The sequence below is a fragment of the Nyctibius grandis genome, chromosome 2 (assembly GCF_013368605.1).
Source record: "Nyctibius grandis isolate bNycGra1 chromosome 2, bNycGra1.pri, whole genome shotgun sequence".
NCBI lineage: Eukaryota > Metazoa > Chordata > Aves > Nyctibiiformes > Nyctibiidae > Nyctibius > Nyctibius grandis.
The window spans coordinates 115,893,954-116,038,132 of NC_090659.1; the positions used below are offsets into that span (position 1 = coordinate 115,893,954).

Genomic DNA, 144,179 nt, shown 5'->3' on the forward strand with positions numbered 1-144,179 from the left:
GACAAAAAAGTTTCCTGAAAATGACCCTTAAAGATTTCAGGGTTTTTAATAAAAAAATTAAAAATGGAAGAAGCTGGGTATTGTACTCCATCTGGCCTTGTTCTGAACAAACAAAACCAACATGAGTTGAACCCATGATCTCTAAGAGGCGAGCTGTATATGCTATTCAGAACATGAAGCCTAGGGTAAATAAGCTTTTGGTGACTGCAATATTCACCTCATGAAGTAATTTTGCATTGATGGGTGGATGACTAGAATTTAACCAGATGTTTGCATTAAAGCAAACCCTTATATTCTTACCAAAGAGAAACAAAATGCATATTACAAAATGATGAATATCCATCACATTATAGTAGCTACTACATTTTTTGAATATTCATTGATCACCACTGGTTACTCAATATAATGATATAATTTTTGGAGTATATTAGAAAAATCTCCCTAAACACATAACAAACCTCCTCCTGGAAGAAGGAACTTTGATGCAAATAGTGGCAAGTAGTAGAAACAAATCATTTTCCATTGGGTGTGTCCTCCTCATTGCCAGCCATAGAGGAAGAGAGCATGACCCTTGTGATCCCTCAGCTTTAAACTGAGTATGACGTGTATGGGATGGAATACATCGTTAGGCAATTTTGGGTCACCTGTCCTGTCTGCTCCTCCTTGCAGGTGCGACTCTTTTATGCCCTTTCACTTGTGGAACATAAGAGATTTAGCAGTGACCTTGGTTTCTATTGGAATAAGTATAAGCAAGAGCCTTTCTGCATACCATTCTTACCATTACCTTAGTAATGACTATAAACATCAAGTGTTATCAATTCTAGAAGCAGACACTGTCTGAAAAACATGTAGTCAACTTCAGAAAGTGCACTTATTTAGAAGAAACTTAACTGAAAGGAAAAAATTACTGAAAGGAGAATTGGTTCCGTCCTAGTCCAAACCAGGACAATGCATGTCTGAAGATGACTGAAGTTCTGAGAGGCTTCAGAAGATTCTCGCATTTCTCCTGTGTAGAAAAAAGACAAATTATTTTATCATACATTCTCATGGCAAAAAAAAAAATGTCCTGTTTTAGGAAACAACATCTGGAAACTTCATTACTTGAGTCAAAACAGCCCTAGATATAGGCAGAATCTTGAAAGTTTGGATGAAAAAATACCAATGGGTTGTTCTGGGAGCAACTAGCATGAAAGATAGGTTAAAGGGTAGGTGCCAGGTTAGTGGAAGGTCAGCCTCCAAGTGTTCAAAATTCACAATAGACTAAGCTTGCTGGGAGAATGTTCTATTGAAGGGTGATGCTTTTAGGCTAGACAGTATAACTTCAGCTGAAAATCCTTTGGAGCATTATGTCTTCTTTAAGATAGGACAACATCCCTTCCCTTCTCCCTACCTCCCCTGCCAACAGCCCTATATTAGGGTCTTCAAACCATGAAAATAAAAGTCCATGGAATTATAGAAGCTTTTTTTTATACAAGACTAAAATGCTTAATTTCAGAGGAAAGGTTTAGAGAGTAAGGATTCTGAATATCACTTCAGAGTGACCTGGAGCCCTGATTATAGGTTTGATTACAGAGTATAGTTGAAATTTATTTTAGCACCTTGATACATTTGATTTCCAAAGATTAAAAAAAAAGTAACAAATTACAGGAAATTCTGCTTTCTTTTAATAGGGATAAAAACATTTACTTATAAGCAGAGGATTTCTAAATCCATGCTGCTTCGCATTGTTTCACTGTCATCTGCATTTCTCTGATGTTTATTTTGCTTATTCGTGAAGCTGTTAAGAAATAGTATTCTCATCTACAAGAGCGCGCAGAGAAGATGCAGTGTTCCTGTGGAATACACAAAAAGTGGAACATGAGTTTCAGGAAGTGAGTAACTTGATATGAAATGTTTAGTTACAGATAACACCCCATATTAGTAACTCTTTTCTTGGTCCAATGGTTGATCCATCATTAACTATGATTCTCACAAATGTCCTTTTGAAGCATTTCTAGTTTCACATAGGGAAAATAATTTGAACTCAATGAAGCTGATTGATTGGCTTTCCGGAGGCCAAACTGCAAACCACTGACAAGCTGAGCTTTCAAACACTGCTGAACTCTTGACTCCCACCCTTGTTTTTAGTCTTTGCTTATTAATTATGGCTCTGTGCTTGCAGGGCCCCGTCCGAAGCTGGGCTCCCCAGCCTTGCAGAGAGCGGCAGATCTTGGCAGGGCTTTATAGGGCCATCAGACCTGGGTCCACTGCAGACCCAAGGAGCAACGCTAATTCCCGTGAGGCAGTCCATGCTGACCTAAGACCAGCTGCTCCTGAAAGCCTCTGAAAGGAAAAAAAAACAGATTCAAGTTAATTTTTTAGTGCTGGAAGGCAAACACAAACTACCCAGTGTTTCATAACTGTACCAGCTGTTGCGTATGGCGAGGGACCAGCTGCACACTTCGCCTCAGGCCCCGCCGCCCTCTCCGAGGGCCGATCATGAGGCACAGCCGTAATACCAGATGGTTTATTAAGAGCAGGCCTCAACGTAGGCCCTAAAAGGCCTACTTTGTCCAACCTTTAAACAGAGCCAATTTTCCTTTCAGTAATTTTCCTTTCAGCTAAATAACTGGACTTTCTGAAGCTAACTGCATGTTTTGCAGACAGTGTCTGCTTCTAGGACTGGTAACACTTGCAGTTATAATTATCACTGAGGTGCTGGTGAGAATGGTATGCAGATAAACTCTCGCTTGTGCTTATTCTTAGAGAATCCAAGGCCTCTGTTAAATTCCTCACTAATTACGAAGAAAGGCCAAAGATAAACAAGACTGCAAACATCTTTGTAGTGTCTTAAATGACTTGATTCACAACTTTGGTGCCAGGAGAAGAGATAAATCCTGTAAGGAGAACAGTGTCTTCTCCTTGGAGCCACCTGCATGTGTCAACAGAAACGCCTCAACCACACCTGCGCAGAAGCAGGGTCATACAGCGGACAGAATAGCTATGGGGGCATTACGATCACTAGAGACCACCAGAGACCACCCAAGACCCCTTCCCCAATTTAGTATGCATGTGCAAAGACAGTTACATAATGTATTAGCACATGCATAAGGTTTCTTGGAATAGGCGGGCTTTTCTCGGGAATTGTATGAATATTCTTTTTCCTATAATGTATATAATGAGTGTGCTTTTGTCCTTAGCTGGACGTGTTAGGTGGAATGATTCCCCCATGTCCCTCAGCCAAATAAAGTAATGCCTGCTTGTTAATGCTAAAGCCAGTGTTAAGGAGTTTTATTCTCGATTTCAGTGACGGCTGGAGCTTCCATGGTAGGGAAGCCATGCACGGCCACAGCAGCACGGCCGGGTCGAGGTGCCCAGGAGGCAGAGGGAAGCTCTGCGGAGAGCAAGGCCTGAGGTGTGAGGGGAGACCCACTGTGCGGCTGACCCGCGAAGGCCACCCCACGCAGGGGCAAGCCCTGCTCAGGCACATGAAGAGGCTCAGGTTATTTTAAAGGGTAGATGCTTCACAGGGCACCCAGCAGCAGGGTTGCTGCTGTGCCGGGGCGCAGAGGAAAGCGCAGGACATAACTCAGGAGGCGTCAAGGCGCTCGGCACAGCTGCCGCCGCACACCCAGCCTGGAGGACCAACACCCGCTCGGCCCCACGCCGGTCTTGTCTCTCCGCCTCGTATCTATGGTTGGCTCCCGCGGGGCTCTACCCGTCGGGCGGGGCGCATGCGCAGCGCCTCGCCGCGCCGGCCGGCTCCACAACGGCGGAAGGGCGAGCGGAGAGCCGGCGGGGAGATGGAGGGCGGCGGCAGGGAGGAGTTGGGTGAGCCGTGCCGTGCGGCCCGGCGGCGGGAGCAGCCGAGGGGCAGCGCGATGGCGGCTCGCCGCGGGGCGGAGAGGAGGGGGTGTGAGCGTGAAGAGCGGCCGGCCAGCTTCCACCCCCCTCCCTTGCAGGCGGAATGGTTCGGTCCACGGGGGATGCGCTGCCGCGCTCAGCGCATCGGGGCGGGCGGGATGAACCATCCCACCTGGGGGAGGGGTGGGCTCTGTCCTGCTGCTCCTCCGCGCCTGGAGGCGGTGGCGCGGGGCGCGCTGGGGACAGGGAGGTGGGTGGCGGGGTTGAGCGCCCTGGACCTGGCCCGGCGGCACCGGGGGTCGGGCGGGGCTGAGGGAAGCGGAGCGCGGGGCGTCTCCTCCCGCCACGGCGTCCTCAAAGAGGGAGAGCCGGCCGGGAGCTCTCCACGGCGGGGCCGGCGGGGGGGAGGGCGGGCCGCGGCCGCGCTGCGCGGGAGGGTGCCGCTCAGGGAGGCAGGGCCAGCGCCCTGAAGGCGTCGGTCTGGCCTGGCTGGCTCTTGATTTCACTGGGAAGTCACAGGCTTGCATAAAATTCACGGAAATACTTTCTCTTTGCATCGCCCGGTGATGCTTTTATCAATGATGAAACGTTGTGTGTTTTTTTTTTTGTGTGTGTGTGTGTTTCGATATGTTAGGTGTATTTATTGTGATTACTCTTCAGGCCTTTAAATCAGAGTGTGTGAGGGCACAGAGATGTGGGCATCGATCTCTTCTCCCAAGTAACAAGGGATAGGACGAGAGGAAACGGCCTCAAGTTGTGCCAGGGGAGGTTTAGATTGGATATCAGGAAAGATTTCTTCACCGAAAGGGTTATGAAGCATTGGAACAGGCTGCCCAGGGCAGTGGTGGAGTCACCATCCCTGGAGGTATTTAAAAGGCGAGTAGATGTGATGCTTGGGGACATGGTTTAGTGGTGGACTCGGTACTGTCAGATTAATGGTTGGGCTCGATGATCTAAAGGTCCTTTCCAACCAAAACGATTCCATTATCTCTTAATTTCTCTATCCATAGATGGACAAGCGATAACTTGTAGCAGGTTTAGCTACAAAGTATAGCTGATTTTGGGCTGGACTGGGCAGATTGAAAATCTCATCTCAAGCCTGTGTTCCACTGTAATCTGAAGAATTCGTCCTGTTCAGTGGTAATGATGGGAAGCAGGAGACGTGCTTTGGATTTTGTTGTCCCAGAGGCCAATCCATCTTGCAACAAGACATTGCCACCTCCCAAGCAAAGGTGGCAGAAAGAAATTTTAGTTTGGTTTTTTTTCTTTTTTTCCTAAGGTTCACAGATCTGACCGAGTTTCTCTGTCAGAATGTTTAGAACCAGAATTTTTTATGTGGTTAACTGTTTAAAAATACAGATCAACACCTGCTAAGATTTCAGAATTTTTTTTACATTGTTTGGTCCTATTGAATAATAAAGTTTAAATCTTACCAATGTCTCATCACTTGAAAGTGTGTTAATCAAGTAGAAACGTGTAGCTTGGTCTAGACAGGACAGTGATTTATTTAAGACTAACATCTTTCCAAATAAATGATGCATTGTGGGTTGGAGTAAAAGCGCTCCTCTGAAAGTGTATAATAAACTATGGAGACCTGTGTACGCTTTGGTTTGATAAGTGTGTTGTTTTATTAGCCTTCTGGATTTGGCAGTTATGATGCAAAAGCAAACAGTTCTTCCTGCTTACTGATTGGCATTACTGACTTTCAACATTTCTTTAGAAATAACTGTTCTCAAGATTAATAAATTCTACCATAAAGCAGAATAAATCTACTTTATTAAGTTACAGTCTGTAATGGAGAGAAATAAAGGACACAAAGATGTATTTTCCAAAGAAATATAGAGTGATTCGAATAACTGCACCAAGCATAGCTTTAAAGTTCTTGAAAAACACAACAAAAGCTACTGCTAACTTTTACTATTCTGGAAAATGTCATTATTAGTATTTAATAGGAATTTTTAAACCAGATGAGTTTTCCTGTTTGATTTTCATTCTGGAAAATACATTTTTTTTTTGAGGGGGTTTATTTTGTTTGTTTGTTTTTATGTGTCTTATATTCAGTAGGAGTGGCGGTAGTGGAAAATAAAAAGGGTGCTGACATGTGTACGGTTGAATGGGATTATCTGTTAGTTCCCCCTTGATAAACTTTCATAACATTTTCTAGTTCAGTCTGGACAAGCATGTCCCTAGCACTGCCATTCGTAGTCACACTGTGTTGATCTGTAATTTATTCGGCGGTTGTGGAAGCACATGACTGAGTAATGTGGTAGATCTTGCTTTGGTGGGCAACACTGTACTGTTTGATGCCTTCTGGAGAAATGTTGGGAAGGTTATTTATAGGCTGAAGTTTGGGGAGTGGAGAAACAGGTATTTCTTTCTGTGGTTGAGGGAGTAACTGAGAATTATACAGCGAGCTGCTTATTGAACCCATTGTAGATTCTGAAAATAATTAGTGACAATGTCTTCTTTGTAATGCTTTTTCTTGAGAGCCCCGGTTCAGAACGCTGAATTGAAAAGCTTCTCCACAGCGTTAAGACGATAAATTGATTATCTGTAAATTGAATGCAATTGCTGAGAACACCAATCCCCTCCTGTTGTCACAGTGGTGGTTGTTGCCTGGCTAGTAGTGTGTTTTCCGTGTTACACTGTAGTGGTGTCTCCTTGACTCTGTCTGCTATTCAGAGACTCGATTGTTGTCCGAAAAGCTGATTCGTGGCCTGGTGTGCAATAAGCCAATTGTCACACACACAGGGGAGACATTATTTATTTCAGGTTTGTGCAAGGCTGGGTGCTCGGTGTTTTCGCACAAATCAAGCACACCAGAAATCATCACTGCGGTATCTTTTATGCACATGCATTGCAGTCTCAAACGCTCCCGTTTACAATGATTGGTTAACAATTAGCGTATAATTATAATACCTGCTTAGTCATTTCTCACGCTACAGCGCCTGCCCAGAGAAAGGGTCCTCACCTGGGCGAGAGTCTTCCTGAGCTGTGGGTGGATATTTTAGTATTATAATGAAGGTAGTTCGGTTACGGACACTTAAATGCCTGTTTTCTTTGGCAAGTTGGCTATATGCATGAGAAATCTTAATTAGGTCTTTATGTCTTTGTTCTGGACCCTGATGTTCCATGAAATGTTCAAAGTAGGTTTGTATGTCCTCTTGCTAATCTTCATCTTTTGGCTTTAACTTAGCAATTGTTTATTTTCAAAATTAGCTCAACCTGCGAAAGCCATGGTTAGTTTTTCACTCGGCAATGAGCACTAGGTAATTGATATCACGATCACTAATCTTGTCCCCTAAAAGCAGCCACAGGCTTGGTTAGGTGGCAGAGGCTCTGGGCATGCCTTCTGTATCATGAATATGGCATTCTATAGCCTGTGAGAAAATACTAGCATAAACTCACATTTTAGGCTAGTGTAAAGATTATGTGGTTCTGATTTTCTCTTTTATACAGGAGTCAAAACATCTGCTTATTAAATTGAATCTTTATCCCTATTACAGAGGCACTGGGTCACCCTCTATTTACTAAGCACATTTCCAGGACTGTGGATCTTGTACTGTGTTTCTGGCCACGTTAGCACGTTCTTGTGTAGAATCTGTGAAGTATCTACAAGACCCCCTTTGCCTACTGCTTTTTGCCAGGCATTTAATGTATGTGTGAAGTGGTGCTCCAACAAGACCTGTATGTTTCTTCTCTCATAAATGAGTAAAATCAGCTGACATAAACAATGATAAGCTGTATCCTGTCCCCCAAATCTTTTTATGCTTGTATGTCAAATCCAGTTCTTTCCATTTGATGACACTGGCTTCAGCACACTCAAGAAAAAAAAACCAGATCATATTGCTAAATTGGATTTGGAAAAGGGGTTTAGGTAGGAGTTTGTCTGGGAGGTGACCTTCTCCGAAGGAACAAGGGGGGATTGTATTTGGCTTCGGTTTTAGTATCTGCTTTGCCTTTAACTTGCTGTGCAGCTCTGTCAAACAGCTTCACCCTTTTGCCTCTGTTTTACCCATAAAATGAAAACGATGGAGATGATTAGTTTTATCCCTTGTGGTACTAGGAGATTCAGTTAATTTTGGAAGTGTTAATTGCTTGAGCAGTATAGAAAAAGTTAACTAAAGTTCTCGGTGAAAATTCATTTCTTTGCAGAACTTTTGAACCAAAGGGTTACTTGAGTGTGGTATAAAAGCTTTAGAATTAAGTACATTTAGTAGCAGTTCGAAGGTGTCTTTGGCAGTATGTCCATAAATGCTGGCAAATTCTACGAGATAGGAAAATACACTGGCAGATACAAAACTGGAAATACTGGTCATAACAATTTAAACACTAAAGATTTAATCTCACTATGTAACTAGTGGCTGACTAGTGATTGAAGTTTTTCAGAGGTCTTTGAGGATACAGTGTTGACATTTATGCATGATTATAGTGTGACGTGTTGCTGTAATGGATCAGTGATTTATCTCTCCAGTGGGTTAAGGAATCAATTTAACATTGCAGTGGTAATTCTGGGAGAAGTTGAAATGCACTTTGTGTTGCCTTGCTTGATAGTAGGAGTACTTGCAGAGCTTTTTGCCTGCTCCTTATCTGGATGTTCACAGAAGAAAGCAGAAACAATGACAAATATTTAAATAACTGTTAAATACAATCTGAAGACAGTGTTTGATCTGAAGAGATTTTTGAGGTGGCATGATGAGAAAATAAATTCATATTATCTGAAGGAAAGACAGGACTGAAAATTGACTGGTACTTTGGCTAAATAAAAACAAAAAGGTGTGTAGAAGTGAATTTCCGCATTCTTAGTTATGCTGAATAAAGATGATGCAAAATTTTCCATGTGTTCTGTGACTGAGCCCTGAATTGGATCGTTAATAGTGTATGGTGTTTGGACACAGTCTGGACAGCTTGGTGGAGCATGGACCTAAGGTAGGCTGAGGTGTGCTCTGCACCATGTGCTTTGTGAGAGAGCAGACAGCCAACTTCACCTCTGACTCAGGTATGGCATGCATGTACTGTTCTTGTAGCCGGAGTTTGAGATCATGTTTAAACTGCACATACTGGACCTTTCTCAGAAGAAATCAGAGTCAACGTGTGTATTCCATGCCGATTTTCTGGCAGTGACTGTGGACTTTCCAGAGTAGTTAATTTAAGGCTAGGTCCAGTATGCAAAGCACTTGCTCTTCTATTTTGTGAGTGTGTATCTGCTTTATGAGGCAGAGAAAGCTCAAGTTTTCTTGCCTGGTGTACTCTAGACCACAAGTTTGGATCCATTAAACGGGATGTTACACAAATCTGGATGTCAGTGTGAGTACGGACTGTGCAGTAGGGCCATAGCCACAGTATTCCAACAGTAGAGATCTATTATCAAATGAAAGCCCATGCTTAGAAAGGTGCATGATCCAAACCTTGTATTATGTCCCAGTACCATTACTGTTAATGGATTCACATGTTTTAGGCCAAAGCTAGACACCAGTCATGGGATAAAGGAGGAATGATGGGGAAAAGAGGCAATTCAAGAGCATTTATACAGCTACAACAGTGACCAAATAGCATTGTTGGAGTATTTTATTTAATGCAGTATTTCAGGGGAACCTGATCTAAGTGTAGTTATCACAATATGAGTTGGTGCTGATTGCTGTTACCTGTGTTTTAAAACTCTTCTAGTAGAATTTGTTCTCAAATGAGCTGTTACGTTAGAATAGGATCAGCGAACTGCCAGTCTGAGTGTACAAATAGGAAGCAGATATTCTGAGGTGTAATTCAAGCTATTTCTGAGAACATGGGTAAATAGTCAACCTAATCTACTCCAGGTCCCTCCGTATCTGTTGCCCGGGACTGGTATGCTAAAGGATAGTTGAAGAGATTTGAAGGTACTGTTATCATGGTTATGTACTGGTCCCACAAGACAAAAAATGTACATAAATGGATGTAGATTTTAAAGAGTTATTGTTCTGTGGAGTCTTATAGGCACAACGTTCTACCAGGTGCTTGGTCTAAAATCAGATTCTTTCACTCTGGTTTTAATTTCTTCAGAAGTAGTCTTGGATTTCTACTGTTTTTTTCTGCTGACCTGCAAATATATTTTAGCTGCAAGAGATTTAGTCTGTAGCAGTACACAAAATTTCTCAAGACTTACTATGACCTATACACATAAAGGACATATAACTTTAATTTGTGTTGTATGGGGTAGTACATTTAACAATAGTAATGTTTTTCTTTATTGTCATCTATATTAGGTTCAAATTTGTTGCTTTGAATCTTGTTTTTAAAAAGGAATTTCTTTGTTTCCAGGCATATGTTCAGACAAGTAAATGTCTGCATAATAACTGGGTTAAAATAAATGCCTCTGAACTGTTGAAAAAGGTCAGTCATAGAAGATAATTAATTAACCCTCCTACTGCACACTAGTTGTATGCAGTTTTGCTGCTGTTGTGACCAGCTACTACCTCAGGGAAAAGATGATGGCAATGGTCTTGGAGCTTTGGAAGGCCTGGTTGTATTTTCGAGATGCATTAGATGAACTTTTTTTCTTTTTCTTTTAAGGTTTATCAATTTGATCAGCATTTTAGAAGTTTTAGAAGTACAGAAGTGTGGTAAACGAATAGAATCATAGAATTGTTTTGGTTGGAAAAGACCTTTAAGATCATCGAGTCCAACCATTAACCTAACACTGCCAAGTCCACCACTAAACCATGTCCCTAAGCACCACATCTACATGTCTTTTAAATACCTCCAGGGATGGTGACTCCACCACTTCCCTGGGCAGCCTGTTCCAATGCTTGATAACCCTTTCCATGAAGAAATTTTTCCTGATATCCAATCTAAACCTCCTCTGGCACAACTTGAGGCCATTTCCTCTTGTCCTATCACTTGTTACCTGGGAGAAGAGACCAACACGCACCTCGCTACAACTTCCTTGCAGGTACTTGTAGAGAGCAATAAGGTCTCCCCTGAGCCTCCTTTTCTCCAGACTAAACAACCCCAGTTTCCTCAGCCGCTCCTCATAACACTTGTTCTCCAGACCCTTCACCAGCTTCATTGCCCTTCTTTGGACTCTCTCCAGCCCCTCAATGTCTTTCTTGTAGTGAGGGGCCCAAAACTGAACACAGTATTCGAGGTGCAGCCTCACCAGTGCCAAGTACAGAGGGACGATCACTTCCCTAGCCCTGCTGGCCACACTAGTTCTGATACAAGCCAGGATGCTGTTGGCCTTCTTGGCCACCTGGGCACACTGCTGGCTCATATTCAGCCGGCCATTGATCAACAGCCCCAGGTCCTTTTCCACTGGGCAGCTTTCCAGCCACTCTTCCCCAAGCCTGTAGTGTTGCCTGGGGTTGGTGTGCCCCAAATGCAGGTCCTGACACTTGGCCTTGTTGAACCTCATACAGTTGGCCTCGGCCCATCGATCCAGGCTGTCAAGATCCCTCTGCAGAGCCTTCCTACGCTCCAGCAGATCAACACTCCTGCCCAACTTGGTGTCATCTGCGAACTTACTGAGGGTGCACTCGATCTCCTCGTCCAGATCATTGATAAAGATATTAAAGAGAACTGGCCCCAATACTGAGCCCTGGGGAACACCACTTGTGACCGTCCGCCACTTTGATTTAACTCCATTCACCACAACTCTTTGGGCCCGGCCATCCAGCCAGTTTTTTACCCAGCAAAGTGTACGCCTATCCAAGCCATGAGCAGCCAGTTTCTCTAGGATAATGCTGTGGGAGACTGTGTCAATGGCTTTACTAAAGTCCGGGTAGACAACATCCACAGCCTTTCCCTCATCCAGCAAGCGGGTCATTGTGTCATAGAAGGAGATCAGGTTAGTCAAGCAGGACCTGCCTTTCATAAATCCATGGTGACTGGGCCTGGTCACCTGGTTGTCCTGTGTGTGCCAGTGATAGCACTCAAGATGATCTCCATAATCTTCCATGGCACCAAGGTCAGACTGACAAGCCGATAGTTCCCCGGATCCTCCTTCTGGCCCTTGTTGTAGATGGGTGTCACATTTGCTAGTTTCCAGTTACCTGGGACCTCCCGGTTAGCCAGGACTGCTGATAAATAGCAGTAAAATCAGTTACATAATGCAAATACTGTTCAATGAAGGCTGGCAAAGATTGTATCTGTTAAAAGAAACATATACAGATGTTTGTTTTAATTGAATGCAGCTTTAAAAGTTTTTTAGTGGGACATTTGGGGAAAATCGCTTACTTTCTCTGTGGTGAAATAGACCCGTTTTCAATGTTTAAGTGAGGTGAAATCTTCCCTTCTCTCTGGAACAGCCAGTGCTATGTTCTTCACATAAGGAAACTCCCTGTAAAAACATTGTTTTGACAGTTACCGGCTTGGCACATGAACGTTGTCTGGCTTCTTCTGCTTAGCTGTGTTTGAAAGAAGCACGTGTAAAGAAATGCCTAAGATCCTGCCGTCCTATTAACTTTTATTGACATTCAGGTCTTCGTTCATTTCAACCTGTAGACCAGTGGTGGTGGACAGGTTAGCGTGACGTGTCCTGAAAGCAGAATGTAGGTAACTGTAATATGTAGCAGAAAGTGGTGTGTGTGCAGAAAACTTCCAGTTTTTGCATGTAGTGACTACAGAAAGGCAGCTGCTCCTTTCAAATAGGAGGTTCCGTGCTATTGGGACTCAAACTTTATATGAAATGTATTGCCTTGTACATGGAGTCACTTCGTAAATAAAACTTTAATGTGGTTTTCAAAGTAAATATTTTTTTATGATGCACTGCTTTTCTGTCCTTATCAGTCATAGCTCATGGCTTTCAGCTGGGAAGGCAATTGAGTATGAAATTGGGATGTTCTATTGCATAAGTGACACTAATAAAATAGCAGAATGGTGTGGGAAAACAGATACTAAAATATATGGAGCTTATACCTCCCCAGGACTTGGAAATAAATATTCAAACCACCATGATAAATGCATTTAGACATTGTTTTTTCCCTGAAAGGATGGTCAGGTACTTTACCCAAGTGGCTTAAGTTAAAAAGTGGGAGCTATATTAAATTCACTGTTGTCTTCCTTTTGGGTTAAGATGATTGCGTACTGTGGAAGACCTTGCAGTGAAGAAGGAGCACAACTGTGCTTGAAGTGATCTAAAGATGGAGTAAGAAAATATGCCAAGAGCACACACTTACAGTTGGTTTTCTCAATTGTGGGGCTGTGTGCTGTACTGTAGTTCAGAGAACTCCGTTGTGGTTTTTGGCAGTTTTATGGGTCTTCCTGAATCTTGGCAATGAATCTTGACATGGCAGACTGTCTGGAGAAAGGTTCAAGTACAGAACAGCATATACCAAAAGCCATAAGGAGAAGTTACAAAGAAGATTTTATAGATGTTTGTACTCTATGCAGAAAAAAATGAATAGTTATGAGGCTGAGAAGAAATGTAATGTCGTGGAGGCAAATGCACAAAGGTGAAAACAATCAAAGCCAAAAGTATTGTTGTGTTATTTTGATAAGGAGATAATTTAGTGGATCCAGCAGGGAATGAAGAGATGAAAAAGAAGAACATGTTGTAAAAGGTGTGTGCTTGAAGATCATTTATATGGGAAATCATTCAAGTGAAAGCTCAAGAAATAGCATGAAGACAAAATATTCTATCACAAAAATTTGAGGCCAGTAAAGGCTGGTGTATGCGACTCACACATAGCAATAGTTTTTGCTTATGGAGCGGAACTTTTACTCACAGTGTTCCAGCAGTATGTGATTGGAAATGCAAAATCTCTCCTCATGCAAATTTTAATAAAAGGACTATTATGATACTGCTGTTAGCTTAGGAAATGGCATAAAATTGCCACCATATGTGATCTTCCTCTTCTCAGCGTTCTTGAGACCCCACCTGCAGTACTGGGTCCAGCTCTAGGGCCCCCAGCAGAAGAAGGACATGAAGCTGTTGGAGCGGGTCCAGAGGAGGGCCATGAAGATGATGAGAGGGCTGGAGCACCTCTCCTATGAAGACAGGCTGAGAGAGTTGGGTTTGTTCAGCCTGGAAAAGAGAAGGCTCCGGGGAGACCTTATTGCGGCCTTTCAGTGCTTCAAGGGGGCTTATAAGAAAGCTGGAGAGGGACTTTTTACCAGGGCCTGTAGTGACAAGGGGCATGGGTTTTAAACTGAAAGTAGATTTAAATTGGATGTAAGGAGGAAAGTTTTTAGACTGAGGGTGGTGAGACACTGGAACAGGTTGCCCAGAGAAGCTGTGGATATCCCATCATTGGAAGTGTTCCAGGTTAGGTTGAACGGGGCTTTGAGCAATACAATCTAGTGAAAGATGTCCCACCCGTGGCAGGGGGGTGGAACAAGATGACTTGTAAAGGCCATAAACCTTTAAAGGTTTATATGACTATAGATATGGACTAAAAAACTTTGCATATAACCTCTTTCGGTGGGGAAGCTGGTTATCTTTCTTTGAGTCAGTATAGCGGTCACATGATTGGTTGCGATCTCGCGAAGTAAATTGTATGGTGAAAATTCTATGTGAAAGATACTTCTTAAAAACTGCATCATGCTCAAGTAGACATCTCCTTAAAATTCAAGTTTGCCATTATCAGTAGCAGGCAGAGTAGTAGTCTATACCTGGGTGTCCTGCTTTTTCTCCAGGAGGCATCCCTGAGAAGCACAGTTACTGATATTTCAGATAGCAAAGGATTTTTTTCCCCACAAGAATTAATGTATTGGAAGTGGTAATGCATGAAGGGACTTAAGAATTTAAATATACAAGGGCAGTATGTATGGCGTGAAGGATGGAGAGGCAGGAACAGGCTCATCAACAGGGGGAGAGGCTGACTTTTTGGAGTGGATCGCTGGTGTAAATCTTTTAGTGTGAGCTTTCTTCCTGCCTCTTTGAGAATGCGTATTTTTTCTTCACTGTTGTCATCTTGCTCCTGAACAAAGATCAGGATGTAAGTCAAACGAGGAAAAGATGAAGAAAAAGGGTAATGGTCAGGCATTCAGTCTCATAGCTGAAAAGACTAGCTTCTCTTTGAATGATGATTCAGTCTGGAAAGACAGCATCTCCTCCATTTGATGGGTTATTTGTTATCCCGTTCTTGGTCTTCCATGACAAACATGGCGAATTTAAATAAATCAGGACAGTATGTATTGTCTGACCTGCATATATCTTCCTTCTGTTCCATTAATTCTTACATCCAAAAATGCTTTGCTTTTTGTCACAATCAATCAACTGCTGTGTGGGACAAATGAGCTTACCAGCTCAAGATCAGAGGTAAGGCCGACTAAGGGAATGGGAAGGTGTCTGCTAAATACCACCAAGTCAGGAAGAAGAGGTGGATGAAGCCTTCTTTAAACAACTGGAAGAAGCCGCCTGTTCGCAGGTCCTGGTTCTCATGGGGGACTTTTACCACCTAATACTTCCTAGGGAGGCAATGTGGCGGGGCCCAAGGAATTGAGGGGTTTTCTGGAGTGCTTTTAGGATGATTTCTTTCATGCAAGTGCTTAATGAACCAACTAGGGAAAATGTGTTGTTGGTTCTGCTACTCTGGAATATGGAAGAAGATGGATGGCAGCCTTGGCTGCAGTGACAATGGATGGTGAAGTTGAAGATCCTGAAAGCAAGGAAGGCGAGTTCCAGATTAAAGTACGCTCTGTGAGGGTGAATGTATGCATGTTCAGGTCATCTTAGTCGAGTCTAGTAAGAGTATAGTAAACGTTTTTTTTTCTATTTATTTTGTGATGGTAGAGTGGAAAATAAGAACTGGATTGTGTATCTCTCTAGTGTACACAGGGAAGAAACCTTTTTTTAAATGATGTAACCTAGAATTTACAGAGTTTCTAAATAGCTGCTGGTTTATTTTCTTGCCAGAGTAGAACCCAGAAAAATTCTGTGCATTTTGCCTGTCTGCTTGTGCTGTTCTTTGGTCACAAAGAAGTAGGTAACTTCTTTGATAGTGTCTGATGGAATACTGGTAACTAGGAAAAATTTACTTGTACTTGAACAACTTTGAAAGTTCTCTAAATATCTTTAAAATTTCTTGCTGTTAAAGATTTTGATACTGAAATCTTGTTCTGTAGTGCTTTAAATTTTTGTTTCTTTGGTTTAGGATGTTTCTAGTGTGAATTAAATTAACCAGGTGTTGCAAATACGTGTATTTTGCTTTGGGCTTATTTGATACAATGTTTCATATGCATCTGTGGAATGTACTGAAATAATCAGGACTGGTATTTACATAGACGACAGAATAAACCATAAAAAGCACTCAAAAGCGATCTTGTTTAAGGACAGCCTACTCTGAAGCAGTCCTAACTAAGCTACAAAACTAGTTCACAGGCAAATTTAAAAATTACAAATGGTTTAAAAAAAACCTTAAAAAAATAACACAGTAGGTGAACTGAGGATGATTAGATTGTAAACTCTTTAGGACAGAGGCTGTTTTCTTACTTTGCGTTTCTGCGGAGCAGTGAGTTGCTGAGCTCTTCTGGACACGACAGTAAGTTAAGTAATTACCAGAGCTGGGATAGTGATAACAATAACCCTTAGATGACTAGATGGCTTTAGGCATGGGCAGATGAATTTTCGAGGGAAAAAATAGCTTGTCTTAGAAAAATTCTTATTACTTAAAAAATTAGGGGAATGCTTGAGTATGTCTAAATCCATTCTTAAAGGACTACCTTTGTGATCAGAAGAAGGGTCAGGAAGTTAGGAGAAAAGCAAAATGGGATGTCTGCAAAATTCAGTCTTCTGAGTGTGATCTGGTTGCATGGCAAACAGTGTGGCTGTATATATATATATCAAATGGTTCAGTATCAGGCTGGAATGGAAGAAGAGAAATTCACTTTTCTCCCTTGACTGAGCAGTTGCGGATACTCACCAGTGCTGTTGGTCCTAAGAATCACGCTGGTCCCCTCATCCTGCTGAATAGGAGCCTTACTTGCTGCATGTTGTCATTATTGTTTAGCATTACAAACAGCATCCTACAAAATGTGATGGAGTCAAAACTGGTAAAGTAATTTAATGATGATTTCGTTATACGTTGTTGAATCTCATGTGGTCACAGACTTTGCACACTTGTAGTTTGGCTTCTTCCTAGTGAAAACACTTCAGATTGTTAGTTTAGACTCAATGAAAATGAGCCTAATCACTTGCCCACTGGGTGAAACTTCCAGCGTTGGCACTTTGCTTCCCCTGACACCTGAGGGAATGGACTTTTACCCCAGAACTAGAGTATGCAGGTCTTGGTGAGTGTTGAATGAGCCCAGCAGTGACTCAGAGCTCAGAGAAGATGGTCGTGGCAGCCTCAAGAACTAGTCAACACAATGCTGGGGGAGTAGAGGGAAGGAACTTCTTTGCTGACCCTTCTTTTCATCAATTCATGGACTATACGCCATGTAGTGAAAAATGGGTAAGTCTGTCTTGACTTGTACAATTAGAATATCCATGAGTATAAATTCGCTTTACAGTGGGCTTTCTGATTGAGCCTCTGACATCAGATTTTGCTCTCCAGTGGGCATCTTTCCTTCTGTCAAGTGCTTTCATTACTGGCTTTCAATATTGACACCAAATTCTGATGACTGCTGTTTTCAGGAGAGTTTGAGCTACATGCTCTTAATTTTAACTACCTGGATAAGCTGCCTTCTGTTTTATAGGATGTATTACACTTGTTCTACAGTTTTATTTTTAAGCTCCTCTTGCTTAGTATTGGCTTCACTGCCCTGCTGATGGGTTAGACATTTTTAAGGTTTCATGAAATGATTTGTTGAATGGCTGTGGTAGATTGACCCTGGCTGGACACCAGGTGCCCACCAAAGCTGCTCTGTCACTCCTGTCCTCAGCTGGACAGGGGAGGGAAAATATAATGAAAGGCTCTTGGGTCGAGATAAGGACAGGGAGATCATTCAGCAATTACCATCATGGGCAAAACAGACTCAACTTGGGGGAATTAGTTTAATTTACTGCCAATCAAATCAGAGTAGGGTAATAAGAAATAAAACCAAATCTTAAAACACCTTCCCCCCACTCCTCCCTTCTTCCAAAGCTTAACTTTCCTCCTGAATTCTCTACCTTCTCCCCCAAGCATCGCAGTGGGACTGGGAATGAGGGTTGCACTCAGTTCATCACATGTTGTCTCTGCTGCTCCTTCCTCCTCACACTCTTCTCCTGCTCCAGCGTGTCTCCTGAAGGAGACAGTCCTCTGTGAGTCCTTCCCATGGGCTGCATTTCTTCATGAACCGCTCCAATGTGAGTCCCCCACGGGGTCACAAGTCCTACCAGCAAACCTGCTCCAGCATGGACTCCTCTCCATGGGGTCACAGGTCCTGCCAGGAGCCTGCTTCAGCACAGGCTTCCCACAGGGTCACAGCCTCCTTTGGGCATCCACCTGCTCCAGCGTGGGGTCCTCCATGGGCTGCAGGTGGACATCTGCTCCACCGTTACCCTCCATGTGCTGCAGGGGCACAGCCTGCCTCACCATGGTCTTCACCATGGGCTGCAGGGGAATCTCTGCTCTGGCGCCCGGAGCACCTCGTCCTTCTCCTTCTTCACTGACCTTGGTGTCTGCACAGTTGTTCCTCTCACATATTCTTGCTCCTCTCTCTGACTGCTGTTGTGCAGCAGATTTTCTTTTGCCCTTCTTAAATCTGTTATCCCAGAGGCCCTACCACCGTTGCTGATGGGCTCAGCCTTGGCCAGTGGCGGGTCCATCTTGGAGCCAGCTGGCATTGGCTCTGTTGGACATGGGGGAAGCTTCTAGCATCTTCTCACAGAAGCCACCCCTGTAGCCCCCCCCTGCCAAAACCTTGCCATGCAGACCCAATATAATGGCTAATTTTCAGTGGGTTCTGTATTTCCTGTCTCGTTTTGTGCTTGTATCTTGTTTTCAAATTAAGTAGTAATTTTTATCAGATTGACCGTAATAACTCCCCAAAGTAAAACTCATATTTGAGTGGTTCATAGACCACTATGTACTTTAAAGATGGCATTTGTCCATCCCTTCTTTGCAATGCATCTACAGTCTCACCGACGTTGCAGATTTCACTGATATTCAGTTAGCACTATATTTTTCTTACAAAATAAGTAAGCTTGGTATGGTTAAGGTATTTAATGTCCACTCAAACTATGAAATATTTTTGCTTTCTGAATATTGAAGCATGTTTTAATGTAGCTGATATCTTTTGTGGTATTCTTCAATGTTTTTGGAGTTCCATAAGTAATGTGATAATTCAGCAAGGTGTGCTTGCACACTTGGAAATACTCAGTAATTTTTTTTTAAATAGAAAGTATTAAAATCACAGGGATTTCCTTTTCTTTTTGGTGAAAATGATGGAAGTTGAGGCTTATTCAACACATTTTATGAATGGATACTGTGCTAGGCAAGTGTAAGATAAATAATCTTTTTGCTCTTGGCAGGATTTGTTTTGCTTAACTGTAGTAATTTAAAAATGGTTATAATTTAATCAGCATTAAACTGGCGTAAGCTGTTAGCTGTGCCTGCGAGGCAGCGTTGTTCACTACTGGCTGCTTGCTGTTGCTTGGCGCTGTTATTTAGCTGGATGGTGGAATTGCGTTTGTTGACCGCGGTGGCAGTTTATGCTGCTTTAAAAGGTTCATGAAACTGCAGCTTTCGAAGCACGAAGCCTAATTCCTTTATCTTGGTTCTCTCACCAGTGACTGGAGACATCTTCTGCGGTCCCTGTCTTACCTATCCGTTTTAGGATGGGATGACTCTGGGGCGTGCCCTTGCTCATCACTGGTATGAGTACACTAAATGCTTAGTTTTGCCATAGCTAATGGTGGGTAAGATGAATCTCATCCTTTTGTAACAACGGGTGACTTTTCTGGTTTGCTTTATGTTGTATTAGCTTGCAAAATGATCTAAACCATCAAAATTTTGATGATAAAAAGTTATTTTTCTTAATGAAAAACTGTAGTGTTTGGCCATAATAGTGTGGCCAGCAGGTCGAGGGAAATTATCCTCCCCCTCTACTCTGCCCTAGCGAGGCCACACCTGGAGCACTGTGTGCAGTTCTGGGCCCTCCAGTTCAAGAAAGACAAGGAACTACTGGAGAGAGTCCAGCGGAGGGCTACAAAGATGATCAGAGGACTGGAGCATCTCTCTTATCAGGAGAGCCTGAGGGAGCTGGGTCTGTTCAGCCTGGAGAAGAGAAGACTTAGGGGGAGATCTTATCAATGCTTACAAATACCTTAAGGGCGGGTGTGAAGAGGATGGGGCAAGACTCTTCTCAGTGGTACCCAGTGACAGGACAAGGGGCAACGGGCTCAGACTGAAACATGGGAAGTTCCATCTGAATATGAGGAAAAACTTCTTTACTTTGAGGGTGCCAGAACACTGGCACAGGCTGCCCAGGGAGGTTGAGCAGTCTCCTTCTCTGGAGATATTAAAAACCTGCCTGGACACGACCCTGTGCAACGTGCTGTGGGTGAACCTGCTTTGGTAGGGGATTGGACTAGATGATGTCTAGAGGTCCCTTCCAACCCAGCCATTCTGTGATTCTGTTATGATAATAATGATAATGAGACAGTGTGCCACTTTAAAGAGAGAGAATTTCCTGTGCAAACTTCTGCTGTGCATATCTATCTGCCTAAATCAGCTTTTTAGTTAGGAACACATGTAAACCTCATGGCATGGAAAGTTTGAATCATGTTTTACTTCTAAACTATGAGTTTGTTTCTAATGCTAATGTAGTGTTAACTCTGTTGTACAGACATGGAAGTAATGAAGCCTTTAATTGATGAACAAAATTCAGATGGCATCTCAGATGAAGAGTGTGAAAATAATTTCCTCCCAGTTGAGAAGCATTACCAGCTTGATAATGAAGAAGGCATTACGTGTGTATTACTCTTAATTATCAGCTTGTTAAAATTTGTTGCCTCCGACTTGTTTCTCATGAGTAGTTTACTGAATTCTTAAGGAGTTTTCTTGTACCCACAGTACAGTTTTGTGGTTATATATCAGGCCTTCGCATAGTTCTGCCAAAAAGCAGCCCATTTTGAGCAGGTTCTCTGTTCTTTGGAAGCTAACAATGTTCTGGCCATAAAATATTTCAAGGTGCCCATTTATAAAGTTATTGGGTCACTCAGAATCCAAGCACTGTTTAATTAAGGTTTTTGTTGATTTTATTTTTTCGTAAAGAAACTTCAGAAGACTGGAAATAATGTGTTTGTTAAAGTTTAATTAGAAGAACTTGTAAAGTTGTTTTTTTTTTCTTTTGATAAAGCTTTGGCTGTCAGACTTGTGATTTGCAGCTGGTAATTGTTTTGAATGTTATTGGTTCTAAAAATAGCGTTGATGAAACTTGGTAATTTTGACTCTGAGGCAAAAGGATAATAAAATTGCACAGAAAATAACCTTTCACAAGCTGGAGGATGGAACTGAATATCAGACTTCTATGTTCTGTTTGAGGGAGCTCACATGTAAAGATAAATAAGAACTTTATTTGAATGTGCTTCTGTGAAGTAGCTGGACCACCTTAAAGTAGTTGAAGCTCACAATATATCCCTTTATTAATAAATAACAGAGGGTGTTTTTTTTTTTCCCATCTTTTTTGTTGTGTGTTTTTTTTTTTTTTCCTCCACCAATGTCAGGGTGCTTCTAATGTGACTTTTTATATTTTTATCCTCAGGTTTATACAAACACTTACACACCTTCTCAAGGGAAACATTGGAACTGGACTTCTTGGTCTTCCACTTGCAATAAAAAATGCTGGCATTGTGGTAAGAATTCAGTTATTTTTCATAGATTAGAAAAAATATCTGGAAAGATCTACAGATATGTGTCTGAGCCTGAAAAACTAAAATCTTGACACTTTTTGTCACTACCAGCTTCAATGGAGTTGTGTTCTATTTTTCCTCTTTAGTCTGGTGAAGTTAGTACTGAAGATTGAGGTTTGTAATTTTTTTTAAAAGCTACTACTTCACCCTGAAGACTTTATAGCACGTGTTGTATTTTCCCTTAGCCAAAGTGGTTTTGTGGTGAAAACAAAAACTTTGTCAGAAAAAAGAATGATTTTGCTTCACTCAGACTCCTATGATGTCTCATGGGAATTGTTATTATGGGGTTGTTTATCTTTGTGCAGACTTCTCTAGAGCCAGATTGTATGTCCTAGGAGGCAGCATCAGCTTGTTAAATCAATCTTGTGTTTCTGCAGAAACAGGGAATAGCACAGCTTGTTTATACCAGGTAACAAACTGCATTTCCTAAGGCAGGGTAAATCTAATCAAGTGAAATTTTTACCTTACGACTAAATAGTCCTGTAATTCTTTATTACAGGATGTTCAGTTTAAGAATGAAAGATACATGTGAAAAGCAAGTACCTTCTGTGAAAACTTTTGGCTAAACTTCTACTCTGAAACAAATTACTTAATTAGAAAATTATCTATAACTTGTAATAGTAGAAGTTATGAGGGTTGTGGTTGTGGCTTTTTTTTTTTTTTGATACTGCACATCATCAAGTCTACTAATGTAAGGGAAAGGAACTTTTGTTGTCTTTACCACTTTTAAGTGTTTCAAACCACTGTATTGAATTGTGCAGTACATGCAGTCTTCTCTCTTGATGAGTTTTTTTGGCAAATATCTTAATGAAGCTGTCAGAGGAGTGAAGTTGTTCACACCCATTTGGTGTTTATGGCTTGATCACCCCTGAGTAGCCTTCTGTCAAGTAGTGAACTAGAGGTAAGGAAATCCATAAAACATCAGCAGCAAATCCCCCTCTGAGAGGGGAAAAAAAATCCAGTTACATAAAATTTTGAATTCTTAATTTATTTGCTATAATGTGAAATTTTTGCGTGTAAAGATTTCCCCCCCAGCATATTTTCATGAAAAATTCTGTTTATCTCCCATGTCCTCCCTTTTTTTTTCCATACCAGATTGGACCAATCAGCCTTGTGTTCATAGGAGTTGTATCTGTACATTGTATGCACATCTTGGTACGTTGCAGCCACTGTCTATGTCAGAGGTAAATGTGGAAGTACTCATTCTGTTGCTCAGTTTGAGTATTAATTTTTTCTTTCTTCTTTTCTGTTTCTGATTTTTGACCTACAGAATGTCCTGATGCCGTAGCAGTTTCTTCTCTTCAATTCAGAATCTTGTATTTGAAAGAAACAACACTCAAATTCTTATCGGGCAACTATAAATGATAGCTATGCCTTGTGCAACACTGCTTTAATACATTGAAAAAATATTTGTTCTCTGCTCATACACAAAATGAGGTTGGTTTAACTTGTGTTGCCCAGTATCCTGTTCCCCGTCTGGCAAATAATCAGGTCTTTCTCATTTCAGTTTTAATTACTTAGCTTCAGGCTGTTAGTCCTTTGTCTTCATAACTTTCTTTATAGCTTCTGAAGCTTTCTAGCTTTGAAAAGTATGCAATTTATAAATAGCCAGTCTATAAGTACTTCATAGGAATAAAAGATAAACTAAGAATTGGTGTTGATGTCTTTCATGATTATGTGAGCTCTGTCTCTCTGGATTGTGCCAACTTGGTTCTTCGGAATTGTAGTGCTGAAGGAATGTGTTAAAATGATGCTAGTGAGCAGATAAGCACTAGGTACTCCTCCAAGTTAGTTTTACAATACTGGGGGGAAGCAGTTATTCAAGTTTGACTGGCAGAGTATTTTGATTAATAGTGACTTTTATTAAACATTTTTGTGTAACTGTCAAGTGTTAAAGAGCAGCAGGGGGAGGGTCTCACATTTAATAAGTGCAATGAAGTTTTTGAATTGAATAGAAACACAAAACTGTTTGTGCCCTGTAGCTGGAAAACTTTCCTGCCGGATTAATGTGCAATTGTACTGTGAAGGGATCCTGTTTCCCTTTTTCCTCTGTAGTTTTGAATGGCCTTTGAAGATGTACATAAAACTAAGATCACTGAAACAATTGTGACTGACTGCTTGTCCAGGAAAATCTGTTGAATCCTGTTGAAGTTCTTTGTGACTTTTAAGTTGGAGATTAATTTCTTAAGCTGATATTAATAAGAATCAAGTTTTGGATTAATTTATCAAGAAAGTTGTTCTGTAAGAAACTGATTTAATACTGTTGAATTAGGGGGAAGCAACGTCGTGGTTCACATGCTTGTAGAGTGCTGAGTAGCCCTTCCTGGGGGGAAGAAGCCCAGACCATACCTCTAAAACTCAGCAGCCGCAGAATGGTGCCACAGGTGATTACTTACTAGAATCCTGGGTGGCTACCAGCATTTTCAAGGTAGGGATCTAGGCCCTCATAGTTTCTAGTAACTCCGTTCTTTCTTCACTCTTTGATTTCAGGATGAAAAAATCCTCACTGGGGTATAGCGATACAGTTAGTTATGCTATGGAAGTGGGACCCCTGAGTGCTCTTCAGAAACGAGCTTCTTGGGGCCGGTGAGTTTGCGTTACAATTTAATTTAATAAATTCATTATTTAAAAATAATGGCTAGACTTGGAATGATTAGCAGATTTCCTTTTTACTAACATGTTACCTGCTTCAAGAAGGTGTTCTCCGTGCTTGAAATATTTTTATGCAGTGTTATTTGGCAGTGCTGGGTTAACGGTTGGACTTGATGATCTTAAAGGTCCTTTCCAACCAAAACGATTCTATGATTCTATGATTTTTTTATTTCCTGCAGCCAGCTAGTAGTGGTGACATGGGAGGGTTGGGGAGTGTCTCTCTCTGTTAGGCATTTCAATTTTCGAGTCTACGAGAGCTGTGAAGAAAAGAATTCTGTTTAGTAATATAGGAAGAGAGGTGGTATAACCAGAAATGCATTCTGTATTGTCTAATGTAGTGAAGTAATTTAAGTTTTCGTTCTCTTTTACCATAAACACATTTCTCTGCATCAGAGTTCACTCTTTAAGCAGGTTCACACTGCAAATGTGAATTACTTCAATATATTTATTCTGAAAGGAAGCAAAGCAATTCTTTGATTGTTTAAATATAGCATACAAATAATAGAGACATATTTACTATATTTTGCAATAATGACATGCAGATATTAATAGCTTGTTTTCTCTCTTAAATACTTTATCCCTCTTTCAAAAAAGACCATTATTTTTTCTTTGCCATTTTCTTTGCTTGTGGAGTTTATGACTACACAGTAGTGAAACTCAAAGACTCGGACATGTTGTTCAACGTTAATTTAAAGTGATTTTTTTCCTCACTTGAGGAAGAATTTTTTTTGGTCCTTTTATTTTCAAGGATGCAGCATCTTGCATCATGTGTTTTGGCTTTTACTTTGTTTTGAGTAAGAAAAAGGTGAGCTAGTCTTTTAAGATCTTTTGTGATGACTTCATAGGAATGGAGTAGAGCTCAATTAGAGGGAAAATTGGTTTGTAGTGAAATACAATGACAATTCTGTAATGCACCAGAGTTACATGCCACAAATGGCAATTTGATTTCCAGAGATGCTGTGCTGCAGCAAACCTATTCTCTGAGGCAGATCTCTGCTGTATGCCTGACTCTAGCAAAGAGTTTCATTGCAAGCGTGTCTTCAGGCCACCATTGTGTATAACATATTTCAAAACCAATCTGAATCTGTTTATATTTGTACCACACTGTTAAGTCTTTGAATTTCATTTTATGCCACTTTAAAATATGTGACTACCTTCTTTTTTTTTTTTGAGAAACTTTGATGCCTACTCAACGTTACCTTAAAACCCAAACGCATACAAAACCACCCTGTTTTGCCATAAGAGGAACCTGCATTGCACTGCTCGTGAGATTAATGTGGCATTTGAATCTAGCATTTTGACTACTGTAAAAAGGAGCAGTAATTGCATATTAGGTGGAAGTGGGTTAATTGTCTGGATCCTAAATATAATGCATGTGTTTTTTTTTTTCTTCCTCAGGTATATTGTTGACTTTTTCCTTGTGATAACACAGCTGGGATTTTGTAGCGTTTATGTTGTGTTCTTGGCAGAAAATGTGAAACAAGTGAGTAATGTTACTGTATGGAAACAGTTATGATTTTAGATTCATTTTTCCTCACTTCCATTTCCTATCCTTATAAAGTCCAACAGAACTACTTGTAAAATGTGGAGATGAGAGATGCACAGAATGGGTTCTACCACAGTTTCCCCAAAAGAGCTTTTGGTAAAAAGGAGCAATGTGCAAGGTGAACTAAATTCAAATCTTGTGCAAGTGTTTGTGGCTTCATTGTCCTCTGATTTGTTCGTTGAATTTAAAAATTAATTGTGGAAATGATAGAAATAAGGCTGAAACTGGTCTAGGAGCCAGCTGTCCCTGAATTTGTGGTGGTTTTTTTTTTTTTTTTTTTTTTTTTTTTTTTTTTTTTTTTTTTACCGGGCCTTCTGCTGACTTCTTTTTTTTCCCCTGGCCTCCATGGCATATTTTTCCCTTTTCATGTCACTGGAATCTTTCTTTGGTTCTTGTTTAGTCTCTTCCCTTTTCTAGAATAGTTTCATCTGCCACAGAATCCGTTGTATCTAAACCAATCCTGATTTTTGTTCTTAAAAATGCCTGTCATTGATGTTTCCGCAGCCTCCGCAGTAGTCAGTTCAAATGCTTTCTTATCTGTTAGACAGCTGCTTCTTTGTAGAAGCTTAAAATTTCTCATCGGCATTGTAAGTCCTTTATTTCATGTTCTAGCTATAAGTAATTTATTCTTTTCTGTTTGTGGATACCTCTTCTATTTTTGAATATTGTTGTCATGTCTCCCTCTATTAGATACAGGGGAGACATCATAGAATCTAATAATTCTTCTTGCTCTTCTGCAAACACTCTGCCGGTGGTCACATCTCTCTCTTTTTTCCAAGTTTTATCCCTGAAGTTGGTTATGTTACTCTAGTTGAAGTTTTGCTTGTGACTAATAGAGCTGAAAGGTTATTTCACAGATCTTACAGATCATATTCCAGACTTGACACTTCAAGATAATGGTCATTTTGCAGCAGCATGTCATTGCTAACTCATGATTGACTTGTGATCCACTGTAATCTTTCGATCCTTTACTGCAGAGCTTCATTCTAGGCAATTCTTCTGGTTCTTCTTTCTGTACAGGTGGTTTCTGCTTACCTATATATCCTTTATTTTTCCTTACTGGATTGATTTTTAGCGGTTCTCAAGATTGAATTTTCATCCTGTTCTTCAATATATTTTCACTTTCCATCTAGAATAGATGTTTAAACCCTGCTTACTACATCATTTGTGTTATTAATGAAAATATTAAATAGCACTGATCATGTAGCATTTCATGTGCTTACTGTAAATATTATTACACATATGTGGTATTAAACATGTGCAAACATTTCAATATGTTATAGAATTTTAAATAGATTGGATATTAATTATTAGAAAAATACTGTGATTCATTTGTGCAAGTTGATTTATCTATGGATGTCTAAAAATCAAATATTTCGTCATGCCGTATTTATGGAAAAGTCAATTAAAAATGGCAAATGAATCCCCACAACCCCAAATGCCTATACACAATGCCCCAACCTTTCAATAAAACACAACTGTCCCTTTTCGCTTTCACAGCCATCTGTCACTGATGAAAGCAAACAAAACCATGCCTATCACTTTCATGACAGCTGCTCCTGCTTTCATTGATGGTTTTTGTCTCTTGTTCTCCAGTCCTTCTAAGCAATTCTTTTTCTCATTGGTGGAGATTTTTCTGTTGATGGGCTCCCTGATGTCTGCTGGTCCTTTCTCTTTGCACACTCAGCAGTTGCAGTCAGCAGTTTGTGTGTCTGAGCAGGTGGTCTATGGGAGGTCAGCCAGCACAAGTCAGCTGCTCAGATGGGAACCACAGGTGCTTTGAGCTTGGGGTGCTCTCTCCTCCATGGCTTATTAAGATGCCAGGACTCCACCAATGTACTCTGCTGTGTTTTCTGCTCATAAGATTATGGTTAGTTACTTGACATAAAACTAATGAGGATGAATCTGAGCCTGTATCTAAACATGTGCTTCTGTAATTAGTGAAGTTGGTGAGGAATAAGGTATGGCAAGTTACTGAGTGTTAATCATCCATATGGACTCTTATTCTACCCAAAAGGTGAAACAAAGTTGTCTTGGCATAGCTTGACTTACTTTAATGAGGTAGAAGAGTGTCCCCTTGGACAGTTAGTACATAGGAGATAGTCTGTTTTTTCCTCCCCTTGTAGATGAGTATTTGTATTGTGTTTAAAAAGTATTCCAAGTTCTATAGATGAAGGTCCTATGAAGATGAGGCAAACTTGTGTATTTGGAAGCTGAATAGTCTGAATTTGCATCTTGGGAGAGAAAAAAACAAACAAACCAACCTTAAACTACAGTCACACTGTCACAATCTGTCTTAATACCTATAACCACTACATCTGATGTCCATTTGCTGGCCTTCTGAAGTGGGGATTTTTGTTGCATCCTTTGTAAAGTAAGTTTGAATTGAAACTTTTCCTATCAAATACGTATCTGATCAACTGATCATCTGATCAAGTTGTTATATATGTAACAAAAAGCAAAAGGCAAGACTGAACATTTACTGATGCTGGCTTTTGTAGATTTTGGAAGAAACAAAAACTTTTCAGGAATCCTGTTGCTGCTTTCTTAAAGAAAGGTTGAAAGATCTTGCAGAAAAGCAACCTCTGCAAAAGCAGTGGCTGCAGAGACCCATGGCATGTATCCTGTGAATAAATTAAAGTCATCAGCAATTCAGAAGTCCCACTTCGAAGAGTATTCGATTCAGATTGCCCTGTGCTCTTTCCTCTGGGAAGGAGAAGGCTGTGGTTTCTTCCAGGCAACTTTACGTTGCAGAAATCTGTCCCGTAGAGGGCACCAAAGAACACCAGTTGTTGCTGCTTTAAATCTAATTATTCGGGTAGTGGATGAGGCAGGTGAATAGAGGGAATGAGGGCTGCGGAGCTAAGATAAAGGAAAAACATAGTAATAATGTTACTAATACCAATCCTTGACCAATACCTCCGTGTTATGCTCTGTAGTCTTCTGATGATGTTTGCATGTTGGTGTGTGCGAATTAAGCCTATTTCAACCAGTGGGAACTTCCACTGAGATCTTTTCTTTGATATTCTTAGTTAAAAGTAGTACCAACCCAAATTTAGTAGTCTTTTCCTTCCCTTTATTTACTGTTCCAGAGAACTAAGATGTGGCAAAGAATTTAAAATGTGTGTTAGGATTGGAAGTTGAACAGTATTCACTGAGCTTTGTGACATATACAAAAGTGTATGTATGTACGTATGCCTTTTTCAAGAACAGATCCATTGGATGGATAAGTGAAAAGATTTGCCTAAACTGGCTGATATTCCCATGATATTTCAGTTTATGTTGCTTTGTTTAGGAAAAAGACAGATATAATGTCTACTGTTCTTGGCCCAGTGTGACTGCCATATGCAGTGATGCAGTAGCAGAGGGCAGCAGGAGACTGAGTGATTGTTGGCCAGAATAGGAATCTGAGATTATATTAATTCTAATATTTAGGAGACGAGGTTAGACAGATAGTGAGTCATAGTTTGTCCTAACACAATCAACAGTAAAGTTACACTGAGCTAAACAGCATATGAGAAAGAGTTTTAAAAAAAAAAAAGTGCTCCTGCTGCTTTGTGTTTTGTTACTTGTTATAGCGGTTTTAAGTGTTATCTGATTTTTTTTTTTAAATCTAGTAAAACACTTTCAAAGTGACAGTAATGTTAGCCCGTGCTTAAACAAATCTGTATAATCTCATCTTCATTAGAGTTTTCCTCTGCTGCTCTTTACTGTCAAATCTCCCACAGGCAATTGCTGTACTCTAAGAGGGAGAATAGTGATCCTTACTTTTAATAATTTTTGCATTTTACTTTCCGACTCAGCTTTCTTCCACCTGTCAGTCACTGTTGCCTGTTTGTTTAGCTCTCCCACAAGATTAACCTTTGCTGGATCTTATCTGGTGTGCCTCTTCTGACTGAATGTACAGAATCACTATTCTGTCATGTCTCAAAATCCACCTCTGCAGTATGGATATTTTCTTGCCTAAACCCATAGTGGTACTGCCCTGACTGATGCTGTTAATCTGCTTTATTGATATGAAGTTGATTTAAAGGTATATATCCACAAAAGGGAATGAACTGCCCTCCTGTGCTTTTATATCAGTATAACTGTGTCCATAATCAGTTACACGGTATGTGCATATGTGTGTATGTGTACGTCAAATTGATCCCCGAAGTATTTTAGTGATGCAAATACCTGTGTATAATGGACAAAATGAGAATGGCTTGATAGTCAACAGTTGAACTGAAAATTTCAAAGATTTCTTTTTTCAATAAATTGAAATATTAATTTTGAAGTCATGGGCTTCGCATTTTGCTGCACGCAAGTAATAGCTAGTGGAGAGTAAATTTCAGAAACTTCCTCCTCACCCAGACAATACTTCTGTCTTTAGCAGTGTTGCATTTCACAGTAACCTCTTCATCTGATGGCAAGCTGATCTCTAAAATACTCTGCCTGGGATAGGTGTGTGTACTTTCAGAGTTATTAGGGGATAAGTGGAAGTTAACTAACCATTTCAAGTGTTTTTTTTTCTCTATACAAAGCCGTAATCTTTCGTAGTATAGGCTTCGGGAAACGGGGCTGTTTCAGGTAGGGCTCTGATTTTCTTTTTTGATTTATCTGAAGACTTACAGCAGAATAGTAATAGAATCATAGAATAGTTTGCATTGGAAGGAACCTTTAAAGGTCATCTAGTCCAACCCCCCCTGCAGTGAGCTGGGACATCTTCAACTAGATCAGGTTACTCAGACCCAATCCAACCTGACCTTCCTTTGGGGTTGGTCAAATCTCACTAGGGGGAAGGCTATCACATATAAATAAGGCTTGTTACATTTTCTGAGTAGAGTTACAAAATATCTTCATACAGTGACAGCTGTGAGCACACAGAACAAAGATGGGAAGAGAGTAAGGAATTACCCTGCTTTATACTGTCAAAGTCTGGTTAAAGCAGTGTCACTGTTGTTCTCTGAAGACAAAGAGAAAGGAGGGAGTCTGGGACCAGATGGGCTGTATCTGAGAGTGCTGGGAGAAACCTGAAGTCTTTGAAAGACCATACAGAGTCGGGGAGGTCCCTGAGAACCAAGGAGAGGCAAATGTACTTATCTTCATTAAAAGGCCAAAAGAATAATTTGGAGAATTACAAGCCAGTCAGCCTCTCTTCAGTCCCTTTGAAAATGAGGGATTGAGTGTTCTTGGAGAACATTTCTGGGCACATGAGGGAGAATGAGGTGACTGGAACGAGTCAGCATGGATTCACCAAGGGACTGATCAACTTGATTGCTTTCTGTAAGTAAACAAGTCTGAATTTGTACATAATGAGAAAGTACGAGATGTCACCTTGACTTTAGCAAGGTTTTTCATGTTGTCTGTGACAATATCCTTGTATCCAAGTAAAGCTGTTATGGTCTGGATGATGGATGGTCTGGATGATGAATGGATGGATGGACAACTAGTTGTGGAAAAAAAAAAAAGCTGGTTGTATGGTCAGGCTCAGAGGTTGTGGTCATGATCATGAGTCAGCAGTGTGCCCTGACAGCAAAGGAAACCAACAGCATCCTGGGTTGTATGAACAGGAGAACTGCTGGTAGACTGAGGGAAGTGTTTATCATCCTTCACTTTGCATTTGTTAGACCACATCTAGAATACTCTGTCAAGTTTTGGATATCCCTGATATCAAAAAGTTGTTGACAAACTGGAGTGAGTTCAGAGGAGGGCTGCTGAAATGATCAGGGCTGAAGCACTTGCCCTGTGATGGCTGGGGAAATTGGGCTTGTTCAGCTTGGAGAAGAGCTGGCTTTTGGAGGACCTAACAGCAGCCCCCTAGGACTGCAAAGAGGTTGTCTAGAAAATGGAACCAAGCTCTTTACTGAGGTCAAGTGGGAGGACATGAGAAAGTGGTCATAAAATAACACAGGAGCTTCTGACCTGAGGCAAACGAAAACTTTAAGACAGTCAAGCACTGGAACCGGTTGCCCAGAGAGGTTGTGCAGTCTCCATCCTTAGAAGTTTTCAAGACCTGGCTGGAGAATGAGGAGAGGAACAATCTGGTTTGACCCCATAGCTGATGGAGCTGTGATCAAGCAGTTGGACTATAGACCTGCTGAGGCCCCGTCTAACCTAAATTATTCTATGATTCAGTGAATCCAAACCTCCAGTTTTGGATGAGGTAGTGCAGAAGATTGTTGAGAATACAATGTTTTGTGTAGTAGATAGATAGGAGACTTGATAAGGCAAAGTGACTCAAATGAGAGATGGTGTGGAAGAGAGGAAGGGGCAGGAGGAAGGCTTTGTGAATTTTGTGGAACTGACATTTATTCCAGACCTAGAATTGCAGCTTTTGGGTGCATTTTCATAACAAAAAAAAAATCTGTCTAGTGCTTTTTGTTACAGAGAAAAGAATTTAAAGTTAATTCTGTCTTCCTGAGTTTGTGGATTGTTTGAAACAATTGAAATAAAATGAATTGTGCATTTTTTTTCCACCTAGACTTGTGAAGTCTGAGTTTTGGCAGACTTGCCAATCCGAATGACTTGGTTTACATACACTTGGTTTTACATTATCAACTAACTCCCTCTGTCTCATGAAGGTCTCAGAGTCCCAATGATCCCTTGATTGCCTACTGTATTTCCAGCCTGTCCTCTTTTCTCCCCTTCATCCTCTTTCTCAAGGTAAAAAATCAATAGCCCTGAGTTGCTGTGACCTATAAAATAAAATGGATGCCATTAAGTATTGGTAATGATGCTGTTTTCTTATGACTGCCATAGCTACATATAAACTTACATTGTAATATTAATACTTGACCCTTTTATGGTAACAGCCTAACATTTTTGGATTTTTGAGGCAGGATCTATAATCTTATTAGTTCACTTGCGCAGATAACAACTGACAATTTAAAGAGCAAACCATGTTGAAAGAATTGCCCGTAAATTAGTCAGTCTTGGGACCATGCGTGTGAACTATGTGATGAGAATAATAATATTTAAGCATTGCTACACTTGTACGCTTCCTGGGATTGTAGGGTTATACAGGCTTCCTCTGAGTTCAGTTCTACATTAAGTTTAAGACTGTGGCTGTAGTAAGGAGACAGAGCATTGTCTTCAGTTTTTTTGTTATATATTGATTTCCCATTTTTGTTTAATTCTCTTTGTGCTATAAGGTACTAATTTTTTTTTTACTGTCTAAGTGTCTTTTCATGCTCATCAAGCCGCAGGCTTTCTGCAGCATGAACTGGTAAAGCACAGACATATGCTGATTTGTAAGATGGTGAATGCAGTGGAAGGGAAAAGAAAATGATACACTCCTAGGGAAGAGGCATGATAAGATTTAAAACAATCGGATTTGAAGTGTTATCATTTTGCAGCAAGCAGAATAACCACCAGCTCTTGATGTTTTGATCGTGGTGTGCACATAGCGCAGAATAGATTTCCACAAAATAAATTTTGGCAGTTATGGCCACATTAACGTTCTTCCAAAAGATGCAATGAGAGTTGTTAATAGTCCCAGACTCAGTTTTCTGAATTGCACCATGAGCAAGTATTGTAATGTTGTATACAAAAAACCTAGTACACTTCCACATTGTGTGCTACTGTTTATCTATAGGCATGAATTTATATCAATTTAGTGGTTACAGGATTCTCAACCGTCTCAGAGCTCATGTTTTTTTTTGAGTTAACAGTGATTAATAAAAGTGAAGCTAAGCAAAAATAAAGTCATATGAATTAAAATAAAGACAGGCAGGCTCATATTCTAACATTATTTTGTATGTGTGCTGCTGTGATGTGGATAGAAAAGGCATAAGGTTATTAGGCACTGAACTCAGGCACAATAGCAGTTGGCCATCTAACCCCCTTACTCTCCTTAGGAAAGTTCAAACACTAATATTTAGGCCTAGATCCATCTCGATCACATTCATTTTACCAAACTCTCCCTTTCTGAAAGGAGTCTGATCTAAACTGCTCATGTGGATTTCCTCTTCAGTCAGTGGTGGGATAAAGACACTTTCAGATCTTTGAGGTCCTGACTTCAACATTTGTCTTAAGGATGAAACACTTGCTAAAAGTGCCTTATCTTTCCCTCTGCACCGAGAGTACAGGGATCCTGAAACGCCTGACACTCTGCAGGTAAAGCAGAGGGACAAATTCCCCTACAGAAAAACAGCGATGTGACAGTATATGGAGACTTAGTGCTACCACTGTTTAACACGTTTTGATTTTTTTTTTTTCCTACAGGTCCATGAAGGATTCTTGGAAAACAAGACTGCTCCCTTAAATGTCAGTGCCACCAGCAGTTCTTCTGAGAAAAGGAGTACTGATTTACGAATATACATGCTGTGTTTCCTGCCATTCATGATCCTCCTGGTCTTTATTCGTGACCTTAAGAGCCTGTCCTTTCTTTCATTGCTTGCCAATCTGTCCATGGCTGTCAGCCTGGTGATCATTTACCAGTATATTGTTAGAGTGAGTATAAAAGGAAGTTTATTACCTTTTTTTCCAGTGTGGCAAGTTGTATTTGCTGCATGTGGCAGCTGGTCTCATGATAGATATATACTGACTGACAGTTTCTGAAAGGCAGAATTATCTTGTATTTAACTGAGGCATCGTAAGGAGATGTCTTAATACTTGAGACATGCTTTAAACACGGCCGTTTACAGCTCTTTTGAAAGAAAGGATAATATTGCTGCACTTAAGAAAAATATGTATTTTAACAACTTGGAGTCCTTGAGTGGAAGAATATGTGAATTTTTATGTGTTGCACACAGAAATTGCAAGGTTTTATTGTGTAGTCAATCTTTTTGTTGGAATAGAAGAACAATTTCAACGGCAACATTTATTTCTAGTGTTTCTCCAGTACAGTTAAGAAAAATTTAAAATTTATGCTTTAAGAATGCATATTGCAGACTTCCATCTCCTGAGAAGTTGAATAGTTGCTGCATTTTCTGGGTTGCTGCTGTTTTTCATATTTGGAGGCATTTCATAATTGAACAAGTTAAACTGATGGCTGGCTGAAAAAAATTCACACATAGAAACCTCTACATTTTTATTTCTTATGATTTTTGAAAGGTAATAAGTGATAGATGCTGTTGCACACATGGTGTAGATAAGTGGTGAGTGTCACTATTGTTTGAGAAAGCTTTGCATGAGTGTTATGAGTGGGAAGCAGAGGATGGGGAGGAAGACAGAAAAGCCAGGGAGAGGTATTGGCTGAGTGAGAAGGCAGGAGAAGTTATGTAGAAGAGATTGGGGGAGACAGAGAGTAATTAATTCTTCTGCAGGAACCCAGCTTGTGTTAAAAAGGTTTTCTTTTACTGTCCCTTATGGTTATGAAGAATATCTGTGCGGCATGAAAGCAGATTAGAAAATGCAATACTCTGAGAATAGCAGAAGTTTGCAGAAGATTAAGCTTGAGGTGTGAGCTTTCCCTTTTGTTTTAATTGATGCTCAGTCATATACATGAGTGTGGTACTTGAAATGTGAAAATTTCTAGTGTCTGTCATATGAACCTAGAATAAATATATCTGCAAGTGTCTGTGTAGGGGTGGGAAGGTGGCTATAAATGTGTATAAAGGATTAAGTTTGGGAGGAAAACCAGAGATTGTAAATAGCAATGTGTACTCTACTGTGAACACGTACTGAGTTTTCTTTCCTATAGCATAACGTGTTAATCAAAATGTAGGAACAGCTAATGCACTTTACATAGCACAGTTTTGCTTTGTTTTCTTCAGGATATAGTAGATCCTCGAAAACTGCCTCCTGTGGTTGGCTGGAAGAAATACCCGCTGTTTTTTGGGACTGCAATATTTGCTTTTGAAGGAATCGGTGTGGTAAGTGCTTTTCACTGACTCTTCAAAATACCGGAATCTGTGCTAGATGATGGGATACAGGCAGTTTTACTCCTGGTGTTATTTCCTTGTTTTTGTTGAAGCACTAATCTCCCATGTTGATATGAAAAGGGTTAACTTGTCTTGTCAAATTAGGCAAGAGTTGAGGACACAACATCCCCATCAAAGGGGAGCTTGGTGAATACCAGTTGCTACTTGGACACTTAGCACCTTCCCAAATTACAAGAATGCCTTTGGTTCCAAATAGATTGAGAGAACAGTGTAATAATACCTAGTATCATAGTATACTATATAATAATATGATACTCAGCTAATAATATGATAATACTATAATTATAATGATTCAGCAGCTCAGTTTTAGATGATGAGTGTGTAAAAAAATAGAAACGTATTCAGCATCCTTCTTTTTCTTTGGGATCGCAGAAGACAAAGTGATTTATTAGAAATGTATTATTCTTCCTGCTTCAGACTTGTCTATAGGTGTGAATTCATAGAAATGGAGATGATAAAAAAAGGATAGAAATTTCAGAATATTTCGTTTGATTCATGGCCTTCTGACAATGAACCTCAGTTCCTCATTGTTTCCTGAAAGATGTCAATTAAATAGTTCTATTACTCTGACAATTTTTTTTTTAAAAGTGGGTCCTTTTTAATCTCTTATTCACTTATTACTGTTTCCAAGGGCTTTCTGATTGCATTTCACACTAGCAAAATTTGCGAGTTAGTTAGCACTTGTGTTCCACATGGCATATTTTAAAAAATACCTGAAAAGGCTTCTGGAATGGTAGATCATAATGTCTTTAAACTGTTGGGAAATTACTATATACACTTTTATCTGTTATTAATACGATTACGTACTTCAGCAAGTCTTACTGTATGCTTAAAATTAGAAAACCAAACAAACAACCCCCTCTTCCACCCAAAATACCCAAACCAAAACAACCCCAAACTAGCATGCAATTAATCTCAAATGATTGTCATTGATGTAACACAGAAGAATTTTCAAATCTCTTTTCTTTTCTGGAATTGTCAGTTCTGACTTAAACCAGAATATTTTACCTTGATGCTGAATTATCACTGCCAGAAGAGCTGAATAGCAAAAGCTTTAGCTCCTATTACGTTACAAAAGTGTGTTTTCACACATGGGATATGTGTATCTAGTGACTGTGAGTCTCCATTTCCCAAACTGTTCTCAACTGTTTCCCAAACTATGAACTGACTGATGCAGAGGTTTAGCTACCATATATCTGCGTGTATCTGGACATCTTTCCTTTTGTCAAATGGAAGTTCCATCATAAGAAATCAGCCATTTGTCTGGGATTGTTTGATGCCTCCAGGTCTTGGGAAAAAAAACCTATGCTCAGTGAATCAGAGAGATTGGACTGTACTAAACTTGTTGCTCTTAAATTGTATGGTCTGTCTGGGACAGACTGCACTTACTGCGTGTGGGTAAAGACGCACTTACTGGGACAGATGCACTTACTGGAGCGAGTCCAGAGAAGGGCAACGAAGCTGGTGAAGGGTCTAGAGCACGTGTCTTATGAGGAGTGGATGAGGGAACTGGGGTTGTTTAGTCTGGAGAAAAGGAGGCTCAGGGTAGACCTTATCGCTGTCTATAACTACCTGAAAGGAGACTGTAGCAGGGTGGAGGTTGGCCTCAGGCAACTAGCGATAGGACAAGAGGACACAGCCTCAAGCTGCGCCAGGGGAGGTTCAGGTTAGACATTAGGAAAAATTTCCTCACAGAAAGGGTCATTAGGCATTGGAATGGGCTACCCAGGGAGGTGGTGGAGTCACCATCTCTGGAGGTGTTTAAGAAAAGACTAGATGTGGCACTTAGTGCCATAGTCTAGTTGACACAGTGGTGTTAGGTCAAAGGTTGGACTCAATGATCCCAAAGGGTCTCTTCCAACCTAGTTGATTCTGTGATTATGTGAATATTAATCATCAATGATTTGAGTAGCGGAATAAATGATCTATAAGGCACAGTATAAAACAGTACACCTTGGCCATAGCAGTCAGGAGGATTTATTTTCAAAGATACTTAATTGATTTTGTTTTTATTAACGGGGGAGTATCTCATGTAGACAGAAAAAATTGGCAGTTCATAATACCGTGCTCAGTATGGAAACGTGTTTGTCTGGTTTCTTTGAACCAAATAATAGACTGCAAGGGAGATACTCTGGCACTGATTTTTTTTCATCCCATTGTTCCAAAGAGTTTTTTATATATTGATTTGTTTTTCTTTTCTTTTAGTTTAGTACTTGTCATCACTTAAAGTATGACCGTAGTTCTTCAATAACTCTATTAAAATTAGTGAGACTAATTAAACAGAGGAGTCTAAAGTCCTGTTCACTGTGGGGAATGTGATTCAGGGAGGTGCAGTGATTCAACAGACTCCTGGTAGGATTTTCTTCTTGATCTTGAGAGAGTATGTTTCTCTTTTAGATGGTGAGTGTATGAACATGGGTTTTGGTTAAAATGTGTCATTAGTTTAGGACTGGTTAGCTGTCCCTGTGTAATAAGAAAATCAGCAGTATGGAAGTAATTTGGACTATCATTGCTTTGCCTATAGTTCATCCCTAGAGAAATAGACTTTAAGAACCTTAATTTTACTGACTTGTGTCTGTAATAACTCAGAGGAGGAAGGGTAACCTATTTGTGATTGAAATATAGAATCTCAAATAAACCTAGGCAGTACCTAGAAACTAGTACTCATGTAATACTAAGAGCTAGTTAAACATTTCATCAGCCAGTGTGTAGCTTCTCTCTGGATGTGGGTTCCCTGTGCCAGATGATGCTAACTGGCAAATCATGGGGCTGGTGTTCAGGCTACCGAAGAGAAGAGAGTACCAACACTACTTCTTGAATACAGGAGCTGCAGGTGGTATAGTGGAGTGAATGTGTCTTTCACAGAACATGTAACATTATTTTTTAAGAACCGTGTTTGAGAGCCTCTTTCGTATTCCAAAGGTGAGTAGGTCTGTTTTTATAATGAATGTGAGATTTTTGTTGTTGAATTAGAAAGTCACTTCAGACTGTGCTCCTGAGTGTGCCCAAAATGGAGTTAAACTTCTTGAACATACTTTTCAGAAGAGTGTAAAGCCAAAACCTTCAGGCTGGATGTGTCTGTAGCATTACCATGTGCAGGTAATAGCTTTGCATAATGTTATGCTTATCTAATAGCAGTTACACTTAATGAATATTTTGCGGTGAAAGTCTGGTTCACTTTCTCGTTTGAGGTATAAAAACCAAGTCCAAATGTGGAAGTGATATTTTAATATAAGCTTCAGGGAGAAGGAGGATGAAATAGATTCATAATGTTTAAACAAGAAAGATAATTTTTCTTCTCTATTACATCTAAATATGCTAAGTACGGTTTGTACAATTGAGTACAGTTTTTTTTCCCTCTTGAGTGCTGCAGACTGATTAGCCTAGCGAAGAGAAAATGTTACTTTCCAACATTAATTTCAGGTTTGGAAAATAAGGCTTCTGATGTTTTAGCCTATTGCTTGAAGATGCCTGTTCAAACTGCTTTTGAACTTGGATATCACAGCTTCGCAGTAGAAGGTAGGATGGTATTTGTATACAAAATGACAGGCTCTGGAATCACATTAGGCAGCAGCTAACCAATTCCAGGAGATGTAAAAAAGAGAAAACTAAGTAGATTATCGTTCTAAAATGTCATTATTTGGATTTTGACAGTGATGCGGATGAGCTTGTTAGGCCTGTGGCTTTTGAGATAAAAGCCTCTCATTGTCAAAAATTTTTTCACCAGATTCATATTATCCTTTAAAAAAATTAATAAAACCCAGTAGCACTCTTTTGTCTTTGAGACCACACTGGATTTGTCAGAAACAAACATTTAACAGGTAATGTGACATCATCTAAATCTGGTTGGAGCATCTCTAGACTGGGGTGTATCAATTTCACTGGTGTTCTTTTGAGATGATGCACAGGCTTGTGTCATCAAAATATGAAAGGTGGGAGTTCTCAGAGGATGTTTTTGCATTTGGACAAACAAGTGTAGGTGACTGGATTTGATGACTGTGGAGATGACCTACTCCTAAATGTACGTGGTGAATGTTGTGTCAGCAAGAAGCGTGTTGTAGCTGCTGTGCAAAATCACTTGGTTTGGATGTTTTCTGAAGGTGGTTAATGTAAGAGAGAAGGAAAAAGATTGTGAGGAAATTTGTAGAAACAGAGAATGATGTTAGATGTAGCAGATAAAAAAATGCATCAGAAACTGTAAAAAAAATGATCTGCCATATTCAGCTGAATGTTGAGAGAAGATGTTATGATGCAAGTATTGGACAGACAGAGAATCAGAGGGGTTTTTTTTCTTTCAAAACTATTCAATCATCTAGGTAGTGTTAGCTTTTTAGGAAAATAATTTAAAAGAATTAAAGAGTGAAATTAATTTCTGACTCCAGAAAAAAAGGACAAGAAAGCGTGTTCACCTTCACTGTTCCAAAAAACGAAGCAATAGAACCAAAACTAAAAACTAGTTGTGATTCTCTCTTTTGCATTCAGTTAAAATGTTAGGTTTTCTGAAGTCATTGCAACAGGGACTATACAGGGACTGGAAAGAAATTTAGAGTGAAAATCTATCCAGCAGTTGCCCAACAGTGGCATAGTGGCAGAACAAGCACTGGCTCAGGTCATACCTCCCGTCAGCCTCTGTCTCCTTATGACCACGTCATGAATCTTTTGGGTCCTGATGGAATTTAACAGTTTAGGGAGCAGGGAGTTTGTGTAATATATGTGTAACTGGTTGTTACTTGGCTTCCTGTTAATCCTGACAGAACTTTCAGCTTGTCTGGAATAGGTGATACTTGATATTGTATAAAACCAGGCTCAAGCTCTTTGCATAATTTCTTTGGGGATTAGTTCTGCCAAGGGAAACACATCCTGCATTGACAACTGGCTCGAAACGCCTACTGCTGCTCAGAGAGTGTGCCTGAACTGGGAAGGCTCGCCGCTGGGCCTGGGAAGGGTCGCTCTCACCTGGACTGAGTGATGCAGAAAAGGCTGAAGTGAAAAATTGCCTGTAGTTTTCATCCTTCAAAGCTCTTAATAAGGAGGTGTAGTAAAGCAATCTAATTGCAACTGAGGACAAAATAATTGGAAGTGTTGTCTGTCCTACCTGGCAGTTTTTGATGTGAAATATAGAAAGATGACTTGATAGGTACTATATGGACACAGAAGGTTAATTCATTTAGAGGAATGAACGTACTTTGTCTGTGTGGCAGTAAAGTAACACTTCTAGCCATATGTCTCCTTTTGTGTTTTTCCTGCTGTTCAACACTGTCATTTAAGAATTGATTCAAGTTTTGAAACTCTTCCTGGTTTAAATTTTGCATTCTCTACCAGATTAAGTTGCAGTGCAAGCTCAGATTGCTTTCTGGAGGAAAAATGTCAGCAGTGGAGACTCTGAATTATATAAAGAAGATCCTCAGTTAAGATGTATAATGTATTTTAATTGAGATGAATGAAAATTTTGAAACGCGTCCGAATGTGCGCCTTTTTAGAGATCTCTTTGTTCCAAAGTATGAAATGACTTCTTCAGGATTTCTAGTGTAGGAGAAATATAACAGTGTGGGATGGATTGGCAGTGGTGATACTCAATGATAGGTCAGGAAGTGAATATCAGTGGGTGACCAGGAGGAAAGGAATGATTGCCCTGTAGAAAATAATACAGCAGCAGTTCAAATGTATCAATTTGTTTGTTAATTAGTGGATGAAATCTGCTTTTTTTCATAACTTACTTTGGTTAAATTGAAAACAGTAAATACTCAGTCATTTAAAAAGCAATTTTGTATGATGGACAGTAGCTTTTACAGGGCAACCCTGTTGCACTGAAACTGTTTTGTCTGTATTAGATTTGATGTTAAGTGTTAACCAGAGATGACAAGCTTGTTTAATTACAGTGTCATACTGTTAATCAAATATGACTTGCATGTCTACTGAAAGATAAGCTGAACTGTGGGCTTTATCCCACTATTTTGACTAGATCTTCATTACCTGTCTTCATTAGAGAAGCTTAGACATTTTACTTATATGTAGACATATATTAGGTGTCTTAATCTTGAACTATATCCCATCTTGAGTATCTGAGACGGGCGTACAGTTCTCCTGAAAGAGACAAGAAAATATGTTTGTCTAGGAGCATCCACATACCTTCAGTTTGTGTTTTATTGATGTTACGCTGATGAAATTCAAGGTGGGAAGAGCAGCATATGAGCTTGTTACTTGGTTTTCCTGCCTTGCCTGGAAATTTTGTGTTGGCTAAAAACTTAAGTTGGAACTTATTAAGTGTATTTTTCTATGTGCTATATAGTACATGTAAAAGGCAATCTCTCCAGCAAGTTGCATACAGTTATGGTTACAATGCCTGTATCTTCACTTTGAGGTGATGGCAAGCCCAGCAAGGTCTCTTGGCTATAGTTCAGGCTCAAAGCACCTACACTACGTTTAGGAAGAGCAGTGCTTAGTGTTCCTGGCCCTATCTCTGTCCAAAAAATGAAAAAGAGCATGGGTCTGTATTCTGGCAGTCAGAGACTCAAGCTTCCCTGACAGGGAGAGCTGAGGCTGACTGCTGAGCATGAGCTTGTGTGTCAGCCATGTGCGTGGTAGGTTTGTCTGTCATGGAGACTGACAATACAGACATACCTAATAAAAACAGGAGAATTACACTTGGATTCTGAACAAATTCTGGTACAAAAAAATTAATGTTACTCATATTGCCTATGTATTTTCATCTGGGCATCATAAGTTTCTCTTGTCAGTTTTTCTAACCAATAAATATTGCTTTGTATTTCCACACTGATGCTGTTTTCCAACCAAGATAGATGCTGTTCAGTAATTAAACATTTCTATTGGGTGCATAAAACACTGTGATCTTCCAGGCTGTAAAACATTATTGTAGAGTAATCTTATTTATTAATAAAATCACCTAAATTTTGGAAATTGGCTTTGAAAGGGGGGAGAGAAGTCATTTTACTGTGAGGACATAAAACATAATTGATTCTCCCTCTATTTCCAGGTACTCCCATTGGAAAACAGAATGAAGGACACCACACGTTTCCCACAGGCGCTGAACATTGGCATGGGAATAGTCATGACCTTGTATATCTCATTAGCCACTCTGGGGTATCTGCGCTTTGGGGATGAAATCAAAGGCAGCATAACTTTAAACCTGCCACAAGATATATGGTAAGTGCACATGTGACTTGAAACCAGTAATCTAGAAAGCAAAAATATTGTAAAGGTTGTCCCATGTGTCAGTGCTGTCATAGTTGATAGATGCTCAAACTTTTAAAATTAGGCTGTATATAGTGTCTCTGTGCCTTCTGCAGTTGAGCTACAATCCTAGCCAGCAATTTCTTGCATATTAAAAGGAATTGCGTATGGAAACAGATTAATGATCTTTATAGTAAAGTGTTCCATTTCTAGCAGGAGCTAGTTCCCAGTGTGTTGAAGGAGGGAATATGCAGTTTGCAACCAGCTATATTGCAGTTCTGAAACCAGCTAGTTTTAATTTGGATTTCCTGGTAATATAGAATCATCATAGAATCATAGGATGGTCATGCTGGCATCTACTTGTTCGATGTCTGTTGTGGTAGCATATTAAAGGAGTGAAATCTCAAATTATGTGAAACAAACTGCTTCGCTGAACTGAATGCTGACTCCTTTTTTACTTTTTGAAAAAGAGAAGAACAGATTTAAAGAGTGTTCTTAATTTTCAAGTGTTAACTTTTTCATTCTCTTTTTCCATTTTCATTCTTTGGAGTCAGCGTGAGCTATGCATTTTTAATATTTTTAAAAAGTTTTAATTGCCTGACTGATTCAAACGATAAATATATGAAATGATAATAAAATGTGGCTTGAGGGATGAATGGTTTTTTTTTGTTGCTAGAATTTTCATGTCTCTGTTTTTTCTTTTCTGCTTGTTTTGTTTTTGTACTGCTATTGTAAAACTGGAGATTTGGACCTCAATTTTTTGCCCATTTTGTGGCCTTTTTTTTCTATTTTTTCTTGTGGTTCTGTTTTTTGGGGCATGTTGTTCATGATACATGAACATTGTGTCCTTTCATGGGACATAACATATACATTAAAAAAACCCAGAAGTATTCAAACACTTACTGTATCCATTCTGTATATATGATGCATCTTAAAGGGAAAATACGTCTGTTGGTAATATTACATGGTATTGCTCATTGTTAATATGATTAGTGAAAAGCTTGTTTTAAATGGTAGATTTGGGTTTATTTGTGCCTTAAGAGAAGTGCTTTTAAAAGTGGAGGAGGGACAGGAATGTGGAATATAAGATAAGGTTGCTCATTCACTCTGTTGCTCTTTATTGTGCTCATGCAAGCAGCAGGATGAACTTTATTCTGCTGTAATATTCTGCTTTATTCTGCAACCCTGCTGTCTAACGGGGCTGTTCAAATAAGAGTTTTCAAATAGCTCTTGGCTACAGTGCAGATGTGATGATAAGATGACCTTTTATCCTCATGGCCTTACAGACCGAATGCAAAGAAAGAGATAATAAAAGAGATGGAAACTGGTGTTCTATAAAGTGGAGAACTGGTGTTATAAGTTTAATAACCTCAGAGCTGCTCAGGGCACATATGTAGAGATAACAGAATCATCTGTTTTCGTCTTAGCCTGGATAGTACTCTGGAGCACCAAACAAAATTAGAAGGAGAAGCAGGTCAGTGGTACGCTCATGGGCTGTGATGTACAATGCTACTGTGGTGCAGTACTGTGGGTCTGCCTGATGCAGTACTGGTGAGCAAGTGTGTGCAATTAACTGTGCCAGCAAAAGAAATTTCCAGTGAGCTATATGACAATACTTTGTTATTTGATCGTCACATAAGAAGCCAGTAAGTGGCTGGATTGAACTAGAGAAATGCAAGGAGTGGACAAGTTTTTATAAGCAGTGGTGTCCTTTGTTGGGGTCTCATAGAATGATAAACTGGTTTGGGTTGGAAGGGACCTTAAAGATCATCTAGTTCCAACCCCCCTGCCACAGGCAGGGACACCTTCCACTAGACCAGGTTGCTCAAAGCCCCATCCAGTCTGGCCTTAAACACTGCCAGGGAGGGGGCATCCACAGCTTCTTTGGGCAACCTGTGCCAGTGTCTCTTACCCTAATCGTAAAAGAATTCTTCTTTGTCCTTGATTGGAGTTTCATCTTCTTGAGGCTGAAGGTTCTTTCCGCTGTCTGTTCTTCGTTAAGATATATGTGATAGTCTTTGTGCAACAACTCATTTACCAGGAACCCCAAAGATTAACTACCATACAAAATATTATAGATTATTCCAAGTTCAAAAAGAGGTTACATGATACTAGTTCAAGTGGAAGCTTGACATAACTAATGCCATATTTGCCCTAGCTGTATTGATATACAAGTTTTGTTACACTAGTTCCCAATTTTTTCCCCTTAAAAGAGGTACAACAAAATCAAAAATGTACCTTGAAGAGAGGCAGACTTTTATTAACTTCTTCTAGCACATATGAATGATTTAGACATTTTTTAAAAGGTAGCCTAAGGAACCATCTTTGTCTGGTTGGAATATAATAACGAAGTGCTAGTAAAATCACTTTAATAATATAAAAATTGTTTCCTAATTTGAAAAATTCGGATCCTTGTAGAGCTAGAAAAATAATTAGTGTAATGGAGACACTTTCAACTACTGTGTAATTAAAGCTTTGAATCCTGTTTTCCAATCTCTTTAAAATAAAAGAAAATTAAATTCAAGATTTAAAATTTTGTAAAGTTTTAGGATGATTTGAAGCCTGAGGATTAAAGGCTAATAGGGGGTAGCTGGTCAGGTTTTCTTTTTGTCAACCAACTAAAATCCATCTAAGCTTATGGAATCTGGACAGTGATGCAGAACTGATAGAAATGTGACTCTTTGTTTTCCCTCTAAATTTCTTAAAGCTGCTCAGCAATCAGAAAGAAGTGTGTTGCAAAAGCTGTGGGTCCTATACTAGCTACACCATTATGTCCCCGTGTAAAGTGATGTAATAGTTTTTCTGTCACTCTGAATATGCCTTTGTGGCTTTATCGAGCTGTGTAAAGTGAGGGTCAAATCTTTGATACAAATAATTTAGGACCTGTTAGTCAAAGTGTATTTTTCTTTTTTCCCCATAATACACTTTTAATTCCTTCTGTATATTTGTTCAGCTAATCAAAAAGCTAATTTTTTTGTTAGCAGTCTTTTGGTATTGTAGAAAATCGAAAACTTGACGAACTGTCTTGCAGATGTGAGATGAGAAGCACATAAAAATGGGCTGAAAGGACTATTCAAGTTCATCAGCTGTATTCTTCTGCTCAAAACCACTCCAGTGTACCAAAACCATTACTGACTGTGTGTTCAACACTTCCTTCAAAATGTTGAAGGAAGGATGATGGAGGCATCCTTTTGTGGTGGGAAAGAGCTGAGCTGTATGGTTACAAATTTTGCCACGCTGTGCCATTTGGCCTTAGGATGAGGGGCCAAAAGCAGTCCTGGCCTGATTTTATTTACTAATACAGATACAGGCTATGATATTCAAAGGGAGAACACTTTGAGTCACCCCTGCCAGGCTTTGGGAGATAGAGAGACAAGGGCCCAATTTGTTCTTTCCCTATTGTTGCCACTGTTTTTTGTTTTCTTACTGTTGCAAGTTGCCTTTGCTTTCTGGTTGCAGTTGGACCTGTTTTTGAGGACTGAAGCAAAAAAAGTATTCAGTGCTTTGGTCTGCCTAGTGTCATCTTCTGTTAGCAAGGGTTGTTTATGAGAAATATTTCCTCTCTCACTTGTGAACACACAACACCCAATGACAAATGAACCAAAACTTTACCCAAAAGCTTTGATCGTGTTCTTACGTGCATTCTTAGAAACAGAATCATACCAAGAGACTCGTAACTTCTGTCAGTGGACTGTAAGCAGACATATGACAAATGCTTGTATTTTATGCAGCATGAATAAGAATGCATCTAAAATTAGAACTGTTTGTGGCATGGATACTACTGTGTTTCTTGTTTTTTCAGCCACAAGTAAAAGTGGTAAAAGTGTCCATGCTTAACGTGGTTTAACCCCAGCCAGCAGCTAAGCCCCACCCAGCCGCTCAGTCACTCCCCCCAGTGGGATGGGGGAGAGAACCAGGAGACTGAAAGTGAGAAAACTCATGGGTTGAGATAAAGACAGTTTAATAGGTAAAGCAAAAGCAAAGCAAAACAAGGAATTCATTCACTACTTCCCATCAGCAGGCAGGTGTTCAGCCATCTCCAGGACAGCAGGGCTCCATCACATGTAACGGTGACTTGGGAAGACAAACGCCATCACTCCAAACATTTCCCCATTCCTCTTTCTTCCCCCAGCTATATATGCTGAGCATGACATCATATGGTGTGGAATAGCCCTTTGGTCAGTTGGGGTCAGCTGTCCTGGCTGTGTCCCCTCCCAACTCCTTGTGCACCCCCAGCCTACTCGCTGGTGGGGTGGTGTGAGGAGCAGAAGAGGCCTTGGCTCTGTGTAAGCACTGCTCAGCAATAATGAAAACACCCCTGTGTTGTCAACACTGTTTTCAGCACAAATCCAAAACACAGCCCCATACCAGCTACTATCCAGAAAATTAGCTCTATCCAAGCCAAAATCAGCACAACACTAAATTTTTTTCAATGTTTACTCTGGCTTTTGGAGAACTTAACAAAGGTTCTCAAAATAATTTTTCTGAGACCTTTTCTTGGAGTAGATCTGCAGACATTTTGATTACAAAAAGCTGGAGATGTAAGAAAACCTGCAAACAGATCATGAAAGCAAAAACAATCCTACAACTGTGATATCTAAAAAACTTTAACTATCTTGAAAAAAAAGGTATTTGTTATGTAAAATTTCGCAAGATAGTGTCAATATATGTTTTTTTTCCAGTACATGTAAGGAAACAAGATGTGTAAGTCCATGCAAAATTATATTGAAGTTAGACTGCAAACCTGTTCAGGCATTTATTTTTTTAAAAAATATCTTCCTTCTTTTATACCTAAACCTCACACCACTTCTAATATATTTTCCACTGAGATATAGTTTATATGAGGGTAGATCTGAACTTTTTTCTTTGATTTTTTTCTTCACCTTTGATGTGACACTTTCTTCTGATAAATACCGATATCCTTTTCCTTTAGAGGACAGAATTTTCTAGTTCTGCACAGGTCTGAAAAAAATACATAAAGATGAAAGCTGGGTGATCTAAAGTCAGTTAATATTTTTGGAATACTAAAGAATATTTTGAACCAATTTAGGCTGAAAGAAGTTAAATGTAGCTGAGATTTATATTGTTATAAAGAAACTGTCCACTATGTTGCATTCTCTAAACGTTTTTATCTATACTTTGGTGATGTGCATGGTGGAATAACACTAGAATGGAAAGAGATTAATGAGAATAGAAATTCTTCCCTCTTCTTAAAATGCAGCTTGTGCCTTTTACCAGTCTGATTATTTTGCTTTTTATGTAGTGGAATTCTTGGAGTGGTGCAAGAGAGCAGCTTGTCTTTGTCTGGCACATAATTTAAAACCATCCTAAAGTAACTTTTCAACAAAATACACAGTCTCTTAAAAAAACCTTCAAATTATCTTGATCCCTAAAATGTTTGTCTAGTTACAGCAGCTCTAGTCCTGTATGTTAGGAAAGAACTAACATCAAAATGAACTCTTTTCTCCACGAGCGTACTGTCTTCTTCCAATTTCCTTTTTTAGTAATGCCAATACACCACTGGCTTAAGGTTGGCACAATTTGGAGCGGTAGAACTTGGTGCTCCTTTGTGTTGCTATAAACCCTGTGAAATTCAGGTACAAAACAGTGTCTTTTTCCCATCATTACTGACTGTAAATGTCAGGGCCATTACTTACACTTCCGTCACCTCGTATCTGACACAACCCTACGCTTAACTTGTTGGGTGTTACTCCTTTTCGACGTGGCACAGTAATTTAACAGCGTTCTGTACCCAGCGCTTTTGAAGAGGAGGGTGTGGACAGCAAGTGAATTTGGTTATGGATATTTTCTAGCCTTGAAGGTACTCCTTCCAGTTTTAATAAATAAAATTTCCTGAGATGGCTTCTTCCCAAGGTGTTAAGCCTTTTTAGGAACACTTTGTAAATATGCAGAAATCTGGAAGATACTGGCTTTGGTCTTTAAAATGGCCAATGTTTACTGCCACTGTGACAGGTTTATCGATGTGTGCGGATTATATTTGATGTGAGTTTGGAATTTCCTTTTCCCAAATAACTGCCTGCTGTATAACCTGCTCTTCTTTAAGTTTATTGATTTATGATTGCATGATGCTGATCTTTTTGTGAGTTTTTTTGGGTACATATTTTGGCAGTATACTTATCTTCTGCAGTTTCATAGGCAGTTATAGCTGCTGCAAGCAGCTGATGTTATCTTTTTGTTTACTGGCAATACATATATATATATATAAATATATAGCCTTAGTGCCATGTGGCCATAAAGATACTTTGAGCATCAGACAGAATCCTGCTACCACTCATGAAAGAGCCTAACACACTGTATGTTTTTGCACTTTTCCTTCAGTTGATCATGATCATCATCACCATAACTATTACTAATTTTTGCACCTCTTTGTATTCTGTTGGAGAACTTCATAGCAAGGTATTAGACCAGAACAGAACATAATTTGGTGGTGGACTTGGCAATGCTAGGTTAGTGGTTGGACTTGGATCTTAAAGGTCCTTTCCAACCAAAACAATTCTATGATTCTATGATAATCTGTGTAACATTTAGTTTTCTATAACAGAATGACTAGTTTGGCTCTGAAAACTGGAACTGTGGCCCTCCTGAGTGCGTATAGTTTGGGAAGCAATAACTGATATGCAGGAAGGGCGTCAAAGCTGTCTGGCAAAAAAGACTTACTCTAAGATTTTCTCACACAAAATCACCACACTGCTCTTAAATGGAGACTTCACTGGTTAGACCACAATTACAGCTATTCATCTTCAAATAGATCTTCATTTTTCTATTAGTGCTTATGCTACTAAGTTGTTTTTTTTTTTAATTGTGTTAACAACCTGATACTCCATTTTGTGTTTGATCAGTCCTTACCTGATGGCAAAGACTGATTGTCAAAATGATAGTGCATGATCAATTTTCATCTTCATTAAGAAACACAAACAGGATTGCTTGAATTTTTGTTTTCCCACACATTAAAATACCTCTGTTATATTGTTTTGCCCATTATTGCAGCTTCTCTGTTAAACAAATAATTTAGCAAGAGAGGGATGAAATCCTGTACATGTAATATGGCTTTTATTAGTATAGTAAATTGTGTTAGTATAATAAATTAATACAATTAGTATAAAGTTGATCACTGACTGTGTATTGGCTTAGCTTTTGAAATGAGTAGTGGCTGCTTTCTTTCATCGTGGCCCTCAGCCTACTACTTAAGGACTCACTAAATCACATTCTGGCTCAAAGCAAGCCTGTAGGCACAGAACCACAGTTCGCGGAGAGACTGGGATGCTGGAGAGTGTGTGGTAGCATTGGATTTCTTCTTTTTATTTTCCCCCACTGTGGAGCTGGGACACAGTCACTGAACACTCCTGGGTTTGGGAGGTCTTGGGAACTCTAAATACAGCTTTGTGGGATTTGAGCTGATTTTTAATTTCACGGAGGCTGACCTAGTGTTGATTTGGTCGTGTTATCTCATGTGCAGGGAGTTCTCAGAGTAAGTAGAAAAACCCTGGCACTGCACGCGTCAGAGGTAAAATTTGAATGTATTGCTCTGAAAAGACAGTCTTTCTGTCTACATCTTCCTTCTGTTTGGAGGGAGTTATTGTATTTACCATGCTTTGTTTTGATGTGCAAGTTTAGAAAAAAAAACACTGTTGTTAACCAAAACTAGTCTTAGGGAAAAAAATTATAGTCATTTTACCAGTCTTTTTAGTTAACAACTTAACAGCTGTGGGGGTTTTTGTAAACGTTGAAGTGAAGGGGAAGAAAAAAGCACTGAACAGGTTATATTTCAATAGCTGTAAATCTTGTTAAATACTATGAATTTATGTAGGAGGCAAAGAATCTAGATCTAATAGAAAATGTGGGGGTTTGCTTGCTTAGCTATTAATGAATTCTGAGATGTCATATGATAGAAAATTCTTTAAAAGAAAAAAAATTAGCAAGCTAGTTTTTTAATGAAGTTTGCCATTGACATGAACATATGTAAATGTTTTGAACAGGTTGTATCAGTCTGTAAAAATTCTGTACTCCTTTGGGATTTTTGTGACCTATTCAATTCAGTACTACGTCCCTGCGGAGATCCTCATTCCAGCTGTCACCTCCAAAGTGGCGCAGAAGTGGAAGTTACTCAGTGAGCTTGTGGCGAGAGCACTATTAGTCTGCTCAACCTGTAAGTATGTTCAGAACATCCGTAAAGCAGCTTGCTATTACACATTGTTGGAGCCTACCTATTTAAATACATGTTTTGTTATTTATTTTTCTGGAGGCTAGCAAACCTGAAATTTTGATTCAATGATTCAGTACATTTTGATTTTCATGAACAAGTGAATGTAATGTTGTATTTGTATTTTAACCACACTTTTTTTAGTAGATGTGCCCAATTATTTGACAACCATATCTTTTGCCAATAATGCTCTAAAGCTGCCAACTTGAAAATAACTTACTTAGAATATAGGTTTTTAAGTAATAGACCCACACTGCTGGTTCACGTCAGTGTTTCTCTATGAGATCTGCAATACATGCTGCTTGTGGAGAAATCCTTTTTTCTGTTTTGTCTGAGGATTAAGCCTAAGGTGAGCTGCTCTGTATCCATAAAACAGCACTGGCAAACACAGATGCCTGGTCAGAGTGTTCGTGGAGGACCACTTATTTTAGATGATAATGCTCCAGAGTAGTTTTGTACCTCTGCCCTCAGTGTCTGTTACTGCTTTTTTTTTTCCTCACTTGTCCCCTACTCTTCCCATCTTCCCTACTGTGTCCCTGCCTTCCTCACTGCTAGTCTACGTACCATAAACACTAGTAGTAAGTGCTCATTGAATGGTGAGCATGGTCTCATCCAGGAATCAATAATCCTGAAGATCATGAACTGAGGAGGAAGTTTAGTTTCCCAGCAGCTCCCATCAAAAATGCTGAATAGCATAGGAAGTTTTCTTAAAAATGTTAAAAAAATTGTTTCCAGTACAAAGCTGGCTTCTTGACTCCATAATTTGTACTGAAATGAGCTGTTTACCTTAAAAAAATCAAAACTGCCAAACAAGCAAAAAATGCTAAACCTGTTTTTTAGAGGGGGAAATATTGATGAAAAAGTAGAGTTTAGTTTTTGTTGGGTCTGTTCTCTTGGTGGGTACTGATCCAGTGGCTAATGATGTGCTGGATGACAGCTAAAATTGTGTATTGTCAAAGAGAACTTGAACATCCAGTGAGACCTTCTTAAGTTCAAGCCTGTTGAGAGAAACAGTTTAATGTTGGTCCAATTTAGTTACTTCAGTAAGCAAAGGGCAATACCATTGATCTAATAACTTGCTGCTCTGAAAGTACATCCGCTATGTGAAATTTAAAAAAAACCCCAAATGTGAAAAGCTTTCTTGAAGAATGAAGTGCAAATCTCCTGAAGCACTGTATACCCTGTGTTCTGCTTCAAGTGTTCATGGTGTGTAGTGACCCTGTTCAGATTTTAAGATTGAAGATAGTTGAATAGGTCTTGTAATACCTGTGAGACATCTAGATCAAAGTGCTTCAGGGTCCAAAACACTTTTCCCATGTCTCTCCAGGACCCCAGTAAACTCTCCAGTCTCAACCATATCTTGGTGTCATGAGACCCTTCACTTCCACTCATTCTCTATTGCGCTTTATGTGCCCCTCATAACCTGCCCTGGTAATGATACCACAATACGTTTGAAAAGCTAGAATTCTTCTAGATCCAAACTGTTGTTTACAGCTGAAGGTTTTGAGAGTTTATAGGTGAAAAAGATGCTTTCAGAGATATGTCTGATGAGAAGAGCCTGTGGTGAATAGGTTTAAAAGCACATTTGCCTGTTTGACTTCACAGAATTATAAATGACTCCATGATATTCAGCCTTAGGCGTTTTTTTTTCTCAATTTTATGATGGAGCTTTGTAATTACGGGGTAGTCTGGGAAGGCAAAACTGGGGAACGATCTCCAGGAAAAGGAAGTAGAAGAAGAAAGAGAATTAGCTTTAAAACCTGGAAAAGGAGTCTGTAAAAGGTAAGAAGAAATGGAAGCAAATCAGAGGTGGGGTACCTTGTCAGCAGGACTTGAAAAGGGAGCAGTTGCCCATTGGGTGTAATTAACGACAGTTGGGTGAATTGCGACAGGAAGAATCTAATCCACCGTGAATTGTGGTGGGTTCCTTTTTCGAAGAGGTATGTTGACATGTATTCTTTCTTCTTGTTGTTTTCATGCAATTGTGCATTGTGTTTTTTTTCAGATTTTTTTTTTCATTATAAAACAGCAGCTAATGGTCTTTCTTTTCTGAAGGCATAATAAATACTTTAAAATGATTCAGTATAAAGTGAATGCTATATCTTTATTTCCTTTAAAAAAATGTGTGTAGTAAAATTGGACCAGGTTTGTGCCATTGAAACTAATTTGTGATGCAAATCTCTAAAGTAGACCTGGTGAAGTTTTACAGGTGTTACTGGGATATTTGAGAGTATTAAATTGTTTGCTTCAAGACACAGAAAAGTAAAACTAAAAGTTTGCTCTTAAATGTTTATTTGCCAGGCTGTTGTGTGATATGTTTATCCTAATTGTCATTTCATTTTTTTCCAAATAGTTTCTACAAATTCTGTGCCTGCAGTATCTATAATACTTTTTCACCAACAATTGTGTGTTTAAACTCCCATACTTACACTCATCTTCTGCTTGTCATTTTTCATTGAAGCATTGGTTGTAAACCAGAACTGATTTAAATAGTGCTTCACTTTCACTAGGTGCAGACCATGGTTCCTAAAATGATTCACAAAAATGTTTCTTTATTAGGGAAAAAAAACCCAAAACCTTTTAAATTGAGTTTTAAAAATGAAGTGGTTTTGGTATCAGTGACAGAATATGTTGTAATGTCTGGACCATTCAGAGGTCATTCACTGATTAAAGGGACTCTGCCTGCTTGAAAAGAATTCTCTAAAAAGAGAAACTTCAGCTGTGTCACTAATAACACGTTAGATTATTAAGAGAAGACTTGAAAAATCAGTTATTTTTGCATTTCTCAAATAAAAATCAATGAGGTCATTGTTTTATTGTTGCAGTATATCAGAAACTTTGCTGGGAAAAAGCACACCCTGGAGTGGGTTTGTTTTTTTTTGTTTGTTTTCTCTTGTAAGGTTTGTTTTAAGTAAGAACTTGACAAATGACTGGAGATGTAACATGTGTCCAAAAAAACCCATATGCCTTGCGTATGGTTTTTCATTATTTACTTGCTGACTTTTGGACACTTAGCATTGCAGGAGGATGATCACAAGTATATTATGTATTTTTAGATTTCTGACTTCTGTGCTAGTGTTTCACAAAAGAGACTTTATCTGAAGTGTGCCATGAAAAATACACTTGACCCCTAATCCCACCAGTCTGAGCCAAACCTTCAAGCTAGGGGCAGGGGAGGAGCGTACCCAACATAGCTGGGCTGGGTGGTTGTCGCTCTTGGAGTAGGTCCGTCTTGGCTCACTGAGCAGTTCCCAAGGAGCAGTGAGATCACGTGGACTCTTTTTCTAGACAAGAATTGGTAGTTAAAGCTGTTCAAAGGATTGTTTTTTATCATATTGGAAAGGCAGTTCCAAATAGATTTAAGAATAATGTTCACAACAGCTGTCTGAAATGTCACATCTGTTCTTAGCAGCTTGTTCAAGGCTCTGACATACTATTATTCAAGATAAAAGCAAATACTAAGGAGTATTTTGCTGGGAGGGTGCTAGACTGGCAAAAGCATACTTTTCCTTTGGTTATAGCCCCTTGTTTGTACTTTTTGAACAAGGAACCAGTGAGTGCAAATGAGTTGACACACCTTGTTCCCTACTGCTTTTCTCCCTTTTTCCAATTGAGTTTAGTGTTAAAATAGCATCTTAGTATTGCATGGGTAAAAATGCAAGTCACATACTTTTGAATTTTAAGAAAAAGGAGGGAGAGGGGGAGTTTCTTATTCATAGGGTATTGAACGCTTCTCTCCATTTTATTTGCAAGACACCTATATCTCTTCATCTTTGCTTGGATTTCACCATGTGTGGTGTAGCAAGTTGGAATATCACACCATACTTAATAAATCATAACATAAACTGTTGTTTTACCAGCTTGGATGAGAACCTTGTGCACTGACTGGAGGCATGAGCTAGGCTTGTGTTGAAAGTCTAGAGTAGAGCTGGAGACTGGATTTGGTAGTTGTTGAAAGCAAGTGGGAGATAGTCTTGTAGCTAGCTAAGCAGAAATATGATTGAAAGCTGGACTAAGCATCACTGTGGGGGGCAGAGTTAGAAATTAGGAACACATACAAACAGAGGGAATGGGACAAGAGCCGCCATAGGATTTGGAAAGCACTGAAAACAGATATGGAGGTGCAGTGTTGTGTGGACACTTGCTGGCTGCCCTCGGGTCGTGCTTGGAAGTTCATCACTACAGGAGCCCTCCAGGTATGTGCCTAAGGATGTCCAGCAGCTGCCTGCATTGCAGCCTCTGCCTGATCATTTACCAGCTTTGTCCTTTGGTGGGTCAGTTCAGAACATTGTAACAGTCAGAGACACTCCTTGGAAGACATAAGAGCACAGAAAATCTATCTATCTGTGGTTTCAGTAGGTTCTGTTACTGTTGCATATGCATTTTTATTTGAAGTGTAAATGCTTTTCATTTATTTTTCTCCCAGATTTTACTTAGTGTTTGTGGTATTTGAACGTCAGATAACTTCAGTGCTTTGAAATATTTGTCAGGGTGGAATTTTTATTATGCTAAAAATATTTACCCTGATTTTATGTCTTTAAAACACATATCACAAAAATAGTTTGGATCGGTGTTTGCTGCATCTGTTTGGATACAGGTTGGGCACTGTGCCTGTGGTTCAGCCCTTAGATGAGCCTGTTATGTGATGGGGTTGTGGCTGCTGCACATTGGGATTAACCATTTGAGTGAAGCTTTTGAGTTTGCTTCTGAAGGAACTGGACCATCCTGGATGAATTTTTAAAAGCTTCGTTTATATCTTTACATAGAACAGTATAAATTTTACTTTTATCTTTTGAGACCAGTTTTTCTGGGAGAAAAGAAAAAAACCTTCTCCCCAAATGAGTCCTGTTTAGCGCATTGCTTGAAATGAGCTGCCATTATATCATGAGAGTTTTCTTTACTCTTCCCTGCTTACCTGGCACTGAGATCATGGTAATTCTGGAAGGGGAGAGTTTGGAGAGGTTTTGTGGAGCTTAAACAGTTAATTCTCCTGTGTTAACAGCTTCCAAATATGCGGAGCACGTGGAGATTGAGAGGAGATCTGGAGATCATCAGCTTCAATTGCCAAGCATTAGTCAATATTGATACTAAATAGCATCAAACATATTCACTTCTATTGATGCCTCTCAGTGAGAATTGTGGTTAGAAAATTTAGGATGGGGCAAGAATATAAGTTTCTAGTAGAATGTAAATTTCTCATTTACTATCTAGCAAATGCTTACTCACGTCTTCTGCCAGAAGGGCACTAAAATTAAATTGTGCTTGCTGGAGGTGTTGGAAGAATTAAAAAAAATGAAGTATTGTGAAAATCATTTTCATCTGAATGGTGGCAGCAAATCCATGAAGAAGTAAAGGAATAAAATAGAAAAGAACAATTTAAGCAGTACTTTATTTTTTAAAGAATAAGTTGCATTTGATTTATTAGTTTCAAGATAGTAGTGAAAGAATTTTTTTTGTGAATTGGTAAAAGCTGCTGAAGAGCATCAGCAAATACAATGGAGAAAACCAGAGTTAATAGTAACTTTCATCCACACAAGAAATATAGGGGGTTTTTTTAATGGCTTAATTTAGGGCTGTATTCCTGCAGCCATGGTGCTCCTTTCATTTCATTTAAAATGAAAATTAAGAAAAATTACATTTGAATGTGGGTGTGGAGATATCAGTTGAATTGTCAGCTGTTTTGATTGTTAGCTTGAAATGAAACAAATTTAATTGAATGGCTGATCCAGCTGAGCGTAAACTGAGCTGTTAGTGAGCTGCTTTCCATTAAAAAAAATATTAGCCTGAGCTTAGCGTGTAATTTTACCAAGAGAATAAATGCATTATTCAGTTGAACTTATCAGTTATGCTTGTCTAAATATTTCCCCACTTCAACTGTGCCTAGTTTTAGGGATGAACAGTTCTTGATGCTGAACAATTAGACACAAGAGAACATGATGTTTACCAGATATCTTACACTGTTTAATGGCATTGTGCCAATAAAATACTCACTTAGAATAGCTGCAGCAGAGGTAACATGAAAGAATTTTAAGACCTATATAGAAGTTAATACATACTTTTAGCATTAAGTGATAATCATTTATGTAGAAGTTGTTTGTGTATCAGTTATTAGACACAGAATTTTTTTAATAAGAGTTTGTTCATTTTAAAGTGTAATATTAATGACAGATAAATTGAATAGTTAACTTCGTGATTTGAAAAAATTCCAGATGGGATTTAGAATATTTGTGTGGACCATTAACAGGCCCCTTGAAGTGGGCTTAAACACAAAATAATTGTTTATGAATTGTCAAAGGAATAAAATGAAATATTTAATTAATTATTTTTTTTTTTTTCCCCCTGTGTGGGTTTGTATATTTTTTTCTTGGATGTGGGTTGCTGATGTGCACCTGTGCTGTGCTTTTAAGTTGAGAGACGAGAACAAGCATCATTGTATTGCTTTGAGATATATGTTTAGACATGTGTGGTGGGTTGACCCTGACTGGAGACCAGCTGTCCACCAAACCGCTCTGTCACTCCTGTCCTCACCTGGACAGGGGAGAGAAAAGATAATGAAAGGCTCGTGGGTTGAGATGAGGACAGGGAAATCACTCAGCGATTACTGTCACGGGCAAAACAGACTCGACTTGGGGAAATTAGTTTAATTTATTGCCAATCAAATGAGAGTAGGATAATGAGAAATAAGACCAAATCTTAAAACACTTTCCCCCCACCCCTCCCGTCTTCCCGGGCTCAACTTCACTCCTGATTTCTCTACCTCCTTCTCTACCTCCACGAACTTCTCCAATGTGGGTCCTTTCCACGGGCTGCAGTTCTTTGCAAACTGCTCCAGCGTGGGTCCCTTCCATGGGGTGCAGTCCTTCAGGAACAGACTGCTCCAGCGTAGGTCCCCCATGGGGTCACAAGTCCTGCCAACAAACCTGCTCCAGCGTGGGCTCCTCTCTTCATGGGTCCATAGGTCCTGCCAGGAGCCTGCACACTCTTCCCCTGCTCCAGTGCAGGCTTCCCACAGGGTCACATCCTCCTTCGGGCATCCACCTGCTCTGGCATGGGGTCCTCCACGGGCTGCAGGTGGATATCTGCTCCACCGTTAGCATCCATGGGCTGCAGGGGCACAGCCTGCCTCACCATGGTCTTCACCACAGGCTTCAGGGGAATCTCTGCTCTGGTGCCTGGAGCACCTCCTCCCCCTCCTTCTTCACTGACCTTGGTGTCTGCACAGTTGTTCCTCTCACATATTCTCACTCTTCTCTTCTGGCTGCTGTTGTGCAGCAGGTTTTTTCCCCCCTTCTTAAATATGATTATCCCAGAGGCACTACCACGATTGCTGATGGGCTCGGCCTTGGCCAGCGGTGGGTCCATCTTGAAGCCAGCTGGCATTGGCTCTGTTGGACATTGGGGAAGCTTCTAGCAGCTTCTCACAGAAGCCACCCCTGTAGCCCCCCTGCTACCAAAACCTTGCCACGCAAACCCAATACAGCGTGAGAAATAGATATGTGAAATCCAGGTTCTTCTAACCTGTCTGAGTATCTTTGCAAGAAGAATGGATCTCTTAATATCAGGGTTATATTCTGATTATGATTTCTTTCTTTTGATCTGCCATTCTGAGTTATGGCTCATGAACTGCTGTTAGTGTAGGCATCATTTTATGTACGTATAATAACTAAATTCTTTCTCACATTATGAAGATTAAACCTTTTTTTTACCTGATTTTAACATATGGATACCAAATGTCTATGGATTATGATTAATAATTAAATGTTATGGATTATATGAATGGTGCTAGAAGTGTTTCTTATTACTGTTTTTTCTTGAGACGTTAACTTGTGAATATAAGTTGTATGAAATAATGGATTGGGGATTTTCTTTCTGAAACTAGCACTGCTCCAGAAATAACCTTAGAGTCCACCAGGATGGTTTAATGTTAGTATTCATCAAAGCCTTATGAAGCCAGCTGGTTTAGTTCTTCCTTTTCGTCCATTGCTTCAGCTGACATCAGAGCTTCATTAACAGTGGCTCTGATACGGACCTAAACAAGATATTACTTGCAAATGATTATATTTTTAAAACCTTATACAGAAAGTTAAGGTTGTGAAGTAAATTCTTGAAAAGTTAAAACATGTCCTGCTTTATTTATATTTTGTTTAGTTACTGCTGTGTAGTTTGGACCTCCTTCTGTTCAGGTGTTAATTTGGATTCTGTGAATAATTTCAGATTTTGAAGTGCAGCTGTTTTCCAAATTTTTTTTGTAGTTATGGGACAGGAAGAAAGTATGTGATTGAGGTGAAAAATAGAAAATTTTGAAAGATTTGTCATAAGAAAATTTAAAAATAGTTTAAAATAACTTTGTCATAAAATTGTCTTGCTTTTCCTTTTTGAGACATATGTTTTAGTATTTGAAAAAAATGTAAGAACAAATAGTTTAGCAATGTATTTATGTACTCTGCAATAGTTGATCCTATTCCAGGGCAGTAATTATTTCCCAGTAAACAGACCTTATTACTTTCCACAGTTTAGTGTTTGCATTAAATATGTATTTTACAACTCTGCAGGAATTCTTGTGGAAAAGCATTATGATATTTTAATTGAAAATTGGATTATAGCAGAGCCTTTTTTTTAAATTTGATTTATGGTTTTCTCTGGGTAAGTCTTATTTATGTGACTGATTATACTGTATTCTGAATCGTGTTATCTGAACAGATTAACTTGTGCCTCAATGACAGAGAAATGTTTCATCTAGGCCAGTTACTGGAGGCTGCTGTTTCTGAGAACAGGGAAGAGTGGCATCTCTGTGCATCTTTTTGCCTTTTTAACACTTCTGTGAGTGTGGCAGATGAGGAACACTGGCTAAATCTACAGAGCTAGTCATTACCTCTTTGGTTGCTCTTCCATCTCTACAATCTGTTGTCAGTCTAGTAGGATTCCAACTTATGCACCTGGGAGTTACTAGACCTATTTTTAACAGTTATATCCTATGATTTTTTAAAATATATGCAAACGTACATATTATACATGTATAATATAACGATACACAGAATGAAAGTCACGCTCTGCAGTAGCTTAACTAGCACATATATACTATGTTGTATGTGATGTGGTAGGTATTCAGATTTTTGTTCTCCCATTGGCAACTTTCATTCCCTTGCTTACTGTTGACATGATTTTTGATATACCGCAAAAAGTCTGACTGCTGCCTTTGTTAGGAATAAATCCAGTTCTCTTGTATCATGGTCTCACACTGCCAGCTCTCTTTTCCTCTTCCCTGCTTCCTAGTGCTGCTTCTCTTCCTCTAGGTTAGAAGAATTCCCGTCGTCTTCTCATGCTTCTGCCTTTAGTCTTTACTAGATCCCCCTGTCTTTGCTGGATTAAGATCAGAAGCCACATTTTCGTTCTTCTGCACAGTTCAGCTCTATATCTGTGAACTACTGCATTTTCATTGTACCAGTACCTGCCCATGATCTTGCTCATTGCATCCTCCTTGACCTTTCAGATCTCTACCTCCATTTTTGCTGTTTGTTGGAAAAGCCACTTAGTCTCTTGTTCTGTGTGTATCCACTGTTTATCCAGTATCCAGAAGCATTTTGTTTTGTAACTTTCCTGCATTTATTTTATTTTTTCATCTTTATTTGTATGCCTTTCCCTTGTTTTTATGCTTTATTTTAATTGTCTGACATAATTCATCTGTAATATCAGACAAGGAGCCAGAGGATTATTAGTATAAATGCATGGAATGAGCCATTATTATGTGACAGGTAATCAACTTGACACAGTATATTCCAGATCTGAAGTTTAAGTGGTTTGGCTAAGAGAGCTGCAATTACATGGTTTATGTTTCCTTTAATTATCCCTATTTGATAGTTACAGACTGTATTTCGTCCTGGAATGTGGAGGCAAAATGATTGCAAATACTTGCTGCAAAGTGCACCACTGAGAATATGGTAAGAGTTTAATTTTAAGACCTGGTGCTTAGACGTATAGACTAGGCTAAAAGAATTTACTATTCAGTTAAATGTAAAAGCATACATTCTAAATGTATGTGGAGCTTGATTTAAAGTTTTGATCTTGTTTCAAGGTTGCCATCTAGAAGTTATGTATTTTGTGGAAATGTCCAGTAGAGTTAACGTGCAGCTCAGAGACCTGACTGAGTTTCGATTGCAGAAACACATATTCTAGATTTGTCACTCTTGGGAAAACAGTAATAATTTTGGATATCATTGCTTAAATTAAAGCCTGTCTGTACAGTGAAGTAATTTTTTATACTTTTTTAACAAATTCGATCCAAAATAATATTTAATGAGCTAGAAAGAAATTGCAAGGCAGCTAGCTGAGGTTAAGGAAAGGTTAAAGTATCATGAATGAAAACTAAAATAATTCATTTTTGTGGCTCTATTAAGCTGGATATCTTAGATCTAATTCTTATTCAGCTTTGTGCCAAATAAACTGTGGAGCAGTGATAAATTAATCTGCCTCCTGAGGGTACAACAGTCTGATGTGGTGTTATGAGAAACTGTGAATTGCTTGGCAATGTTAGCTTTTTTCAGTAGAAGAAAAGGGACCGGAACCCTTTTGTGTTTTGGGTCTTGCCAGGCACCTTTCTATTAGTCAGTGTTTTCATAGAACAGATCATAGAATGTTTTGGGTTGGAAGGGACCTTAAAGATCACCTAGTTCCAACCCCCCTGCCATGGGCACGGACACCTTCCACTAGACCAGGTTGCTCAAAGCCCCATCCAACCTGGCCTTGAACACTTCCAGGGAGGGGGCAGCCACAGCTTCTCTGGGCAGTTCCAGTATCTCACTACCCTCACAGTAAAGAAATGTTTTAGAAATGGCTCTATCTCTTTATAGCTCTGTATAGCTTTTTTTGCTGCTACATGAAACTTGGCTTTCCACAGCTTTAAGTATTGGTGCAGTTCTGATCTCTGTATTTTGACAAGAATGTACTGGGGTGAGAGAGAGTATATGTGGAAGAGAAAGTGTTCTCTGACTTCAGCCCAGGTTCAGCTCTGTGGGATCCAGATTCTTATTAATACATGCTGGTAAATAAATATATCTGTCTAAAAGCCATTCCTTGGCAAAAAAAAAGTCTAATAGTTCAATGCAAAAATAAATAAAATAGCTATTTTTTCAAGTTACTATTATAATTTTCATTGGCAATTATCAGAGGGATAAGAAGATAACTTATTATTTTCATTTACTTTTTCATTCTTTGCATAGTGTTTTCTTTTGGTTTTTCTTTAGTATGTGGTTGAACCCCAAGGAAAAGAACAGCTTAGATATTAAATGGTCTGTATGTGCATAACTTTGATTGCTCTGCTCTTGCAGTGAGAGAGCTGGAATGACAATAATCACAATAAAAATAAACACAAATTATTGTGAGCAATTGCTTTAGCTCAAATGACTGTCATTCTGTATAACACAAAATTACAGAGGGTAAGCACAATAGAAATAATGGCTATGATTAAATATGAACAAAGTACTTGATAGCAAAATAAAGCAAGAATATTTTATTACTGATTTGGTTACCAAAGTGCAGGGTAGCATTTTAAATTCACTAAAGATGATCAGTCTTCCAGTTCTTTGTTACAAAGGACTGCATATAATAAAAAAATAGCATGATAGGCTTTCTCAAAAGGGTCTTGGCTCCTGTGGTTCTTGGTGCCGCAACTTGAATCTAAAAGCCATGAATCTCATAGCATTCATGGAGCGAGTTCAGATCAATTCACAATGTATTGCCCATCTTCCTTGCCAGGATATGGAACTTAATAACAAATTATATTCTTAGGCGGGCAGGCAAGGTAATATTTCTACTTGGTATTGAAGGTCCTTTCTTAAATGAAAGGGAACAGAGAGAAGTTATGGCTAACTTTTTTGTAATACATTTCTTCAGCTCTGTCACTTGGAATAACTACACTTTGCAAACAAAAGATCCTAGAAAAACTGGTTGTATTCAGCATGGTTCATCACAGAATCACAGACTGCTCTCAGTTGCCTGTAGAAGCACTAAGGCTGGTTCTCCGTGTGTTGTGTTAGTGAACACTAGACATGCTGAATCTCTTGATGCTTCAGAGAAAACTGGAGAAGGAGTTTCTATTTAGGATATCATTAATATTTGCTATTCTGAAACAGGATATTTTGAAAAGGGTTAGCATTTACATAAAGCTGCCTGCTGGTTTATGTACAACTATGATGTTATCCCACAAGCTGAGAATCAAAATAATTTTCTTTAATAATATCCCAGTGAAAAAAATTGCAAAATACATTTTGCAATAGTTTATTTTGTTGCATATATTCAGATATATGTCTGTATATTTCTCATGCAGACCACAAAACATTAGAGAGAGAGAAAATTTATGAAGCAGACTCTAACCACTCTTGTATAAAGCCAGGTTCATTGAGCCTCTCACACAGCAGTGTAGAGTAGGTGAGCATTTCTTACACTATAGGCCATAGTCTATAGTGTATAGACTAAGACTATGAATTGCCAAAATAATGGCTGGTATCAAAAGCACGCATAATAGCTAAAATTATTGTTAACCTTTTCCCCTAATTGGTGGTATGCTGGCATAGCAGCATTTCATGCACTAAAATATCAAGGCAGTTTCTGCATTTCTTTTCCAGTAAATGTCTTTCTCCTACGTTTAGACAACTTTCCCTTGACCTGCTTAAAATATTGATAGTATTTATACTAATAAATTCCAACAAAACTTCTTGCTGAGATATCAATTGCAATATTTTTGTCTGATACTGAAGAATTTAGATGGCACATGTATTTTTATATATATATATGTATAAAAGAGAAAAAAATAAAGTTAGATAATAGGGAGCAAAGACATCTGACACGTTTGGAGTAGTGGAAAAAAAAACAACATGTAATTTCAGTTTCATCATTGTCATCTAAAGGAATACCCATAGCTTTTCCTTTCTTCAACCAAAGGCAGTTTATGATGCCTCTCTCCTTTCACAAATTCATTGTATTTAAAAATGGTACAATGTTAGTGGATGTTGGACAATGGGTACTGGAAAATATAGATATTGTAAGTTAAAGTAAAATTTGTAAACAGAGTGAAATACTGACACAAATAAGTTGCTATTGTATATTAATCACTGAGGGTTTGTACCTTTTGAAAGTTGCGGACAGAGTTGGTGGGTATATTAAGCTGGAAAGTGTGATGAAGGGCAAAGCATGTGTCATTATAAGTGGTAAGTTATGTATGAATGGACTATATGTTTTATGCACAGAGAAGAATATATGTATCCCTGTCAGTAAAGACCTTTAATCTCAGTCAAAACCAAACAAGAACAGGCAAAAACCAAAACACACAAGTAACTACCCAACAGTTGTTCATCAAAGGCTGGCATTTCTCTGTGTACCGTTAGCAGAGTCAGTTTATTGAGTAATTCCTAGCTGTTGTACAGGTAGATGATGCAAAAAGTACTTTGAGGAAAATGGGTTGAGAAGTGTATGTTCTGCTTCTTTGGTCTTCGCAGTTCAGAGTGCAGTTCAGCTGCACACCAGTGGCCAGTGACAGAGCTACTGCGAAGGTGGTGTGTGAGGTTAAAGTGAAATTACAAAATTTACTTTAAAAAGTCTGCAAACCACACAGTCCTGGTACCAGAAATCTCCCATTATGGGCAGACAGGCTTATGAGAAAATACATCCCTTGTTGGTGGCATTTCCTTGGTTGAATTGGGAGTCACTGAAAGTCCTGATACTGTGTTTCTTTTGTGTGCACTCCAAGTAGCTCTGAAATTAGAGGACCTTGAGGAGGCTTTACAGAAACCAGTGGCTGATAATATAACCAAAGAAGGACAGTGCATATTTTAGAGAGTTGGATAAAGCATGTGGGGTGTCAATAATTGCTTCAAGAATCACTTAACTCTTCTTTGACTGCGAAAGAGTAACTCCTGCGTGGAGATACTTAACATTAGGAAAGTATTATCTATGTTTTGATGTAATTCACTGGACTGCAGGAAATGAATAGATAAGGGAGAATTCTACTATTACTGTTCTTATCTGCGTGAAAACACCTGCTCTTTTACAAAAGCTGTTATACTTTTTTTCTCCTCTCCTTGGAACTCACTTGTTCTGTGATCTCTGGTGTTGCCCGGGCTATTAAATATTTCAGCTGGCTACTTGTACGTATTGAGATGGCTTGGAAGAGATTGTGCTTGTGTGTCCTTTCAAGATCACTCTTATTACCAATTTCTTTGTTCCCTTTGCCTTTCTTTTTCTGGCCACAAAGCTCATTTCTTTGAAATTCCTGCACTGCAGAACAGTTTAAAATCTTCTTTCATTTCTTTCATGTGCACGGAACCATGGAAAATTGGAGTTTCACATGGGGTTATCTAATTTCAGTTTCCTAATATAAAAATTCAATGTTTTCTAAAAACATTGCACCATAGTGTTAAAGTAAAAAAACATGGAAAAAAGTAATTTTGAAGGAGAGAGCCTTTTGATATTTACAGGTGTTTTACTTGCAGAAATATTGTGACTGAATCATTGGTAATAAGAACGTGTTTTGAGAGCACGAGAATTTATACAAACAAACATAATTTTCAGCTTCTGTATCTAAACAATTCTTCCATCTTTAGTACCTGTAAGTTTACAAAGCTAAACTTAACTCTATTTTGCTATTCTCCATTTTGCTAGAAGTCCTTCTGTGTTGGTTTAGTCTTGTACTGGGGTATTTTTGCGGGGATGGTACTCTTTAAATTTTGAGCAAAGAAATTGTTTTGATTTGAGTGTATAGTCTTTTGTTTATAGACGAATGTGAACTTTTTGAGATTAATAATTTAATTGTCTAGTTAGTTACTTTTGGAACTCTAAGGTTGCACCAGAATCTTGGGACTTGTTTAAAGTGAAAAACAATGAGTTACTTAAAATGTAAATTAGCTTGACCTTAAATCTAGAACATGCAATAAAGTAGTTTACTACAGGTCATAATTAAGAATTGAGTTTCTTGCCACACTATAGCTTTTTTAAATAACGAAACTGGGTAATTGAGCATATAACTGTAGCTCCCTTAATTTCATAATGCCATAACCTTTTCAGAAGATTACACTTTGGTTTTGATCACAACCTTTTTAATTAGTATAGGGCTGTAATGGAGCAAACTATAATGCAAAGGAACAAGATTCTGAAAAAATGCTGGTAATTTTATTTGCTCTCTAATAGTGGGTGCTGGTATGGGCTGCAGCACCACTGTGGAGAGCTGCAGAGTAGGTGATGTATTTGCCTGACCTCTAACTCAGTAAGAAAAGGAGAGATGATGGCAAAGCTTAAAACAGTCTGTTGATTTTTTGGGAATTTCTGGAGCTCAGGCAGGGAGGAATGTTTTACGAGGGTTGTGCACGGAGAAGTGGGGCTAAACAGTTGAATGGCAGGAGAAAGGCAGTACCTTCATTCTTTCCTGGAGATCTGTTGCCTCCATGAGTGGGGGAGTGCTTATGGTGCTAGAAATGTTTCTTTCCAATCTCAATGAACTCTCTTCCCTTGTAATCAACTCATGTTCACACAGACGGAGAGACTAAAGCAGTTTAATATAACTGTTAGTATTTTATGTGCTAAGCTGGCCAATGCATGAACTGATTCTCTCAGATGGATCTAGCTTCTTTCTTTACAAGTTCAAATCTTTTGTTGTTCTGAACAAAAATTATTTTTTTTGTGCTTCTACATTCCAAAATTTAATTGTATTATCTGCTATGTTTATTTGAAGATTAAGAGACAAATTGCACAATCTACTTCAATCTACTTTTACTATCATTAAAAAATGAGAAGATCAATTGTTTGAAAAAAATATTTCAGTATAACATACAGAGTTCTTTTAAAGACAGTACCTTCACAGTACAGAAATGAAGGAAGAAAAAACCACTCAAAGCTGGGCTACACTGCACAGTGCTGGCAGTGGCAGAGTTCCTGCAATGTCTGAATTAAGTCTTGTTTAATTACCCTGTATTTATACTGAAATGCTGTAGAATCAGATAGTAATTATGTCTTATGGATTGAATCGCAATTATCTTTTCATTTCAATCTCATTCCAGTGATCTTCATGTATGGGAAAGCTGAAAACTGTAATGTAATCCTGAGGCATAAGATGGGCGAATAAATCTGGGAGCTGTAGCAGTTTCCTGGGGAGGAATGGGGAAAGATTAATCCTTATTTTAGAGAAGAGAAAGATATTCGTTGTTCTGAAGGGACAAGAGTCATAGTGCATGTGAGATGGTAAGAAAGAAAAATATTTAACAGCCACTGTAAGTACAGGTGTGGAAGTGGACTAGTGCAAATGGCAAAATGCTGGTGATCTGAATTAAATTATCTGAAGTCTCTTCAGAAACTGTCAGTGTTTTAGCTTTGTAAAACCAACATGCAGTGTATTAAGACTGAAGTTCTGTGATTAGTAATATCTTCTTTATTGTAATACAATAGCAGAGCACGTAATGATACATACAGTTGGCTCAAGTCTCAATTAGAATTTATTCCTAAATTTCATTCTTTTTACACTCAAAATTTTGCTGTGGGCTAAGACAGAACACATTATACACAGATGCAAGGATTACTAATTAAGTCTAATTAATATTTTATGAGTATAATTAAAATACAATGCAGTTGTTATTAGTCCAGTTAGAATGATACTAACACTCATAGTCCAAATGATTTATTACAGAAAAGCTATACACAATGTGAAATGGCTAAGCACAGTGTAGCGTTACTCAGTAGGTACATGAGCTTGCTAGATTGTTAACATATATTGTATTCATAGAACTATGCTAGAGCAAGTTAGGCAAAAGTCAGTTTGACTCTTTGGTGGCTAGAGAATTACTCTCACAGTTAAAACAAGCTGAAATCAGCTCAGGCTAATACATGTCCAGACAAGTCCAGAGACCCTGCACTGTTAGGTGTGTACAAAGCCTGTGGACTTTTTCTGGTAATAGCAAAATCATATTTAATGGTTTACATGTTTAATTAAATTATATTTTAAAGTATCATTATGGATGCTAAATAATTGCATGCAAAACTGTTGAAAAAAGTTTAAATGTATTAGAGATTTTAAAAACTACTTCTGTTTATTCACAACACAATTCTGTACCATCTTTTTGTAGCAACAGAATCTTCTCTTTGCTTGGATGAGAAACCTTCACTTTGTCATTTCCTGACTTGTAAAATGTTCTCCCATGTTCTCATATTACAATATTCTGTTGGGATATGAGATATTCATGGAAGAACTGAACATTACATTCCACTGTTGGAAACCAGATGTTAGTTTTGAGGCTTCATCATGTTAAATCTCATTTTCATTTTTTTAATGTGGACAGTTATTTCGGTTTTCCCTGTTCTACATTGATAGCATCTTTCCTCTGCGAAGTAGCAATGCTAGTGTGTATGTTTTTGTCTAGTGGAGATAGAAAACATGGTACTTACACTGTCTTCATTGTGCCTTATCTGCTCTGTAGGTGGTGGCGACTGAGCTGGTTATGCATATGTACATACTGGGAAAATTAGATGTTCCTTTGTTACCATTTTACATTCTTGCCACCTACTTATTTGTCGAAGTGCTCTCAAAAGTTATCCTAATTATATGAGTTGGAGTTCTAGAGAATTGGTGCCATATTTCTTTGCAGTTCTAGAGAAATGGTGCCATTTAGCACGCGTACGACTCATTACAAATACTCTGGGTTTGCTTGCTGTTCTTACAGTGTAGTTAATCCTCCTTTCCCCTGTTGCTAGTTGAATGGTTCAAGCTCTAGAGACAAAGGGACACTCTGAGCTCATTTACAAAGAATCTCTGTGTTAAAGTAATTAGACACAGGGTGTCTAGGATAGTATAAAATATGGATTTTTATATTGTTAATAATTCTGGTATTCACAGTGCCTGCCTTTCAGGATTGCACATATGTTACAACAATACAAGTTTTTAAAGTCTTCTAATGTGGTGGAAAAGCCATGATTCCAGTATGTTAAATTCCTTTCACTCAGTTTATTTTATAAGTATACAAAAATCAGGTTAGAGAAAGCATGCAGCCCGTTAAACCTTCATTAGCTATAAAGTCACACTAAAAAAGGTAAATGCTTATATTACTGAGTTAATGCAAGTACTTCTTGTGCTCTTCAGTTTAGACTTTATGAAGTTAACCTTTATTCTGTCTTACTTTGTGTTCATTATTACCATTTAAATTACTGTGCTCTTCTAATCTGCCCGTGCAACTGTATGTACTTCATATGGCCAAATTATTTTTATTCTAAGATGATACCTTTTTTTTTCTTTTGAAAATACTAATCTTCCAAGTGTTTGTGTATGTATGTGTATACAGTGTGTATGATATTTTATGCCCCTTTCCAGGTATTATTTCCAACAAAGGGTCGGTATTGGGACCGGTCCCATTTAACATCTTTGTCGACGACATGGACAGCGGGATTGAGTGTGCCCTCAGCAGGTTTGCCGACAACACCAAGCTGTGCGGTGTGGTCAACACGCTGGAGGGGAAGGGATGCTATCCAGAGGGACCTTGACAGGCTTGAGAGCTGGGCCTGTGCAAACCGCATGAAGTTCAACAAGGCCAAGTGCAAGGTCCTGCATGTAGGTTGGGGCAATTCCAAGCACAAACACAGGCTGGGTGGAGAATGGATTGAGAGCAGGATTGAGGACAAGGACTTGGGGGTGATGGTTGACAAGAAGCTCAACATGAGCTGGCAGTGTGCGCCTGCAGCCCAGAAGGCCAACTGTATCCTGTGCTGCATCAAAAGCAGCGTGGCCAGCAGGTCGAGGGAGGTGATTCTGCCTGTCTACTCAGCTCTCGTGAGACCCCACCTTGAGTACTGCATTCAGCTCTGGGGCCCCCTACATAAGAAGGACATGGAGCTGTTGGATTGAGTCCAGAGAAGGGCCACGAAGATAATGAGAGGGCTAGAGCACCTCTCCTATGAAGAGAGGTTGAGAGAGTTGGGTCTGTTCAGCCTGGAGAAGAGAAGGCTCCGGGGAGACCTTCTAGCAGCCTTCCAGTACCTGAAGGAGGCCTACAGGAAAGCGGGAGAGGGACTTTTCTTTTTACAAGCACAAGTAGTGACAGGACGAGGGGGGATGGTTTTAAACTGAAAGAGGGTAGATTTAGATTAGATATTAGGAAGAAATTCTTGACTGTGAGGGTTGTGAGACACTGGAACAGGTTGCCCAGAGAAGCTGTGGATGCCCCCTCCCTGGCAGTGTTTAAGGCCAGGTTGAATGGGGCTTTGAGCAACCTGGCCTAGAGGAAAGGTGTCCCTGCCCGTGGCAGGGGGGTTGGAACTAGATGATCTTTAAGGTCCCTTCCAACCCAAACCATTCTATGATTCTGTGAAAAAAAAACCCCACAGGAATAATCTGGAAAACCTGAGATGTACAGCACCTGTACATATGCAGTTCCATTATACAAGTAGATGACAAAATAATCTTCCAAAACATGAAAGCAAATTTAGAATCACAGAAAAGTGGAGGTAGGAAGGCACCAATGGAGACTGTCAGCCCTGGTGCCCTGGTCCCCTGCTCAGAGCAGGGCCAGCGAGAGCAGGCTGCTCCGGGCCGTGTCCAGGTGAGTTTTGAATACTTCCAAGGATGGAGACTGCACAGCTGCTCTGGGTGACCTGTTCTGGTGTTTGACCACCCTCACAATGAAGATGTGTTCTTTTCATGTTCAAAAAGAAATTGTTGTATTTCAGTTTGTGCCCACTGCCTCTTGTCCTGTCACTGGGCAGCACTGTGAACACTCTGGCTCCATATTCTTCCCATCAGGTATTTGTACACATCGATAAGATCCCCCTGAAGCATCTCTTCTCCAGGCTGAACAGTCCCCGCTCTCTCAGCCTCTCCTCTCATGAAAAATGCTCCAATCCCTTAGTCATCTTTGTGGCCCTTTGTCAAACGCGCACCAGTACGTTCGTGAACTATACGTCCTTTGGATGTAAAAATACAATTTTAAAATGCATTTAAGTGTTTCAAGAGCAAATTTTCTTTAGATTCCAGTTCTACTTGTTTCCAAAGCTACTTCAGCACTTTGAAAATTCAGCCTAGCGCTCTGAGACATTCTTGTCTTGTATAGAAGTAAAATAAAGAGAATGCCTAAGAAGGTAGGGTCAGAAGGGTAAATATGAGATGTAGTTGAAAAAGGAGTGTATTTTTAAATCCCAGTATTTCTTTATAAGACTATGAGCCACAACCCAGTGGAAACATGGATACATAAATCAACATATAAGCCCTTAGGAAATGACACCTTGATTAGTGAGAGAGGTGTGGGACATGAGGTAGCCAGTTTCTAAAACTCCTTTTCCTTTATAAATGTGAACTCATCATATAAGCATAAAAAGTTTTGATATTTATAGCCAGCCAAATAGTAAGTATTTAACATGGTAGAATGTGTCTAAATTATAAATTCTTTTGTATTTCTATATTTATTGTCTAGGTTTATAAGATGGACAACATTTTAAGGAGCCTAGATCTTGACAGTTACCTGATGTTCCGAAGTGCTGAGCCACCCAGCAAATGTAACTGAAGAAAAGTGGTGGTTGTTTGGTGATTGGCATTTCTGACATCCAGCAGATGTTTGAATATGGATTTTATACTTTAGTTCCTGATATCTGTCAGAGAGGAAGGAGAAAATTTCTTTCTCTATTCTTTTTTCTGTTATTACTGTGAGGTTATTCAGCAAAATTGGAGCATCCACCCTTAGCCAACAAGATAGATATAATCCTTCAGCTTTGCAGTCATTTGGAAGTGTTTGTAAAATCAATACGTGTACTCAACAGCAGAGGTGATAAAAGGACTTAGCTCTCACGGAGTGGTTGCAGCTGTTGGAATAGAGTCTATCATTTTTTACTAATACTTGTAGTTTCTGCGTAGTTCCTAGCAGTGAAGAGTGGGTGTACGCTGTGTGTACCTTCCTGTGCCATTAAACAGGATTTGCAGCTTCATCGTCCTGGTCTGCTCTAAGCTGCTCTTTCTGTTTCTCCCATCCTGTTGAGGAGGGTAAGGCTTTCCCCTTTCCATAGCATTTTTTTTCCTTTAACTGCTGGTTCTTGTTGCCTTGAGATCTAGATAGGCAAAAATCTGTCCTAGAGCTGAATCCGTTGGTTCCTATTTGTGTAGGCAATGGGAATGGTGCTGCAAGAGTGAACTGGGAATCTTTTTACTACCAAAAAAAATTACAGCTTCCTGATGTTGCCTGTTGTCATTCAGTCAGACTCAAAATTGCAGACTTCAAAACTTTTCAAAAAGTGCTGGTTTGGTGTGTGTTAGAACTGCGTAATATTTTAACCTATTTTTTTCTGAGTCATACAGATCTACCCTATCTAGTTTAAATCAGAAGACCAGACTCATTCAGCTCAACACTAGACACTTACCTCTCATGCTAAAATTAGGAGCATCAGTGCCGTCAGCTTCCTTTGGAGGGGACGAATGCAACTTCAAATCCTAGAGGGGCTCCTTTTTGCTTCGAGGGCTCTGATCTCTCATATGTACTTGGCCAAAGCAGTGGTTGCAGCAAAAAGTTTGAGAAACAGGTAATAATTAGTAAGGTGAAATACATGACTGAAGACAGAAAAATACACAAACATTTAATTTTAAAAATACATCTAAACCATTCCTAAGGTTGTTTTCTCTAAACAAGAACGTTTCATGTTTTTGAAATGTCTGATGTTGAGGCAGATAGTATGTATAGGTTCTTCTTGAGGATGATTCAGTCTTCCAAATTCAGCCCAGTTAAACTCGATACGAGAATGTACTATCACGCATATGAAAACTTCTTTCCTTTCATCTTATGCTTATTTCTTAGTGTGATTAGATCTTAATGTGGTCCACTTTGCATTTCATGAAGAGTCAGTTCTGCTATTTTCTCTTTTTTAGTGAAGTGTTCCCATTTTAATTCTTTTAACAATTACTGGGTTTTGTCAGGTGGTCCTGACAAAAACACAAGAAGAATATAGTTCATCCTGCTAAAGTGGTACGTGTTGGAGTGCCTCCGTCACAGATCACTGAGTTCTCTCTAATTATTTCTGCAGTAATGTGATGAAATTATTTTCCAAAGGCATTTCCAACGTGGAAAATTGATGCTGGTGCTTCACGTGCATGTATCATGTGTGTAGAGCACCTTGCAAACATTAGTCAGGTAAACATCACTCTTACAGCAGACAAAGCATTCATAAAATACTCTTGGTCTTGCAGGTTAGACTGACCTCAGAAAATAGTGTCAGTTGAGATATATAATGATGTTGATTACTCAGTTACCATGAACTTGTCCTAAAATGTCATACTGTACTAAATCATTTGTTTTGCATCCACATTCATGCATATCTGTCTGAAATTAATATTGGGATTGAATATAGTAATGGTATAATGAAAATACCTATGATTATATACTGTAAATTTGTCTAGAGGAAAGAAAAAGAAGTATGATATATGAACTCTCTGTAGAGGAAACAATTTGTTTCAGCCAAGGAATTAAAATAACTTACAGCTCATTGTTTAAAAGTTAGGAGAACAAAACTTGACACAAAAATCTAAGTACAGTGATGATTTATACCTCATTGCTCAATTTGTAAGAACACAAAGAAGAAGGGGAAGCAGAGAGGCGAGATGTCTAGTAGTGTGCTGGAACAGAGCTGTATTGTGAGCTTCAGGAGCAGAATGGATTATCAAGGGGAGCAGAATTCTCTGGGGAGAAATTTTCAGCAATTTTGTGAAACTGTTCACTTCAAAACCTTGTCTAAATGGTATTGTAATATTTCATAATATTGTGATTTTTCTTTTTTAATGTCATGCAGGTCTTCATTGGCATCACCTATGCCGTGCACAAGGTGGAAAAGACATTTCTTATTAAAGAGTATTCGTGAGATGTTTCATTGCACTCAAGTTAGAAATTACTATGTAGCAAGAAACATATTATGTACATTAGAGCCATGGCATCATTGCTGCATTTTTGGAATTCAGGCTTCTTAAACCAATAAATGAGGCTGAAAAATCTTAACCAGGAATTTCTTACTGATAATCAGTCATGATTCTTAAAGATATCTGCTTTAGCTGATGAAGAAGAATACCTGTGACATTGAAGAAATCATGGCCAGGTCTTCTATTCTGCACAAAAAGAAATATCCACAAATGAAATAAAGTAATCAAAATGAAATCATTTTCATACCTTCTCCTACTCCAAAGGAACAAAGAGAACTGATTCTGTGAAGTTATGTGAGACGGTAAATGAAAGGAGCAAATAAAGGGATAAAAGAGAAACAAGTGATGTGTATCTACACTAGTCCTTGCCAATAGAAATGCTTCTGAAAGTAGTGACATTTCTTGGGTTGCTTTTGTAGAGGAACAAAATGATGAACAGAAATAGATTCAGTATGCTTGATATCCAGCACATTCCTATTGAGAAAAAAACCCGGAACTGTGACATCCTGAGGGAACAGATGTGTATCATTTGCATAGTAATTATCACTGCATTGATTTAAATTGAGTTCTTCAGGAGGCTTCCATTTACATTGGAAAATGTGATGGAAGCTTCATTCCTCTTACACTCGGATCAGCAGAATCTCTGGTTGCCCTTAGCATTGGCTTCTCAAGGTACTCATGAAAGGCAAAACCTATTGCAAATATCTGGTGGACCTGTCAAGGATTTTTGTGCATTCCTGGTGCTGATCACTTGGAAATCCTGTGGGACAAAGTGTACTGAGGGATAGGATTTAGGTAGCAGTTCTTAAATGTGCTTAATTATAGTTCAGAAGAGAGTTTAACTGTGGCCCTTAGAAATGGAATGCGACTATGGTATTGTCTTGATCGACTTTAAAACATCGTGTAATGCCTTGATTGCCATTTGTGATGGCTAGATTGAGAAAATAAAAAAGGAGGAAGGAAACTGGCTGCATGAAGGGGCAGTCCCTGTCCATAGTTAGCAGTAGTTCTGACTCTTCATGGAGGAAAGCAAAGAATTGTGATGCAGAGAAAAGGACTTACGGCATCATGGATAGCATTTTTCAATCTGAAAGTTTGTTTCGAAGCACAGTTGGCCATTTCTTCTAGGCTTCAGGTCTTAATTTTGTTTGACGAACTGTCAGGATTTCTGTGGGTCAGTTGCAGAATTATCATGCCTAGGGGAAAGGTTACAGCTATCGTAGAAACAGAAACCTTGACTTTTACTCTGACCTTGACTGGAGAAATTAGAGGAGTTTCAATGACGTGCTTAGCCTTGTGGAGCACTTGATGGTTTGTGTAGTGTGTAGCTTTAACAAAAGCTTCTCCAGTTTAGAGAAAAGACTCATAAATATTGGTTGAAACATTTGAAGGAGTAGTGACAGCAAGTAAAGCACAAGTTTGCAGCCTGTTTTTTTAAAGGCAGTAAGTGAGTTTGAGTTTCTCCCTGCTGTTTATTCTGTGCTTCTTTTTAACTGAATGTTTTTACCATTCCAGTTAAAAAAACTAGATGGAAATTCTGCATTTAAATTGTGCCCATGAAATAAATACTGTTAAACCTTTTAAGGGTGTATTTCATTCCTTAATGTGCAGAAGTAAATTGTTGGACATGTGTGACAGTGTTACATGTATTAGGAATTGTGCTTAGGCAAACTTCTAGGCTACAGGCTGTATAGTTACTTGAGTTGAAATTCAAGTAACTATAGTTGAGGAGGACTCAAGTAACTCAAGAGGGGCAGAGGAGGCAGGATAAGTCTTATCTCTAAAGTAATAACTAAATATTGAATTAAATTTTAGAAGAAAATCAAACAAGCTTCCTGGGCTTTACATTGATTGTGGTTATTCTTTTTTTCTGTCTTTAATATAGTAGAAGCTTAACTAATGGGCCAGAACTTCCAAGTTCTACTGTACTATGTTTACAAAGAGTTACTGTGCTAACACTTCTGATGTAAAATTGTGCTTATTTGGGTGGTGTCTGTCACCATTCTGCAGCTGCTACATCACACATTGCATAGTTAAGACATAACTAAGCAGTGCTATGATGTTGATTACAGCTTTTCAAGCATTTCAGACTGCTCCTCTGTACTTAACTGAAGTACATATTTTCTAAAAGTATGGGTCTCTAGCAACACCACTAAATTTCAGAAGTATCTGTTTTATACCATTTTAAGCTGTAGTATTATACAGGAAAAGATTGAATTGATTTTTGTTTTCTTGAATGGAGAAATGAAATTGTTTTGGATCCTTTTCAATGTCATTTCAGAAAGGTTTCATTTTTAGTGTACAGTTTTATGGGCAGTTGAACAGTAATGTAGAGTAGACTACCAGCTTTCATATTTCTGAAGCTATAATGCAAGTCTAACAAAATATAAAAACGCTTAGCGTTGAAGTAGGCAGCTGCTTTTGTCCTGGTGTGCAACTACTGCATCTTATATTTAGCTTATTGTTTGATTATGAATTCTGCAGGGCAGGGACTTCTACATAATAGGTACAAAGCAGCTTGTGAAAAATAGCATTATTCTGCATCAATGTTATTCTATGATAGGATTAAAAATAAAATTACCTCTTTCTTGCAGTCTTTCCATGTTTCTCTGTTGATAATTGTGGTGAAGTCAAAAGTGAGATTCTTGTTGAAGAAGGGGTCACTGCTCTCCTACACCATGTCACCTGTAGGTACTTCTCAGGGTCACTGCTCTGCGGCACCACGTAACATTCTGTAAAGACCAAGTGGGGAAAACCATACAGAATCTGTTGGTTTGTGTTTTTTGTTTTTTTTTTTTTTTTTAAATCTGTGCAAGTTATAAGTTGGTAATTGTGCAACAGTAAATTGTCATCAGTTAGAGAAAACATCTTAAAGATTTTAGCAAAGGTTAAAGCCATTCTGGGGCAAAATGGGTTTTTTGCAGGGTTTAGCAGAGCTAAAGCACGTAGCTCAGGAGGAAGTTGTCCTGAACTGGTTTTGGTATGGGAGTTAAAGACGAAAACAAAAGACTTCAGTTTTCTAATGGAGAGGTTCTGAAGAAGATTTTTAAGGGCTAATATTTGAAGAAAATTGAACTAGCATGAATAAGGATGAAATCACCATCATAATGGAAAGGAAGAGCCAATAAAAGAATAAAAGAACTGTTTTCTGAAGATAAAGATATCATAGTTTTAATATAACTTACATAGTAATCTTTTACTCTTGGTAATCTCTGTCTCTTAGTGTTTGAGCAGCCAGCTGAAGTGATTGCTTTTATCATGGCCGAAGTTCTCCTTTAGGTTTGGTTTGGTTTGGTTTGCATTGTTACTAATTCTTAGCATATTGCTGTTTCATTGTCCTTTCAGTGGTAGGTTACAGCTTACATTTCAGAAATTCTTAAAAAATCATTTACTTTTATGACTGAAAATAGATTTTCACAGAATATGCCTGTCTCTCTCTGGAAGCCAGTTTACAGCAAAAGAACAAATGAGTCTGTTACCCAGGAGATAACTTCTGTGGTTTAGAGCAGTAAATGAAATAAGTCTACTTTTTAAAGATGTCTCATTAAAGAAAACATAAATTTCTGGTGTTTCTATTTATTTATTTATTTATGTTTCTCTGCTTAGGAGAAAAGGAAGTCTGAAGAAGTTACTCAGTTAAGTCCCAGGAATTTTAGGCATAAGAATTCTGCCTAGGGCTGGTGTATCTCGTACATCTTTACTCTGTCCAACTGTTGTGCTGCTGAGTTGATCTGTATTTCTTGCAGTAGCCCCTTAACAAACATGGCTTAAGGAAAGGGAAGCCCAACTTTCATCCTTCTCCCTCATTCCATTGGGATTTATCACAAATTATTTTCCCTCTTTCTGAAGAGTTGTATCTGTATCTTCAGTGGTATCCAGTCAGACTGGAGTGGTGTGAGGTTTTGGTCAAGTGGTCTTCCCTGTGGCTCTGGGTTAAAAGAAGGATGGGATAGCCAGTGAATCCCTTAATTAATTTTCCTCTTTGCAGACAGGACATTTACATAGCCAGCAAAGGCATGCAGGCTAGTTAGGGTGTTGGAAGGTGCCGAACATTGTCCTCTCCTGCTGAGGAGCTGGCTCAGTAAAGATAAACATTTTAGTTAAGGAGTAGTTCAACTTTGGGAAAAGGTAGGTACAAAAAATCAAGCAAAACCAGCTAAGCAGTATTTGCTCAATTAAATTAATCTGATTAATTGACAATGAAGTCTGTCAAGTACTTAATAAAGAGACTTAGACGTTACTCAGTATACTTTTGAAAGTCATTTAGATACAATTCCAAGTTGTTTTCAGATACATGCTATATATATGGCCTATCAAGCATGCTACTAAGCAAGGGAATGGATACGACGGGAGAGCAAAGTAATTCTATGAGGAAAGAAAACTGAAAATTATTGTCAAAAACATTGAAAGTGTTTGTTTCCCTTCAGGAATATATGTAAAATATGGAGCAAAATGCTAAGAGTTGTTATTATCAGTCTTTGCAACCTAAATACAGAAGCCACTTCTGCTTTGGAGTGTTGCTTTCTACTTTAAACAAGGAAGAAAGACGAAAAGGGAACCGTAACCCAGCTATGGTCTATGGGATTTCATTCTCTTTGGTTATGCTGTCCTCACAATAAGGCTGTAGAAGAAAATTATCTAACTAGTAGAGCTAACTGATTAGTAAAATGTTTCAAGCAATGATGTGCACATGTTTTGGTGCCTTAGCCACAAATGCAGCACATGGGAAAAATTGACTACTGGGCAAGAAGGAAATGACTCTGCTAAACATAGCAGGGTACAGTTTTGGTTTACAAACTGTTGACATTTTGTTTTAATTTTCTAGTGGTAATTATTTTTCCTGTCTAACAGCAGACCAGCAAGATCTCTGTCTAACAGCAGACCACCAATTGTGGTCCTAGAAGAGGTAAACTGTGGCCCAGTGGATTCCCTGCTATGGGCTCCGTCCATGCAGAGTTTGCTGGAGAACTGACACACACACTTCTGTGCGTTATGGGTGTGGCACTCTGGATATCGCTCAACCAACAAGAGGCATTTAGACAAGATTTTATCCGAATTTAAGAGTGACAGAGAATCAAAGTGATTGCATTCCTTTAGCAGCCCTACTTGGTAGAGAGCAAACTCTGCTTTCCCAGGGAAGGCAGAAGTGCAGTCAGCATCTCTGACTGCAGTCTTGTGTGAGCTCATGTAAAAATGAGTGAAAGCTGTTCTTACCTATCTGTACTGCTAGGTTAGCATGAGAGAGCATTTGAAATCTGAATAGTGAAATACCATGTTTAATGTATACTGAGTGAAAAAAATACAGAAATTGATTGGAAGTCTCTTGAAATGAGCCCTAACTGGACCTCTGCTGCTAGGGTTGGGTTGCAACTAGCAGGAGGTGCTGAATACATACTTCTAATTAGAAAAGCCCTTTATTTTCAAAATAATTTCCCAATTTATAGATGAGGAAAAATATTTTTCCTCATGCATAGATACATTGTTGTGCAGAGCCAAATGTGCAGAGTTTTTCTTTCAAGATGCTAGAAATGATAGGCAGATTGCAAGTAAGCCTTTTGAAGATTGCAAAGGATAAAGGTAGCGAAAGCATTTCTTGAAAATATTTGAGAGTTTTTTCACTGTATATCGAAAATGATTAGCAATAAAGAAAATACTCAGGGCCATCAAAGTATAACTTTTCTGCCAGTTTCTGGCATCCTAGTGCTTCTTTTTCTTTTTGATAGAAGTGAAACATTGCTTGCTTTAGATTGTTTCCTAAAACATTACTTCATAGCTGGAATTAGTCACTCTAGGCATTTTCTTCGCTAGTGCTTCAAATAAGCAGAAAAGCTAAAATATTATGATGCCTTAGTGTTGTTTGTGATTAGTGGCTTGATAAGCTGATCCTCACAACAGGCTTTCAAATGTCTGTCTTGTTTTATAAAGGATTGGAGAGGAATTGCTGGCTGCTAGCAGCTTGTTGTGTCTTCTGAACTGCCATTGGTCAAAATTAGCAATTTTTTACATTTTACTTTGTTTTGTTTCCTCTACCCTTACCATGTATAAGGGGCAGCAAAGTTAACTTTAAGTCTTGAGGTATAGATGGAACTGTATGAGAATTAAATCCTCTGTGACTTAATTATAATGACTTCACCAGCCTGCTGCAGAATTAGGACTTTAAAGATGGTTTGTCATAATAAAGGTGTAAAGCCTTAAAATGTGAGAGCAAAATTAAGAAAAAATATATAGCACATTAAATGAAATACATCTTTGCAGTGTTGCATTTTCACGTTACTGTTTTATTTTCTTTTTATGTGATTTTTCCTTTCCCTCCCTTATTGAAATATTGCAGCTCACTCAGAAGAGGAAGATGCTTATGAATGTCTGTATGATCTGCTCATATGGATATACTTGCTAGATTCATGCCATAAACAAAAGGGATGAACCAGACCTTGTCATTTACTCTCCCTCCTCATTGAAGGACTTTCTTTTTTACACTATATTCCCGAGTACTTTGTCTCATCCAAAAAGAATCACTTACCTTGGGAGTGTATAAGAGATCTTGTGATAACAAAAGGGAGGGATAAAATCTGAGCATTCCTTAGCACAAAAACTGTTCTTCATTTCCTTTGTAATTGCTCCTTCAGAGTCTTTGGGAGAGGAGCTCATAGACCTCCCTGAGATCAAGTTCAAAAGACCACTCCAACTCGAGTGTGTGTTTAATCTATCCACATTCAGTGCAATTAAGTAACTGTCCTTTTTTTGCTATACCTTTTTGCTTTTCATACAGTAACTGAAGTATTATAATAATTGTCATAGTTAATGATAAAAATATAATTTGTATAAATGATATAAAATATATAAAAATAAATAAAATAATTAAGCATAATATTTTTATAATTGAGTATAATTACCCAATAAACATACTGGGTAATTGAGTCCATGGGGTACACGCTAAACTTTACACAGATATGGAGCGTTACCACTGCGGTATGAATATTAGCTGGTGGGACTGAGAGTACAATTTTGACCTAGTGTGTTTTCTGACCCCGTTAACAGCCCGCCACAGTGCTCTGTGGTGTTCAGCCATGCCTAGCCTGTAACATATGATTTTCTGTGACGTGCTATTTACGTTCAAGATTGATCCAACCATCAGTTATTGTTTATCCCCAAAAGCAACAGTCAATACCGATCTACCTTACCCGTAAGCCCCTGTTACTTAAATCCATATCTACTATAATTTTTCTTCCTTTTTCTTTTACTTTATGTTGGAAAATCCTCTTAGTCCATTCTGATACAGTTTGATTTTACCGTTCTTCTGTGAGCATTTTCATAATTCCTTTTCCTTGTTTCTTTCACGACTTTGTTTTTAGAGGAAAACTAATGAGAGGAAATTCTTCCCATCTGATCTATAAACAGCAACGTAATCTCTTTCAATTGACAAAACTTGTGGCAATTTTGTGTTCTTAATAATTCACTTGTTTTCTAAATTTATTCTTATACTGACAATGGGTAGATCAATATTCTAACTCCGTGGTTATAACTGCATCCTTAAATCAATATTTACAAAGCTCTTGGCAAGGAATAAACTGCTCTCAATTTAGGTTAATAGTAAAGCAGTGCTTCAACATGCAGATCAGTGTTTTGGGAACAAAAAGCAGATTTTTTCTATACTTATCCCACAAGGCTAATTTTTTTTTAACAAAAGTACTCTAAATTTGAATATTAGATATAAACATAGTGTCATCCATTGACCATTTCTTTAGACCAGCTGCACTGCTTGTCTCCTGATGCGAAAATGTTAATTTTCCAATCTGTAGTCCATCAAGATACTTTCTGCTGCTTTGCTGTCTTTCCTTCTCAGGTAAGTGCTTGTTTGGTACGCTGCTGTTTCTGAGCAACCTGCATCCTGTGACTACCTCCTGTACAGATCCATCAAATCACTGGCTGTTACGAGTACTATTTTTAACAGAAAATTTCTTGACATGAAGACTGCCTGCTGTTTTCTGTTGACCATTATAGGGCAGGAAACTAAACTGCTTCATTCTTAAGTCAAAAGCTGGTTTGAAATGTAAAACTAAGTTTGCTAAGCTTGCGAACAGTAGAAAACATGTTTATTTCAGAAAACTGCTTTCTCAGAAGTCATAATGAGACTTTGACAGCTAGGTCATTTGTATTTTGATAACACACACAGGTTTTAAAATGTTTTATTTCCCTTAGAAGTGTTGAAATGGAGCTATGTTTTAAAAACTGTGCAGAAAATCTCAGAATTCCTCTGGCAAAACTTCAATAAATCAGCAATTTAGGGACCTTTTCAAAAAAAGACACAACTTGAATAATCTTATGACTCAAGAGTAAAAGTAAATTTTTGGCAACCTCCTTTGGGTGATTTAATTAACAGTATTATGTTATAAAAAAAAAAAGAATTGTAATTTTGTAGTTGAAAACTATAAACTCAGTGTTTGGGACACTTGAAGTGGGATTTAAACCTCAGCTCTTTGAGGATAACACTGAACCTGAGTCCCTCTATTCCTGTGTAACTGCTGTAAGCACTAGGTTATTATTTTCCCTCTCCAATCATGTTGAAAAGATGATGGCGAGCTTTTTGAAAACTATAGCTAAAGGATAGTATATTGTGGTACAGGCTTATGATATGCAGTCAGGTATTTGTATTGGGTATTGATTTACTTGGGTCATAAAAATTAAGGATTAATTCTAAGGAGGGTGACCCCTTCTCTTGGGCATGCGTAGCGTACAGTGGGTGTTTCCAGACATCTGGCAAAGAGCGACCTGCGCAGTGAGCCCCAGCCTGCAGCGAGCACAGCTGGCTTGGCTCAGGGAGAGGACGGTGCTTCAGGCACGCGCTGCACCTGAATTTCCCAGTGCAGAGCTGTAGGCAGCGATGCATTTGGCAGTTGAGTTTTCCTACATGATGAAGCAAGCTGCTCTCTCAGAACTTCACCTTGCAAGGCGAAATGCCAACAAATTAAGATTAAAAACATCTGCAGATGACTCCATTTTTTGATGGATTTGGACTGCAGGCCATAATTCGGTACTTAATCTGCTTAAGCCTGTCAACACAGGGAGCTGAACCTCAACTAGCTACTGCACGTGATTCTCTCTGGGAAGCCAAGGCACTTGGCAGCTTGTTTCTTCTGTATCATCAATCAACACAGCAAGCTTTAACTTGTGCCTGTGACACCAGCTGTTGCAAAGCATTATTTTCGAAATGGTCATCCCACTGCAGTGTGATTATTGTCTTTTTATGGGCATTATTTTTTAATTTACTTTTGATATGTTGCAGGAAACTCACAAGTTATTCATTAGCATGTGAGTAATAATATAGTGCGTGTCATAGGCAATAGGTACTGATCGTACCAAAAACCTCTGCATTTTCACAGCCCAAAATAAGCAGGCCAATTCAGATACTTAAAAACTACATGAGAATCCAAGCATTTGCTTTTTATGGAAAACTTTTAACATTGTCTGAAATCAGAGTGTGGCTTCCCATTTGAAAGTGGCTAAAATTTCTCTGGGGACTACACTATTTGTAAGACACTCAGCACTGCTATTGTTTAAATAATATGACATATCACTTGAAGTTATCAATAAGCAAGAATTAATCTCTCTTTAAACCCTTTTATTTAAGAAATAAAAAAACCCTATGAAGTATCACTGTTAAAAAAGTATCACTGTTAAAAAAGTATCACTGTTAGCAGTGTGCCCAGGTGGCCAAGAAGGCCAGTGGCATCCTGGCCTCTATTAGGAATAGTGTAGCCAGCCGGTCTAGGGAAGTGATCGTCCCTCTGTACTCGGCACTGGTGAGGCCGCATCTTGAGTACTGTGTTCAGTTCTGGGCCCCGCACTTCAAGAAAGATGTTGAGGTGTTGGAGCGAGTCCCAGGGAGGGCGACCAAGCTGGTGAAGGGTCTGGAGGGTCTGACCTACGAGGAACGGCTGAGGGAGCTGGGGTTGTTTAGCCTGGAGAAGAGGAGGCTCAGAGGTGACCTTATTGCAGTCTACAACTACCTGAAGGGAGGTTGTAGTGGAGTGGGAGCTGGCCTCTTCTCCCAGGCAACTAGCGATAGGACAAGAGGACACAGCCTCAAGCTTCGCCAGGGGAGGTTCAGGTTGGACATTAGGAAGAATTTCTTTTCAGAAAGGGTTATTAGCCATTGGAATGGGCTGCCCAGGGAGGTGGTGGAGTCACCATCTCTGGATGTGTTTAAGAAAAGACTGGACATGGCACTTAGTGCCATGGTCTAGTTGACAGGGTGGTGTCAGGGCAACGGTTGGACTCGATGATCCCAGAGGTCTCTTCCGACCTAGTTGATTCTGTGATTCTGTGATTCTGTGAAAATATCAATTTTAATCCAGCTTTGAATCACGATTAAAAATCAATTATTACAATTAATTTGGACTTAAAAGTGATGTCAGCCCACTTTCAGCACTGTTACTTTGTACTACAGGGACATTTTTGTGAGAAATTAGTATTTTAGTGAGCGCGTTATCATTTTCTATGCTTAAAGAACATCATTCATGTCATCTTAAGTTATCATTTCATGGTTTTATCAGTTACAGGAAGCTTTTGCTTTCCCTACTAGCTGTAGGATTTTTACCAGCCTCCAGGTAGAATATGACCCATTAACCACTATTCTTTTGTCCAGCGAGTTTTTTACACGTCTGGTTTCCCTCCATCGGGATACAAGAATACTGTGCGAGACAGTGTCAAAGACCTTTCTAAAGCTGAGGTAAATGACATCTACTGCTCTCCCCTTATCCATAAATCTGGTCATTGTATCAGAGCAGGCAATCAGGATGGTCAAGTGTGATTTATCCTACATAAGTCCATTTTCTGTTCCCATACACCCTTTTCTTCTTCATGTGCCCAGAAATGTGCTCGAAGGTGAGTTGCTCCATGATTTTTCCAGGGACCAAAGTGAAGGTGACTTGTCTGTATTTCTCTGGATTATTCTTTTGGCCTTTCTTGATGACGTTTACTTCCCCCCAGTCACCAGGGATCTCCATGACCTTTCAAAGACAATAGAGGGTGGTGTTAGAAGGACGTTAGCCAGTTCAATTCAGCATTCTTGGATGCAGCCTGTCACGTCCTGTAGACCTTTATGGTTTGAGTTCTCTCAAGTAATCCCTGATTCAATCCTCATCTACTGGTGGTAGTTCTTCTCATTGAACTCACACTGATCACGGGGGCTTGGAGACCAACTGAGGCAAAGGCAACACTGAGTACCTCAGCCTTGCCTGTGTGTGCTGTCACTAAATCCCACACGCCATTCAGCAGCAAGCTCACACTCTCCTCCTTCAGCCTTTTATTATCAATGTGGTTGTAAAAGCTCTTCTTATTGCCCTTGGCATCCCTTGAACGTCTCGGCTTCAGTTGAGCTTTGGCTTTCCTGAGATCATCCAGACATGTCCATGTGAGGTTTCTAAACTTCTCCTTTGTAGCATGTTCCTGCTTCCATCTCCTCTATGCTGTCTTTTTAGGTTAAGGCTGTGTCATGAGTTCCCTCCTTATAGGCAAGCTGGTCTGATACGTCTTCTTATTTGGAAATTTTGTAAATTAACGTGTTCCTGCTAATGGAGCCTGTAGCACATACAACCCCCCTAAACACAGGTTAGAGACACTTAGCTCAGAAGTTTTATTACAGTTATCCAGAACAGAATCTCTTTGTTCTGTAATTTATTTAATACTTGGTGGGAGGACGAAGAGCTAACTAAATGTGAACCTATGGATTGTACATAATTAAATGGTGAAATACATTTGCACATAATCCAGCGTGTGCTGCGCCAGGCTCCCATGCTTACTGGCTTTATTAAGATCACTTGGTGTTTCAGCTCCATGCGACTTGAAGCATGAGGAACTTCCTTAGTGTCTTGCTGCCTGGTTTGCTTTATATGTTGCCATCCAAGAGGGGTGCTTAGTAAAAAGACGTTAATTCTGAAGATCTGATGAGGGGCAGGTAGAACAGTTTATTTTTTAGAACAGTTTATTAACTACCACTTTGCCATTTGACTAGGAGTGAGCAAGTCACTCTGAGTGGTCCTGAGGAGGTGAGTAGGGGGAATAACTGCCTTAGAGCCACATCACTGCTACTCTGTCCCTGTGCCTGTAAATCTGTACTTGCTCACACAGCCTCCTCCTGTGTGGGATTGTTGTGACATTGAATTCTACTTAAAATGGGTGCAGATCCTGGAAACAAAAGTCTGAATGAAATACACTGCCTGAGTTTTGGGGTTATATAAAGCACAGACAGCTGCAGGGGAGATTTTATTAGTGGAGCATGGGGGGAATGCTGTCCTGGAAGGGGGCTCTCGTACCAGTGGTATGTGCCAATCCTTAGCTTTGGATATAGGTATTTTAGGTAATTTGGTAAGAAAAATGGACTCAATGCCCCTGTTAAATCACTGTTTGGTCTGAGATCATTCTTTATGCATGTTTCTGCATAAGGAATAAAAAGAATATAAATATAAAACCTTTTGTAAACAGCATTGAAGTCTCTGATGCAAAGTGCTGTAAAAAATTAATTTACTTACACATCTTTGAGAAACTGATGTGGAGCACTCTGGGGAAGGGATGGATTGCCCATTCCCTGAACAGGTGACTGTTCTCGAGTGTCCTTGATTACCTCTCATTGTGAAGGGTAAGGTTATTTAAACCATCTTCTCCTCTATGAGTCTAGTCTTTCCTACTAACATAAGACAAAGCAATCATAAACAGTGAGTTGTAGTGTGAGGGCAAATGATGTGAAGTACTTTCTGTCTCTGCATGATGTATGTTGCAGGAAGACAATGATGAAAGAGTTTTTCATTCCAAGGGGAATAAAGCCAAAGCGTATGACGTGTGTGGTTGTCCTGCGTGCAAGCTGTATCTCTTTTTCTCTCCAGTGTGAAAGTAGAATTTGTCACCTTGCAGTATAACTGCAATTCATCTTCTGCTTTGTTCTTTTTTCTGTTTGGTTTTGGCTTTGAGATTGAGCTGGTATATAAAAGCATGCTTTTTAGGAAATTGGATGAAGAAAATTATTTTTGATGAAGACAATCTAAATAATTTTTAAAGAAATTATCTTCTGTACATATCTTACATTCTTTTGATAGAATCATAGACTCGTTTTGGTTGGAGAGGACCTTTAAGATCATCAAGTCCAACTATCAAACCTAGCACTGCCAAGTCAGAAAGAACAGCTAAAACAAACACCGCCTTAAACCCTATATTAATTAACATTTTTAGCCAGAAAAAATAATTTTCTAATTCACAATTATGTAATATCAGGATATTTATCTAAAATCCTTTTTTTTTAAACTGCATGCATCAATGTGTAGATTTCTTTCTACCTGTGTGCAAAGCTCTGTAAATTATTCACAAATGCTCTTAATTGATTATTTGCATTACTTCAGATTAGTAAGAGGTTTCTACTTGGTCTCGTATTCCTTTGTACATACGTATCAAAACACAGCTTAGTTTCCACTGTGGAACTCTCAGGGAAGGCGTTATTTTTTGTTAGTTATTTAAGTGAACCGCTTTTTCTTGAAATACTAAGTTCTGTTAGATTTTGTCATTTATTTTTAAAATGTGAATTGCTTTAATCGTGACGTAGTATGTTATGGTTTTATAAAAGAGGCATAAATGATTTACTGTGGTTCTCTAAATAAGTCTACAATATCCGGCTGATGTCCGAGCGGTAGCACGTGCTGTTTTGCCTGCCTTCAAGTCAAGGTGGAAGTTACAACTCATGTACAGAGCGTGGAAATACATTTGCACAGAAAATGCAACATGGATCCACTGGTCAAATGACCACTTGAGAAGATGTAGATATCCTGACTTTCTAGTTGTCCAGCCTGCACATGGAGACTCCTCACAGCCAAACCTGCTAAGCATTCTGGGGTAGTCAGCAGCAGAGAAATGGTCTTCTGTTCTCTTAGGAGGTAAAGGAAAAAAACTTGGGCAATGTGGAGGAGACTGTTGCAGAAAAGGAGTGAGTTGGAAGAAAGTACGAAGGTGCTGAATTAGGGAAGAGGATCCAAGAAACAATGCAGTAAGGTGAAGGGAAGAAGAGGATTGCAGTTGGACTGACTGAGCACTACTGTAGTAAGGAAAGATGGGCTTTGAGCAACCTGGTCTAGTGGAAGGTGTGCCTGCCTGTGTCAGGGGGGTTGGAACTAGATGATCTTTAAGGTCCCTTCCAACCCAAACCATTCTGTGATTCTATGATCATTGAGATTACCTTAGCAAGTCGTGCTTGTAATGTGCTGGTTCTGTAACAAGGAGAGAAAGTTGTAAAAGAAGCATCACTATAATATAAACAGAGTAAAATTAAGAGTATCTTTCCACTCGGATGATATGTCATAGAAACATTCTACTGTAGTGTTCCTCCCCCCAAAAAAAGCCCCAACTGACACAAAAGGGTGACTGCATGGCTGAGACAGGCTGAAGAATCCATTATCACTTTAACATGGAGCTCTGCCAGCTCGTGCATAAATTCAGAATTGAAACTCAGTGTCTCCCATGAGCATGAAGATGTATCTTACTCACAAATACATGCATTAATCTATATAAGGCACACCCCTTGTAGCTGGAAAAATAGTGGATGATCAAACTTTTTAGAAAGCCTGAACCACTAGGTTATGTGTCCGTCCCAGTTTTGTTTTTCACAAGGATGTTGAATCTGAAGCCACTGTTACTGTTCTTGTGTTCTAGGTGCTGTAGCGGTTTTGATCCCTCGCCTGGACCTGGTGATTTCTTTCGTCGGAGCCGTCAGCAGCAGCACTCTGGCACTGATTCTGCCGCCTCTGGTTGAAATCCTCACTTTCTACAAGGAAAACTTAAGTTTGTGGACTGTATTTAAAGACGTTTTTATAGCTGTCATTGGAGTTGTTGGATTTTTAACAGGGACGTACATGACGGTTGAAGAAATCATTTATCCTGCATCTACAGTTCTAGCTAACGCAACAGAGAACATCTCTGCGGATTTGAATGCTACAGACTTGGTGGTTGGTTTAAAGTAATAACCAGGCTCTGTGAACTATTTTGTTCCTTTACAAGAAATCCCAGGTGGATGGCAGACCTACGTGTGGGGCAAATTCCAATGGATTTTAAATGAATTTTTGAAAAATAGCATTCAGCCTTTTCTCACTGTGTTGTTTGTTCTTTTTTCTTTCTTTCCCATCTGCTACCTGAATTAACCCCTTTGCTCTCAACCTTTGCTCATCTAGGGAAAAACTGAATCGATGTGTCAGGATTTAAAATATATGCATGAATATAGGAAGGATTTTAGGTCATTTGCAAGAACAAAAGAAGAATTTTCATGCGGAAGTCAAGATGCCTTCCTCCCCAGAAAAGGTGGAAGTCAGTCCATTCATCATATCCAGGCGGCAAGACTAGGCACTCCTTTTTTCACTCCAGCTCTGTTGTAAGGGTCAGAGTGGGAGCTCAGTGATGCATAGACCTTCTCTTGGCTGTCTCTGATGGGGTGAATTGCACCCCAGTGAACCAGAGACACTTTTAGTTTTAGAAAAGAGCAACTGTATTTTTCATTTCCATTCTGGGGACTTAGATGTATGCCATGGAGAAGTTTTTGGGTAGTTGCAGTTGCCTGGCTCTGGTTCCTGGGAGTTGGTATGTCTGAAATTAGTGCACAATGTAAAATGACCATGACTCTTGTTCGGTCTTTTCACATTGGCTCCAAGGGGAGTTTTTCAAGTGATTGGAAGGACCAAGCCCTCCCTGGTTGGTATAGTGGACCACTGCTGGTGGTGGGTTACATGACAGTAAGCATAACGGCATTTTTTCATGCTGACCATCTTAACATTTAAGCTGAAGAATAGACAAGACTGTAAACTAAGGTTTAGAGGTAAAGGCTGGATCTTGTATTAGACCAAAAAGTAGCTAGTTAGGTGTGTTCGTGCCATCTTACATGATCTGTTACTATGAGCTGTTCGGCATGGCCAGACCCCTGCTCCAGGGAAATGGCAACTGTGATGCTCAGTAGATCTATGGAGTCTGACTGTCCAGAGCAGCTTAAAGATCCACGATGTTAATTTCTGTATGAGAAAGGAAAGGATGAGACACTACTTTCTAGAGTGGAGCTGGTGCCATACTTTCACACGTGTAAGCTGTGGGTTATTTGTGAAAGAATTTGTGATTCCACAGCACTGTGAGCTGGGGGGCACCGGGGATGTCTGCTTTGAAGTCTTCTCCCTCGAGCATATCACCTGCCTGCAGGTTGTCTGAAGATGTGGGTTGTCTCAGAACTTGCTTTCAACTACTGGTACTTTGTAGAGAGGTACAGCTTATATGAGACATAGGGTATACGTGTGAAAATACAATATTTTTTTAGAAAGTAATTGTATATCCCTTTTGGATTTTGGATGAAAAGTTGCAGGATGTTGTTTATCAGAGCAATATTACTTTAATTATTCAAAACCATTCAACACCACAAATAAGTAGTTTATTTTTATACATTTTGATAACTGCTGTCCTGACCTATTTTTACACCATTTCTTTATCCTTTATCTCAACTATACAAATGTATGAAATACCGTATTTTTTTTTACCTATTGCTAGAAGTCTGTAGACTGCCTATCTATATTTCCATTGGAACTTGTAATAATTATTTTTGCATTCTTATGTTCTGCCTTAAATTGGATCTGACATGCCCTTTACTGATTTTCGCTTCTTTTGTCTATTTTGGAAGAAAAAAAGAACGAGTTAGTAACTGGGTAGAAACGAGTTCTGTTCAGCAAGCCTGCGCTGAGTTCCCAGCCAGAATCCTGATTTTCGGGGTTTGTATTTGACTTTCTGGCTCACACTTCACAGATGACTTTCACTCCAAATTCTAAAGCTATGTTTCCAGTCTTGTTTTCTAAAAACATTCTATATTTTGTACAATAATAGAACTGTATTTATCATACTCATTCCTGTTATGAAGAAACTCCTTTTTCTAAGGAATATTTTCAATTATAGCATTCCCCCAAGAAATAAGGTATGCCAAAACCTCTCTACTGTATTCGTACAAATTAGATAGAAATATATGTAATATTTTGCTTGCCTTCAGTATATTCCTCAAAAATCTATCATTTGGTAATCTCCCATTTGGCATTCCAGTGCTAGAGTAATATACTACTAGATATATCTATATTTATATTTTCGCTTCAGAATATTTCCCCAGTCATCTACCATGTGGTGACTGCATTTGAGCACTTTCATCTCCATGTTGATGAGGGCATTTCTGACAGGGATTCGTTATAGCACATAGTTCAAACTGCAGGTATTTGTTCAAGGAATAATTCTGAGCAATGCTCTTATTTTCATTTTATCGTGGACAAAGTTAAATACTTACCCGGCACTTTAAAGGGATGAGTCTCTGTGGGTGTGATACTATAACATTAACCTTTCGTATGAAAGTGCCACAGAGGAGCAAACACAGGTAGTTAGCAGAGAGGCAAAAGGTAACTTCAGCTTTTCACCTTAAAGGTTTTTTAGTCTTTAAGCTGTTTTAAAAGACGTTGAATCTAAGTGTTTCCATTGTTTCATAATGAATCTGTTGTTTACCTAAACCATACACTGCACACTGGTAGAATGTATTTATGTGCAGCGTATTTTACTTGACATTAAATACTTCTACATGGAACATTTTTAGTAGGACTGAGACGATTTAAATGCAAGTTATTTTTCCTGTTAGTTTTTCATCGTTCTACCCATGTGTGTTTGGAGAATAAAGGACTGTCAAGTCCATTCGATCATCTGTTCTGCATCAATTGTGTCCTAGTAAGCAACTCTGAGAGGGTGCTTCTGCCAGGGTGCGGAAGGACTTGACCAGTTCAGAGTTTCATGGTGATTTTTGGCTGGTGCAAGTGAAAACTGATATGGTACTATCAATGAAGATTTGCTCAGCTGGGTACCAAGAACCTAAATAGGGGGCCTTGGTACCCAGGTGAACGCAGCGTATCTTTTTGAAAGTCAGGGAACTTGTTTAGAAGCATGATAGGTTTGAGGAATCTCATCTTAGTCGTCAGACTTTGGATAACCTGGCCCAAATACAAACCCTTACACGTCTTACTGCCATGTCTGACCGGGGAGCAGCCTGTTCTCAGACCGATGTATTGCCACTGACTGACCAGGTATGAAGTAGCGTGCTTCTGCAGCGGGCCAGTGTTGCCATGTCTAACAATGTCGTATCTTTAAAATGTTTGTTAATGTATTTTGCACAATGTCGATTTTCTCCTACAGTGTAGGATTTTTGTTATTTTAACACTCATACAGTGCATTTGTGTGGCCTGCTCTTTCACATAGAAAGAGTTGGGAATCAGAGTATCTTGTTTTGGATAAGACTAAAATGTCACGTAGTAAAAAACTATTAAGTCTGAATAATAAGAGTGTTCCTGTGAAACATTGCCAAAGATTTAAAAGAGGAAATTCTGACAGAAACTTCTTCTGAGTAATAAGAGTCTTCATTCAGCTTTTAAAGTGCTGTAATGTAAATTGTAAGTTAAGATGCACGGAGTGAAACTGAGAGATTTAATAGGTATGGTTTACATTAATATATATTTAAGATGGAAATGTACTTTAGCACAAGCTAAATTAAACTGAAAAATGTACGTGATTGGCTTATGTTCCTGACAAGGAACAGAAAGCTATTGTATTTATATACTGTACATGCACTTATATTTTACAATATAATATTGTTAACAGTTTTAATGTATTTTAATCATTAGCTGCACTATAAGTAACTGGATCATTTTCTTGTCTGTTACTTTTCATCCTCAAATATTGGGCAAGTAAGAGGGTGTGTTTGCCTAGTGTTCTGTAACTTAAATCTTCTGTATCAATAAAGACAACAATAATATCCTGCTAACTCCCTGTTACTCTGCCTGTCACCAGTACTACATCACTAGAAGAAATAGCTGTCTTAATGCAGAATTTGCCTTTGTTTTTCTGTTGAAGTTCTCCAAGGAATGGCAGGCGAGTGACTTGAGACTGTCGGACAAGCTCAAGAGCTGACTTTCCATTGAACATAAATCTCACTTCAAAGTCACATAGGCACTCCTGAAAAATCCCACCTCCACTCCAAGGTTTTTCACAAGGGCACACTTAAAGTGAGGCTTCTGCATCTTTTTAAAGGTGCTTTAGAAAATGCGTTAATTTCTAAATGTACAAAGGCAGCCAGGAGTTCCCACTGAAATTCCAGTTCCCATTTGGAAAAGTGCAAAGAAAAAAAGTCTGGCTTTAAAATTGGACAAGCCCTGACATACCTGGTATGGACTTGGCCTTATCTGTAAGTATGGAGTGTTGGATAATTAGGTATGGAAGAAATTGATATGAAAGTTCTGTACTTTCTATCTAAGTTTGAAATTACTAATTGGAAACAAAAGTGGCAGCATACGCTTTCATGTTCTCACCAATTATCGGATACCGATTTGGAGATCTGATTTTGCAAAAGTGCTTGTATTCCCCATTTCCATACAAGGCCCTTTGAAGGTGTGCTCAGTGAGGCATCCGGAAACACCCAACCCATTAGAGAACTGCCTGTATAAATACAGTTTAGACAGAAGAAGTATACAAATGTCTTCGAGAGTGATCCACCAAAAAACCTGTTTTATAAATAAGAAACCTAAAATGGTCTGAAAGTCCTCGAACACCAGCAGAGAGACTGTAGCTGTTAGACTGGAAAGATGGATTTCAGTCTCCTGGGAGTCAAGAACAACTTGAATCCACATCTTTCTAAAGGATGAGCAAAAGCACACTACTTCTGAGAGTCCAAGTCCTTTTAACCTGAGTTTTCGGTTCCTAAATTTTATGAGTGCTTTAAATCTGTTTATTTCTTTTAAGAATTGGCCCTAGGTGGCTACTTATTGGGAACACTAGATTGTTTATTCTCCTCTAATATGTAAAGAAGTAATTTCTAAAAGGTTAGACAGAAATGCACATTATAGCCAACACTTCACATTTTACATTATTTTGTATATCTTGGATGTCTGTGAGACAAAACTACTATTTTGCAAGTGTAAAATACGAAATGAATGCAAGAATGTAGTTTTCCTTTTTCAAATACTCATATTTATTAGGCTGAAAATGAATTCTCACAAATTGTAGTATGTGGGAGGGAAATTAATTTCCAAGATATGAAAAGCCTCTGTGAGAGATTTGGCTGCATGTGAATGAAGTAGCAATCAGAAACGAGTATGATCACTTAATAATTTTCATCCCTCTCCAGTTCCAATCCCTGATCTTGCAATGAGCTTGATGCGTATAGACAAAACAGTGAACGGTTGTTGAACCGGACTTGAGAAGTATCAATACGAATATTCAGGCATAAGATATGTTGCCCACACATAAGCACATCTTATTGTTTTGGGATGTGGGATATCTTGCATGGCATTCACCTGCTGTTTTCCAAGAAAGGCTTGGGTCTCCTGTAGATCCTGTGTCATATTGACCTATTCTGTAATTACGGATATCGAAGATACCAAAGGGCATTTCAAAGAGCAGTAGATATCTGTGGTTAGGTACCTGAGTCATGGTCTTATATCAGTATGAACTTTTAGAAAGAATCTAGAGCTCAAGTAAGTTGGATAAACCATAATCACAGAATCCTTTTGGTTGGAAAGGACCTTTAAGATCATCAAGTCCAACTGTTAACCCAACACTGCCAAGTCCACCACTAAACCATGTCCCTAAGCACCACATCTACATGTCTTTTAAATACCTCCAGGGATGGTGACTCCACCACTTCCCTGGGCAGCCTGTTCCAGTGCTTGATAACCCTTTCAGTGAAGAAATTTTTCCTAATATCCAATCTAAACTTCCCCTGGCGCAACCTGAGGCTGTTTCCTCTCATCCTATCACTTGTTACTTGGGAGAAGAGACTAACACCCGCTTTGCTACAACCTCCTTTCAGGTAGTTGTAGAAAGCGATAAGGTCTCCCCTGAGCCTCCTTTTCTCCAGACTAAACTACCCCAGTTCCCTCAGCTGCTTCTCATAAAACTCATGCTCTAGACCCTTCACCAGCTTCGTTGCCCTTCTTTGGACTCTCTCCAGCACCTCGATGTCTTTCTTGTAGTGAGGGGCCCAAAACTGAACACAGGATTCAAAGTGTGGCCTCACCGCTGCTGAAATGTAGGTATTGGTGCCATTTGAGATGCGTGAGAGCATTTAGACATCTGAGGAGCCCATCTTGTAGAACAATGACAAGAAAAGGGAACAGGGGCCAGTGGTGTGGCTAAAGACAAATCTCTGTAAACACAAAGGAATGGGGGAAGCCCAATAACCTCATCAGAGAAATGGAGCCCATGACCTGGCTGCTCCCGGGGCTGTAGCAGGACAGCAATTGGCCTGTGGTCCAGACGTGAAACCCATCAAAATGGGTCATTTGGAGAGGCTCTCCCAGGATCACCTCACAGACTGAGGGCTTTACTGCTTACAGGGGTAGGGGACACCCTGTGGGACACGTGGGAAGTGTATTTTGGGATTGTACAGGACTCGTTAGAGACATTTAGGGTAGGAACCAGAGGTGGGAAAAGGGAGGGATTAAAGTGTTTTGGGAAAAATAGAGGAATTCTATGACTCTATGAATGTAGAGATAAAAGAGGCCACTAAGTCACATGTGAGCAGGGGATGGTCAGTATGGGTGTCTGTCTGTCCATGTCCTGTGCCTGACAAGCACAGTCTGTCCTGTCTTCTCACTAAACTCCACTTATATCTCTTTCCTTCGGTGTCAGTGACTGGAGGCTGAATGCCTAAAACCAGAAGCTGGAGAGGTCTGTTTTGTGTCTCTCTGTCTCTCTCTATATGTATATGTGTATATATGTACATGCATGTATATATTTATATTTTTTTCTAACAACCTTTCGTCCTGATCAGCCAGAGGGGAACAGGATCAGCCCATTGGTGCTGTTTGTGAGTGTGTGAGTACTGTTTTCTGTCTGTGTTGACCTTTGTTGCTGGCTGCGTGCGTATGTCTATATGTTGTGTGCATGTGTACACATACATAGGTGTGCCTATGGGGAATACATGCACAGCTTCACTGTGGGCTGGACCTGGGGACATGGAGCTGTGGCAGCCTCACCTCCTTTCTGCTACCAGATTTGGCAGCTCCTACCAGACCCCACTCATATTCCCTGAGAAAACTGGATTCTCCTGGAGCTCAATCTCATCGCCTGGTACTGCTCAGTTTTGGCCTTTCTCTGATTTAACAGCAGAAGGTACATGTGTCCCCCAGCACACCTTTTCTTTAGGTAATACTTTCTTTAGTGTTCTTCAAATAGCTCAATCATTTCTTTAAATTTTTGAGTGTGGAATTTCGTGAAGTGCTTTTCATGACCTCTGTGGGTAATTTATGCTGGACAATCTATGACTCCCAGCCTGATGGATTTATTTGACTTTGAAGGAGTGAACTCAAACTCCTGAAGCCAGTCCTTTCAGCTCTGTTCTAACATATGCACTCAGAAACAAAAAGTTTTGTTTTGGGAACACCCCCATCTGTATTAGCACACTGATGCTTCGGGAGAATTGATTGTTCTGTATTTTAGATTTCAGCAGCTTTCCAAAATTGTATTGTAAACACCCCAAAATTCAAATAAATCATATCTTTAACATATCCATTCCTCTAAATGTTGACATAAAAATGCCATTGGAAAGTTCAGAGTTTATTGATTTTTTTTTGACCATTTTCATATCTCATACCATTGCTTTGCAGAACAGAACATTTTTTTTTGTTATTTTCACCTGCCAGCCCTGAGAAACCAGAGTCCTGGGAAACCAGCCCCAGTGCTCTATTTTTCATACTTCGTCATGGTTATTAAAATCATTGTGAGGATTCGTTAGTCTCTCAGCGTCGTTTGTGCTACACCACCTTCTTCAAAGCCCATGACACTACTGCTGTTAATGGGTTCATGTTGATGTAAAGTATGGGAGCAATTCTCCTGGCACACAAGGGAGAGGATCTGTTCATTCCCACAGCTGGGCAGGCTCTGGAGGGTGTCAGCTTGGGGCTCAGCAAACTTCTTATCATTGAAGTGACTCAGTATGACACAACTGTACACAGTGAATAAGTCTGTCAAGTGAGAACTCGGCCTCTTTTACCTCATCGGTCTTACAGGCCCCCTTTGAAAGAGTAAGTAGTATGTGGGTTTTCCAGCATATGTGTTAGATTTTACAACACAAGATTTTTAAACACTGCTTTACTTTAATCTCCATAACTTTGATCAGACTTTTCAAAATTTTTGCATGGAGAGTTGGATCAGATTCATCTCCTTGCTTTCCCCTCTCAGTTGACAGCTCTTTGTTGTCTCAACTTTCTGTCAGACTGGTGGTGCATACGATACCTCTGCAGGGTTATTGCATAGGAGTGCTCTCCCTCCTGAGTCTGATGAGTCCATGGTTACTTTTGTGCCTTCCCTTCCTGATGCTTCACCCTACCTGTCACTTAGGGATTCCTTACTTTGCTAATTCTTAGTTTGAATTCTCTGCCATTTAAAGTTCTCTATTGCTATTATAATTGCTGAGCTCACGTCAGCTTGGGTGAAAGGTTCTTATTTTTTACACATAAATAAATATATTTCATAAGTATTTATTAAAATTAACCATTCTCTACCTGTCTAAGCAATTTTCTTGCAAGTCACTGCTGTGCCTTGCATCCAGTTATCTTTCCTGACTCAGAATGCAAGGCTTGCTCTGTCCCTGGCTCTGAGTTTTAGATTAAGTCATGCTGCTTGTCATCGTGCTGTGGGCTGTTATTTATGCTCTGCTTTATTCATTCAAAACACCTGTATATCATAAATGCATACCTGAATTAAATTTATTGCAGAATCTCAAATTTATGCTTGTTTTGTTGAACCCAGGTGGCACAGCTGATTTTGCAAGGTGAGAATCAGAGGGCGCTTAAGGACTCAGTTGGCTGTGATGCGAATAATAACATGTGCCTGCATTCAGTGGAGTTATCTAAGAAACAAAACAAGGGATGTTCAATTGTTGTTGTTACTTCAGGTGGGAAGCAGGAAAATTCCTTGGAAGGCTTCCTGAGCCACATGTACCTTTTCTGTTGAGTGGTGCCAAAGATCACACTAACAATGGTGTCTCAAGGATCATGTGCAACAGTGGCACAATAGCCCCCAGCCAGCCAGAAGACCTGTGTGCTTTCGGCATAATGGTTACAGGCACACTAAATCCCTAGTGAGGTCCCTGTTGGCTTGATAGACCCAACCAACCATGAGACCATGTGCATGCTGCCCACAAGTGTAATGGTTGTAAGTGACAACCCGTAGTGGATCTGGCTATAGGGTTTTATTTGCCAACGAGATGAGAGCTTTAACCCTGCTCAGTTATCTCACACATTCATCCTCTTACTCCCTCCCAGCGCTATGTTCACCAGGTCCTGACTTTCCCTTCCAGCAGGGAGGCTGGGCACAAAGTTTTTCTATGAAGGTTCTATGAAGATTCTGTGAAGGAGGATATTCACCCTCTCCCTCATAGAATCATGGAATGGTTTAGGTTGGAAGGTACCATTAAAGATCATCTAGTGCAGCCCCCCCTGTTGTAGGCACAGATGTCTTTCACTAGATCAGGTTGCTCAAAGCCTCATCCAACCTGACCTTGAACACTTCCAATGATAAACAATCCAAAACTTCCCTGGTCCTCTTCTTTCCAAGACGACTTCTTTTCAGGAAGCCTTCTTTTCCACCACAACTCCCTAGTTTTCCCCATCTGAATAGTGTACGTGCAGAAGCACAATGCATGATCAGCCTCCTGGCTGGTGGTTCTGTCTCAGGTGTCTTTATTAATCGGAGGATTCAGGATTTGCCACTTTTGTTTAGTCCAGATGTTACCAAAAGTTACAGCCAGCTCATACCAGCTGTAGCAAGCAAGTAGCAGCCTTCTACTTAAGAGTACAAAAGCTCAGTTTTGGACATTCCCCCCCAACACACATACACACCTATTTATCTGCTGCCTCTTAGCATTCACAATTTAAGTTCTTTTTGCCTACAACACAGGCACTAAATGTTCTGCCATGTCCTACAAAGTTGATTAAGGCACTGGACAGAAAATGTGATCTGGCATGCCCTGAAATACCTTGAATTGAGACACTAATAGAAAGCTTGGCTTAGAAAGCCTGGAGATCTTCAGGTAAGGATTCCACGAAAGAAGCCTCTCAGAAGCACCCTTGATAAAACCTCCTTAAAATACCACTGCTCTTGTGCCCTCAGCACAGACAGCTCAAAGAAAGGCTTGCTTCATTGTACTCCCTCAGGTAAGGCCCAAAGATTGTGTGCTGGGGCACTCGGGCTCTGTCTCAAATATCTATAGGTGCCCTGAGGTCTGATTCTCCAGTCACCCAGGTCAAAGGCTGGCCAGAGTGAGCCATGCCTCTCTCCTGGAAAGCCCATCGTCTGGTCTGGAGAGATAGGAGGAGAGCAGGAATAATGTGACCCATGTCTCAGCTGAAATGCAGCTGAGAAAGCCAAGATGAAGACCCAGGCTGGAAGCTGGAAAACACTTTTGCATCCTGCACTTTGGATGTAGTCCAAGTGCATGGGGACAACCCATGGAGATCATACCTCACAAGACCTGACCTGGTGTTGAGAAAATCCCACAGCAATAAGCAGTGGCCCCAGCTCTCCCCTAAGGCTTTTACAAGCTGTTTCTGGACTCCCCATCTTTTCCACCTACTTTTTGCAGCCTCGGACTACATAGTTTTGCTGGGTCTTGCTTCATTCACAAAAATCTGCATCAGACAGTCAATCTCTTGTTCTTCCTGTGATTTCCCTCCCTCTCTATTCAGCACACAGCTTCCATTTCCATCAGTTCCAGCCAGCTCAGCTGATTATCTTTCCTCTTTATAAATGCATTTCTACAATGTTACTTTTTATTTATGTAATATGCCTTGCCTTGCACTATCACATGCAGTACTAGTTGCTATTTACAGCTTCTGCGATTTTGTTCTGTAAATGTTGGCATTTTCTTGTTTCAGAGGTAATGCTACAGTTTGTAAGAAGCTTGTCAAACATTTTAATTAAGTTCCTGGACCTCCACATTGGAGATGTTTTATTCATAGTATGGAACTTTTTTCCTTTGTTAAATTGTAGTGCTACATTTCCTAATTAAAATATAGCAGGATGACCCTTCTCAATGTCCTGAATTATAATGCCCTTAATTTTTGATGTAGAACAGGACTATGGATCATGGGACTGCTGGAGCCCAGGCTGGCAGCACAGTTTTTCTACCACAGTCATGTTGTTCAACTCAAAGAGAAATGATCCCTTACAGACTTTTCAATGCCAGCAAAATTTGTTGATGTAATAGTGTTTTCCCAGTGCAGTTTATTTATTTCGGGGCTTAGAGAGATGAGGAAATGTGTAGTCTGTCCTTCAGTGAAGTGAACTGCCCTATGGTAACAAACAAGACTCCAGCTTGCCTAGAGACTTTCCCTTCAAAACATGTAGCTTCTGGTTTTGCAGTGGTTGTTGACTGCGATATTTCAGTCTTTACTGTCACATCTCTCTGTATTTGTAAGAGTAATTGTTTCTTTATTTTTGATTGGGACTCTATAGGTTACCTCTCCCTTTCCATGTTGTGTTAGAGTTAGCTGAGGCAGTAAGGCAAGAGAAGTGGTAATGTTCAATAAAAAAATATGAATCAAAAGATAAAAAGTTATAAAGCCATCACGGTACTCTGAAATCAAACAGAAAGTAAAGTAAAGCTCTTACTAGCACTGAAGACAAGGTGCTGGGCTTGATAGACAAACATAGCAAATAAATCCAGTTCCCTCAAGAGTGTACCTCCTCTACAGTCTTCAGTGTTCTCACTTACAGACAGCTTTAGTTCACTGTGAATTGTCTTGAAAGCACCTCTGTACAATAAACCTCCAGTGTGCTATGCTTTGCAGAAATAATTCAGATTTGTATCGGCTTCAGCAAGGACTTGGCTCATTGTGGCAATTAAGCAGGTGAGAAAACCTGATACCTTTCCTTCCGATTTCTTTCTTTCTTTCTTCTTTCCATTCTTCTTTGCCACTGAAAGAAGGCACTTCAAGAGCAATAACACAATGTAGTGCTATCAAAAGATCAAACCTATGGGTCAATTACCCAGAACTGTCTGAAATACAGGCTCTTTTTTGCAATATTCCAAGTCAGGCATGCAAGTGAGATCCCCAGGTCTGCTAGTTACTTTCGAAAATCTTGGCTTATATCAACACCGCTGTAATTAGGAGGGGACTGTCCATCAGGTAATTATGTCCATCAGGTAATTATGGCAGCTGTTCAGTGCTCTGCATACATAAATGTGGACATGGGTGTCTCACTTCAGGCAATGTTTGCTGCAAGCTACAGATATTTATTAGCTTTTGCCTTCCCCATACAACACATCCTCCCCTGTAAAATAGTACATGAGCAGTTATGTGGGTATTGTCATCCCATGTTCGATTACCTCCATCAAACTTTGGTAGGCAAGATCATTTTCTCTTTGCTTCATCTATGTAATGAACAAATGTCGTTGCTGTGTGTTACAAAACATCTCCCTACCATTTATTTGTATATTCTCATTTTTTTTTTTGAACAGAGAGTTAGAACACCGTAGAAACCTTTGGTAAGACTCTCCTACATTTTTCCTAAACTCTATTAGTGATATGGGGTCATATTGTCATTAGCAGTATGAAGGATTTATAACTAGCAAAGGATAATGTGCATCTAAAGCCTCTATGCTTCTTCAAATATCTCATCTGTAAGTGTAGCTTTGCTCTTCATTTGCTTAATTTATGAATAAGCACTGCTCTCTGCAGCCATGTGAAGAGCTCTTGGTTTAACATTAGTTTTGAAATATCTAAGAATGCTTAGATTTGTACTGCAAAAACAGTGCAATGCAACACAAGGGGCTCCAAGCCCACCCCTTAGCATGCATCGAACAAACACCTGCAGATCTTGGCCTGTCTTTTCCTCTTTTTTTTCCTTCTGATGCACAAAACACATGACAAGTGCAATTAGACGCATTAGGAAACAAATCTTTCTGCCAGATCGCCTTGAGGAACCATCACCTGATGTTTGCTTGTCTCAAACATCCCTTTCCATTGGCTCTATTGCTTTTTGTAACCCTAGCTAGGGGTCTGAGAACTTTTGTCCTTGTTTTATTGCAGTGAATGGAGATAATGGAAGAAGGTATGATCTACTTTTTTCTAGCTATGGGTACATGAATAGCTAGATCATGTGTGCTTCAAAACATTTTAAACCAAGAAAGTTGTCCTGTAGCATATTGTGGGACACTCCAGATCCTGAAGTACTTGCCAAATGCTGGAAGACTGAAAAATTTTCTAGACTTCGTAATTTCTCATTTCTTGGGCTTTCTGTTCTGGGGAGACATGGAGAGAAGACTCTGGAACTGAAAGGTAATATCTAAAGATAGAGAAGACTAAATTTCACAGTCAGTCAGTTGTAGTGCCTATTATTGAATACTCCAAAGGAACAAATTATGAGTTTTACCACACTTTTTTCTATTTTTCTTCCTCCTTTCTTATAAATATTTATGGACTCCTAAGCTATTAATTTTGAGAAAAGTGAATTTATTACCTAGGGGTAAGTTTAATTTTCATTTCTTTTGCAGTTATCTATGAGTAATAGCTGTGTAAATGCACTCTCTGAGTTCTCAAAGGCTGGCTTTCCATGAGGCTGCTCCTGGCAAGAAACACACACCTTTATGTTTTACCACAACTGTTTAGCATGAGGCTATTCCAGAACTGCAGTATTTTCAGCTTAGTCTCTAGACAGGCTGTTACAAATTCCTTAGCAGATAGGTGGCTCCCATTACACATTGCGGCCCCTTTTGAATTAAGTTCCTGCCAAGAAGTAGTTCCTTCCCAGAAAACAAATATAGGACAAAGAAATGGCGGAGGAAGAAACAGAGTACCCAAGAAGTACAGTCACTGGGCATGGATCATGCCTTGGGTACAGATGCCTGATGGTGTGACTAGTGTACTGTCCTCCATCTGTGCTACATGCTCTCCAGAGGCCTTGAGTTCTTCTGTTTTCTCCATTTAGGTAGAATTTCCTCCTGTTTCAGGTAAGAATCGAAGCCTAAACATGGATTAAATATTATTTTTAGGGCTCAAAACTTACACAGTGACAACACAGGCTGTTTTGGGGCATGGCATGTCAATGAATTTTGTTTTGGCAAAACCTCATCTTTCTTTACTTTGCCATGGAGACATTTTTTCTGTTTAGTTTTGTCATTTTTCTGGACCCTGCTTACCGCTTTGGAGAAACTTGAGGGCCTTTTGAGGAGTTTTTTCCTGCCCCAACAAGATCTGCATAGCTCTGTTCCTGAGATGAAGGGTTTTCTTCCTGCTCTGATCTTCTCTGTTTTCACTAAATGGACTATTGATGTGCTCCTCTGTCACACATCCCACTGCGTGCTCTTCCAGGAACGTTGCGCTGTTTTTCCTCCCCGTTCCTGCAGTGACTGCTCAGCTAGCTCTTGCCTTTGGCAGGATTGCTCAGGGTTAGGATGGAAGCTCCATACTCTGGACTACTTTGATGGCTTATTGTTGTGTATCCAAATTTAGTTTGAAAGCAGAAACAGAAGATACATAAGGCATCTAGCTCATCCCTGCCAGCAGTTAACTGTTGCTTGAAAATATATTTGCCCCTGCTTTGTCCAGTTTAGTCATAAATATCTGGAAGTTGGAAGTGTGGAAGCTCTTATCCAGTCCAATACCTCTTTCTGCCAGCAGATTCTGATTAAGGCTGGTTGAATTGTTCATTGGGAATGCATTTATCTTTTGAGCTGAACTTTCTTTTGCACCACCCCTTCTTGTGAATCTCCTGCAGCCTCAGAGCACTGTTGTTATCATCTGCCTTTTAAATGGTGTCTTTAATTGGAGCCTGATAAAGTTAAATGCATTAAAACTTTCCTGTAATAACTGTATTACCTACAGCTCACAAATCAGAGCATTTTTTTTAAACTTTTCTATTACATCAGTTTTTATTGGACTTAAAATACATGCAGAGACAACATAAATATCTACAAGAAATAACGATGTGCTGCTGAAAAGCCTCCCGGGCAATATAAGAAAAAACCTGCAGAATATATTTTGCAAAATGCTGTATAAATATACAGAAAATACACTTCTGCTTTGCTGGTTTCACTTCATACTTTGCAGAGTTTAACTGCCATTTGCAAAAAATATGAAAAGGTATATAGCCCGGGAGTATGAGTAAGGGACCAAGACTCTGCTCTCATGAGACCCCACCTGGAGTACTGCGTCCAGCTCTGGAGCCCCTAACATAAGAAGGACATGGAGCTGTTGGAGCGAGTCCAGAAGAGGGCCACAAAGATGATGAGAGGGCTGGAGCACCTCTCCTATGAAGACAGGCTGAGAGAGTTGGGGCCGTTCAGCCTGGAGAAGAGAAGGCTCCGGGGAGACCTTCTAGCAGCCTTCCAGTACCTGAAGTGGGCCTACAGGAAAGCTGGAGAGGGGCTTTTTACAAGGGCATGGAGTGATAGGCTGAGGGGTAAGGGTTTTAAACTGAAAGAGGGTAGATTTAGAGACATATTAGGAAGAAATTCTTTACTGTGAGGGTAGTGAGACACTGGAACAGGTTGCCCAGAGAAGTTGTGGCTGCCCCCTCCCTGGCAGTGTTTAAGGCCAGGTTGGACGGGGCTTTGAGCAACCTGGTCTAGTGGAAAGGTGTCCCTGCCCTTGGCAGGGGGGTTGGAACCAGATGATCTTTAAAGTCCCTTCCAACTGAAACCATTCTATGATTCTATGATATGTATAAAAAAACATGGACTGCTTTTAGTAAGGCTAGGCAAAAAGTGTTGGATTCCTTCTCAGTTTGCCTATGGACTGAAACAAGAAAAGGAGCAGCTGTGAAAGTGTAAAGGCAACAATATTCACATATTTCTAGAGCTTAAAGATGAAAAAGGGATCAGGAGATCACCAAACCCAAGCCCAGTGCATTACAGACTGTTACCTGACATCCAGTAACCTTAACCCTTAAACAAAAAAGCATCAGGTCATTACGTGAGAACATCAAGAGGGTGAAAAGCCAACGCTTCCTGTGGTATTTTGCTCGAGTTCATTCTCCCTCAGTGCTAGAATTTTGTTTGTAGTTTCTAATTTATGTTTGTCTCTTTTATGCTTCCAGGCACCTTTCAATTAAAAAAAAAAAATTATTCCCCACCAGAAGAAATCCCCATTCAGGACTTAGAACACTGTATTTTCTCCCATAAAGATATTCTGATATTGGGATTAAATAGATAATTTATCGATTATCTTTAAAACCAGATTGAACTCTTAAGTCTGTCACTGAATAATAACACTCTGTGAACTTTTATTTTTGTAGTCTTTCACCACAGATCTGCAGTGTGTGCTCACGTTGAACTGCCTGTCCACTAACCCTTACAGATTTTATTGTTTCCCCTTGGTGCATAACTATTGTATTTCTTTTTCCCAGGCATATAAAATTGCATTTATCTGAATGAAATCTCTTCCCTAACACCAACTTGCTCTGAACGATGCCTTGTTTCAGTTACTGTTTTCCACTCTGCCATTTTTTTCCATCATCAGCTCTACAAAACTTAGCTGCAGTGGTTTTATATTTACTTCTTTACTTCCTTCATTGATGAAAAGCATTGAATAGTGTCATGTCTAATCCAATATCGATCCCCATCTGTGACAGCTAAACCATTTTCAGGCTGACAAGGCAGTGAGCAGCTCTAGATGGTTTGGATGAAGGTCCAGGCCAGGAGACTTTTGGGGTATATGTGAAGATGCCAGTGAGAGGCCACCCTGGGGCAGTGTTACTGGACAATACTGCTACCAGAAACCAGTGTGAGTTGCTGCATGGACCTGTACCGTATAAACACACCACGTTGTTTGGTGGTCTTGCAGAGCCACCATCAGGGGCAGAAGGTTTAAGGGCTTTCCAGCAACAAGGTGCCAGTGAAGGAGTCCAGACATTGTGGTTCAGCCATCAACTCTGCTGCTGAACTACTGGGGGACTTTGGATAAATTCCCTACATCCCTTGTGCCTTAGGTCCCCTGGTAGGAGAAATAAGATGGTATTTACTTACATTCTCAAGCTGCTTTGAGATCATTATACTATGGCCATTGCAGGTAATTTTGAACCACTGTAAGATCAAACTAGGGTAACTCATGGTTGTGCTGGCCCCATTTTAAGCCCTACGTGTTGGCATGGACACGTGCAATGACACAGAACCCTTGTGGATTGTCCCTTCGCTGAGTCTGTGAAGGACAAAGTATAGAAGGATGAAAAATTATCTTTTATATGTTAGCACAAGTAATATAACTACAGCTGAAGTGTAATAACTTTCATTAATGTGAGGGAAGGGAGGAAGAAATAGATTATGTCTATGGAGCTGTCTTCCTGTGCGTGTTTCACTAGCGCAGTATCTGAGATCTTAAGTTACAGTAACATATTTTTTTTTCATAATATGCCTGCGAGATAGTGAAGCTGTATTTGTATTTAATTGACAGTGGGAAAGGAGGAACGTTAGTATTTTTTTTTTAAAGTTGCTAGTACTTCTCTGTGTGTAACAAACAAAGGTGTCAATATACTTGAAAATGAGATTCAAGATGTCTTAAAATGTGTAGCCAAACTCCAAAACAAGAAAAAGTCGGTATGTTCTTTTGGAAAATATTGATTAAGGTCAGTACCTGAAACTTCTTGGCTATAAAGAAGAGGAATAAACTTTGATAAAATACCTAGTGCAAAGTTGGCATAACGTTATTTACTTTTATGGAGGTATTCCGGTCTAATAGAGAAATAGGTAACCAGGCTAACAGAGAATAAGATTTCAGAAGCACAAGGAAAAAAATCAGTATGTTTATAAAGAGCAAATCTTGCTAGATATTTCTTCGTACACTTACTATAATGGTCATTGAAAGCGAAGCAATTGATCTAGTTCATTATGCTGTTAGATTACAGCACATCATTTCATTAAACAGTGAGCATGAAATACAGTGTCTGAAAATCTCACACTCGGAAAGAATTCAGATAAGCCTTCAGAATAAGAATTCAGATATGAGGTCTCCTGGGACTGAAAATGAAATGAAGAGCATATAAGGTTAGGACTGAGGGTAATATTTTTGGCAGAGCGAGGTGGTAAGACAAAGATCTTTGTAATTTCTGTTGTCAAGTATTTTATTCAGTAATGATGCAGAAGAAAAAGAAGAATGTGTGTTAATGCAATTGAATGTCTTACACTGAGAGGAGTTGGGTAAAGACAGAGATGTTGGAGATGGAAGCGAGAGTAGAAGTGAAACTAGGGATGTGTTGTGGAGGAGGAGGAAAGGGAGAAAACATAGCATTGGAAACAAAAACTACTGAATGTTAAAGATTCAATGTGAGATGGTTTGGGGCTGACACATTCCATGAGTCAGGGCTCCACTAAGTGTTGTGAGAAGTTAGGCAATGAAAGTTCTTGCCCTCCAAATCTAACTGCTAAAATATACACAGAACACAAAGGATGGAACTAGAGAGACAAAAAGAGGAAATATTTTGCTTAAATTTGTAAGCAGGTCAGCTCTAGAGCTGCTAGTGAAGCAGAGGTCATCTATCTGCCAGACTGGAGAAGCTCTTGGGTATTCTTGAGGCATAAAGCAGCAAGTTTCAGTGTTTTGGGGTAATCCATTGGGAAAATAAAGATTTAGGGAGTATCAGAGTTTCTCTTGAATTTATAGGGAAAGGTAAGTACCCAGGGATTAACAGGAGATATCTCAAAAGACATGGCACTCTGGTAAAGATGTATGTGATAAGATGTAGAACTTTTAGAACGCTGTTAATGTTCCTCAGATAATTGCAGAGCAGGAACTTTTCTTTGAAATAAAGTCTCAACTCAAATTATAACTTAAGTTACTAATAAATAGTGAATCTTGCCTGCTTACTCTCAATGATCTTTTTTTTTTTTTTTTTGACAGCTCTTAATAAAATTAATATTTGCATAAGGGAATTTTAAATATGAGCTCTTTCCTGCAGGAATTCTGACCTGTCATCTCTGAATGTGTTCATGATCTGTGAGCTGAATACAGGAAAAAAAAAACAGTGTCATGACTTGTCTACCAGCCACACCAAGTTCCCAAGGGGAAACATGAAATACCCACCCCCAAAACTGCAGAGGGCCTTCTGGAGGGATGAAATATTTTACCAGAAATGAGTGCATCATTTGGAACAGTAAGTACATTTGATCCTTTTACAATCTTCTCATGAATCACTTCTAAAAAAGAAAGTGAAATACAACTAAGAAATAACCCCGCATGGTTGCCTTTGCTCCACTCTTTGTGTATGGGAGCAGAGCAGCCTAGGAGGAGTATTTTATTCTGCTATTAAATCTATAGTCAGTGTTAGGGTTAGAAGAATAGTACACAAATCAGAAGATGGAGACCTTTGATAGGCAGCTAGAACAGATGACCATGTGAGGCTACTCTCAAGTTTATATATTTTCTCTGTCTTTTGGAATTAATACACACACATGCACACACCCCATGCTGCCCTATACCCTTTTGTGAGAGACCAGTGTTCTCATAAAATCTCCTTAAAGGCTGTTGTAAGCATTCCTCCCTCCTTATTTCTTTGATTTCTTCCTTCTTGTTTTCCTTTTTCTTTCTTTTTTTTTCTTTTTCTTGGCCCTTAAAATTTGAAGCTTATCACTTTCAGAATTTTCTCTCTTAGGTTCAAAGTGATCTCAAATTCTTTAATAAAGGAATAATTGCTTAGAGGGATGTTTTAGAAAGTGCTGCTAATTTCCTTGCTTTACGTGGACTTGACTCTTATACCAGTGTCACTCTCTGATGAAGAGGGGAAACTGATTAGACTGCCTTTGCGTAGTGGAGTGCCCCTGTGTTTACAATGAGTTTTGACTTAAAGTCTTTGAGAAATAACAGAGATTTGCGTCCTCCCATCCTGTTGAACCTGAATCCAGCTCTTTAATAAACTTAGATGTAGCTAGATCTTGGAAAAATAACTGATTACTGGAAAAAAAACCAAGAAAGCCCTGCTTTGCCCCTGAAAAAAAATCATTAGATACACACAGCACGTCCCACGGTCACACATGGGATGAGTTTGGACTGCGGTAAATCCAGTTCTGATGATTTCTCAGCAAAGCTGCTCTTTTGGCAGTGATGTGGTCCAGTGATGCCCATTTCCTAGGCTTTTCTGACATCCTTTCTTGAAGAATTACTTTCAGTGGACTGCATTCTCATTCAGATGTTGTATAGGTGTAATTTCTCATTAGCTAAGAAGCGGTAATTCTTTATTATCTGGAAGCTTGTGGCCAAGTAATGTTGTTTCTTTTAACTATGATAATTAATCATTTGCTTTCCCTTTCCTCCTCAAGTTTTATGTACCTTTATGTCCCCTCTGGCTGGACTCCTTTGGTCTCTCTCTGTCTCAAGTGTGATATTAATTGTAGCAGATAGAGGCAAAATCAGCCAATCAGACCTACTCCTCCCTGTGTTGCCTGCACTTTTCCCCACACTGAAACTGAGCTCTAGGCCTTTTTTTTTTTCTCACACACTTAGAGCATCATGCTTCATCTCATGTCCTGTAAGCCAAAGGCTCTGTGGGCCCTATACTCAACTGATGCAAAGTAGTTTCTCTCTGTTGTATATATGTGGACATGATGTGTTGAGCTACCTGAGACCCACTGAGATCCATATTTTGTTTTAAAAACAAGGTTCAGACAGAAATGTTTCCTTCTCGTTATTGCCAAGGTACTTGTGAATAAAATATTTTAGGTGTTATCCTGCAAGAAGTACTGTGTACTTGAGTACTAACATTATAGCAAATCTCTTCAGATCCTTCAGAAGATGTGAAATACAGTGAGACATATGATGTGTTCAAGAGGCAGTTTGTGGTAGAATCTCCCAAGTCAAATCTTGAGCGTAAATTGAGACCAGCTTTCTCAAGAGCGGCATGTTTTCCTGTGACCAAGCAAAGATTTCATCCGTTTCCCAAGGTGCACCCTGAGATGTGGCACATGAGACAGCCCTAGAGACAGTAGGAGCAGAGGATGAGCAGAAGCTAGCACAAAGGAATGGATCACTTTGAAACAAGTCAGTTGGAGTGACCTGGTCTGTAATGAGCTCTGTAACATAAGTGAAGGTGATGAACAAAAGGCACAAGTTATCAGCTAGAGAGTGTGGAGGGTTTGTGAGAAATATTTTTCCCATTAGACTTCACTCCACTATTGCTACGAAGAAGTTTCAATATCCTTCAGATTGTCACAGTGAAATGGTGAAGTGATCTGCCATGGAACTACTGCACTGAACAGCACGGATCAGGAGGGGAAACAAGAAGTGGGAACCTGGTCCTGGCCTCGTGGTGGGAGCGCTCAGCCTTGAGACTGCTCTCAGCACTGCTCTTGGAGATCCATCCTGGTGTAAAGGGAAATGTTCTCTGGGCATCCTGTGGGTTTTGCATACCTGAATTTCAACATAGACATAGGTTATGTAGTCCAGAACCACATAGTACTGAGAAAACTGAACAATTTGGATATTTTTTCTTTTCTGAGTTATGACACATGACTAATTTGTGCCCCACAATAGTACAAATGAGAAAAAAAAATCCTGAAATGTTTCACAGGATCATTGTAGATTTTCCAACATGCCACCCAGTTTTGTATATTGATTCAGATCAGGTGCTAGGAAAGGTTTCGGTAAAGAATAGCAGAGGAGTCGATATGAAGGAGCACAGAGAGCCCAGGTCACTGTCCGCTCTGGTGAGACCAGCCCTTTAGACACCAGGCAGAGGCAGATACACTGGCAGCCCAAAGGGGAAACAAACTGCATGTGAAAACTGGAGTGTGCCTGTACGTAGTGTCACTTGTCGTGTCTGGGTTAAGCCCTTAACTTTGGCTTCTGTAACACAATGTTAAACTGTTTTTTTTTTTGGCTTTGACATGAATACATGTGTTTTGTAATCTCTGCATGCAGAATAAGTGGTCTGCCTTGGGAGAGAGAGAGGGAGGACGTAATCCTGAAAAGATAAAGGTGAGACTGGGTGAACCAGGCAGTTTTTTTCTACTATAAGCCTGCATAAAAATCCAGTGGGACAGTCAGTCCTGTGTAATATACACAACCAAATCCCTTCTTATAAATCTAGGAATCCTAGATTAGTTGGTTCTAATTTAGAAAAGGCTTGTATCCTTGAAGTAGAGATTTTTCTAGACCGTTACTTATTCCTGTTTCAAAGCGAGAGTAATCTGGACAATATAATCATAAGACCTTGGGACAAAAAAAGAAAAATACCTATCATTAACTACAATATTAACAGATAAACTATGTCTTCTCTAGAAGCTTGTAATTCTGTTCTCCAGAGAATTTATGCTCTCCCTGTGTTCACTTATTTTCAGTCTTAGGCAACTGGGCTGTTCAGTGCTAGCAGCAAGAGGAGTTTGGCTCCAGTTGTGCAACTGCAGGCTAATTGGATGCAAATCAGAATTAGATGTAAAGATGTCAATGAGTTCCCTTCCTGAAAATAATTAATGAGAGCCATTCTCTTTCTCCAAAAATTGCAGTCGTTCAATTTGATTGAAATATTCCCTCCTCCACCACACATTATGTCCAACCAAGCAGGAGTTAATAGTATTCCAGTGATACAGCAAATTAAAGTAATTTTCATTGCTGATGACACAGCATGCTCAAGAAACTTTGCCCTCGCTTTCATTTTTTCCTATTCTTCCAATGTGATTTACCCTCCTGCATCTTTTTTTCCATTGTCTCATGAATAATTTCTCTTTATCTCCATCAAGCAAATGTAATGCTGTATAAAAGCTGGAAACTGCTGCTTTTGTACTGTAGTTACTATTAATAAGACTCTGGTGCTAATAGTTCTCTTATCAATGCATCCTGATTTTTCTCTTGTGAAACATAATGTTCAATTTGTAAAAATAGGGAAAGATACAAATCAGGCATTCATAGTTTCTCGTAACTTCAGCAGGGTCTCAGGCCTACAGGAAAGCTAGAGAGGGACTTCTTACAAGGACAAGTAGTGATAGAGTGAGGGGTAACAATTTTGAACTGAAAGAGGGTAGATTTAGATTAGATATTAGGAAGAAATTCTGTACTGTGAGGGTGATGAGACACTGGCACAGGTTGCCCAGAGAAGCTGTGGATGCCACCTCCCTGGCAGTGTTCAAGGCCAGGTTGGATGGGGCTTTGAGCAACCTGGTCTAGTGGAAAGGGGTTGGAACTAGATGATCTTTAAAGTCCCTTCCAACTGAAACCATTCTATGATTCTGATTCTATGATTCTATGAATATTAACCAGCTTTCTTGGGCTCCTCTTCCTTCCAGGGCTTTATCCCAAGGGACTCTACCATGTTTGGCCATGGGCTGTGGGTCCCCTGCAGACTGCGTTTGGACCCAGCTATCCATCTCCTTCTCAGTCTCACTGATGTCATGCAGCCTCCTCACCGCCTCCTGCAGCTCAGCCACCGGCTGCAGGAGGTCCTTCACCTGGGCACACCTATTGCAGGCAGGTCTGCTGCCCATCCCTGCCCCAGGAGAAAGGTCAAGGCACTTACCGCAGCCTGAGGTCTGCACTGCAGCCTTTCCCTTCAGCAGCTCCATCTGGGTGGAGATATCGGTCATTGCTGGGGTAGATGGTGCAGATCTCCCAGCCTCTGCTCTCAGACGAGTGCCCACCATTCTGCCTTGAGGGTCAGGTAGGGTGAGCGCCCTTGACCTGTGCAGACGGTCACAGAACAGTGCCCAGTTGCTGGGTTGTGTGTACTCCAAGTTCTCCACTTGGCCAGTGGAATGTCTTTCCTTTGAAGAGGCACCCTCCCTGCGTGCCCTTCAACGCCAGCTGCCACGCAAACTGCCATGCCACTCGCTGGCTGTTATGCCACGCTCTGTTTGCCTGTTCTATTGGCAGCATCCCTGATCGTTCGCACTCCCTGGGCCCCTTTATGTAGGTGTAGGGGTGGCTGCGGTTGCTCTGGCAATGCCCACGCCTCATCAGCATCTCCTACAAGAGCTGCCGTCTCCCAGCGGGTCTCTCCACTCCCCTGGCGTGTCCCAGCCCCAGGAAAAGCCCCTGTGTGCCAAAATCTGCCGCTCTGCTGCAGGACGGGCTGGCTCCAGAGCAACTCCCCTTGGCAATTCATTAGAACAATATATCTCAGTGATATATTAGCAGTGGTGACACTGCAAACTAAAGCTATATTTTTTTAATATTAAGCAGTCTCTTCCTTTGGAATACTGAATTAATTCAGAGACCAAAAGATAGATTTTTTAATCTCTCTGTCCATCCATCCATCTCTCCCTACTTTAAAGAGCTATTGTAAAGCAATTGCAGAGTTAACCTTTAGACCTTGAAGTGTTGGAAATGACATTAGCTCCAGTGAGGGTGCAAACACAAATGGAGCACCTGGTTGATGATGAGGGATTGAATATCAAATGGCACCTTATAGCTGATGCTGCTGTTGCTCTGATTCAGTCATCACTTTCCCTAAAAGCCTTAATCAAAATAAGGCAGATTAGAAATAAGACGGACAGGAGGGGTCAAAGCAGGGGTGAGAGCTTCAGAGGCTCACCGGCTTTAAATAGATGACACAAATGTGAAAAAACACAATGGAGGTTGAGATGTTCAAGACCTCATTTGCTTCAGTTTTCAGGAAAAGAATGAATTGCAACTAGATCCTTAATACCATCAACAAAGTGAAGTTCAGAACAGAGCCCAAACTATCAAAAGAACAGGACCAATGGTAATGAGACGGGTTAAACATACTAAATTCATCTATAAAATATGTTAGACAAATTAATCTGGTAAGATATGTTATTTGCTGATTGCTGAAGCAGTCTTAGAACATTTACTGATTACCTTTGAGATGCTATGGAGGACAGATGAGCACTGGAGAAAGGCAAACATACCTATTGTCTTTAAAAAATGAAAGAAAAAAGAGGATCTGGGGAATAATGACCCAGTCAGCCTTATTTCAAATCCTGAAAGACACTGGTACAAATGATTAAGTAATGAATTCATAAATCTCTGAGGAGAGAAGAGAGATGAGAGAGAGCCAGCACAGTTTTGTCAATAGCAATTTGTCTTAAGCCAAGCTAATTTCCTTTCCTTCAGTGTAATTGGCCTAGTCGATAAGAAGGATGCCATTATTACTAGAGACTTTAGCTTCAGAAAGGATTTTGGCACTCTTCTATTGCAGAGGGCAATACGGCCTAACTTATGTTATTATAGGGTGGATAGACAGCTGTTGGCATTAAGAAGTCCATCAACAAACTAAAATATTTTCATAATTTTAATATTTTTTTCAATGGTGTAAGGAGCTAATTTGAATTTGCAGGTGGCACTTGCCCAGGAACGACTGTAGGCACTGTTGCGAGCAGGGTTAGAATTCCCCATTTTCATTAGAAAAATGGTCTGGAATCAATGATATGAAATTAAATTTAAAAAAGGAAATGTTCAGGAAGTACATGGACAAATAGGAAATAAAATGCACAGAAAATAATTGGGAAAGTAGTGAAGCCAGAAGAAAAGGATCTGGTGGCAGCATGAGACAAATTAATGTGAGTAGCAGATGTGACAGTTTTGCAGAGAAGGCGTGTGCTCTCCTTGGACACCATATACAAGGTCTGCAACTGATCGGTCTTTTCTTTCTCTTATCTTTATCCAGGCTGGTTTGGCCAGTGTGTGGTCTTGTTCGACATTGTATTTTTAATGTACTGATGTGCATTTTTAGAAAGAAACATATACATAACCAAAAGTCAGTAGGAAAACAATATAAATAATGACAGATGCAGAAAACAGAAATGAAGGCTGAACAGTTTGCCCTGCTGATTCCAGAAAAGACAAGACATGATGAATGCATACAATTAAGTTTGTTATAAGGGAGTGTTTGGTTGTTTACCATGCTCACTGTGGGACAGAGTGAGAAAGAATGGGTTCAATATGCAGCTGGATAAATTGAGGTGAGGTATTAAGAAAAGATTTCTAACTGTGAGGGGTTTGAAACAACAACACAGGTTAGACGGGGAAATGTTGGCATCATTAAATTGGCATCTTTAAAAACTTCACTGAAAGATTTAAAAAAATGATTGGACAGTAATATGTCAAGGTTCTCCTAAGTCTACTTGGACTAGGGTGCAGTGACTCACTTTTACAAGGAGAAGAAAAGCCTGCAGCTGCAGCTTGCCTGGAAGCTTACAAATCCCACTGGAAGGCAGCACAGAATAGTCTGAGCCTTTTCAGGCACCAAGGAGGGCTGAAATCCACTTGTCCTGTCTCCAGCAGGGCTCCTTGGTCATATTTTTGAATTAAAGGTATTTTGCAATACTGTCACGCTTTGTGCAGGATTCAAGACTGTCAGTGTGAACTCAAAGCTTCTAAGGAAATGCACTGGTTAAAATTTGATACAGATTTTTAAGATTGCATCCTTCAATTTAGATGCCTACCTACATTTTACCGTGTGTTTAAAGGAAGTGTCTCCATGCTTTGGGTCAGAGACTGAGTTTTACTATTCAAACACCCAGTGTCCAGAAACAATAGGATTCCAGTTAAAGCTTGGGCAGTGTTGTACAAACAAATGCAACAGGCAGATGCTGGTCACCATGGAAGTGGTTTTTCTTACTTTCCTCCCCTCTAACTACACTATTTCTTACACCCGTGGCAAACAGCTTACTTACTGTTCTGGTACCTGTTGATTTGCAGACTGTGTTCTGCCAGGGCCAAGCGCTGTGGCCAAATTGACAGTGTTTTAGGTGAAGCAGACTAGCAAGAGCAGCAAGCACGCAGGGTCTGACCTCAGAGTCCTCTCACCTGGATTGCACAGGTGCTCAGATGGGTGGTGAGGTGAACTGTGTTGCGAATCAGATGGGTGATTTATGAATCACAGCATCACAGAATGTTAGGGATTGGAAGGGACCTCGAAAGATCATCTAGTCCAATCCCCCTGCCGGAGCAGGATTACCTAGATCGTAAATAATGTCATCTGCTTTTATTCATAAATAATGTTCATTATTCAAAAATAATGAATAAGCCTTCCTCTTGCCAGCTCCCTGCTCTGTTTCCAGGCAGTTGCATTAATTGAAGGGCATTCTCCTGGAGGGTTTTGGATGAGGGTAGGTTGGCTTGGTTGGGGAGGTGTGCTTGGAGAATGCCCACAAGAAGAGGATCCACTGGGTAAGAGGGCTAAACAGCCTTTCTGGGCTTGGGTGGGAGCTTGGGCTTATACAAGCTGAGGGTTCTCAGTGTTTATCTTGATTTTTGCATGTCCACACACTGAAAATGAGCTGAAGGAGACTGTAGCCAGCAGCAAGGGAAGGCAGTTGCTGAGAGAGGGCTCTGTCAGATGCTCAGTACTGGATGCAGGCACTTGAGTGCTTTTCTGTATCAAGCTCCAAGTATGTAAATGCACAGATGATAATAAGGCCCTTGATCTTCTTCAGCAATGACCTGAAAGAACTCTTGAGATATTGCTTTAATATTTTAGAAAATACTTGAGCTCATATTTGACAGACATCCAGCTGCAGGAAACATATGAGGTTCTTTGCTCTTATCACATTAATGCAAAGACCATAGCTTAGGGCTATGTTTTATAGCATACAGTGCAGCTCGCTGGTTAGAGAGAGCTGAGCTGGCACTGAGTGGGTGCCCGTATTTTCGTGGCAAAACACAGCATGTGCATTTATCCCAGACGCAGTAGAGCTCTGCTGACTTGTTTGCGCACCTTTCTGAAGTTAGCTTGGGGGTCTTCTACGGTGCGTGGTGTGGAGAGCTCCCCAGAGCCCCCGTGTCCAAGTCCCTGGCTTTAATTAGCCAGGAACAGCCTTGTCCTTCATTCTGTACTGCATAGAGAAAACTAGTAATTTTTTTTAACCCCACTGGAGATGAGAAACATATTTCCAAGTTTTACAAAGTCTTGCAGCTGGTTTGCAAGCGTTAGATAAGAGGTGAGGAACAATTAGGATGCCAGGTGGACTTTTATTAGTTGTGTTTAGGGCTGAGATGCAAGATTCTGAAGACTGTAAAGCTATTTTTGAGGCTGGTTCTTCAGTTGAATCTCTGTTCCTTGAACAGGAGAGAACTAAATGAGGTGGGTTTGGTTTCTAAGAGCTTTGAGTGGCTGAGCTGAGCTGTATTATAACAATAATTGAGGGAAGTGTGAACATGAGCCAGGAAATAAAAGTTAAGTCGTAGAAGTGAAAAGGGATAATTATTTATTTTCCTTTAGGGGTGTGCAGTTTTCAGAAAGTTTTTACTTTTACATGGGAAATAGTCTGAATGTAAAGGATTTTCTGCTCTAAGTGTATGTGTTATCATCTATTATAATTTTCAGAAATATAATGTTTATTAACACATTTAATAGGTGTTTCGCAGAGCAAGAATAGATCTGATTTTCTGTTCCAAAGCTTTTGGAAAGTATGAGTTTAAGTGTATTGAACAGATAGATTGTTGAATAAAATCAATAAATAAAGGTATTACATAAAAGCAATAAGAAAAGGGGAACGAAAAACATGATGACAGTGAAGACAGGTCTCTGAAAAAGGTAGAGGGAACCACAGAGAAAGAGGATGAGGAGGCAAAGTGACATGAGAAAAACAAAAGAAAATTGAAAGTTCAGTAAAAATATAACATGTCAAAACCAGCAGGGAATTTGATACTATAAGGAGTGCAATAAGGAAAGAATGTCTTCCAGCAAAACCGCCTGTGGCTTGGCTAAAGGACACTGCTTATTTCAAGTGTGAAATACTGCGATGCAATGTGTGTTTTCAGGAGTGAAGTCTCCAAGACTGATTAACCCTACTAGCACATATTGCTGACCTCTCATCCAGAGCCTGCTAAGTCAATGCAAAGACTGGGGGAGTGGAATTCATTTGACCACACTTAGATACCAACATCTGGCCGATTGTATGAGACTGCCTCTCTATGCCACAGGGAGAAATGGGCCCTGTTGGAGTGATGCATCTCGTACTAAAGCAGATGACTAACATAGGCTTGAAGAATCATGATCTGAAAGGTTGTTTCTCTCCATCGGTATAAGTGGAACCTAACATATGTGGCTGGAAATCTATATCCAGGATATATAAACTTCAGCAGGTTCTATCATGTTCTGAAGGAAAAGCTGTGTGTGACATTTTGTTAAAGCGTTGTTAGTCACTGCTGCTTTCTACGAGGGCTAGTGTAAATGAGCCATTACTGAATATTTATTTATTATCATTAAAGCACAATTAGACCTCTGTGGAGGTTGCATCTGTAAATAAATGATGAATGGCTTACATTCTTTATGTCCTTTCTACTTAAATGCCCAAGGATGAGGACTGTAATCAATTTCTGTAATAGATTTTCTTTTTTAAATGGAAATACACTTATTCAGTCAAAATGGCTTTTCCGTTAAGTGCAGAGCTTTATTTCACTGACTTCTCTTGAACTCAGAGGACTGCTGGCACTTCTTAGGAGACTTTGGGAAACATTTAGGTGAGAAACAGACCAATTTCTTTAGCAAATGTTGAAGAAGAGGGAGTTTCTTTCTTTCCATTCTGCTTTTCTGTAATCCTTTTATGAGATCAGGGTATTAGCTTCTGTTCCCCATCCTCTTTTGTAAATCTGGAGATAGATCTGCTGGAGGGAGATGGACCTCTGACTACAGTAGGTCGGAAAGCTCCTTGGCCACTTCCAAAGTATGTCAGGAAGGCAGAGGCTGCAAGTGGACTCCCCTGCTTGGTCCATGCTGACCATAAAGCTGGTATTGTGGAGAAGCCTGGGTTAATAACCCATGTTAGCTCATATGGGACAGATAAACTGGTTTTTTTTTGTGACTGAGAACTAGGGTTAGCTACTTCAGCACAGCACAGCTAACTCTCATCTGATCTGCACCTTGCTTTGCTCTTCGTTTTCATGGCACTGTGTGCCTGTGGACTTGCTGGCTTGTGTTTTTCCTAGGTTAGTTATTTCTGTATCACTTTGCTTTTCAGAGGGCGGACAAAACCCTCAGGCTTAACTGGAGGCAGCCATAAAAGTAAGTCCAGAAAGTCTCTGTCAGATCTTGTTGGGTGGGAGATGCATTTTGTATCTGAAGTTATGTTTATAATTCATTGCCTGACTTCAAATACAGAAACTACAGACAGGTAGCAGAAACGGTTGAAGATATAAATGAAAAGTATTTATTTAGGTAAGTAGTGCTGAGCTGTTAAAAAGTAAGTGGTATTTTCAGCTCCTCTTCTGCAGCTCATGTCAGTGTTAACAGGCTGCTGACTGCTGTCAAAGTGGCAGCAGTGAGGGGACCAGCAGTGATTAGAGTTTTAGGAAAAGGGGGTAAGTAGCAGACTTTTTTAAACCATCTTCTCATGCAATCAATAGTGTTAATGGTCATTGATTTTTATACAGCCAGCAGAAGGCATGTTGCTGCTATTTGCAGTTATCTCCTAACACTTAAAATGTGGCAGAAATCAGAGTCATGGCCCGGTAGTCATTGCCAACTTCTACAGGGCTTGGTGAATCCTGGTCATTCTGAGAACCAGGCCATGCACAAGTACCAATGAGAAGCATTTTTTTTACCTGGAAAGGAGGCAAGTCTCAGAGCAAAACAAGCCTACAAAACACTAAAATGAGAGTATCTTAGCCTATGCTCTACTACACTGAATTGCTCCCTATCCTGGTAGAAAAGTAGGTTTGCAACCTGCCCTCCAAGGAATTGCTACCTAAGTTGGTGACTTCCCTTGCATGTATGCAATTAAAGAGTTTAGGCACTAGGTTCCTAGCACAGAGCTTAAATGGATCCTTAATTCTTGTGAGTATAGCACTGCAAACATCCTTAGTGTGGCTCTGGTAAAGAAAGGAAGACAAGGAGACATAAAATCTGCATTTCAAATAGTTGTGGGTCTGAAAGAGGCTGAAAGTGACTCCTACTTCTTAGTATGTTAACAGGTCTGGTGTAGTACTTCTCAAGTGCTTCTTGGCAGATGAACTCTGTCTTTTTTTCAGGCTTTCTCTATGACCTTGAGTGTCTTGTCCGCAGACCTGCAGAGACGGATCTGGGGTGTTCCCACACCACTGAGCATCTCTCTCCCTGGGATGAATTCACAGAGCTGAGGGAGCTGCAATGCAGAGGAGAAAAATGTGCTTGCAATCCCACTTAGACCCCGAATATTAGGTTTCTTGAATGTATCACTGTATCTCAGGGAGGCTGAATGTATCCTGTAATGTCTCTGGGTCTAGGCAACTATCATCCTTTTAGATATGGATAATACTTTCAGGAAAGGAAGGGCAGTATTTGCACTACCAAATTTTTGTGTAATAGCTTAATGAGTAAAACACCTATCCAGACATGAGGGATTTTTACTTACCTGGTCCAGGCAAAACCCCATTTTATAATGAATAAGCTATTCCCCAGAGGGAGAAAGAAGGAAAAAGAAAAAGGAACAAAAATCACACTGGCTTAGCTCTAGTGTCTGAATGAAATTACTTTTTTTTTGTATTAGTCTGCCCAATTTCCTCATCAGAGTTTCACAGATTTTTACGCAGCATTGGTTTTGTCCCAGATCTTAGCTCATATTTATTTGCAGGTATCACATTAATGCATTAAGGGAATCATTTCATTTTGTGATCACATGGTGAAAAAAAAATTAACAGAATTGTAATTTCTTCTGCAGCCTTTTATAATGAGAAATACTTCATGAATAAGCAATTTTAAAGAGCATAAACTGTTCCTCCCTCTAGCAAAAAGTCTGCAATCACTGATGAATTTCATCTGCACTGCTAATGAACAGGGAGCAGCATGAGCTTCTCTAGCCACCCCGTACCGAGGCTATCAATTCATGTCAGATATTCTGGTACTCATATATACCTGTCAGGAGAGGAGCAGCCTCCAAAAACAGTCACTGTCTCCTTTCCTGAGGCTTTGAATTATTCCAAATCTGCTTTCTCACATTAGGTTAAGTCCTCTCTTCACCAGGAGGAACTCTTTCTCCTAGAGGAGATGGCATTGCAGCCTGTGAGCCAGATGCTGGGGCTAGTTCCAAACTTTATTTCCCCTGCAGGTGACACATGGGAATGGGAAACCATTCGCTGCAGAGATCCTCCTGTTGGAGGGTAATAGAAATGGTCAGCTCATATACACTCTGCAACAGGGAGGTGGTACCTTTGCTTTGTTATTTGAATCATAGAATGGTTTGGGTTGGAAGATCATCTAGTTCCAAACCCCCGGCCATGGGCAGGAACACCTTTCCACTAGACCAGGTTGCTCAAAGCCCCATCAGGTTGTGTTACTTTATGCTGCTTCGTAAGCAGATAAGGGAGGGAGAAACTTAAAGCAAATTACCACAGGATATTTTTTTTGCTCATTTCAGCTAGAGCTGAGTCATACTGGGTATGACACCAGACATGAATCAATCATACCCTGAAAAGAGATGTCAAAAAAAGCTCCCAAAATCCTTCCCACCCTTCCACAAAAAGCTCTGACTTAGAGCCATGGTGGCAATATTTGTGAATAAGGATTTTTTTAGTGTGAAGGTTACAAGAATCTGTTTTTTTTGACTAAAACCAGGTGCTGGATCCTTTCTCTTATTTTCAGTTCTTCTGAGCTACCAAGGACTCATTGCTTTAAGTTTTCAGACCCTCCTTCAGCTCTTTCAATTTTGCAGTCCAGTGGAATAGATTGTCTCACTGTTCTAAATTATCTTGCGCTGTACTCCAACCTTTTTGTGAAATTTGTATCCCTCCAAGCAGTGTTCAGTTGCCAGCCTGTTATGTCCTTTCTCTGACTCAATTTAAAGGCAACCAATTTAATCCTTGAATAGTTTGCACAGATGATTGCATCCTTCTAGCTCCTTGAAAGCTTCTCTGTTGGTGATGCATGCTGAGTGTTAACCCATGTTGCACATTCAGGGGTACCATTCTTCCACAGAGATCATGACAGCATCTCAAATGGCAAATAAGGGTTGTCTTCATTCACGCAAGCTTAAGCCAGTGTTGAATTCAACCTGTTCCACAGGATTGACACAGGACTTGTACAAAACCAAAACAACAGGTTTCATTTTGCTTAAATTATTTTGTTTACAGAATGGCTTTTCACACATCTAGCTACATATTTGTGTGGCTGAATCATTGGGGAGAGAGGAGAAAAAGAGTCAAGATATTTTTTTTCCTTGAGTCATTTTAAAAACTGTGAGGCATTTCATCAAGGCAAGTTAGTGAGTTTCTGTGCTCTGCAGCAGTGCTTTTGAAAGTATGAACCTGCTGTCAGTAGTTAAATGAATAGTGTTCTCAAGCTGAACCTTTCAAAAGGAGTTTTAAAGAAGGAATTGGTCCAGAGCCAGAAGACGAGCAGAAAAAAAAGAAAAAGAGCCACAGACTAAAAAAGCAGCAGGAGGCTCAGTAGTGAGTAGTATTGTAGGTAGCATTAAAAATGGTGACATTTACACTGCAGTAGCATTTAAAGGCTGTAGTCAAAGGAAAGGCCCTTTTAGACAGGCCCTGTGAATATGTGAACAGCTAAGTGGCTGACAAGTGCTGAGAGGTTGATAAAAGAAAGCAAAGTGGTGCACAGGGAGCAGGAGGGATGATTAGGATTAGTGGAACTATTGGGTCATAATCCATCCAACTCTGAGCCTCCCATGATCATTGTATAGGTGTAAGCTGTTGAACAAAATATCAGCGCTCCCAAAGCAGTGTTAGTATTTTAGTAGATGGTTGGATACTTGAAGGGTTACTGCAATCCCTGTCCTATGCTTGGATCCCATCTTCTGAAATCCTGTCCATTCATAGAATCACATAAATGGGAAGGGACCTTCAGAGATTGTGTAGTGCTCAAAGCAGGAACAGTCTTCAGGCAGGTTACCTTGCCAGGTTGAGTTGAGCCAATGTCGAAGAAGTCTGACCATTATGGTGGCCTCAGTTGGACACAGTCCAGTATGTCAAAGTCTTTTTAGCATAAAGGAGCCAAAAACTGGAAGGCACTCCAGACCTGCTGTAACAATTACTGTTCAGCATCAGGGTGGTGGATCCAGCCATAAGGATGCTATTGAGATATTGGACCATACTTTACAAAATAGGCTAGAGAGCATAAGGACACTGCAACAGAGGGTTGTAAGGACACACATTGATAAAGGAAATGCAGGGACAGCTGATAGAGACAGGTTTGAAGCCAGACTGTGCCCAATAGGGGAAAGGGAGTGAGATCTCATCTAGGATGTGAACCCAGTTTCCTACTAGTATTTATGAGTTGCAAGCCAGGTAGTTGCACCCTTAGCAACTAACTGCTACAGGCACAGCATTAATAATCCATAACTGTGGCTATTTTAAATTCTGAGTACCTCTGGTCTGCCCTTGCTGCCTGCAGATTCATCAGATTTTGTCTCCAATTTCTTGCTAAAGAAATTGGACTGTTTCTCACCCAAGTGTTTCCCAAAGTCTCCTAAGAAGTGCCAGCAGTCCTCTGAGCGCAAAAGAAGTCAGTGAACCAGCCTGCCTTGCCATGGTCTTCACCATGGGCTGCAGGGGAATCTCTGCTCCGGCGCCTGGAGCACCTCCTCCCCCTCCTTCTTCACTGACCTTGGTGTCTGCAGAGTTGTTCCTCTCACATATATTGGCCAGTGGTGGGTCTGTCTTCGAGCCGGCTGTCATTGGCTCTGTCGGACATGGGGGAAGCTTCTAGCAGCTTCTCACAGAAACCACCCCTGCAGCCTCCCTGCTAGCAAAATCTTCTCATGTAAACCCAATACACCTACACAGATACAGATATGTGCATGTCTGTCTGATTAGTTCCTGGGGATGTTCTTTGGACTGTACCTCTGTTCTCATCTCTGATTTTGTCATAGGACTCTATTTTGAGTATTGCTTCTTCATTTTCACTCACTTCTACACGTACTCTGAGTAAAAGAAAGCTGTTGTATTCACTGGCCTCAATAAAATTCAATACAATCTATATCATTATTTACTATTTGTATTGCTCTTCAGTCTAATAACTCAAAGCTTGGGCCTGATATGGTGAAGCACTGGAAAAATATTCAATATAGTTCTTGCATCCTAACAGAGACAAGGACCAAAAAAGTCCTGTAATCTGAAGAGGCAGGTAACTTAAAATGTGGGAATTGGAAGAGTTACGAAAGGTGACGGACTATACGGCAGAGATTAATGTCTGAATTTTTGGATGATTGTAAATTCTCTCTTTGGGACCTGAACGAAGTGGCAGGGCTATTTAAAACTGCTGAGAAAAAACTGCTGCTAAAATAAATCTTAAGTGACATACTAGCATCAAGTCAGAAATCAATAGTAAACTAAGGAGCTTAATTCAGATTTTCTAACTCCTAGATAAGTACCTACCTATAAATTCTTTGGGCAGAATTGAAGTTTTTGGCAAAACCCCAATTATCTTCAACAGGAAAGTTTTAATTCTCAGTTTTTCCTTGTCTCTCATATAATACATCACAAATATCCCAGGTATAATGTATATAAGAGAAGAAAAATAATCATTCTCGGAAGGCAGCCTGTGCCTTACAGTGCAAAATCCCTCACACTGAGAGCTCTGTGGTGGTGAACAACTCACATTCATATTGATGGAATTTAATATTTTAAGTTGCTCTCTGCCTCCCTGCTTCCCTCCTGTGGGCTCATCAGGAAACCACGGTGAGCATATAGGTAGCGTTCTCAGCAAAAGCAATATACCAAACAGTATTTAATCTTACAGATTTTGCTTATGTCCCTTGTGGAATATGGTTTATTTTGGGTAGTGCAAAGTAGCTTTGTTGCCTGTCAAAAAGCTGAGAAATTTCTTTTGATGGAGAATAAAATTGATTCAATGGCAAAAAACAGTTCTACTTCTCCAGCTCAGAAAACTTCAAAATGTCATATTTTGCTGAGAGAAGAAAAACATGAGAAAGGGGAAAACTGAATAGAAAACATGAAGATTAGACAGAAAAAGAAGAATTTGTCTTAAAGAGAAAGTAGGAAGAAAGAAAAGAAAACCTCACTTTCTTTACCCAAAAGCATCAGACTTTCTGGAAAAAACAAAAAAGAAAAATAGCTCAGGAACTGTGAGCCCTTGCTGCTGTTTGGTGAGGTCAACCTGAGACAGAGGGTGAAAAGAGCTGCAGCCTGTGCTGGGGGTTCAATGGGAACTTGCTATGGGTCAGCCCATGTGGGCACTTTTGCCAGCAGTACAGATGTTGTGGGCATGGGCAAAAATGCCGCTGAGTGGTTCAGTGAGTGTTTATGCATTTATAAATGTAATTGATGGCGAGTGTCCTGAGGCCAAGTCGCTGGTCACCTCTAGCTCCTTGGGAGTCTGTGTTTGCAGCCCTGGAGTGGGTACAGGCAGAATGGGGTTGAGGAAGTTAACCCCCTCCCTGGTTCTAGCTGCTGCTAAATCCATGCTGTTAGAATATATTGGTGGTTCAAACGCCATTAAAATCTCATAGAGCATCTATAAACTAAACCAACTCCCATATTCGATGTTGGGCAGGTATATTCCCAGAGGTCAGACTGACAGGGCCCACTGTGCATTTTTTGCCATTATTCATAGTGCAGGATGTGCTGCCTTTTCCCACCAGCATTCACCAACAGCACCAAATTATTTCCTGATGTTGGATGGGTTGCATTGTTTGTACTTTCAATCTTGCCTGCTCTTTCTGTTGCACGTCATAGTTGGTGGCTTTTGGTATCAGGTTGTAGGTTTGTTGGAGGGACTGAAGAGTGCTTCAGAAGCAGATGTACACAGGGTCACAGAACATAGATCTGCTGAGGATCCTCCTTTGCTTAAGCATCCCTGTCAAGGCTGCCAGTGATGGTAAGGTGAGAAGCTTTGGTGATCCTATCCTCCACATCCCTTGGTGCTGTGGGGACAAGCAATGTAATGATTGTCCCTGACTGAAAAAGGCTTATAGCAAAATATCAGGTGAGGCATAGCTGCAACCTAGAGATGAGAGGCTCAGAGGAATAAAATCACCTGCATAGCTAATGTACTAAGCACAGGCAGAACAAAACAGCTTCTTGATAGTTTGTAATAATTTTTTAAAACCTCTTTTTCTGGTAGGGAGAATATTCTTACCACCCAATGCTTTTAGTCAAGACTTTGCTAGTGTTGCACAGCCTACCATTAGCTTAAAAAAAAAAGTGTTACACATTCTTCCATCCTAGGTTAAGCATTGTGCAAGATCCAAAACAACCTCTCTGCATCTTTGGACTTCAGCTTTTATTTATTCTTCCTCAAATTACCATTGCTGTCAAAATTAATTTTGATTTCATCTAAAGACATCAAATAAACCTGGTGTGATTCTCAAATGATGTGGGTTGGTGTGATTTAGTGAAGTTAGAGTGCTAATTTCTAAAATTTTGGCTAGAGTGCTAAACTCACTGTCCCTAAAATTTTAGCTCTCATTGTGCAGAATCTTCTTCCTGGTAAAGGCATTCCGTGATGGCCAGCACAGCCTTCGTTGTCATTCCAGTCAATAATAAGAAAAGTTTGAACGTCATTACTTCATTAGCCTCTGGTATCCTATATTTTATTTCAGAGGGTTTATTGATGTCTTCAAGTTGCAGTCATGTCTCTTAGACAATTCACACTTTCAAATCCAATGGCACTTTACTCATGGCAAAGTGATTATCGTAATATTTTTACTGATCTTTGGATATGAAATTTTGCTGCTATGATCATCTTATGTTAGTGTCTAGAAAACGTCCTGAAAAATTATTCTTAGTTTTCGAATAAATTAATCCACAATGAAAATTAATGTAACTGTGCCTAAAATTGAAAACAAGGAAACATTAAAGAGGGGACTGAAAAAAAAGCAATTATCCATTTAACTGTGCTGGTTTTATAGTTCATCAGTCATGGTATGTGCTGCACTCTCTCTTGAAACCTCTCAGATCTGACTTGTGCATTATCAGAGATTTTTCTGTTTTGAGATAAATATCTGGAGTGAACAGGAGGGACAACTGCCAGAGAGAAGCTTGTAGTACTGTCTTTATGGAAGTTTGTACAAATGAGCTGCACCTATGTCCTTCCACTGGGATTAGCTGAAATGGTGTCCCAGAGAATTTGCACCATCCTTGGCATCCTCAGGCTGTCCTTGTGGCAGGGACCGAGCTCACTTGTAGAGGACAAACACAGCTGGAAATGAGACATAGTTGTGTGCTGTGAATAAGGACTTGCAAGAAGTAGTTGGGTGCATTCCTCTTCACTCTTTGAGCCCCAAAGACCTCCTTTTTGTAGGACATTTGACACGGTTTTACCCATGGAAGAACCAAGGCTGTACCTGCCAATCCAGCTTGCACTGGCATCCCAAGGTGCTGAAACACGCTGGTTTCAGCGAGGTGGGACGCCCTGGTGTGCAGTCTAGTGCCACACAACGGTGACTACTGTATTCTTCCATCAGCTATCTGCTTTTGCTGTGTATTTCCTCCACTTGCTGTTTCCTTTTTTCTCTGCCTCCTTTTTTTCCACCAGGGCTCATATTCAGTTGCCCCTGCAGAAGTTACTGAGAGACACTCAAGCACAAGAAACCTCAGGAGTTTGTCGTAATTTTTTATTGTCTTACAGAATATACACATAATTATACATGATGATATAGATAAGAATTTAATTACACCTTATTAAATTGATTTGCCATGTAAACCTGAACTATAGTATAATGCAAATTAAATAGGAAAAAATACTTGCTTTCCAATATTTTAAAGAGGCTTTCAAGTCAAACAGAAAGAAGACGAGCCCACAGAAGGGTGCAATGCATCTCACTTAGCTTCTCTTATGGCACTGCAGGTGTATATGCTTAAGCTGATCACCTTGGGCCCTCTTTTTAACTGTGACAAGTAAAACATTTTTTTAATCAGGATTTCTCTTTACTGTTCTAGAGGTCTCTTCATCAGCTATAAAGTGATCCCAAGGTGATCTGCTTAAATACAGGCACCTGCAGTTTCTGGTGACCCTCCACTCTAAACTTCTCAAGCCAGATATAAGTATTATTATTATTATGATGTTGCAAATATTATTATTACTGACAAAAAAATAGCTGGAATGATGGGGCTAGCATTTCATTCTCTTGCCTAGCCAATTTCTTATTATTAGATAATGCCTTTATTTAAGACTTTTTTCAGTCACAAACACGAAGTTTTGAGGCTGTTCCCATTCTCCTTCTCCCTGTCAGAGGACTCCTGTCATCTATGTCTCATGAGTGGGAGATGTGAACTGCTGACAATGGCTTAGCCCATGGGAAGGTGCATGGACAAAGATCACAAGAAGGGTTTTCTATATATGAGTGCCTGACCCAAAGACAAGTGACATGTGAATGGAATCTGGGAGTTGGCCTCTTCTCCCAGGCAACTAGCGATAGGACAAGAGGACACAGCCTCAAGCTTTGCCAGGGGAGGTTCAGGTTGGACATTAGGAAGAATTTCTTTACAGAAAGGGTTATTAGACATTGGAATGGGCTGCCCAGGGAGGTGGTGGAGTCACCATCTCTGGCTGTGTTTAAGAAAAGACTGGACATGGCACTTAGTGCCATGGTCTAGTTGACAGGGTGGTGTCAGGGCAACGGTTGGACTCGATGATCCCAGAGGTCTCTTCCAACCTGGTTGATTCTGTGATTCTGTGATTCTGTGATTCTGTGAAATGCTCCTAATAGCATCACTGAGATTTAAATTAGACTCATTGTTTTGCTGGCATACAGGAGACTAAAAGCGATGATTATTTCTAAATACTGTCTTTAGCCATGCTGAGTAAATGTATTACTGCCCATAACACACACACAAAATGTACACATCATTAAGGAAGAGGCTATATGGATGGCTAATTCAGTGACCATTTCTTTTTAGAAATCTGGGTTCCAATACCACCTCTCTGCAGATGTGGCAAAGGGTGTATGTTACAAAGCGCTCCTCTGAGCTTAGCATGGTGACAAATGCAATACATCTGGTATATATTTAAAGAGGAGATTGGGAAGATGATTCAGTTATTAGAAAAATGAATTGTAATGAGACTTAATAAATAGTTCTATACTGTGGAGCCCCAGGGATGCTCTGGCAAGAGCTGAGTGTAAATTCTATACCTGCAGTGAAGAGGACATTGTTGAAAACTGGGCATTAATCCTGTCATTCCATTACAGTTACTGGGCAACTGCAAATGTTGTGGTAAATGTGAAAAAATGGGTAAGCAAATAAATTTCATTTTTAATTGCATTCTCTTTAGACAGATACTTACATTTACTTCACTTTTATTAATAACAGTACTAAAAATGTATGTGTCCTGCAATGTCATGTGAGGATGATGAAGTTAATACGTCCTTTTCCTCTCTAGATTCTCTCCTGCATTGGAATCAACATCAGGATTTTATGTACATTTCTGTGGCTTTTTTATTTTAAAATCTTGCTTACTAACTTAGTCAATTAACAAATGTCATTGTACATCAAGGCCAAGGATTTTTTAAAAATGCAACTTGCAAAATTATTAACCCTCTTACCTTCTTGTTGCAGCTTAAATATTCACATATCTTCATTGCACATTCAGTTAGACAACAATAAGTTTCCCAAAGAAAAGCTTAACAATCACATGTTGCCAAACTAATTGTTTGGCCAAGTACAGGAACAAGATCGACAAGCCAAGTAATCATAGTAGAACACACTGGTCCCAAAGAGGGTTCTGTGTTTACAGGGACCTGCATCTTCCAAAGGTAATTTGGAAATGTTTCCTATTGCGTATTTCAATAGAAAATAAAAAGTAGTTTCTAATTTACTTTCCACAGATAAGAGTCTTAAAATGTTGACAAGAGCTGTAAATGCCATCTGCTTGGGATGTGCCCTGTATATATTGATAATATGGGAAATTTCTTGCAGAAAGTTCTAAAATCTTAAACATTAATCCAAAATCAATGGAGCTCCCTTTGCAGAACTGGTTTGTTTTGCGGTTTGTTTTTGTCTCCCCAAAATGTGTTATGGTGTCAAAAATTTTTTCTAATTAAATAATACTGGAGACAACACAGAAGTAACAAGAAAATTGGCACACACCTCAGTGAGAGCAGGAGAATAAGGATTCAGTTTACTAACCAGCCCATCACAGTGTTCTGCAAGGGCTTGGGAAGTAACTCATTGTTTCCAAAGAAGTTCAGATGTTTTTTCTGTGAATCTCAGCTGTGGAAAATCTGCACAGAAGATCCATAACATTATATAGCTATGCACCTGGAATCCAGGTAAGTCTTCTACAGTAATTTATCTTGATATACAAGGCTGGGCTTGTAGCTTGCTACACAGGGTAATGGACCAAACTTTGTCTCTGTAGCCTTCTTGAGTATTCCTGACTCTCCCTATTCTTATAAAACTACATCACTGATAAAGCCAAAAAACTTCTTGCATTCATCTTCCCTCCCTTCCAAGCACTGCAAAGCCCTGACACAGTCACCTCTCTTTTCTGTGGTGATTTTGCTGTGTTTCTTTTGTCATTCTGTGCTTATTCCACATATTTATGGTGTTCTGATTCCAGGTCGGGTAGCTTTCACTCTGCACAATACAGATTTTATATGTACAGTGTAAACACACCCCTTGCTTTCTTCCCATGCTCATTACTTATTTGTATTAAGCTGTATGATAACCCTAAGCATTTCCAAGCTCACTTGGGTACACAGTATTATACCCACAAAAGTAGGTGGCACTAATTCTGTAGGTCTTACCATACAAATAGAATATAGGAAGGACAAAAAAAAAAAAAGTAGAGTGAAGAGATGAAGTGACAGGTCATACAACAGCAATGGTACCAGCATGGGAAACGATTGCCAGCAGCTATGATTCCTGTTCTGCTCCACTCCTCTGGCTGTGGCTGGCTCCACCTGCTTTGATTCCTTGAATATCACAGATATTAGTCTATTATCTCTAGTTGTGTCACTTTTATACATAGAAAGTGTGTCACAGGTGCAGAGGAGGATGTTTACTTGAAACTAGGGCAAGCATAACACTGTTTAGGTGAATGTAGCTCAACTTTTGTCACTGAAAGCTAATTCTTTTTTTTTTTAAAGATTTTACAGGTTTGAAACAGGTCTGAATTTTACTAGTAATCCAAAAGAGATTTGAGTTACAATGGGATGTGTTCAGTTCTATGAAACGGACAGGTATAAGAGCAGTATTTGGTCTGCTGTCTTCAGTGGCGTTTGGGAAAGAAAGAATTCGGTGCCTATTGCTCAGATTAGCTCTTATAAGATTAAGAAACATTGCCAATGACATACGTTTGGCCTGAAGGTATAACAGTTCTTCAGAAACATTGTTAATTAGTCTCAGATTACCCTTATGTGTAGTTAGCACAAGCTTTTATTATGTTTATTTTACAAAAGACGGTGAAACACAGAGGGTTAACTTATTACTCCAAGACCATTCAAATCAGTGGCAGAAAACGAGATTGCACTGAGGATCCCTAATGTCAGGGCCCTGACGGCACCCATGGGCCTCACTAACCCTGGCCAGCCTCACATGGGGCTCCCCTCACACCTGCCCCCAGGTGCAAGACCCCATTTCAGCTCAGCCCAGGGCCGTCAGTTTGTGCTAGTGCTGCGTTGTAAGTGTGCTGCATTTTTAGAAAAACAATTCAGTGCAGGACAGCACTGTATTACTTATTAATGTACTCACCATGTAAAAGGATGAAGCCAAAGTGATAAGGGTATTCTCTAGGTTTGGCCTGAAAATTCCCTTTCTAAAAAAAAAAAAACCAAAACAACCCCAAAATAAATTAAAAGAACATAAAGCAAGAGCAATAAGGTCCTCTAGGGAAATTTTTATAGGTCCATTACTATACGTGCTTCAAGGCCTTAAAAAGAACAAGGCCTTGTTGACGTGCATGGAATAGCTATAGAAAATATGCCCACTTGTGCCTTATTGCGTAATTAAATGCTATATAAATTATTGATGTACTATGATGGCACACAAGAGAACATAAAAGAAGAGTATTATAAGAAACCACCAGTTCAAAAACTGCCTCCTCCTACAGATTAGCTGATGTTTTCGCCACCTAAAAGGAAGTTAAATGATGTATGACTGAGAGAAGGAGCAGACAGCCAAAAGCAATACAATTAATATTTTGTTGCTGTGTTTTTTAGAGCATAAAATTGCCATGGATAGTGCTGCTTGGGGGAAAAGTTTATTTTAGAAACTCAGTCTTAATGAGAGGATATTCTGCAGTTGAAGATGGTATTTTTCAGTTGAGGTTCTACAAATAGTAATAAAGATCAATGGGATCCACCTATTTAAGCCTTTAATGAGTCTCATCAACTCAGTGTAAATGAGTGTAAAAGCATTATGTTAATTTAGGATTTGGAAGAGATGTGTCTGTTTATAGTGGATTAAGAACCATGGAGTGGTTCCAATGACTAGTCCAAGATGACTCAGAGAGTCAGAACTGATCTGCCCAAGAAAAATAGAGACACCCCCTTTAACTCATTAAAACACACAAAAAATCCTTCTGGTATATAGATCTATGACTGTCTAACCCACAGAAGCTGAAAATTGTGGTACAAGAAACATCAGTTTCCACAACTCCATTGTTATAGTTGAAAGGATCTTGATTTATTATGCTGATGTTGAATCCAAATTCTGGGCTTTCCAGCAGTGAGACCTGCACCTGCTTTGAGTTCTTATTCACAAGTCAAGTCTGAAAGCGTGTGTGCCAAGAGGGAACTCAGCACAGTGGCCACCTCTGAGCCAGCTCAGATGCTTGACTACAAGTTGCATGTTAGACATTGCTGGATCCAAAACCTGGAGTTCTCTTCCTTAGAAAACCTCAGCCTGAGAAAAGTCTCAGTTGTCACAGTCTTCACCTGGATTTGTTTTTTTTTTCTGTCCTGCTGGAAATCATTTGACTTCTGAGAAATACAGGGTTGGGTAAGAAAGAATAATTAGTTATAGGCATTTACACTCAGCTAATTGTCATCATAAAGGATTTGCTAACACATATCTTGCTGCCCTCCACAGAATACAATCAGAATTGTCCATTTGTTATCCATGGACTGTGACATTAATAGTAAAGAGATTCAGATCACAATATGATTTTTTTTTGCCACAAGGTTGTCATAGGAAAAATTAAATTTTTATATAATTTTTTTGATAAGGAAATAAAAATAAAACATTTCTTTTCACATTGCTTTTAGCGAAAATGTCCTTCTAATGGCTAAATATATCAATAAAGTCAATGCTTCTGAAGCACTGACTTTTGAATCAGTTACAAACAATGGCGTGCATTTCTCTGTAGCACATTTCCTTTTGGGATCTCTGTTACTACGGATTTGTTTTATTTCTGGGTATAAGTCTCTGGAAACTCATAATGTGTTGATTTTTGTCTGACTAGCTATGAGATTTATCAAGGCCACTGGGGATATTTTGATAGTAGCCCAGGGAATATGGTCAGGGGAGGCAATGAAGACAGATGAACAGCTTATACAAGGCAACAGCTGAAACAAAAATGTTGTTAACATTGAAAAGACTTCTAACAATGATTTATGTGTGTTCTACAAAACAAACAGTATGTGTCAATATTGTGAATTTCAAAATGTGTTATCTTGATGATGCACATCAAAATAAAAAGTCAACATTTCCAAAATCATTCAGTGAAAAAAAAAATAAGAAAGGATAGCTTTGTCTTGTTTTTTATAAAGCCAAATGTGGAGATGACAGAAATTCCCTAAACTGTTCAGATCTTTCTTTGTTTTATTCATCTCTGTAACAGATGCTGACCGTACACATTGCAGGGGACAGATACTTGGCTTTCAGCAATAAAGCATGGGGATCTACCCCTGGACTAACAAATACCTTTGAATACTTACTGTGCTTGCTGTGGACATCTGCCAGTGATACCCAAAATATTCTTTCAGTTCAGACATTTTTTTCAGATCCCATCCTTTTCTGAAAAGAAAGACTCATCTTCTGCCCTTGTTCTCTCACCGTATTTCAAAATGGACAAAGTATATGATATAATAAAAACCAGAGGGTCCTTCTAGGTGACAGATTCTCTATACTGCAAATGTTTACAAATAGTGGTTGGGTTCTATTAAAAATTGTCAAGTTGCTAACATCACGTTAGTTTTGGAACAGTAATGGTTAATTCAGTGGGCTATGCCTTGTTTTCCATCACTACTTATTGAGGCAGACTTTTTTTGGGGGCGGAGGGGACATCAAAATGTTTCCTTCTCTTTTAGTCAGTTTTTGCTGCTCTCTTTTTTCTTCAGAACATTTGTTAAAGTCTCAGTCCCCCAGCTCAGATTTTGAAAAGGGCTCCCTTGGAATCAAATATAGTTGGCATCATTGCTTTTCTTGAGGAGATTGGGGAAAAGAAGATTTGGTAATAACACGTAGGGATTTCTTCCTTTGGAGCTTGTATCGTGGGACAGTTGAACAAACTGGTGACCACTTTTTTACGGATTCTAGCACTATGCTGTGCTCGTACATAAAGGCAGTAAAATTCAGTTTCCTGTCATAATAATTAGAAAAGCATTATGACAGAAGTAATTGTGTTTGTAAGGTTATCGGATTCTAAAGCTGGTGACATTTCTGCTCACTCACCTTTATTTTTATCACGAAATCATATTTGAGTCAATTGTTTGCTCTCAAAGGCAAAATAATTGTAAGAACTTAATTTCAGGGGCAGAGAGGAAAAATTAAAATGGAAAGTTAAGCAAAACCAGCAGCATTTATTTATTGTAATTCTAACTCCCCCCTGCTCTTCCTTCTTTTACAGTCTGCGATTTGGGAGAAAAATGGGGCTGATTCATGTCCTTCAGGGTGGTTGGCAATATGAGCACTGCAGAGTACCAGATGTTAAAAAGGCAAGCACAGAAGGAAAGAGAGTAATTCAGTGGTGTTTCTTCTTACTCTGAACACTGCCCATCCCCCAGGACTGCAGCAGTGCTGAGCAACCAGAGGGTTTCATGCATCAGTGGCTCATTCAACTGGAGCACAAAGAAGACAAGCAGAGGTGAAAATGAGATAATAGCGTCTTTTCCACATGTATATCACGAGGAAAATCCTAGAATCATAGAATCGTTTTGGTTGGAAAGGACCTTTAAGATCATTGAGTCCAACCATTGACGTAACACTACCAAGTCCACCACTAAACCATGTCCCTAAGCACCACTTCTATGAAAACAAACACACAACAAAACACAGGAGCAATGATAATTTCAGAATTGAGGTAATTTTGAAATCACATCTGTCCAGTACATGTCAGTAACACTACAACAATTTAATCTTTTCAAATGGAACCACTTAACATGTATCACTGTATAGTAGCAGAAAAAAAAATAATGTTTTCTAAGAAGAAATGTTAGCTGAGGCTTACATACATAACACTTGTGACATGGGAAACATACCTACTGCTTTACATTTCCTATCAAATTTAATTTGTGTTTGATTAGTAGATAACTTGGGTATAATCAGTCTAGTAACATGCTGTTCCCTCTGTCATGTGGCAAATAATGTTTGGCAATAAGTCACTTGAATGATGTTACACTAAATTAAATTCCTGTATTGCCATTTATACTAAGTAACCATAAAATGTTACTGGTTTTCATTCTGCAGGGTTCAGATACATCTTAATGTTAGCAAATATGATTTTGTGCTCTGCATCAGTCCCTCGGGGATTTTTTTCTGATGTCTTAAGAAAAATCAAGCTGATCTAACATTAAGAGCTTGTGTGGACAAAAGGGCAGAGCACTGAATTCAGAGGACCTAAGTTCTGCTTCTGTAGGACCTAAAAACTTCCCCTCCCCGTGTGTAAAAAGGGAGCAAAGATACTGATTTATTCTGTAAAACACTTCCATATTCATGGAACAGCTGTTGACAAACAGGTTGTGGCGAAAGCCTTTTCAAACAAAATGCTCCTGAACTTCTCTCAAGAGCAGGAGAAGGAATTCCAGCACCCCAGGGGCAGAGGTGCATGCTCTCTAAAACTGCATCACCTGAATGACATAAAAAAATACTGGGACAGGATAGGATGGGGTGGGTGAAGCCAGGTGGGCACAAAGCCTTATCCCCTGTACGCCAAAAAATGTTAAAGGTTAAAATATAAATCTGCTTTTTGGTGGCTTTATTCTTAGTACAAAGAGTAGAGCAGTTGGTTGAAATCTCTTTAATCCATCTCTCCGGTGCCAAAAAAAAATTATGTCAGTCTTTTGGGTATAAATGGCACACCTTGCAGTTAGCCACCCTTGGTGCTGTGCAGTCATACACCGCAGTCATGACAGCAGCGCTACAGTCTGGCCACAATCTTAAAAATACAGGGCTTGCTGAAAAGGGGCCGCGTAAAAGTAGTAGCAGATTTCTGCCCACTCTGTGCTCAAGGTCCTTTTTGCTGATGATGAGGCAGGGTAGGGGTCAAGGGGAGGTGGTGAAGTAAAGGGAAGAATAAATTTACAGTTTCTCCCCTTAGCCCTGCGGAGCCCGGGGAGGAAGGGGGTTGCATACCTTCCCATGTGTAACCCGCCAACACATCAACTGTGACCATCGCTCAGGGATCTGCACAGCTGAGTGTGGAGTTGCGCTGGAGTTGGGGAGGGTATAATATGGGGATAGTGTGTTGCTTAGGGGTCATTGTAAACAGGAATACTCATAAGGGGAGGAATGTAGCTTGATAGCTGGTCTCCAGCAAAGTCCACTGGGCTGTCTGGTGGCACTAAACCCACATATATAATATGCTGTTGAGAGATGGAGAATTTAGGAGTTCTGATGCCATTGTTTGTGATATTGTTCATCAGGATACACTAGTACACTAAGGACCAATTAACTTCACCTAGTTTTAACCGTCCAAGTGTTAGGTATCCAGATTCAGATGGGCTTCTGCTCAGATTATTGGAAGAATATTGTGCATCTGCAGAGAATGGTTCAGGCCATCCTAAGACAGACAAGAAACAGACAGGATCACTCTGTTTTACATGGAGGCTCTTTTGTATTTCTTTTGCCCAATGAGGGTTTGTGGATAACTGGTTTAGATAAGATGACTCAGTTCCAGCCTTTTGCGGTTGAAGTTGGAGGAGATGAATTTCCCCTTAGGTAACCAGAATTTAGCCAGGAGGGAAAATATGATAATGGGATGCTTTATCCTCAAGTTCCCAACTAGAGAAGTCTGACCTGAATAACTAACTGCTAATGAAGATCTTTACATGCTAATTAGTGGTGCTTCTTTCCCTGAACAGAGTATAAATTATTGAATGCTCAGTTTTTCTGACCTTATCCAGAGAGAAAGCCTTTGGTAATAGGCTGTAATAAACCTATTAAGCCTCTTTGCAGGATGATCTATGGCATGATTTTGAAGCCGTTAATTTAGCTGTCATATCTCTGTAAAGCACGATATAAATCTAGACAGGAAAAAATGGAGCAGGCATTGACTGGTAGAAGCAAGCTGGAGAAATAACAGCCTGGAGGTGAAACAGTAGGAAGGATTTGTCATCCTCCTGCAGAGTGAGAAGGGAGGATGACTCTGGTGTGAAGCTGCTATAAGAGAAGAAGGTAAGGGTGCAAGACAAGACCCTGGGGAAAAGAGGGAGAAGACTGTGAAAGGCATATGGGAAATGCCAGACAGAGAGTCTGAGTTTGGCTGCCGTGGTGCCCAGCAGCCTCACAGACCACTGCACCCAGACACATCACCAAGAGGTGAGAAGGTTGTGTGAAGCTGAAGATGTGTGAATGTCAGCATCAGTGTAACTACTACCAGGGAGAGGCAACGGTCTTCACTCTGTTCATTGTCCATTTGTTTCCTCCCTTCTATGTTTAATTTTAGGATACTGCTCTTTTCCTGATCCATGATCAACAAGTAGCACAGCATCACAAATCAATGTGGGTCAACAACTGTACAGCAATGTAGGAGTTACTGTAGTTTTAATAAACTTAAGCTGAGAGTCCAGCCACGAAGAGCAGATTAACAAGTTCTGGAGTGTCAACTCTGCAAAAGATTTTGCTAGGAGAAGTTTGAGTAGATGAGAATACACGTTTAGGTGAAGGCTCTGGAACAGAAAGTCTGAAGATGAGTAACTGTTAAAACTCAGCACACAATGAATGATTTGTTATAGCAAGAGTTTATTTTGACTGCCTGTTTGCTGACTTTTGCCTTTAGCTGCCTGATGGGATTTTCTTAGTAGGAGATAAAAATTAAGCGAAAGAACTGATTTCTAATGAGATACATGTAATTGCAGAAATAAGTGGATTATAATGAGATCACTTCTTATTGGAGAAGTACAGAATTCCCATTTTGTCCTTCTTGATGGATTAGAAGATTAAAGTAAATCCAAAATAGCTTTTAGATGCTTAAACTTTCACTGACTTCACTGGAAGTACACATGGGAGAGAAGAAATTAAATGACGAACACTTATTCAGTTCCTGACTTAACAGTTTAAAGAATTATTTCACTTCTTGACTGGAGAAGGTGCTTTCATTCAGACTTTTCTATTATGGTGTCCTGGTTTGGCCTAAACCAGGCCGATTTTCCTTTCAGTGATTTTTACTTTCAGCTAAGTCTCCTCTAAGTAACTGCATTTTCTGAAACTAACTGCATGTTTTTGCAGACAGTGTCTGCTTCCAGGACTGATAACGCTCGAAGTTTGTAGTTATCACTGAGGCACCGGTAGGGATGTTGTGCAGAAAGGCTCTTGCTGTACTTATTCTTGAGAGAAACCAAGGTCACTGCTGAATTCCTCATTGCTTACGAGTGAAGAGCCGAAGGGGGGTCGCAGCTGCAGAGGGGAGCGGACAGGGCAGGTGACCCAAAATTGACCAACGAGGGTATTCCATCCCATACACGTCATTCTCGGTATAAAGTGGGGGGATCACGAGGGTCTCGCTCTCTTTCTGCTATGGCCGGTGTCCAGGGAGGACTCCGTCTGTTTTCCTGCTGCCCCCGATCCCGATCCGTGCGTTCCTGAATCCAGCTCTCGACCATCGCTAGGCCCAGCCTGGGCCTTCCCGGAGCCTGCCCTGCAGTGCCGGTGGTGATGTGGCTGACTTCAGGGGAGCTCAATCTTGGTTTTGTATATATATTTGTATATATTTGATTATTTCTATTATTATTATTATACTTTTTTTTTCATTATTATAGTTTATTAAAACTGTTTTAATTTTCCAACCCAGAAGTCTCTCTCCCTTTTCCCTTTCCCTTTCCCTCTGGGGGGAGGGGGGGGGATAACAGAGGGCATCTGCCGCAGGTTTAATCGCCAGCCCAGCTTTAAACCGTGACATATGGCCTTCACCACAATGTCAGAAGCAGCTCCTAAGTAAGAATATGTTTACTCTTAAAATAAAGAAGCAAAACCAGATTAAGGTTAGAAACTTTGTTGTAAAGCAGTGGCGTGACAAACCAAGTTTACTTGTGTCAGAGAAAGCCTTGTGCCCTGGACACTTCAGGTGATCTGAATGTGCTCCACAGCCCTGATGTTTCTGGAATGCTTTGAGTTCCCCAGCTCCTGACCACCAGATGTGTTTACCCTTTGGCTGTAATGGCCACTTCCCCACTTGCTACCAGGGTGAATGCTCAGGAAACAACTGACTGTTGTCAGAATAACTCACCTTTGGGAGACCCATGGTGACAAAAACCAGCAGGCATAGCGGTGGGGCTAGATGAATTGCCTTGGTGGGCTCAGGTGGTTCCCAGGGTGTAGGGGGATACTCTTTTTTAAAGCATATATATGGGGAAAGAGAGTTCAGGGTGCAAAAGTGTATAATCACATGATGATATGCCCAATTTGTTTTTTTTTTCTTCTCCAGGGCCCTGGATAATTCACTATGAAGTTGAATTGGGGTCAGATGAAGACCCTGCAGTAACCCTGTCCCGCAGCTTTCTTGAGCAATACTTGGGGGGCTCAGAACCAGCCAAGTGCTGGTGAGCCATAGGAAATCTAACAACCAACTTGGATAGCCAGAAGCAAAATATATTTATAAAAGCATATGACTTTGACAAACAATGATTTTTTGCCCTGTTCCTGAAAATCCAACATGCACCCTAGGGGGTGCTTTACACACCCAATGCCTACACTTTGATGATAAAGAAGTTATTAAGAAGGAAAGGGCAGCCAAAACGTTTGGGGTTTTCTTCAGAAAATCTAATTACAGACTCAGGACAAACCTTTGAAATGCTACAGAAAGAAGAACTGCTTGCAAGCATCAGGCTGCTGGAAACTTGGAAATAAATGTCTTGGCCTGTGTGTGACGTTCATCTGCAGTGGGACCCAGGTGGCTGTAGCCTCAGCTGGAACTGGGACACTATGGAGCCATGAAGCTTCAACATGACTGTATGCTTTAGGATAATCCCTGCCATCATGTGCAAGGCTGCAGCCTTCTTCAGTCCAGAATAAACCAACAGCTCGGGATAAGTCTGTACTGAAGGAGAAAGAAGTATATGATACTTGCTTGTCCTGTGGTGACTGTGGTTATAAGACTTTAATAGGTTAGAATCTCTATATAATTGCTGAATAAGCAAAGAACAAAATAATTATCTTAAATTCTTTCCTTATTTTGAGGTGAATGGTTTAAAAAATTACCCTGCACAGGTATTTCAGACATCATGTCTCTTAATTTTTCTGATTAAATGAATAACCTATTGCAAATCACCTCGTAAGATATTTTGTCTTGTTAGATTTCCTACATCCTTCAGCTTTCCTTTCTGCACACATACATCAAGAAAGGTAGTGTTGTATATGTGTAAATCGGGCTAGAATAAGCTTGTATGATATGCTGTAGAAATATGCTTTAGATAACGAAAAAGTATTAAAGGATTAATTCTAGGTTTCTGGTTTTGTAGTATTTAGTCCCCATGCTACCATAAGCATTGAGGCATCAAAACAGAGAGAATGGTGATTTTTAAGAGTCTGCATTTAAGATACAATTTTTATTTTGATCACTGTCCTGTTTCAGATATAAGCAGCATTAAAACTCTTGTTTCCTGACACATGGCTAAAAATAATCAGGAAAAGAGCATTGGAACAGAATCACAGAATCAGTCAGGTTGGAAGAGACCTTTGGGATCATCGAATCCAACCTTTGACCTAACACCACTGTGTCAACTAGACCGTGGCACTAAGTGCCATGTCACAGAATCACAGAATCACAGAATCACAGAATCAACCAGGTTGGAAGAGACCTCAGGGATCATCGAGTCCAACCGTTGCCCTTACACCACCCCAGTCTTTTCTTAAACACCTCCAGGGATGGTGACTCCACCACCTCCCTGGGTAGCCCATTCCAATGCCTAATGAACCTTTCTGTGAAGAATTTTTTCCTAATGTTTAACCTGAACCCCCCCTGGTGCAGCTTGAGGCTATGTCCTCTTGTCCTATCGCTAGTTGCCTGGGAGAAGAGGCTGACCCCCACCCCGCTACAGTCTCCTTTCAGGTAGTTGTAGACAGCGATAAGGTCTCCCCTGAGCCTCCTTTGCTCCAGGCTAGACAATCCCTGTTCCCCCAGCTGCTCCTCATAGGACATACCCTCTAGACCCTTCACCAGCTTTGTTGTCCTTCTCTGGACTCTCTTCAGCACCTCAATGTCTTTCTTGAAGTGCGGGGCCCAGAACTGGACACAGTACTAGAGGTGCGGCCTCACCAGGGCTGAGTACAGGGGGACAATTACTTCCCTAGTCCTGCTGGCCACACTATTCCTGATACAAGCCAGGGTGCTGTTGGCCTTCTTGACCACCTGGGCACACTACTGGCTCAAGTTCAGATGGCTGTCCACCAATACCCCCATGGTCAACTAGACCATGGCACTAAGTGCCATGTCCAGTCTTTTCTTAAATACATCCAGAGATGGTGACTCCACTACCTCCCTGGGCAGCTCATTCCTATGTCTAATAACCCTTTCTGTAAAGAAATTCTTCCTAATGTCCAACCTGAACCTCCCCTGGCGAAGCCTGAGGCTGTGCCCTCTTGTCCTATCGCTAGTTGCCCGGGAGAAGAGGCCAACTCCCACTTCACTACAACCTCCCTTCAGGTAGTTGTAGACTGCAATAAGGTCACCTTGGAGCCTCCTCTTCTCCAGGCTAAACAACCCCAGCTCCCTCAGCTGTTCCTCGTAGGTCAGACCCTCCAGACTCTTCACCAGCTTGGTCGCCCTCCTCTGGACTCACTCCAACACCTCAACATCTTTCTTGAAGTGCGGGACCCAGAACTGAACACAGTACTCAAGATGCGGCCTCACCAGTGCCGAGTAGAGAGGGACGATCACTTCCCTAGACCGGCTGGCTACACTATTCCTAACAGAGGCCAGGATGCCATTGGCCTTCTTGGCCACCTGGGCACACTGCTGACTCATGTTTAGCCAGCTGTCGATCAGCACCTCCAGGTTTCTTTCCACCGGGCCGCTTTCTAACCACTCTTCCCCCAGCCTGTAGAGCTGCATGGGGTTGTTGTGGCCGAAGTGTAAGACCCGGCACTTGTTCTTGTTGAACCTCATGCCGTTGGTCTCGGCCCATCTATCTAACCTGTCCAAATCCCTCTGAAGGGCCTTCCTACCCTTCAGCAGATCGACACTCCCACCCAGCTTGGTGTCATCTGCAAATTTACTGAGGGTGCACTCAATCCCTATGTCTAGATCACCTATAAAGATATTGAACAGCACCGGCCCCAGAACTGAGCCCTGGGGAACACCGCTAGTGACCGGCCACCAGTTGGACTTTGCCCCATTCACCACCACTCTCTGGGCTCGGCCATCCAGCCAGTTTTTAACCCATTTAAGAGTCCACCCATCCAATCCCCGGGCAGCCAGTTTGTCCAGGAGGATGCTGTGGGAGACAGTGTCGAATGCCTTACTGAAGTCTAGATAGACTACATCCACAGCCCTGCCCTCATCTACTAAGTGGGTCACTTTGTCATAGAAGGAGACCAGGTTGGTCGAGCAGGACCTGCCTTTCATGAATCCATGTTGGCTGGCCCCGACGCCCCGATTGTCCTGCATGTGCTGTGTAATGGCACTCAGGATGATCTGTTCCATCACCTTGCCTGGCACCGAGGTCAGGCTGACAGGCCTATAGTTCCCTGGATCGTCCTTCCGACCCTTCTTGTAGATGGGCGTTACGTTTGCTAATTTCCAGTCAGCTGGAACTTCTCCAGTTAACCAGGACTGCCAGTAGATAATCGAGAGTGGTTTGGCAAGTTCATTTGCCAGTTCCTTCATTACTCTGGGGTGAATCCCATCCGGGCCCATAGCCTTGTGGGTGTCCAGCTGGCACAGCAGGTTACTAACCGTCTCCTCCTGGATCATGGGAGTTTCACACAGCCCCCTGTCCCTAACTTCAGGCTCTGGGGGCCGAGTCTCCTGAGGACAACTGATCTTGACATTAAAGACCGAGGCAAAGAAGGCATTGAGCACCTCTGCCTTTTCCTCATCCCCTGACACTACACTACCCTCCTCGTTCAGCGAGTGGTGGAGGCTCTCCTTGACCCTCCTTTTGCTGTTGATGTATTTGTAAAAGCTTTTTTTGTTGTCTTTGACTGTAGCAGCCAAATCGAGCTCTAATTGAGCTTTGGCCCTTCTAATCTTCTCCCTACACGACCTGGCCACATCCCTATAGACCTCCCAAGTTACCCGACCCTTCTTCCAGAGCAAGTAGGCTCTCTTTTTTTCCTTAAGTTCTAGTCTAAGTTCCCTGTTTAACCAGGCCGGTCTTTTTCCCTGACGGCTTGCCTTCCTACAGACTGAGACAGCCTGCTCCTGAATATTTAACAATTCCCTTTTGAAGCATGTCCAGCCTTCCTGGACTCCTTTGCCCTCCAGGACCGATTGCCAAGGGACTCGGTCCACCAGCCTCTTAAACAGGCTAAAGTCAGCCTGCCGGAAATCTAAGGCAGAAGTTCTACTCTTGCCCCTCCTTACTTCCCCCACTATCGAAAACTCTAACATTTCGTGGTCGCTACTCCCAAGACGGCCACCGACCCTCACATCTCCCACTAGTCCTTCTCTGTTCACAAACAACAGGTCAAGCAGGGCCCCTCCTCTAGTGGGCTCATTTACCACTTGCATGAGGAAGTTGTCCTCCACACATTCGAGGAACCTCCTAGATTGCTTCCTCTCTGCCCTGTTGTATTTCCAGCAGACATCTGGCAAGTTGAAGTCGCCCACGAGTACAAGGGCTGGCGACCGGGCGGCTTCTGACAGCCGCTTGTAAAACGCCTCATCCGCCTGCTCATCCTGGTTGGGTGGTCTATAACAGACTCCCACCGTAATGTCCGCCCTGCCGACCTTCCCCCTGATCTTCACCCATAAACATTCAACCGTTGTCATCCTCATCATTCTTCCTCAATTTCAACACA

The 144,179-nt window shown here is 40.0% G+C and overlaps 1 protein-coding gene and 1 long non-coding RNA gene across 3 annotated transcripts; both read left to right on the forward strand.

Moving 5' to 3' along the window:
* The first annotated feature begins 4,004 nt into the window (after positions 1–4,004).
* LOC137660609 (uncharacterized) lies at positions 4,005–5,331 on the forward strand. Of its 2 annotated transcripts, none has more exons than XR_011047718.1 (3): positions 4,005–4,093; positions 4,504–4,719; positions 4,854–5,331. It is a non-coding gene; the product is annotated as an uncharacterized lncRNA (long non-coding RNA). The 2 variants fall into 2 exon arrangements; XR_011047717.1 differs by having other exon boundaries at positions 4,021–4,093; positions 4,478–4,719.
* Positions 5,332–20,531: 15,200 nt separating this feature from the next.
* On the forward strand, positions 20,532–88,982 carry SLC36A4 (solute carrier family 36 member 4). The gene is made up of 10 exons (XM_068425418.1): positions 20,532–20,653; positions 21,448–21,538; positions 22,691–22,779; positions 24,086–24,181; positions 25,646–25,730; positions 33,999–34,226; positions 35,492–35,590; positions 42,654–42,823; positions 50,848–51,017; positions 88,675–88,982. Exons 1-10 carry the CDS (start codon positions 20,532–20,534, stop codon positions 88,980–88,982), a joined length of 1,458 nt encoding a protein of 485 aa, XP_068281519.1.
* Positions 88,983–144,179: the final 55,197 nt, after the last annotated feature.

Coding starts and splice junctions, on each gene's coding strand:
- SLC36A4 (XM_068425418.1), top strand. CDS start 20,532: ATGGAAGTAATGAAGCCTTTAATTGATGAACAAAATTCAGATGGCATC. Junction 22,780..24,085: donor AGCCACTGTCTATGTCAGAG/GTAAATGTGGAA, acceptor CTTTGATTTCAG/GATGAAAAAATCCTCACTGG. Junction 51,018..88,674: donor ACTATTAGTCTGCTCAACCT/GTAAGTATGTTC, acceptor CTTGTGTTCTAG/GTGCTGTAGCGGTTTTGATC.